This window comes from Balaenoptera acutorostrata, chromosome 5, assembly GCF_949987535.1.
Source record: "Balaenoptera acutorostrata chromosome 5, mBalAcu1.1, whole genome shotgun sequence".
Classification (NCBI taxonomy): domain Eukaryota; kingdom Metazoa; phylum Chordata; class Mammalia; order Artiodactyla; family Balaenopteridae; genus Balaenoptera; species Balaenoptera acutorostrata.
Genome location: NC_080068.1, coordinates 22,772,885 through 22,917,063, shown reverse-complemented (window position 1 = coordinate 22,917,063; position 144,179 = coordinate 22,772,885). Strand labels below are relative to the sequence as shown.

Here is a 144,179-nt window from a genome sequence, read left to right as displayed (position 1 = left end):
AGGCCTCAGGTCAGCCTGAGGGGAGAGGTCAGCACCATCCCAGGAACGTTGGTTACGGGCAGCTGTCTCATCAGCAGGTGAGCTCCGGCTCACTGGGTATTTGTGCCATGCCCAGCAAAGGCTGCATCACTGTCTTGCCATGGACTTTGTTAAGGGGCTTCAGAGAGACGAGCAGAATCTAAGAGCCTTGGCAATTCCCTGGTGGTCCAGTGGTTAGGACGCTGCACTCTCACTGCCGAGGGCCTGGGTTCAATCCCTGGTCGGGGAACTAAAATGCCACAAGATGCACAGCAGAGCCAAAAAAAAAAAAAAAAAAAAAAAAGACTCTAGGAGCCTTCCTAATCCCAGTGCTGCAGGATTTATTATCACAACCAAGACTGCAGTGCTGGTCACACCCAGAGGGTGGTGCCTACCCATGCTCCTTCAGTCCAATGCATGGATGCATGGTGCCCTGGGTGAGGGGGCATGGCCTTTGGTGTCACACTGTGGCAGAGACAATGAACTGTCCTCCAAAACTGTGTACCCCTCTTTCCATAGTGCAGCTACTCAGCTGGAGACTACATTTCCCAGCACCCCTTGCTCTGTATGTGGCCATGTGACTACCTCTCACCAATGGAATGCATGAGAAATGATGCCCCTTCTGGGCTGTGGATGTAAAGAAGCATGTGCCTTCTCTACACACTCATCCTCCAACTGCCAGCCAGGAGGGAGGTCTGTGAGGCCCTGGAAAGACTGAAGCCACAGGCTGGGAGAAGCCTGGGTCCCTAAGTCACCACGTGGAGGAAGGCAGCCCACCAACAAGGATCACCAGATTGCACTGTTGGAGAACAAAAACTACCTTCTACTGGTTAAGCTACTGAGATCTGGGGATTATTTGTTACAGCTACGAGCATCTAAACCAACACACTGATGAACCTCAGTTCAAACCTCGGCTAGCCGTCTGGCCTTGGGCAAGTATCTTTCCTTCTCCTAGCCTCAGTTTCCCCATCTGTAACATGGGCGTAATACCTGCCTTCAAAGGTTTTTGTGAGTAGTGCACAAGGTCACTAACCCCATGTAAAGTGATTTGCACAAAACTTGGCACCCAGTAAGTAGCCTTAACTGTAGTCAACTCCCTTTCCTGCCAAACCCAATGCCTTTCTTAGGTCACCTAAAAAATCTTTGTCACCTTCCTGCTGTTGGCCAGACAGGACTACACACACCCTCGTAGGGGTTTTCCTGGGTGGACTAGGACATATTTGAGTAACTAAACATCTGAAAATAAACCAAAAGAAGTACTTACAGTTATGGAGAGGAGACCAGAAAGACAGAAGCGCTTGCTGGCCTCTCTCTAGGCCGTGCTGAGCCACGAAAAGAAGCATCCTCCACTGTCCTCTCCACCAGCAATTCCTGAATTCCAGTCCCATCTCGGTCACTGACTCAGGGCCCTAGGGACCTGGGATAAAGTCACATACTTCGCTGGACCTCAGTTTCCCCATCTGTGAAATGGTTGGATTGGGGCCTCCAGCTCTGTCCCTCCATCATCTTACACGTCTCGTCCCCACGCTCAGAACCCACTCTACCACAGAGAGACAAATGTGCCTTTGCCTCTGGGTGCCTTAAAACTCCAGGCCTGTCAGACACCCTGAATTCCAGGCCCAGTGCCTGGTCTCCCACGGCCCTGACAGCCAGGAAGACAACTTATGGGTGGAGACAGGAACTTGGAGATTGGTTCTATTTCCTTGGCAAATTTTGGGCACAAGACAGAAAGCTGCAACAGGAAGAGACCCACAGCATCCAAGCTCAGGGGACCCTGGGAATCTCATGGTCCGACTGCCTACACTTTATGGATGGAGACGTGGGCTGAGACGAGAAGCCACTTGCCTGAGGTCATCCCATAGCAGTGGTGGCAGCACAAGCACTCAGCACCCCACCCTTGGCTCCCCCATGACGTGAGGCTGGCCCCTACTGCACGGATTTCACCTGAAGATCGGTGCTCTGACCTCTGATGGTGCACCTTTTGCAAATGCAGATTTCTGATTAAACTTGCCTTTGAGGAGGTGGGCAGAAAGTTCCTGTTTTGGGGGAGATGGGGGTGCAGGAGGATTTGACTCTTTGAGGTAACTCCTAGCCCTGGTCCTGACATTTTTTTCTTTTTCCAAGCAAATGGGTGGCAAATCAATTAATCACTTGAGTCTGCTGACCTCTAGTGGACATGTTTTTAATAGCAATATTTAGGACTAAATTGAAGGGACAAAGAATTGAACTTCCCCCAAGCAGTTTATCTAGGGTTGTGACTCTAAGACTCTCGCATGCCTACACATCATCTTGGAATGTTATGAAAATGCACAGTCTGCCTTAGTGAGTCTGGAGGGAGTCGAGATTCTGTATATGTGATGAGCTCCCGGGTGACGTGGATGTTGCTGGTACCTAAGGCAAAAGTTTGAGGAGGGAGGAGATGGGGAACTTAGATTCACCCACCTCTGAGCACAGAGGTGCTTCCATGTGCTACCTCACCACCCTGATGTCAGGGAAAAGGCGGAGATATGACTCCCGTGAAGACACACAGCTGGCGAGGGTGGGACTTTCACTGAGGACCTTGGAAAGCCAGCAGCCCAACAAACAGAGTAACATGTTGGAAAGTACTCTGGACAGCAGCACACTACAGTGACTATCTGAATTAATAATATGTTAAGTAAAAGAACCAAAGTTAGACTTATATTTCTTCTGCAATACCCTTAACATGACAGTCTGCTTTAACAGTTTTTAAATGAAACATTGTACGATTTATTTACAGACATAAAGCTAAATCACAAATGGAAATAAACTATGATTTTTCGATTAGTATAAAACAATGTAGGAACTGAAGTCGGCCTGCAGAAATGAAAGATTAGTAGACTATTGTCCACATGAGATTTTCTTTTCCTTAGTAAAACAGAATCACCTTTCAATTCTGGCTGATGAAATCTGCTATACATAGAACCCATCACAAGCAAAATGCAGTTTCAGTTGACTTTCAAGGTTCTTTATTTTAAAATTAGAAGGGTCATGTAAAATCTTCTTAAATAGCCTCAGTGAATGACCTCTTAGAAATTGTTCAGATTTCTTTGGCAAAAGCCAAATACAGGGACTAAACATTACTTTGGTCTCTCTCCTCCCTCACCTATATAAGCAAGGTACTAAAACAGCACAGAATATGAAATTTATGCATAAATTTACAAAGTGAAGCAACTGTAATTTAAGGCAACCAAAACTATGTATCTATTCCTACTGAGACTGAGACCTTGCGCAAAATATATCACTAAAACTGCCAAAAGTTGAAACACACCCAGATAATTTTGGGAGAAGATAAAATAGCTACTGTTCTAGTAGCATCTTCTATACTTTTACAACTTAGCACACTTATGACCCCTATGCCTCATTTTCAACTATTTTAATTCTAGTACTAAAATTTTAAAAGTTTAAATTGCACCAGTGTTTTGACTAATGTTTAAATCATGAGGACATATCATTTTTACAAATAAGGAAGTAAAAATATATTTATATTCATAAGACAGTAATTTATATTTACAAGAAAATTAGATTTTAAAATAGAAATTTGATCTTAATAAAACATAAAGACACAATAAATCATTTTCAGAATGAGGATATGTTTTTAATTAAGGGGAAAACTGTCATTTTTTTATTAAATGTGTTTTATATGTTCATTAGACCAAAACGTTTTACTTTTTAAGATAGTCTTGCAGGTGTCCATACATAATTTGAATTTAAAATTTTCTATTTAGAAAAACTTTTTATGAAAATTAACTTTATTAAAGTCATTTAAAAATTGCATCCAATTAACCATGTGTACAATATTCAAGTGTTCATAGTATTTAAGCAAATAAATACAAGAATATTGTTCCTTATAAATTTATAAAGTGTATCTTCGTTTATTCATTAATTTTTTTGCTGTTTAAGGAATTTTTATTAAAGCAAGAATTTTTTAATCCAAATTGCATTTCCTTGCTCCATTATCGATTCTGTTATTTAAAACAGAAGTGACATTCGGAGCTATTTCACAGTAAAGAATTATAAAATTAAAGGAATGTTTAAAATTTTTGTACTTTGCTGAAAATTATTTTCCCCAGGGTCTCTAAAACATTCATTTGTTTTTATATTTTGCTAATATCTTTCCCTTTTTTTGTGTGTGTTCGTAAACCAGTAAGTAATCTAGGACTACCATGATGTTTGTTAGACCTGGCATTGGCTCAGTACATAAGGTTCAAAGTTCTCTTTCCTTTTAAAATTTGTTTTATATTTTGCAATTTTTCTATATTATTTAAGTTTTTGATGTTTAGACATTTTTCTGCGGTGAAGCACAGTATCTTTTCACGGTCCCTGATCAATTTCAAACAGTTGGAACCCCAGTGGCACGGTTAACTGCTTCCTGGGCAGCCTCTTTAACGTGGTGGTTTGTAGTACAAAGACAGCTTCATCAACCTTAGCACAGAGGGAGACTCTGGAGATTCAAGCATACGAGGAAGTTCTGAATTATCAGCTTCCAACAACATCCCAGTGATTTTTACCAGCAAGACTAGGGTGCATGTCTTAAATAAGGAAAGACGAGTTCGCCCGAATTTGATTTTGCACTTGGGGAGGGGCAAAGGCCAACGTGGAAGCAGTCAAAGGCTCCTGACCTTGTACGTGAACAGCAGGCTGCTGCATAGTAACGTGCGGCTGTGCATAAAGATGTTGAGGACTGCAAACTCTCACAGCATGTTTGTCCTTTGGAAGAATACGGACAGCAGGAAGAGCTACAGCAGCAGCTGCTGCCGTTGTGGACCCCACTGTGTGTCGATGTGTTAGCAACACTCTGTTGACATGGCTTGTGGGACCATAATACTAAATGGGAGCAACCAGACAGATAACACCGGACGTATTTTGGAATGGATGAGGTCTGGCACCCTGAGCGGTCTAGCAACGACTTGGTCTTAGTTGAGCAATCTGGCTAAGGGGATGTATGGTTCTAAGTCTGTGGGATAGCTGCCGGCAAGTAACCTGAAGGATGTATGCCCAGGCTTTAGGATTGTTTGTGGCTGATGATTGTTTGATACTAGCTGCTATATCATCATCACCAGAGCCAGAAGTCTCCTGTATTCTTTTCATGTCAATTCATGACTTTTTCATACGCAGTGTGTTTCAGCCCATCGTTATTTATTTTTTGATTTTCAAATTGTTCCACATTTGGCCCTTGGGTCCCTTCACACTTGTTTCTGCACTCTTTGGACATCGTGGCATAATGTTTGAATGCTTTCTTCTTCTCAGGCATAACAAGCTGTCCAGATTCATATTGCATTTTCCCTACTCCAGACTTGGAATCAAGTATTCTCCAAAAGACACTGGTACCTTTCCATGAGGATGGGTATGTTTGAAACCAAAATCTGGAGGCCAAAGATGTTCACTATTACTGGAGTATCATTGCATCTAGACCTCTGCAGTAAACATTGCTAAGGAATGCATGTTTTAGAAATCATTATACTTTCAATAGGTGGTGTAGAATAAAAACAGTGCTGTTTTTAGTATTATCAATGATTTTAGAATATAGTTCATGCACTGATTATATTTAGTCAAAATCCCTTCAGTGACAATTAATAAGGAGAAAAAGTGAATGTTATATAAAAGAATGCAATTATAGGACATAGGTTCCATAAGATAACTAGATATGTTAAATAAATAAAGTTTTTTAAGTCATCACAGTTTTTCATCATAAAAAAATAAAGCTATAAAAGATATGAGGTCATATTGATAATTCTAATTCAAATGTTTCTTTATAGGGCTTTTGCCTAACTTATCTTTTTTCTCTTACACTAAATATCTTGATTCCTAATAATATTAACATCATATTAATTAGCTTTATCTTATGTTAAAATTTTTCAAAATAACAATAGCAGTATTATTACTTACAATAAACTACTGAATTAAGTTTAAGATATTTTGCAGTTCTTTTTGATCTTGGACTATATCTCGCCAAAGATATTCACTAAGAGTACTAAATTTTAAAATCACTTGATGTAATTCTTGATGTAATTGCTAAAATATATATATACTGATATACAGTTAGATTCATTTATTTCCATTTGCTTCCCATTCTAAGATTTCCTTTTAAACAAAATTTAAGTATAATTTTGGAATATGTAAAACATTTATATGATTTAAAAATCAAGACTGTATGAAAGGCATTTCTGGAGAACTCTTACTTCTTTTCCTGTCCCTTAAGAATTCCACCCCACTTCATTAATTTAGTTTTTTGTTTCTTCTTCCAGTATTTCTTTTAGCAAATATAAACAAATAGGTATTTATATTTGAAATATATCCCCCTCTAATTACACAAATGGCAGCAGACTATATACACTTTTCTGTCCCATGTCAGTACGTCAAAATTATCCTCATTTCTATTTACCACTGACTAGTGCTTCATTGTGGCTCTGTCATAATTAGTTTAAGCAGTCCTCTACTGATGCAAATTCTTTCCAGTCTTTCGCTGTTATAAATAATCCCACAATGAATGAAAACAAAGGCTTGGGAGGGGGAGGGGGTCAGTGTGCACACGCACACTTGGGCATTCTTTTCTAGGGTCACACCAAGAGCATTTATTGTCAAACTTTGGGATTTTTGCCAATCCGATAAATGACAGATGGTATTTCAGTGTAACTTGAAATTTCTCTGATTATGAGTGGGCATCTTTCCATAGGTTTAAAGGCTGTTTGCCTTTCTTTTTCAGTAAACTATCTGTTCATGTCCTGTGTCCATTCATCAGATTTTGGGTATTTCTCTTTTCTATTTTATTCTACTTTTTTTTAAGTTTTTTTGATGTGGACCCCATTTTTGGAGTCTTTATTGAATTTGTTACAATATTGCTTCTGGGTTTGTTTTTTGATTTTTTTTTTTAATGTTTTGGTTTTTTGGCCAAGAGGCATGTGGAATCTTAGCTCCCCGAGCAGGGATCGAACCTGCACCCCCTGCATTGGAAGGCAAAGTCCTAACCACTGGACCACGAGGGAAGTCCCTCTCTTTTCTATTTTAAAAAGATCTTTATATAGGAGAGAATAGCCAATTGTCTGTGATATAAATTACAAATATTTTCTCCAGTTTTTCTTTTGTTTTTTGTTTTGCTAGCAGTGCTTTTTCTGTTAAGCAAAAGAGTTTTCTTTTCATACCGTTGAATATATGAATCTTTTCCTTCATGCATCTAGATATCGATTCATAGTTAGGAAGGACTTCACTCATTTTCTCCCCAGCACTTGTATAGTTTTACTTTTGCCTTTTACTTCTCTGATGCATTTCTCTTTTTTTTATATATAAATTTATTTTATTTTTGGCTGCATTGAGTCTTCATTGCTGCACGTGGGCTTTCTCTAGTTGCAGCAAGCAAGGGCTACTCTTCGTTGCAGTGCAAGGGCTTCTCATTGCAGTGTCTTCTTTTGTTGCAGAGTATGGGCTCTAGGCATGCGGGCTTCAGTAGTTGTGGCACACGAGTTCAGTAGTTGTGGCGCACGGGCTTAGTTGCTCCGTGGCATGTGGGATCTTCCCGGACCAGGGCTTGAACCCGTGTCCCCTGCATTGGCAGACAAATTCTTAACAACTGCGCCACCAGGGAAGCCCATCTGACGCATTTCTAATTTATCCTGATATACGAGGTGAGGTATGAATTCAATGTTAAATTTTTGCAAATGGTTATCTAGTTATCTGATACTGTACTAGTTTGGTAGAGCTGCCAAAACAAAGTACCACAAACTGGGTGGCTTGCAACAACAGAAACTTATTCTCTCACAGTTCTGGAGACTAGAAGTCCAAAATCAAGGTGTCAACAGAGTCCTGTTGCCTCCAAAGCCTCCAGGGGAGAATCCTTCCTTGCCTCTTCCAGCTCACTGTAGTCCCAGATGTTCCTTGGCTTATAGGTACATCATTCCAGTCTCTGCCTCTGTCTTCACATGGCATTCTCCCCGTATGTCTTTGTATCATCCTCCCTTTGTGTGTGTCTCTGTGTCCAAATTTCCCCTTCTAATCAGGACGCTAGTCGTATTGGATGAGGGGCGCAGCCTACTCCAGTATGGCCTCACCTTAACTAATTACATCTGCCATAACCCTATTCCCAAATACGGTCACATTCTGAGGTACTGGGGGTTAGGATTTAACATATCTTTTTGGGGGGACACAATTCACCCATAATAAGTACCATTTATTAAAATAGCCTTTTCTCCCTGTGACTTGAGGTATCTTTTGTTTATCATATATTAAATTTCCATATATACTTGAGTCTATTTCTGGAGTTTTATTCTATTCCACTGATTTATTTGTTTATCTGCTAATACCAGAATATTTTAATTTTAGCAGCTTTATAGTATTTTTTTTGCAAAAATGTCCTCTTTATGATTGTGCTATGAAAGTCAAAAGTGAAATCAAGGATGTTATATCACACTATTAGACAATCTATTCAGAAAATTATGCCTGCTAAATCAACATTTGATTTATTCTTTGTTTGTTCAAAGAATTTAAAAAGAGTTGCCTTCACAGCGTATTCTAAACATAAGCTAAAACAAACTATTTCATAATTTGTCATTTCTTTTTAAATATAAAGTCACAAACATTCATTTCTTTCCATCTTTTTGAATGGCTTCACTTCATAAATTTTTTTTTTAATCTCAATTTTCCTTGAGTAATGAAGACCTTCGATATCGCAATTTGGTTTCTTTTGTAACAAAGATGTCTGCTTCCCTCTGTCCCCAGTTCAAGGCACTGTAGAATGCCGCAGTCCAGTCCCAAAGCTCCAGTGCAGGGGTCTTCTCTCAGTCAATCCCTCTGGTGCCTGGTGGTCTCCTTAGGGCGCATATGGGACCCAGGACATGAAATCATTTTTCCTAGAGGCCAGACAGTTTGACATGTGAGGGCTCAGAGCACTGGCCGTGCAGGCTCCCATTAATACGATGGTTGGATACCTGGTGGGCAAGGCTCTGAGACAAAAGACAGGGCTGTTCCTACTTGTGCACAGGCCTGTGGGGGAAACGGTTCTTTGTCAAACAGCTCCTGGAGGGGTGAGCAGTGTCCTTGCCGTAGTTCTGAGCTGGGACTGCATAGCACAGTGAATGAATTATACTAACCTTGCATGAAGCATTCTTTCCTCCTTTCTCTCCTTGGGGGCTCTGCTCTATGCCTTCTTGACCCTAGAAGCTGCTTTTTTTTCTCCTGACATCCTGATGGCTGTCTGAAATATTCTCCCACCATTCTGCCAAGGGTAGCTACCCTAAATTCCTACACACAGACCTTGGATAGGGTGTTAGCTTTAGTGTCTTAAAGAAATGGAACAAAAATTAAATTGAGTTTTTAGCAGACATTACATTTTCTTTTCTTTGGAGTATAGTTTTTCCAGAAATTCTTATTTTTTTTACTTGATGCATAGTTGAATTACAATATTATATTAGTTTCAGGTATACACCATAGCGATTTAAAATTTTATAGATCATACTCCATTTATAATTATTATAAAATATTGGCTATATTCCCTGTGCTGTACAATATATCCTTGTAGCTCATTTATTTTATATATAGTAGTTTATACCTCTTAATCCTACACCCCTATCTTGCTCCTCCCTTCTTCCCTCTCCCCACTGGTAACCACTAGTTTGTACTCTATGTGTGTGAGTCTGTTACTTATTTGTTATACTCACTACTTTGTTTTACTTTTTAAATTTCACATATGAGTGATACTATACAGTATTTGTCTTTCTCTGTCTGGTTTATTTCACTAAGCATAATACCATCCAGGTCCATCCATGTTGTTGCAAATGGCAAATTTTCATTCTTTTTTATGGTTGAGTAATATTCCAGTGTATATATGTACCACATCTTCTTGACCCATTCATCTGTTGATGGGCACTTAGGTTGCTTCCATGTCCTGGCTATTGTGTATAATGTGCTATGAACATTGACGTGCATGTATCTTTTCAAACTAGTGTTTTCGTTTTCTTCAGGTATATACCCAGGAGTAGAACTGCTGGGTCATATGGTAGTTCTAGTTTTAGGTTTTTGAGGAGCCTTCACAGTGGCTGCATAAATTTACATCCCCACCAACAGTATTCTCTTTTCTCCACATCCTAGTCAACACTTGTTATTTGTGGTCTTTTGATGATAGCCATTCTGACAGGTGTGAGGTAATATCTCATTGTGGTTTTGATTTGCTTTTCTCTGATGATTAGTGATGTTGAGCATCTTTTCATGTGCCCGTTGGCCATCTGCATTTCCTCTTTGGAAAAATGTCTATTTAGGTCTCCTGCCCATTTTTTAATTGGGTTGTTTGGGTTTTTGGCATTGAGTTGCATGACTTGTTTATATATTTTTAATATTAAACCCTTATCAGTCATATCATTTGCAAACATTTTCTCCCATTCAGTAGACTGTATTTTCATTTTGTCAGTGGTTTCCTTTTCTGTGCAAAAGCTTTTAAGTTTAATTAGGTCCCATTTATTTATTTTTGCTTTTGTTTCCTTTGTCTTAGGAGACAGATCCAAAAAAATATTGCTACATTTTATGTCACAGAGTGTTCTGCCTATGTTTTCCTCTAGGGGTTTTATGGTTTCTGGTCTTACATTTAGGTCTTTAATCAATTTTGAGTTTATTTTGTATATGGTGTGAGAAAATATTCTAATTTCATTCTTTTACATGTAACTGTCCAGTTTTCCTAGCACCACTTTTTTTTAAATCCAAATATAGTTGATTTACAATATTGCATTAGTTTCAAGTGTACAGCAAAGTGATTCTGATATATATATTCTTTTCCATTATAGGTTATTATAAAATATTGAATATAGTTCCCTGTGCTATACATTAGGTCCTTGTTGTTTATCTATTTTATATATAGTAGTGTGTATATGCTAATCCCAAACTCTTAATTTATCCCTCCCTCCCCCCTTCCTTTGGTAACCATAAGTTTGTTTTCTCCATCTGTGAGTCTATTTCTGTTTGGTAAATAAGTTCATTTGTATTATTGTTTTAGATTTTACAGATAAGTGATATCACATGATATTTCTCTTTCTCTGTCTGACTTACTTCACTTCATATGATAATCTCTAGGTCCATCCATGTTGCAGCAGATGACATTATTTTGTTCTTTTTTATGGCTGAGTAGTATTCCATTGCATATATGTACCACATCTTCTTTATCTGTTCATCTGTCTATGGACATTTAGGTTGCTTCCATGTCTTGGCTATTGTAAATAGTACTGTAATGAACATTGGGGTGCATGTATCTTTCTGAATTATGTTTTTTTTTCTGGATATATGCCCAGGAGTGGGATTGCTGGATCACATGGTAACTCTATTTTTAGCTTTTTAAGGAAACTCCATACTGTTCTCCATAGCCAGCACTTATTGAAGAGACTGTCTTTCCTCCATTGAATATTCTTGCCTCCTTTGTCATAGATTAATTGACCATAAGTGTGTGAGTTTATTTCTGGGTCCTCTATTCTGTTTCATTGATCTATATATCCGTTTTTGTGCCACTATGGGAACATGAAGTCAGGGAGCATGGTACCTCCAGCTCTGTTCGTCTTTCTGAAGATTGTTTTGGCTATTTGGAATCTTTTGTGTTTCCATACAAATTTTCAAGTTATTTGTTTAAGTTCTGTGAAAAATGCCATTAGTATTTTGATAGGGATTGCACTGAATCTGTAGATTGCCTTGAGTAGTATGGTCATTTTAACAATATTAGTTCTTCCAATCCATGAACACGGCATATCTCTTCATCTATTTGTGTCATCTTCAGTTTCTTTCATCAGTGTCTTATAGTTTTCTCAGTATAGGTCTTTTACCTCCTTAGGTAGGTTTATCCCTAGGTATTGTATTCTTTTTGATGTGATTGTAAATGAGAGTTTCTTTAATTTCTATTTCTGATATTTTGTTGTTAGTGTATAGAAATGCAGCAGATTTCTGTATATTAATTTTGTATCCTGCAACTTTACCGATTTTATTGATGAGCTCTAGTAGTTTTTTGGTGGCATATTTAGGATTTTCTATGTGTAGTATCATGTCATCTGCAAACAGTGACAGTTTTACTTTTTCTTTCTATATTGCTTCCTTTTAATTTTTTTTCTTTTCTGATTGCTGTGGCTAGGACTTCCAACACTATGTTGAATAAAAGTGGCAAGAATGGGCATTCTGATCTTCGAAGAAATGCTTTCAGCTTTTTACTGTTAAGAATGATGTTAGCTGTGGACTTATCATATATGGCCTTTATTATGTTGAGGTATGTTCCCTCTATACCCACTTTCTGGAAAGTTTTTATCTTAAATGGATATTGAATTTTGTCAAAAACTTCTTCTGCATACATTGAGATGACCATATAATTTTTATTCTTTAGTTTGTTAATGTTGTGTATCACACTGATTGATTTTCAAATATTGAACCATCTTTGCATCCCTGGAATAAATTCCACTTGATCATGGTGTATGTCCTTTTAATGTATTGTTGGATTCTGTGTGTATAGTTTTTTTTATAGTATATTTTAATATCTGGTAGAGCTAGCTACCCTCAGTGCTTTTTTTCCCCTAGGACTTTACTTGATTATTTATTTTCCTTATGAACTTTGAGATGAACTGTTTAGATCCAGAACATAACTTTGACATGCTACTCTGCTTGCATCTTGAGAATAGTATAGCAACGTGCAATACCATATTCAATCCAACATCCACTGCACAAGGAGAGTCATATGGAAGGAGTGTGTAGATCAGGGAACATAAATGCTTCTGATGAAAGAATGAATAAACTAGGTGATTTTAACTTGTCTCAGGGAAGGAATGACTGTTGCATTTAACACTCTTGCTACTGCATTAATTTACACATTATACTCCACTGGCAAGAGCATTGTTGTTAAGGCCATATTATTTTTAATAAAAACTGAGTATTTTGCTGTGCTTCTTCATATGAGTTATTGCCAATTGAAATTTACAGATAGGAATTATTCATCATGTAGGAATCTCTAGGTTATTGATAACCATCTGTATCATTGTATTAAAGAATAATTTTCCATTAGTAAGCCAGTCACAGATTTAAAGTATTGTCCCTCAGTGCTGTTTGTATGTTCTGCAGAGGACTTTAGAATTACAGAATACAGGAGCTGGAAGACACTTGATGACAATTTAGTCTAACTCCTTCCTCTTCTAGATGAGAAAACTGAAGCCCAGATACCTTGTTACTGCCCAGTGCCCCAGTCTGGGCCTCATATCAACCTCTCTCAGTTGCCTTCTGCCCAAATAACACTCTGAACACACTGAATTTCAATGGCCCTCACGGACCACATCATCATGATGTCCTCTCACCAACAGCCTCCATTCTCAAGCTCTCATCAGCTCATCTCAAGTTTTATTTTTCTTTCGCTAACAGCATATCACTTAAAATTCTGTTGGCAACAATTAATATGAATTCCAATCAAGTAGTCATTGGATATGTACTGCCCTCAGGGAGGGAGTGTAATTTGGACTACATAGTTTCTTTTATCTGAGGGCACTCTCTACAGAGGGTTTTGGTTGTAAACCCCCAACAGACAACACTCAGAGCACTCAGGGGAATGACTGCCTCAGTCCTGAAAGAGGAATACTGGCTACACACCACAGAACATGCTATTGTCCACCCCCTGTATCATTTGAATCTGTTGCTTTACATAATTTCACTCTATCTAGGAAAAGCTCCTCCAGAATTCTGGTTGGTTCTTCTGCTGGGGAAATTTATAAAAGAAATGTTCACTGAAAAAACTCTATAGCCCCTAGTTCTGCAGCTGGTTCTGCACCCTCAACTGATCATCTCCCTTCTCTGCTATCCAGGTACTTACTGTCTCTTCTACATTCCTCTCACCCTTAGCTAGCACCTCGGCTGGTCCTGGTCACTACCTGGTAGAGCGACCAGATCATCACCCCTGAGTTGTCTGAGCCCAGGTCTCCATTCCTTTTCAACTGAATGTAGAATGCCATGCTCAGCCATGGCTACTACACTTGTCTACTTAAATCGAGCCATTAAAATGGAACACGATTTTACCTAGAGATCTCCCAGTGGATCACTTGGGTGTCAAGCATATTCCTCTCTGCTTCCATTTTATAACAGCATTGATGTGCAGAGATAAGAAGCAAAAATTTCCAAGAAGATCACTGGAACTGATGGTAAATATGTCACTGATTCTTCCTCCATTGATCCTTTTTCTACTGGAGATATGGGACTATATGCTGGTGACCCACCCTTGTATCTTCGAAGGGCTTCTAAAGGCTTTTTCACTCTGTTTGGCAGCTTCTAGTTGTTATGATGTTTGTGATTTATGATGAGATCACTGAATCACATTGTCACATGTCCACTGCTGCAACTGCTCTGCTGTAAAGAGCCTTTCTTGATCCAATGCAGTGATGTACAGGATTCCATGTTGGTGGATCAAACATTCTGTAAGCCCTTGAGTAGTGGTGCAGGTTGAGGCCATGTGAGAAGGAAAGACAAATCCATATTCAGAATGAGTGTCAGTTCCGGTCAAGATTAATTGTTCTCCTTCCTGTATGGAAGGGATCTGATGTATTCAACTTGTCACCGTATGACTATATGATCTCCTTGAAGGATGGTGTCATATTGAGGTACCAGTGTTGTTTTCTGTTGCTGGCAGTTTGGGCATTCAGCAGCAGCATGGCTAGATCAGCCTTGTTCAGGGGGAACTTCTGCTGTTTGGACCTCTGTATAACCTCCATCCCTGTCATTATATTTATGCACCAATTGTACCAGTACTAAGGTTGGAAGAAGCTGGCTCACATCAACTGGCTGAATCATTTCCTCTACTTGATTGTTGGTAGATACCCTCTGTGGGAGTTAACATGTGATATAAAATCTTCATTTTTTTTGTCTACTGTATTCCCATAGGTCCTTCCCTATGCCTCTTTCCCAGCTGTCTTTGTCTCCAATCTTCCGAACTTTTTCCTTCCAACCTCTAACCTACCAGCCAAGTCATTTGACCATGAATCTGGATACATTCTTACCTTGGGCCACTTCTCTTTCCATGCAAAATGAATGACAAGGTGGACAGTCCAAAGTTCTGCATCCTAGGAGAATTTCATCTTATTGCTAGATTTCCAGCGCTAAAGTAGGCAGTGATCCATTTTTTGGCTTGCATCCGCATCTTGAGATGACCTTTCAATGGACCAAATTTAGCCTTTATCGTCCTTAAGCAACTTGGGAATGCCTATACAACCATAGTTGCAAGCTGATGGAGAGAAAATATTGCAACAGTTTTGGATGAAACGGGGTCCTGGGCCACATACTCATACTGCTTGCTTGTGCCCTGTAGTGCTTTTCACGCCCGATTCTTGATGTGCTGCTTTTAGCTTATCATTGCTACTAGGTCAGCTTGTCCTTGTGCCTTGATAGGTCTAACAAAGCCAAGCTCAAGATGGGATGCTCTAGCCACATGGTCACTTAATGCCCATTGTCAGGTGGATCCAGTAGCATGCCTGGAACTATTAGAGTATATCATTATCAGCAGATAGCATGGCCTTGCCAGAGAACCCCATAGATCTATGTTGTAATTTTCCCAATGAGGTTTGCCATAAACTCCACATGGTCTCTTTTCTCACTGCAAACACTTCCAATATCAGAGAATCTGCTGGACTGTATAGCCCAAATGGTAGGGCTGCTTGTATTGCAGCCTGAACCCATTGCAGAGTACTTTCCTGCTCTAAGCTCCTGTCAAAGCTGGCAGCCTCTGTGTCACTCAGCGTATGTGTCAGAGCAGTATTCCTAACTATGGAATATGCTGCCTCCAAAGCCCAAAGAGGCCTGTGAAGTATTGTACTTCCTTCTTCATGGTGGGAATGTGACATGCAATAATTTGTCCTTTATTTTAAACCTACCCCAGGCTACTGGACCCCTCTAAAACCTTCACTGATGTGGTAGGTCCCTTAATCGTCAAAGAGTCTTCTCTTATTCTCGGGGATGCCTGTGTCCCAGATGTCCAACACACTTACTACTTCTTAGTCTGTTTTTACTGATCAATATAACAAACATATGTGATGTTCTACAGAATGTCCAGACGGTCCAGGTTTCTTTGGACTATATTATGACATAGAGTAGAAGAGCCAATATAGACTTTGGATAGACTGTAAGTTTAGGCTGTTGTCCTTCCCATGAATGTGAATTGCTTCTGGTAAGTTTCCCTCTAGGTACTGCTTCAGCTATTACATATCTATTGATCTGTAACCTTTTCATCTTCATCCAATTTTAAATATGTTCTAATTTCTATTATAATTACTTCTTGGTTTCATGAATTATTTGGAAGTATGTTTTTTTTTTTTAATATTCTTTTCCATTATGGTTTATCATAGGATACTGAATGTAGTTCTCTGTGCTATACAGTAGGACATTGTTGTTTATCCATTCCATACATAATAGCTTACATCTGCTATCCTCAACCTCCTACTCCATCTTCCCCCAACCCCCTTCCCCTTGGAAGTATGTTTTTAATTTCTAAAATTTTAAAATCTCTTTTGGATAACCTTTTGTTATTGATTTGTAATAGTAGTACTTTGTAGTCTCTATATCAGTTTAAAAGTTTGATACTTTTAGGCCTAAAATTTGGTCGATTTTTGTAAATATTTCAAGTATGCTTGAAAAGAATAGAAATTCTTTAATTGTTGATTATAGTTCTATACAATTTATATAGCCTTACTAATTTTATGTCCATTTAGTCAGTTACTGAAAATGATGTGTTAACATCTCTCACTGTGTTTGTGCATTTGTCAATTACTCTTTGTAATCCTATTCATTTTGACTTTATTTATTTTGAGGATATATTAGGTATCTACAATTTTAGCACTGGTGTATCTTCCTGGTGAATTTTTACTTTATTTTTATTTTTTTTTTCAACTTTTTGGGTTTATTTATTTATTGATGGCTGTGTTGGGTCTTCGTTTCTGTGCGAGGGCTTTCTCTAGTTGTGGCAAGCGGGGGCCACTCTTCATCGCGGTGCACGGGCCTCTCATTATCGCGGCCTCTCTTGTTGCGGAGCACAGGCTCCAGACGCGCAGGCTCCAGACGCGCAGGCTCCAGACGCGCAGGCTCAGTAATTGTGGCTCACGGGCCCAGTTGCTCCGCGGCACGTGGGATCTTCCCAGACCAGGGCTCGAACCCGTGTCCCCTGCATTGGCAGGCAGATTCTCAACCACTGCGCCACCAGGGAAGCCCTACTTTTATTATTATGTAGTATAAGTGGGGTGAGTTTGAGCATTTCAGGGCTGATCAAAGAAAAATTTATGGCCATGAGGTGGCAGCAGAGCACACAAGCTCTATTTTGGTTCTACTTTTAAAGGTTTGCAAATTGGGAAAGGCCCTAGCACCATACAGAGGCTTAAGGCATGAGGCCACCATCGAGAAGGAGAGGAGGGCAAGGGTACCGGTGGAAAGAGACATCAGAGACAGAGGTTTTATGTCTAGGGGGCTTAAGTATGATGTCACTCAGCAGCATGGCAGAAGTCTCTGGGTTAGAGAATTCCAAAGGGCAGCAGCATAGAGTCTTTATAGCCCAAGGCTTATTTTACCTGTGGCAAGCAGATTTTGGGCACAGTTTCACAGGCTATATAAAGCAGACAAGCTCTAAATTTCTAAAACTGTTTGTTTGGACTATGTTTAAAACAAGTGGATGGGTAAGTTTTGGTTTGGTGTCAGTGGGCTTTTGCGCTAATGGGTCTCAGCCTGCTGTAAAGAGATAAACAACCCATGGGCCAATATACAGAGGCCACCTTTGCCTCATATACATAACATATAGTCACTTTCTTTACCTCTTTTTTTGCTCATCGTTTATTATATTTTACTTTTTTATTGGTATTATTTGGTAAAGTTTCAGTTTATAGTAGTCTGCTATCTTACTATTTATTTATTATTCAAACTGTTCTAATAAGAATTTTACTTTATTCTTTGCTTCCACTTATCTAAAAATGCTCTGGGTAAGGTCATCAAATGACCGTCATGATATCAAATCCATTTAATGCTTTAAACTTTCTTCTTGGGTGTACAAATGTTTAATTTATATAATTTGAAAATGGGATGCCATACATGGAATTTAGTATTTTTTTCTGTTTGCTTACTCTTTTCTCTTTCCTCTTCCTCTTCCCACCCAAATTCCCATCTTTACTCTACCTACCCTCTCTAGACAAATGATGTCATCCCCATTAGAATATATCATTCCCATTTTTCTTCATGCTCATAAAATCATATGCAAACATATATACATACACACACAATACTCAAAATAAGAGTATATATATCCCATCACTATGGCATAGAAATAGAGTCAACTAATACAGCTCTAATGTGTATTTTCCATTAAGATCAATGTTGCAATAAAAAAATATATGTATACGTGGACATACATACATGTATACGTGGACATACATACGTGGACATGATTTTATATCTATAAGATTACTATGACAAAGAATATATTTTTTCCCAAAAGACCGTAACAATCTGTATTTTTTACCACCAATGTATGGGAGTACCTTGTCCCTCCTGCAAAATTCCCACCAGTGATAGGTATTGCTCTTCTTTATATGTGACCATCTATCTAATGGGGTATAAATTGACAATCTTCAAAGCTTTATTTGTATTGCCCTGATTACTAGTGAGTTTGAGCATAATTTTCTACATCTTGGTCGTTTGGATTTACTCTTCTATGTTTATGTCTTTATATTTGCCCATTTGTAAGTGCTCTATAGTAAATGTTATCATTTCATATTATATAATACACAGTAGTATAGATATTAACTCTTTGTCTGTAACCTACATTGCAATTTCCTCCATATTTATTACGTATAATTGATATTTGACTTTAACTCTTTGGTCACAAAAAATTGTTAATACAGGTCTTCCCTGGATTTAGTCTCTTCTTTTCTTATCCCCCACCCCCCATCTCTCTCTTTCTAAAGTAAAAAAAAATAATTTTTTTTTTGGCTGTGCCGTGCAGCTTGTGGGATCTTAGTTCCCTGACCAGGGATTTAACCCAGGGCCCCGGCAGTGAGAGCCTTGAGTCCTAACCACTGGACAGCCAGGGAATTCCTAATAATCATTTAAAAAATAATTTTATGACACGTCAAAGCCCTTAGTGAAAATTGGGAGTCCAATTTTGTTTTCTCTTTGAACTAAAACACCATATTTGTCATACGTTAAACTTTCATCTCAATTCTTTTCTATCAGTCTTGTTTATTCTTATTTAATGCAGTTGTTTTTCTTATCTTATTAACTGACTTGATTCCAATGACTATAGTATATGCTGATATCTGGTGAGTAAAGTTCCTTTCTTTTTTTGTTTGTTTTTGTAGAATTTTCTGACTCTAAATGAATCTTAATATAGTTTAATCCAATTTTAAAATACTCTTGTGGTTCTAATGTGACTTTTATTGAATTTATTAATTTTAAGAGATTTATATTTTTACAATAGTATTTTTTCATATGTTTAAATTTTGTTCAGTTGTTTTTAGTAACATTTTTATAGGTTTTTTTTTTCTTATAGGTCTTATACCTTTCTGTGTAAATTTATTCCACTTTTTTTTTTGCTATTGTGAATGAAATATTTCTTCCATTAGCATTTCAAAGTGTTTATTGCCATTACATTTTGTATATTCATCTTGTTTCCAAATACCTTACTAAAAATCCCTCTTTAATTCTGTTTTTCCTAATCTCCGTGGTTTCCTAGGCATATAATCATATCAACAGTCACTGCATCTTCCAAGATAATCTTTAATGACAGTAGCCATTCCTGTTAGTTCCTGATTTTAATTGAAACAGCTTATGATTTTTAAATACCTATAGGCTTTTCATAAATAATCTTCACTGTGTTTGTTTCCTTCAATTTCTGTCTTACTCAAGAATCTTCATTAGGAATAGCTACTGAATCTTAGTAATATGCCTTTTAGCATCTATCGATATGATCATGTTTTCTCTTCTTTAATTCATTTAGTTAATTGTGTTAATAGATTTACTGAAATCAAAACACTCTTGAATTCCTGGAATACAATTCTTTTTGCCATAGTTATTAACCATTTAAAAAATTTTTTTATCTGTATGTATAGATGACATTGGTCTATGGTTTTTCCTTTTTTTTTTTTGTCTTGTGTTTCTTTATCAGGTTTTTTGGGATTTTGTGGGTTTTTTTGACTGTGTTGGGTCTTCGTTGCTGCATGCCGGCTTTCTCTAGTTGCGGCGAGTGGGGGCTACTCTTCATTGTAGTGCTCGGGCTTCTCATTGCAGTGGCTTCTCCTGCTGCAGAGCACAGGCTCTAGGCGCATGGGCTTCAGTAGTTGTGGCTTTCTAGGTGCGAAGACTTCAGTAGTTGTGGCTCTCAGGCTCTACAGCACAGGCTCAGTAGTTGTGGCGCACGGGCTTAGTTACTCCATGGCATGGGTGATCTTCCCCGGACCTGGGGTCAAACCCATGTCCCCTGCACTGGCAGGCGGATTCTTTTATTTTTTAATAAATGCTCCATTATTTTATTTATTTATTTATTTATTTATTTTGGCTGCACCACGTGGCATGTGGGATCTTAGTTCCCCAACCAGGGATCGAACCCACGCCCCCTGCAGTGGGAGCGCAGAGTCTTAACTGCTGGACCGCCAGGGAAGTCCCTGGCAGGCAGATTCTTAACCACTGCGCCAGGGAAGTCCCCTTTATCACGTCTTTATATTAATCTTATACTAGCTATATGAAATGAGTTGGGGAGTTTTTCCCTTTTAAAAAAATTTGGGATACTTTACATTAGAATCATCTCTCTCACAACCCTAGTACTTTTAAAAATATGGATTAAAAAAATCACTTTTTCCATTCTTATCTGATAATTGGTCTATTAACATTTAAAATTTTGTCTTGTATTACTTTTGATCTTTCATGTTTTTCTAGGAAATTATCCATTACCTCTAGATTTTCCAGTGTGCTGCTACACGGTTGCATGCAGAATTTTAAAGTGAACATCTTTCTAGTTCATCTTACTTCATTCATTTTCATGAATGCTGCTTCTTGGCAGCATTCAACATAGTTGAAGACTCTGTACTTCTATCTTAAATTTATTGAATGGATGTTATTGACTCATGTCTTTAGTATGATAATGCAGAGGAATTTATGATGGATACTAACGGAAAATTACAGGAAATTTGAAAATTTAGTGAATTGTTTGCTGACATTTTTATTTTCTATTACAGGGTTCATCTCTGTAATTATGCAATTTACTACCTTTTTCCCCTTTCTATATTACTTTGGAAAATTACAGCCTTATAACAGACATCAGTAATTTGTATATATTGTGGCTGATCTGAGAACAGTGTCCTAAGAGAATGGAGTCACAGATATACTTTTTGTAAGCAAAGAATCAAGCATTAAAACCAAAGGAAACTTAGAAAGTGATGTCATCTCTGACCGAATGACACAGATTTGCCTCTCTGAACAGATTTGCAGTGTCCTTCAAGACCATATATGGAATTCCCTGGCAGGCAAGTGGTTAGGACTCCACGCTTCCACTGCAGGGGGCATGGGTTCAATCCCTGGTTGAACCAAGATCCTGCATGCCACGTGGCCAAAAAAACCCAAAAAACAAACAAAAAAACCCCACCATAACTAACAGAAAATTGCACAATGCAATTGCTAATAATTAATATGAAGTCTACTTTTTATATAAAAATAATGCTTGCTACATGACTTTACTAAACTGGATTCCTGCAAAAGACAATAGATGACTCTCTGAACGTGAGCTTCCAGTAAAAGATTACTTTGACAAACTAAAGGATATCAGGTGATGCAGCACAGCTAAAACAAAACAACAGCTCTGAGAGTCTTACAATCCCACCTCTGGTGCAAAGGGACTGCACGGCCAGCAAGGCAGTGGGGCAGTCACGGAACTGGGGCTGAATGATTTTTACACACGATTTGTAATCCTCCCTAAGGTGGAGGAGGTCATCTATCTTGATTTACGTGGTTTAAATCACTGTTCCTTTAGTTTTCCTCACACTTTAACAAATTAAACTAGGTAGTGAGTTACAGTCATTAAACTTGAAAAATGTTTCAACTGAATGAAAAACTTCCTATGATAAAGCCTCCAAATAATCAAGGAACGATTCAAGGTATTTTCTGCATAAACTTTGCACCTGGATAAACCACTTTAAGCACTCAGCTTTTAACTAGTTGAAGAGGAAATTGGTATCACCAAATGCAACACATAGTTCTGCCTTCTTACATACCATAAACTACTTGATTCAAATTCATCATTAAACGTCACTTCTTTAATTTGCTAACAGCAATGCTCTCAGGGACTGTGGTGTGCAGGACCCTATGTAAAGTTGTCTCAAGCTGCTAGCCTTTTAATGTTCACATTAAATTTATTTTTTGTTTCCCTCCCCTGCTGTCAGCTGTCACATTTTATTGTTTACCTGCTTCCAGCAGGACCCTGTCAATACTTACGATTTGTTCAGGAGCAGAAGTCAGATAACCAAACTTATTAGAATCAGGTGTGAAATAAGAACAAGCAGACACTGAAGATGGGGACCTGAGTGCCCTCACTTCTCAGTAAAGTATGTGTTAGTAACAGGTCTCCTGGTCTTCTCCAGATTGGTGATGCTCCACAACGGAATTCTAAACATGTAAATTGCAATTAGATGTTTCTGGTAAGTGGCAAATGTAATATCCATCATAATTTAAGAATCCTGTTAAAAATTTTAAAACTCTCTTTGCAGAGGAGGAGTCTAATAGCACGTTTCTAATGGAAGACTGTGGGATCACAGTAAGGAAGACAGAACTATATAGACCAGCAGCTGGCTTAATTAGCTTCCCATAAACTTATTAACAAATTAGATTACAAAATACAAATGTAATTTAATGAATCATCATATGAGGCACTGAACTCAAAGCTGAATTGTAACATGCTTACCATAATACGACTTGTTTAATTACCGATATGAATGAATCACTAATACCTCAAGCCTGCTCAACAGTTCTGAAAGCCTACTTATGTAATGGTGGTGCTCACCTCTGAGTAAAGCAATGAGTAGTTCCCCAATGAGTAGTTCCCTGGGTCAGGTGTAGCAGTCCTCAAAATGATCATAATGTGACACTGTAACAATACAGCTGTTTCTTAAAGGTTCTAGAGACCCAAGATATGTATTTCTAGAGCTAAGTTATCTTCTGTTTTATCAATTCAGATGCAGTTAGATTTCAATTAGATGTCAATTTTTTAAGGCACATGTGATGGAATTCTGTGAATTCACAAGAGAAAGTGAGGGCAACTGGTAATAATGGTTACATAAAGGGGTAGTTAAAATAACAGCTTGCTACCAGCCCCACGCTTCTGAAGAAGTTGCACATGTGGGAAAATATTTGGGTACAACTCTTTAACAAATTTTAACAATTGAAAATGTGGGGAGAAAAAAACCTTATTCGAGAGTATAACCTTCTTACCTTTGGGATGTTAAAATTACCTTTTATCAGATAGTTTTCAACCTTTTAAATGTTCTTACTTAATTATTTTAACATTGATAATGTCACTTTAGTCTCCACATTTGGGGAAAATTTTACCTTCTGTAAAATCTAAGAATGGGAACCACTAGAACATGTACAAAGCCATTTTGCTCTGATTTGCAGTGAATACTTTTTAAGAAAAGCATTTCATGACCACAGACCAGGATATCCAAACTTCTGGTGAGGAGGATTTTTTCCAAGTCTTGTGATCAACTGTGGAAAAATAATTGGTTAATCTGACAGTGAAGGCCCTCAAGGGTGTTGAAGAAAAGGTCCTAGGGAAAAAATACCCAGAGCCAAAGTGGGAGAAATGTTGTATTTCTCCCTACTCGCAGGTGAGGAGGAAAGAGCAACAATTTTGTACATGCACCTTGTAAAACTTCTCAAAACCACACCTACATTTCTAACCCTACCTTTAAAATTCCTGCTGTTGTTCTCAAGAAAATCAGGATCACACAATAGAAGCTTTGATACATGTAATAAACCAAACATCCACGTACCATGCTTAGAGCAGTGTCTGTTCCATGTAAGTGCTCAGCAACTATTAGCTTTGATATCATTGGAAGAATTAAATACAGCTGCCTTCCAAACCTTCTTCATATATAAAGAAAGCACAGTGAACTGACCGGACTGTAGCTTTAATAGACAGACTTAAGGATAGCTATTAATGTAAGAATTGCAATATGAAATTAAATAGACTCTTAGGCTAAAAAATTACAAGTTTTAAAGATTCTCCAGTAAGTTTATTTTGCAAGCCTTTTCTATTTTATGTTTGATTGGTATACACTGGAATAAAGAGAAAAATGTTCATATAGACTGTTTGAACACTGAACTGTTATCATCTTAAGATAAATTCAGGTTTACTTTATTTTTAATCGACCTTCAAATTGCAGCAGCTCACGAGGTTTAGCTGTAAGTGTTCTTGCCACCCCAACTTGTCACTGAGTCAGACATACACACAACACATGTAAACAGACACAAACAAGTCTTTTATAAAGTAAACAAGTCTTTTATAATGTAAATAATCGTTCCTTGTTGAAACTTTTTATACCCAGTTCCTGTGTTTTCTGAAATTGGGATATTCATATTTATAGAGAACAATATTTACAAAGTAAAGAGTTTCTCTTTGAGAACTCAAGCAATTCTTGACAGCAATATTTTTCTTATTGATCTAAAAAGCATGGAATATGGAAGGCCAAAAGGGGAAAAATCACTTCAAATGATCAAAACAAAAGAGCACTAAAAAATAATATATTTAATAATGTAGAGAGAAATTTTTAAAGTACAGTTTCTTTTGAAAATATTGAAATTCAAACAAACAGCTTCGGACTCATTGCCAAAAGCTTTCTCAATTAAAATGAAAAAATGTTGGTTTTATTGTAGGAAGATACATTAATTCTTTGAAGTCAGAATGAAAGGGTTGCACAATTTAATTTTTATATAAATGACTGAATATACAAAGTATCAAATATAAACAGTAGTGTAACAAGAAAATAAATTGGCAGAAATAATTATTCAACGAGTAGCAATAATTAAGACCACCATTTGAAAGATCTTCTATAAACAAAGAATGGAAAAATATTGTTATAAGTTTTTACAGCACACAATTGAATTCCATTCTAATTCATTACTATTATACTTCCTTCTTCTTCAGTATTAGTGGACCCACATTATCTCCTGTCAATTCATTGTGTTTATTATGTGAACCATCACAGGCAGGAAACTAAAAAGGAAAAAAATTACAAGTGTTATTCTTTAAATGATTCAGTAAATAGAAATATTTGTGACATGCTCTTATAAAGAAAAGGCCATTACTTTGGGGGGAGAAACACAGCAGATAGCTTTCCTGAGTAACAGATATATTCTCTATCTAACCTAACTACATTCCAATACTACAGCAAATCTAACAAATTTAAGTATTTAATTATTTGGTAGATTTTAAATAAAAAGCTTTGGATGATTCCAAACAAGTCAATACAATAGTTATAAAAGGGCATCAAAATAAGCTCTTATTTTCTATAAAGCTCTAAATCTGAGCTCACCTCATCACTTATTTTAAATTTTAAAAGGATGTAATTTAAATTCAAAATAAATTATTTCATAACGTTTTCTTACTATAAAATTCATGCACACTGTAACACTTAAAAAATACTTTAAAAATATTTTTAAAAACTTACTCAAAGGTAACAATAATTAACATTTTGGTATTTTTTTTCCTCTGTATTTACTGTGTACTCATTTTTTTTTAAGCAAAATTGAGATCATACTGTAATATGCTTTTCTAGCTTATGTCATGCTCCCATGTTATTATTCTTTAAAAAACATGGTTTTTCATAGCTTCCTAATATCCCATCACTTGTATTATACCATACTTTAATCATTCCTCTATTATCAGATATCTAGACTGTTTCTAGGATTTTGTTATTACAAAGGATGCGATGATGAACATTATTGTATTTAAAGCCTCAAATAGCCTATGATCAAACTAGATCTCATCAACTACTTATAATTTATCACTCCAAACTCCTCCTTTTTTTGGCTTATTATTTTAATTGAAATATAGTTGATTTACAATGTTGTGTTAATTACTACTGTACAGCAAAGTGATTCAGTTATACACATACATACATTCTTTTCTTAAAAAATATCCTTTTCCATTATGGTTTACCATAGGATACTGAATAGTTCTCTGTGCTGTACAGTAGGACCTTGTTGTTTAGCCATCCTATATATACTAGTTTGTATCTGCTGACCCCAACCTTCCACTCCACCCCTCCCCCAATCCCTTCCCCACTGGCAACCACCAGCCTGTTCTCTATGTCTGTGATTCTGTTTCTGCTTCACTGATAGGTTCATTTGTGTCATACTTTAGATTCCACATATAAGTAATATCATACGGTACCAATATCTGTATTTCTCTTTCTGACTTACTTCACTTAGTAAAATAATCTCTAGTTGCATCCATCAAACTCATTTTTAATTTCCACATTAAAAATCATCCATAATTATACTTACCATTTACTAACTCATACTACATACAAGGCACTGTACATACATCATCTCACTAAATCCTCAAAAATTTCTGTGATATTGGTATATTATCAGATTTTAAAACACCTGACGATCAGAGTAATAAAGATTAAGTAATTTGCCCAACCAAGTTTCTGTGCTGGTCTAACTTTTCTAATGTAGGAAATATAGCGATCATAAGAGGCGACCTTTAATTTAGAGTAGACTTTCAGTGCTGAATACCATGGAAAAATCTCTAATCTCACAGAACCGCAAAACTGGGGATTTAAGAAGCAAAACCATTTTAACTGCACAAAAGTTTAGTGGACATGTAAATGGACATCTTACCGTCTTAGAACGCCAACATCTACAATAAGCTGCTTTAGTAAGACACAGATCTTCAATGTTTATCTCATTCACCACTTTGGGATTTTCCTTTTGTATTTTAAGATTAATCAAGCTATCCTTCTGTTGCTTTTTCTTCGGGAGAAATGGACGAACCGCAAGGTAGCCAAGTAGTGCAAGTACACCAAGGAAAGGCAATAACCGAAGCCATTCTGAAACTAAACATGTACAGATCTGTTAAAGTCTGCGTGCTCCTGTAATAGAACTCATATAGGGATGGATTGGGAAATTGGGATTGACATGTACACGCTGCCATGTTTAAAATAGATGACCAACAAGGACCTACTGTAAACACAAATTAAAAAAAAAAAATTAAAAAAAGAACTCAAATAGCATGTCTCATCTTTGAGCTTACTCTTTATCTATTCTTCACTTCTCACTTTAATTTCTTAACTATCTAACTTATCTGTAACACTGTGAATAGGGCACCTATACCTAGGACCCCCTTATTTTATTTGTGGGTTGACTTCAGACTTTTGAAACTGGAAAACAAAATTTTCAGAAATGGGTCCTCTACCAAATATCCTATCTCATTATCCTCACTACGTATATTTGTGTTTAGTTTTATTTCAGGAATTATGATCACCATAATTATAAACAAAATTCAATGTGATATATTTTATAGGTTTAGAAAACATTTCCACCATGTCTAAAATCATACAACAGAATATCCCGTAATAGCTTATCACTGATTTATAATTTCAGACAGAACATGTCTTCAATGTTTTAATTTACGTTTTTTGGGAAGGCATAGTGATTCCTAAAGAAACACCTAAATGTGTGTAAAAGCTATTTTAAAGAGCTAGTCGAAATTTTCACATCCTGAATATTCTCATTATTAGATACATCTTATTCCGTAAGTGTTCATGAAAGCCTTCTGTAGTACTCAGCACTGTCTTAGGGGGATAGAGAATGTAAGTGATATAAATGAAATTTATATCACTTATAAATGATATAAGTTTCTCCTATGCCCGTGGAGACAAACACACCAGGAAGCCAAGATAACTGTCTCAGCATGCAATTATTAAATGTTGGCTAGTACCCTGCCTCTGCTGGGCTCTGCAGGGAATCCTTTGCCTTTAAAGAGTTATCACTTGTCATGCTTCATTCACTGAGTGCTAACCTGATATCTTGCTAATAAGCACTATGTAGAAATAGCTTAGTGGAGAAAAAGAAAAATTGAAGGTCATGTGCTAAGGCATACTAATAAATGTTAATGATAAATGAACAGACTATGCTAAGAGTGCAACTGTATTACCTCATTTAACACTGTGTTAGTTTAAACAACTGTATTTGGTAGGCACCATTATTATTCCCATTTTTCATGTGGGTAAACTGTAGCTTAAGCAGGTTTAGTCCAGGACAGTAAGTGCAAAGCCTGTTCTCAATCACTATGAATGAAATTCAACATATCTAAACTTTTATCTGTTCTTCTCTCAGTAAAACTACTCAAAGACTGGCTTAACATTAACTCTTCCAAAATGAAATTATTTTTGATACAATACCACGCCAAAGGTTTGTTATGAGTTGTGGACGAATCAACCTATTTATGTATGAATAGCACCTATAAGAGTGCCTGGCACAGAGAGGATACACAATAAATGGTAGTTTTTATTAAGATTATGGAGATTGGAGCAACTCCTCTGAAAAAATATTTTGCTAACTAAACCTGACAATGTTATATAGTAGAAATCTTTGTGGATATAATCTTTTAGTCACCAGAATGAAATTCTGTAACGATAAGGTTTTGCCAGTCAAGCTGGCTGTTCTATTCTCATAACAAAAGTGGAAAGACTCCACATAAATCTTTTGAATGAATTAAAGTTCTGGAAATGACAAAGAACTGTTTCTTGGGGGGGAGGGGTCTATCTACAGATCTGTGCTGTCCAATACAGTAACCACTAGCCAAGCTGTTTTGATCTGTACCCAGGATTTTGTTTTAATCAGGTATGCTAAGATGACAGACATGGAGACAACTGCCTTGAAAGAAAAGTTTACTTACAATTCCCAAGAGGAGGGGGCACAGCGTGCCACCCAGGACCACATGGGGAAGTACCAGCCTTGGTCAGGCAGAAGGTGAAAGGGCACAAGCTTTTATTGTGGTTTCTACAGAAAAGGCAGCGTAGGGCAGAGTAAACATTTAGGATTGGCTGGCTTGAATAACTTCAGTGGGCTCTGGGCTATAGGGGTGGTCCCTAGTTGTCTCATGTCTGGCCCTGGGTGATTTAGGGCAGGGGAAATACTGGCTTGGTAAGTAAGAGTTAGATAAAGGAAGTGGTTGGAGTGTAGGCTTTGGATTGGTTGGTTTGCATATGAAAAGTATGCTCCCAGGCAAGTAGTTTACTATCTCGTGGCATTAGCTAGTCCTTGGAGGGGGCAAGTTCTCCCTGGCCAGCAAGGCCCCCAAGATGTCCGAGTATCATAAAATATAGAAAATAAAAAACACAATTAATACACATGTGGCTATTTAAATAAAGTAAAATTCAGAAGTCAGTTTCTAAGACACACTAGTCACATTTCAGCAGCTCAAGAACTACATGTGGCTAGAGGTTACCATATTTGACAGCACAGAGAACATTTCTATCATCACAGAAAGGCTTTTGGATAGTGCTGCTATAGACCACTGTTTCTATAAAGTACCATCTCTATAACATGGCAAGGCTACTTTGACAGTTTCAACTCCCACAAATATCCCATCCCTCATGTACTTGAAGCCAGCCAAAGCTACTTATTACCTAATGACAGGCTTCCTGTGTCCTTTGCATAAGGAATTCCTTCTGTCTGCCATGCCTTTCTATCTGTGGCCTATCTGACTCATTACGTGGACCATTTAAAACTAGGGTCAAATACGCTTCCTCCAGAAATCTTTCTTCATTTCCCAAAGCAAAATTAATCACTCCCTCCTTTGCTTCCAAGCCCCTTTACCGCAGTTTCTTTTATCATACTACTGTTATCTGTTTATAAAGTTGTTTCTTCCATGAGCCTGTAGGAAAAGGAGCTGTGTACTACTCTTTCTGGCGCAAAGTAGATACCTCATAAATGTTAAATGAGTGACTTAATGAATGAATGAATGTAGAGCATAAATGTCAGTCCCCTTCTCACTCACCATACTGTACTGTAATTATTTATTTATACTTATTTTCTAGATCAGGCAATAAATATCTTAGATTGTTATTGGCCCCAACATCCAGTATAGTATCTTGAAACAGTAATTATTCAATACATGTTTTTTGAATGTAGAATAACATTAAGTATTATTATGTATACTACAAAATTAAAAAGTCACGAGAGGTTAAGTGACTCAAAGTAAAAAAGTAAATGAATGAGAATGTAAAGATGAAAACATTAACTTAGATTCTTAAGTTTAGCATTTCCTAGCTTAATCCACAAATCTCAGGGAATAAATGGTATTAATACTGTTTTAAAATCTACTTCAGAAAATGTCCTTCAACACTTAATTCCTTGGTAAAACACTACTCTATAGTAATACAGTGATGAAAGGTACTATTATTTCCTACAACAAAGTAACAATTTATACAACAGTCTTGTTTAGTAAAATCTACTTTTTAAAGATGACAAACTTCAATTTAACTACAGAAAAGATAATAAAGGAAAATAATACAGCCTGTAAAGCTCAATTAAATCATTTTAAGTACATTTATTAAGGCTGATTTTTAGTGAGTAAATATTAAATACAGAAAAATCAAACAAGAAATTAAAAAAACAACCTTTAAGATTGGCTATTTCTATGAACCTGTTTGATATATATTCAGCTACTGCAGATATATTAGGTACTGTGAAGGGAAATCTATTACCTACTAACTGTTAGGTATAATGTATATTTTGTATAGTACACTTTTAAATTGTTTTAGGATTATCAGAAATAGCATTTATTTTACAAAATTTGAAAATTTAGAAAAGTTATAAAAAATAAAATAACTTTTAATCCCACCAGTCAAGAGTTGGTAACATTTTGTTGTATTTCTATTTTGCTGTATTTTTTTTCCTTTTTCAAAAGGTTGCATATAATGATACCATAAAAATAATACTGGCAAATTGACTGCTGATAATTTCATAACATATTTTATTATGTATCATTACGGGTAAAACATAGAAATGACTTCATTTCTGAACTACAGAAAGATGAAAGTAAAATATTTTTAATGGATGGCATTACTATTACCACTTAAAACCTAATATAGACTATTCAGGACCAAAGAGCCAATAAAATGAAATTAATAATCAATTTTAAAATCTTTTTTCCACTCACGACTATAAATACAACAGTGTCCCAGTATTTAGAGCATTGCTTGGCCCATAGTAAGTGCTCAATAAATACTTGATGACTTGAGGAATTCTGAATTGCAGAGTGGTTACATGGAAGAAAATGTTTTAATGACATCAAAATTGTTCTCCACAAAGGCTAGTATAATCTTTAATTACACTGACTTTTAAATACAGTCGGTCTACCTAGGAAAAGGGGAAAAAACGTTTACAACTTATAGTAACTATGTAAATATTTTCCCAAATTCTCAAAAATAAAAGTTTTCTAAAATAAAATTCTTCAATCTTTCAGAAATAACCTTTATTATTTACATGTTAATAAATGCAACTCTTTAGTTTGAACTAAATGATTTATTACCCTTTCTTATTAAGAAAATGCACCTTTTGTTTATTTCTTTAAAAAAACAATTTGAGGGCTTCCCTGGTGGCGCAGTGGTTGAGAATCTGCCTGCTAATGCAGGGGACACGGGTTCGAGCCCTGGTCTGGGAAGATCCCACGTGCCGCAGAGCGGCTGGGCCCGTGAGCCACAATTACTGAGCCTGCGTGTCTGGAGCCTGCGCTCCGCAACAAGAGGGGCCGCGATGGTGAGAGGCCCGCGCACCGTGATGAAGAGTGGCCCCCACTTGCCACAACTAGAGAAAGCCCTAGCACAGAAACGAAGACCCAACATAGCAATCAATCAATCAATCAATTAATCAATAAAAAAAAAAAAAAATAAATAAATCTTTAAAAAAAAAAAAAAAAAAAAAAAAAAACAATTTGAGGTAAATTTACATACAATAAACAGATCTTAGGTGTTTAGCTCTGAGCTGTGACAATTAAATACACCCTTGTAGCCTCCACTGAAAATGTGTAAAAATATGTAAAATATTTCCATCACCCCAGAAAGTATTCTCCTGCCCCCTTCTAGTCTATCTCCCCACCACTGATTCCTATACCCGAAGGTTTTTTCACTCAATATAAAATTTTTGAGATTCATCCAGTGGATCATTAATTTGTTCCTTTTTATTACTAATCAGTATTCCATTCTATGAATATACCATAATTCGTTTATCCACTCTCCTGTTGCTAGGTACTTAGGTTGCTTACAGTTTGGGATTATCATAAATAAGGCTGCTATGAACATGCTTTCAACTCTGTTCCATTTCTTAAATTCCTTGCTCAAAATTGGCCCTTTCTAGAGCTAATGCCCCTGAAGGGTCAGCTCTGACATGTTTGTGTTACTCTGGGAAAAATATTATTATAGTCTTAGGATTCATTGCTTTGTCTTTAGGAGGAAAACCATCACGTTTCAAAGCAGCTAACTAGTTTAAGTGGGGTAGAACTACTATATTCAAAGTTTCATAGCTAGCTTTTAAATCTAGATATAAACTTTTCTGACTTTTGAATGGGAAGTTTTGTTATTCTATTTTAAAAGTTTATATGACAGGGAAAGCTTTTTTAAAAGTCAATGTATTTGAATACATTATACTTTCAAAGGGCAGAATTATACTGATTTACCTTAAAAGCCTCACTCTTAACAATGTAACCTAAACAAAGATAGATAAGGCATTTCTGATAGATAAAGGCTATCTACAAATACTGTATAGTAATTAAGGATCTTCAAGTGTTTACTAAGAATGCAGAGTCATCATGAGAGAGTCCATTGCTTTTAAAAAAAAACCACTGGGTCTAAATAGGGAAGGAAAAACAGGCAACAATAATGTGAACTGAAACTTTTTTTTGCTCTAATTGTCATAGATAGAAAATGAAAATATTTTTGGTCTGGTAAACATTTTAAACAATTATGTTGAAAAGTTATCTTCCAGGTTTTAATTTCAGCAAAGAAAAAGTCTAAGATGGATTCTACAAGAAGTTCATTCAAGAGAGCCAAATGTCATTAGCTATTACCATCTAATCAGGAGGCGAGACCCAGAGAGGAAACTGGTCATTGAAGTTTTTCTTTCATAGTGCTCCAAAACAGATTCTGCAACTGTTATATTCTCATTGTCCAGTTCCAAACAGACTATCTCATTTTTTCATAAAGTAGTTATTACAAATATGTTAACGTTTCCTAAATAAACGGACATTACAATGAAAACTAAATTGTCCCATTGTAATGGGACTTAAGTTACATATGCACTATAAAGATATTTATCAGAGTTGTCATTTCTGAGAATTGGTCTTCACATTAACTATTTAATAGCTTTAAAGAAGAAACTACTATAAATTATTGATTCAAGAGGGAAAAGGTTTAGGTTGAGTTTCCTTAATACCTTTAATAGGAATTAAATATTTGTTGACAGTAGGAATCCCTGAGAAGAAAAAAAAAAGGTTTGAAAATCTTCTAGTCACTAAATCAAATATGGTACTTTCCAATCTGCTTCAACTATACTCTATTTACAGAAAATTGAAACTAATATAAAACCAGCTACAATCAGAATCAACACACATAATTCAGGTTAAACTGGACTGAGGTGGGAACAAGGGGACTTTTTTCTTTCTTGACTATTAAAAACTCAGCTGTTAATTTATGCAAATTTTTAAGGTAAGTTGGCAACTGGGAACAAATGTCACAAAATGATCATATCCTTTTGACCTGGTATTACCATTTAGTGAATATATTCAAGGGTATAATTCAAAGAATGAAAAAATAACAATTGGTACAGAGCTACTTACCACTGAACATTATGAATAAAATATACATATAAAAACATTCCAGATTTCCAGCTGCAGGGGAATGGTTAGGCCTACTGTGATGCTAATCTATAATAAGATTATATACATATGTAGCTGTTAGAACAAGATAAGGAATACATTAAAATATGTAAAGTACTTCAGTAAAAGAAATAAGGGGAGAAAAAGGCAAAATTTAAATAATTGCTGCAAGCTATCAGAATAAACCAGTAAAATCAACATAAGACTTTGATGTTTACAAACACGTGATTTGAAAGTTTTTTCATTTTGTTACTTTTATGTTGCTCCTATGTTTAGATATTTCTTTTTAATGTTTATTACTCAGTTACCACTCTTTCTATTCAATTACATGCTTTCTATCAAACCCCTTAACATCTAAAAATGTTAAAATCTCACAATCCATTTGTCAACAGAGCAAATGTCTATGACCATTACGCAAAGAATCTCTAGATTTAGAACAGTCATCTAGTTTACCGCATTTTAATCTATCCACCTCCAGACACTGCTTTTTTTTTTTTAAATCTCTGAGAGGGGATAGCTCTCAAAGCACCATATTTGTTTGGTAAAGTATTCTCTAATTAAAGAAAAAAAATCCCTTGAACATGGAGCTAAAATCCATGCTCGAGTAACTATCACTAATTTGGCCCTAGTTCTGTCTTTTGGTCTACACAGAATAAATCTTATTTTTCTTCCACTGGTCAGCCTTCCAAATACTGTATTTTAAGTCAGCTACCATAGATCTCCAGACTGCTCCAAGCTAAGCAGCCCTATTTACCTCAAAATTATCTTAATTCATGCTTACATTCCCTGGTAGTCAGGACATATGAATTCAATGTTTGCTTTATTAATATGGTTTCTCCCCCCCTCATCATCCTAATCAGTCCCTGTGTCTGATTTACCAGTATCCCAACTTACATTGTAAAGCTCAGAACCCAACAAAATCTTCCAAGTGTTGACTGCGTTCTGGAAATTTTCATCCTTTAGATGTGAAATCCCGAGTTCTGGGTTCTATTTTGTAAAGGAGGGAACTTAAGTACAGAATGTTACATATATTCATTGAATTTCATTTTCTAATTTTTGGTCCATCATACTAGCAAAGGTATCTTTCCTTCAACTCCAGGAAACTAAATTGCCTCCAGGCCCGTAGTAATGGAGGTGACCTCAAATGACCCCATGATAGGTCAACTCTCTCCTATAGGATTGGAGTTTATTTTCTAATTTTGTTGCTAAATAAAACCGCAATACATATTATGTGCATGTCTGTGTTTCTCTCCCACACAGTCACACCCACACGATGTGGGTAAAAGCCAGCCAAGAGCTGGGACGGCCTGATACACAGCGCCTTAGGTAACGATGACTTACCCTGCTTTAAACAAGCACGCTGCAGGGAGCGATGGAGATGAAAGAGATGGGCCCGTTCCCAACTCAGCACCTTCTCAGCAAAATCCTGGTCTCTCGCCACGTAAAGACACTGGCGACAGCCACGAGGATAAGCACCCCGGGCCGCCAAGTTCCGAGAGGTGGCCTCACACACGCTCCCAGGCAGCAGCGGCGGCGCGCGCCCACCTCCCTCGGAGCGCAGGCTCACCGGATCACGAGCCATCCGCCAAGCTCCGCCCCGCCCCTCGGCCCGAGGGTGTTTAGATGCCCGCCCCCACCCTCCGCCTTGGGAAGCTTGCAAGGATGGGGACTGGCTGAAGGCAAAACTTACCTGTGAGCCGGGCGAACCCGGTAATGCTCTCGGGGACTGGGAGCCGCTTAAGATACGCGGGGAGCTGCACCTTCACGATGCGGGCCACGCTCTCCAGCACCATCCTGACCAGCGGCGTCCGCTCCTCGCCCGACCCCCGCCGCTCTCCGGCCGAGCTGCCGCGCCTGCGTCGAGAGCGGAAACGGCCGGCGGGCGCTTGCAGCCTGGACCGGGCGGGGCGGGATTGCGGGCACGCGAGGAGAGGTGACCTGCCCGGCGCCGATTGGCAGCGGGCGGGTGACGTGCGCGCGCCAGGCGGATGCCGAGGGGTCGCGGGTGGCCGCGGGGGCTGACGGGTAGCGAGGCCCGCCTCGGAATCTCGATGCTGAAGAGGGAGTTTGCGGTGGGCCTTTTACATCTGTAGACGTTGGAGGCCCGCAGAAAGGATACTGTGTCGGAGGAGGTAAAGCACAAGAGAGTGCTTTGTAACCGGAAAGTACCTTTCAAAAGTGAGTTTCTCCTGGCGTCTCTTTTTACCTCGGCCCGTCTCGTCTCGGCCTCTTCCCAGCCGCGACCCCAGAAGTGCAGATTCTCTTAAGAGCACCCTTCTCCTCTACCCGCCGCGGCGCCTAATTTCGCTCTCTTCCCTCTACAAGCCTGTTTTTTTGTTTTTTAAAAGAAGTTAAAATACTTTCGCTAAACTAGGAACTGCTTACAGCTCTGCCCCTTGGCCATTTGGTACAATCCTGCTCCGAGACCTTGAGGTATTTGCCATTCAGACGAGACCCGTTAGAGTCCTTCTTTCGATAATCTTCAGTTCCTTCTGCAGATCTGTTCTTTTTTCGGTTTCCTAAAACTGGGAAAGTGGTAAAAGAACATAAAGGCTTAGGGTTTCCGTTATTTTATGTTGCAGGGCTTCTGCTACAAACTAAGGTATCTGTGAAGAACTTTGTTTAGAAAAAAAAAAATTAAAGAGCAAAAGGAGATACCTCAAAAAAAAAAAAAAAAAGAAAGGCGATAGCTTTAGTCCCTGGAAGCATCTTACTTGACATGACTTTGTTTCATGTTTTTGCTGAAGTAAAATATCCGAAGTAATGCACTTGCTGATTGCACGTTGCGTATTTGTATCTCAATACCCTGTCTCATTACCGTTCTGAACCCCGCTTGACCAGCAACATAAAACAACGAACTGCGCAAGGTCCAATATTGCATTTTGTATGACTCAGTGTAACAACCAGCTGTAATATGTAGGTTTAATTTTTTATTTTTTCCTTGGTGTTTCATGCTAAAGTGAGAAAGGGAAGGTTTTTTTTTTTAAAGCATTCTCTGGACTGTTTAAATTTAATATTTGTTATTGTCCTTCACTAAAAAAAATAACCATCAGCAAGAGGGTTAATTGAAATCTAGATAAGCCTATTTTCTATCATTTTACCCTGGTCAAAATTGCCAAAGTAAAATTACAATGGAAATTTCTACAGAGATGTTTAGATACAGGTTCATGTTCATGAGCTAGGATAGTGCAGAAGATGATTCACAAAGTGATGATTAAAAGGTTGGTGTTTACATTCGAGTTTCCTTTCAATTTCCTCTTAGGAGCTTACTTTTGGTTTGGTGGAAGAAGGACCCTGGAGCTTGTTGATCCTGAAAATGTTCATCTCAGACGTCCTTGTCCTTGAGACTGTTCTGTTGGGGAGATGGTTGAGGTAGGGGTGGGTTGAGGGGAAGAAAAGTTGAGAGAAGGCCACTAAATAATTGTTTCTTAATTAGAGGCTTTGTTGTCTTGACAAGAGCGAAACAAGCTGTGTTCAGTGAGATTCTTAAGGTCTCTAAGAAGTTTTTCTTTATAGGAATAAAAAATATATACCTCAGTTAAAAGACAGAACATAGTAAAAATGCTCAAGTGCCAAATATATAAATTGATGTGACCAACACCCAGATCCACATATACAGAATACCAGACACCCCAGAGAGCTTCTTTATGTCCCTGCTAACCACATCTTCTTACCGCCAACAGCACCACCACTATTCTGTCTTGCTTTGCATGTTCTTGAACATCATATAAAAGGAATTATACTGCATGTAGTTTTTTTCCCGTGACCGGCTTCCCTTGAGCAGTGGATACCTGGTTTGCTATTTCTAAGTAGAAGAAATGGGATGAGCAGAAGTCTATATGGATGAAACATTTTTCTTCTTGTTTTTCGTCTTGCCTTAAAATTTAAAGATGTGTAGGCATACATTAGCTATTTCTGATGCATTAAATGAGCTATGCTAATGTACTAAAAGGAGATCGTTCCTAACCCCACCAATTAAAAAAATCCTCATTGTGCACTTTGGGAATATTTTCTTACATTCCCTTTACTTTAAATTTTAAATCCTGTTTTGTTTTATTTTTTAATTTGCATTTCATTTCCACAGTCCTGCCTTCTTGGCAATACATGAAACAGAGGAGCTGAAGGTAATATTGTTCTAAATAGAAGTGGCAGGCTTATCTGACCACCTTCTGATGTAGTGTCCAACAAAATCTGGTTTTATTATAAGGGTTTATTTCTTGTGTTTAGACCCCATCTTTAAAAGACGAAGTTATGATCAGAAAAGGCAAGACAAAATAATATGTGGATAAGTTTAAAGAAGTTATTTCGTGTTAAGAACTTGAGTGAGGATTGGTAATCCTCTGCCTGCTTTATGTCCTAGCTAGGCCCAGATCTCTAATTTCTTTACATGCTTTCCTTCTATAAGCTCATCTAGTCCTGTGAATTCAAATATGATCAATAAGTTGATGTATCCCAAATCTATTTCCAGCCCAGTCTCTAGTACTAATCCCAAACACCTCCTGTACATCTCTGGGCATCTTTGCCCATTTTTCTATTGCTATCCTCATCTTTTTCATTGATTTATGTTTTCTGGATAATAATACATTGTTGGTTATATTGTTGCCTCTCATCTTCCAGTCTGTGCCTTTTCTTTGGCCTTTGTTTGTGGTGTCTTTTCTTACACTGAAATTTAGTTTGAATGTAGTCACATTTATTCATCTTTTCCTTTATATTTTGTGCTTTGGGTGTCTGGTTTAAGAAATCCTCTCCTACCTCAGAATCACAAAGATATTCATTTATCTTTTTGCTAAAAGTTTTAAACTTTTATTCATGTTTTATTCTTTTTTTAATCACCCTATTTTTGTGCATGAGGTAGAGATCTAATTTATTTTTTTTATATATGAACAACTAATTGTTCTAGCAGCATTTATTGAATAGTATAACTTTTCTTTTATGGTTTGTAATGTCATTGATTTCAAATCAGTTTTCCACACATCCATGGATTGTTTATTATTTTCCATTGGTCAATTTGTATGACCTCTATAACATAACCACACTATCATAATTGCTACAGCTTTATAATAAGTGTTAATAGCCAGTAGGGTATTAACAATAGTTAATATTCACCTATTTTCTTCAAAGTTTTCTAGGAAATGACAGGCCCTTTCCTACTATATTTGAATTTCAGCATCATCTTGCTAAGTTCTATGAAAAACTTGAGTGTTAATTGAAAATTCATTAGGGCCTCAGTTTCTCCTCTGTAATATGCTGATAGTAATGGTTGTTATGACTATATGTAATTAATTTTTTTAGTGTGCTTAATGAATGGTTATTATCAGCAGTATTGTCTCCATCGTTATCAATGAATGAGCATTTCCTTTGGCTTTGAGATCTTAAATTCAGAAATCCTACCTTCTAACCACAACTTCATTTATTTGTTTATACATCGTCCACTCCTTTACTCCCACTAACCTTATTTTTTGACTTCTTCAAGATATTTAGTGTTGACACCATCTGTATTTTTCTAGTCTGTCAGTCCAATCCTGGCTTTATTTTTTCCCATTCCTCACAAAAGTTGCTCTAAATCTTCACCATTCTATATTACTTACTTATTAAGCCTGCTGATTGATACTATCAGGCTTGTTTTGGGCTCAGATGACCTTGATTTTTAGTTACTAGAGAATCTTTCTTCCCCATCACCTCTAAATGTGACTATAATTCCTCCTGTACTTAGTGTCTGCCCTGTCCTTTAAATTTAACTCCTCCCTATGTTCTAGAACTCATCCTCCAAAACCTTGCTCCATCAGTTACCTTCTCTCAAATTTTCATTTTCTTGCTCTCTACTGGCCCTACAAACTGGTGATTTCCAGGCTTTCACATTTCACCAACCAATACATTTTTTAATTGAGGAAATCAACATGGGTTTGCCAACTTTATTTCGTCAAGAAAAGATATTTAAAAGCAGTATAATAAACAACAAAAAATGACTACCATCTACTACTGGAAGGCAATATAGCATAATAGTTAAGACCACAAGACTCTGGAGCTAGACTGTTTAGACTAGAATTCTGGCTGTGCCAGGATGAAATATATAACCTATAAGAATGAAGACAATACCTACTTCTTAAGGTTGTATTATATATACTAATTCAGTAATTAATATATATGAAGCAACTAAAACAGTACCTGGCACATAGACATGCACAGTGGTGTTAGCTTTTATCTTCGTCATAATTATTATTTTTACATTGCTATCAACACATCTTTTTTTTGGCTGCGTTGGGTCTTCGTTGCTGTGTGCGGCCTTTCTCTAGTTGCGGCGAGCAGGGGCTACTCTTCGTTGCAGTGCGCAGCCTTCTCATTGCAGTGCTTCTCTTGTTGCAGAGCACGGGCTCTAGCCGCGCGGGCTTCAGTAGTTGTGGCTCGCGGGCTCTAGAACGCAGGCTCAGTAGTTGTGGCACACGGGCTTAGTTGCTCTGCGGCACGTGGGATCTTCCCAGACCAGGGCTCAAACCCGTATCCCCTGCATTGGCAGGCGGATTCTTAACCACTGTGCCACCAGGGAAGTCCCAACACATCTCTTTTATTGTTGCTGAACCTCTTTTTGTTTCTTACAGTGGTTGCTCTAGGGCTGCACAGTCTGTATGATAGTGCAGTATGCCAGTGCTAATCACATGTGGCTCTTGGGGACCTAATTAAGATTGCTGTAAGTATAAAATGCTTAAGAGGACCCCGTGCTGATTTCGGGAGCTCTTTTTCTGTGTATCTCCCACCTCCCCTTTCTCTACTCTGAAGATAACGAGTAGAGAGACAAAGAGTAAATTCTACAAGTTGATAGAGAGAAAAAAACAGGTTTCATATGATGCATACAGAGGTGAATGTGTTGGACTTCTTAATAACAACTCTGGAAGCGAAAGGGTAATGGAGCAATGCTTCAGAATTCTGAAGGAAAATTACTTCTAATTTAGAATTCTGTATAAGTCACGCTGTCAATCAAATAGAAGGCTAGAATAAAGTTATTTTCAATCCTGAAGTCTCTCAAATATACAGTTCATTCATCCTTTCTCAAGAAACTAATGGGGGATGGGTACCCCCTACGTGTGGATTAAACCAAGAAGAAGTAGGACATGTGATCAAGCAAATAAGAAGGCCAAAGTAAGAGAGAGGTAAAAGGAATTGGAGATTGATAGATTGAAACAATAAGATGAAATTAATGGAACACCTAATATGTTCGAACAAATTGAGAGGAGACCTACCCTCCTGGGCTCAAATTAATGATTTAAGTTTGGGGTTAAATTAATGATTATTATGTGAGAAACTAAGCAAATTTTTAAAAAGGATTTCTATTAAATCTGTCAGTTTATGTATTCAGACATTTTTAAAGGGATAAACAAAACTTTTAAAAAGAGGATTTTGATTTTGGTGTTTGGCATTCTTATACTTCCACTTTGTTTTTGAGGAACCACATTTTAACTGCCCACCTTACCCACAGTGTTAAGAGGAAATGCAGCAAACTGGAAATAAAAGCAAAACTAGAGAAACAAAATTGGTATCTTTAAATTAATAACAAATGGTAAAACTATTTAAAAATCTTCTTCCATAATGCTTGTGGTGCTAAAAACAAGCAGTATATAGAATTGCCTAATAGAAAATTCCTAGAGACACTTGGTAGAATAGAGTGAACTTGGAAAAAACCTTTCTATTCTGTAATTTCTATGAGTGTGTATTGAGATGCCACTTTTGTAGTCACTGACTAGAAAAAGATTATAGTTAAAAAGTAAATAGATACAAAATTTATGTATACTTACATAATAAAGAGCTTAATTCTATGTAGATCTTTAAAGCTTCTTTTTCTTTTTTGGAAGCCATCTTTTTTGTCTTAGAAAGTCCGTGCTTACTGTAATCTTGATATATAATCATTAAAAAAATAGGGTAGATTCTTATTTACCTCAGGAGTTTATGGAACTAGCCTACTCCAAGTGCTGATGAACTAGGTACTAAAGAAAACAGGAATCTGATATGCTTTGTGATACCACTGTGCATTTAATAATATGTTGCTTTATGTTATCTAACTTTTGAATTTATATTTGCCTTTGGGCTTGTAAACTCAAAGATAGCTGCATTTTATATGGAATAACGCTGTTCAGATTGAATGCACCCAGTATATCTTGTTAATGACTGTTATGTTTAGAAAATATGTAGGTTGTAAAAATCTGGAAATAAACAGTTTAAGAACATAAGCCACACCAAGTATAGTAGATGGATAATTTCCTGGTTCCTCCATGTCATGTTAACTTAAAAAATGTATTTAACATGTCATTTATGGCTATTCGCATCTTTTCAACCACATTTCTATTTTGTCCACATAATTCTTAAGCATATTGTTTTTTTGCTACTCCTGGTTAACATACTATTTTTGACATATTACTTCTTTAAATCAGAAACTTTAAATTCCACTTAAGATTTTCTGAGGTGCAATTTTCTTAGGTATTAGCAAATCTAATAGTTCAAACTAATTTCATTTGCTACCTTAGCACTAATCATTTTTTTAATTAATTTATTTTATTTACTATATTTTATTTTTGGCTGCATTGTGTCTTTGTTGTTGTGCACGGGCTTCCTCTAGTTGTGGCGAGTGGGGGCTACTCTTTGTTGCGGTGCGTGGGCTTCTCATTGTGGTGGCTTCTCTTGTTGTGGAGCACGGGCTCTAGGTGCATGGGCTTCAGTAGTTGTGGCATGCGGGCTCAGTAGTTGTGGCACACGGGCTTAGTTGCTCCGCGGCATGTGGGATCTTCCCAGACCAGGGCTCGAACCTGTGTCTCCTGCATTGGCAGACGGGTTCTTAACCACAGTGCCACCAGGGAAGCCCAGCACTAATCATTTTATGCCTGGACCGTAGCAAAAACCTGCCCAATATTTGACTTTGAGCCTCCAACTCTAAAGTATTCTATGCAAAGCTTTAAAAATAGTTTTCCTAAAAAATAAATAAATAAATAAATAAATAAATAAATAAATAAAAAATAAAAATAGTTTTCCTAAATGAAGGTTTTTTGGTTTTTTTTAATAGACTTTATTTTTTAGAGCAGTTCTAGGTTTGTAGAAAAATTGGGCAGAAAATACAGAGAATTTCCATATGCCACTTCACACACACATTACACACCCAGCTTCTATTATTTATGTCTTGCATTAGTGTGGCACATTTGTTACAGTCGATAAACCAATATTGTTTCATTACTATTAAAGTCCATAGTTTACATTTAGGGTTCACTCTTTGTGTCATACAGTTCTGTAGGTTTTGACAAATACATAGTTTCACGTATCCAATGTTGTGTCATACAGAATAGTTTCATTGCCCTAAAAATGCCCTGCGTTCCACCTATTCATCCCTACCTATCCCATCTCACACCCCTGGCAACCACTGATCTTTTTATTATCACTATAATTTTGCCTTTTAAATGAAATTTTTACTGTCCTTTAAAACCTGTATTTCTAAAGTAGATCCATATATGTGAAAAAAAGCAAGTTGCAGAAAATTTGTATAAAATCCTATTTATAGATTTTTAAAACTATACACATTCACACATTTGATTATGCATAGGAAATTTCTGGAAGGAGACACAAAAATGATTACTTCTATGGAAAGGAGAATGGGGAAGAGTTAATGAGGTCTTTTACTTTCTACTTTTTTTTTTTTTAATGGAAGGGTCCTTAATCCCAACTTCTTTCCATAATTAAGTTTTTTTAAAAAAATTAATTAATTAATTTATGGCTGTGTTGGGTCTTCATTTCTGTGCGAGGGCTTTCTCTAGTTGCGGCAAGTGGGGGCCACTCTTCATCACGGTGCGCGGGCCTCTCACTATCGCGGCATCTCTTGCTGCGGAGCACAGGCTCCAGACGCGCAGGCTCAGCAATTGTGGCTCATGGGCCTAGTTGCTCTGCGGCATGTGGGATCTTCCCAGACCAGGGCTCGAACCCGTGTCCCCTGCATTGGCAGGTAGATTCTCAACCACTGTGCCACCAGGGAAGCCCCTACTTTCTACTTTTATTTAAATTTCTTAACATGTACAATATTATTTTATAATTTTAAGTATTTTAATTATAAAGCTAAAAAAATTCTCTGGATGAAGATTTTTTTCAAACATGAAAGCATTGGGAACCACAAAGGAAAAGATCTAGAAATTGTAACTTCATGAAAATATTCAAATTCTGTACCTCAAAAGCATCATAAACTCTGATCCATCATGCTATTTATCCATCTGTAATCGTTAAACTCATATTTTTATACCTAATATTCTCTTATGACTGTTTTATGATTTCTTGTTCCTTCTTCACACATTAGTAACCTCCCACTCAGCATCTTCTTGACTCCTATCTTAGGCTCAGTTTCGTTTTAAAATTAGGGCCACAATTTTTATTCACCCTTTTTAGCAGTTCCAATCTGCTTTACCTGCTTTATTTATTTATTTATTTTTTAAAGTTTGTTTTTAATACTTAAGGCCTTGACTTTTTTTTTTAATTAATTAATTTATTTTTGGCTGTGTTGGGTCTTCGTTTCTGTGCGAGGGCTTTCTCTAGTTGCAGCGAGCGGGGGCCTCTCACTGTCGCGGCCTTTCTTATTGCGGAGCACAAGCTCCGGACGCGCAGGCTCAGTAGTTGTGGCGCACGGGCCTAGTTGCTCCGCGGCATGTGGGATCTTCCCAGACCAGGGCTTGAACCCGTGTCCCCTGCATTGGCAGGCAGATTCTCAACCACTGCGCCACCAGGGAAACCCCTACCTGCTTTATTTTTATAAGTAATTATTACCTTCTAAAATGGTTTATTGGTTAGTTAGTTAGATATTTAGCTGTTTGTATGTTTTTGTCTCTGTGCCCCAGGCCATTTCGCACCACTAGAAAGTACGCAAAGATTTTTGTCTGTCTTGTTCACTGATGAATCCTCAGTGCCTGACAGTTCGTAGGCGCACAGTAAAAATCTTTTGAATGAATAATTGGATTGTTTTTAAACTATTAAATTTGTTTTTTAAAATTAAATATCTGTTCCTATGATTCTGCTTCAGTTGGTATATGTTGTTTAATTTGTTGTGTCATATGGTGATCATACTCCTCGGGTGTGTAGATATTTTGGTTCACAAGCTTATGTTCTCTACTGCTCTGATAGTGGATGTGGAGGATGAGCAAAAGGGTAGACCCTAGTTTTATCCCTTCCCACAAGTTTAAGGAATAGAGAGCGGAAGGCTCCAGGCACCACAGAAGAGTTTAGTGCTCTATCTCTGTTGGTTCCTGTTTCACTGGACAACTCCTCTAGTAAAGATTTGCCTTGAAATTCGTAATTCAGCAGCAGAAGGCTGTTGTAATCCACCAAAACCCTGGAGGTTTGAGGAAGGAATGGTGGAGTGACTGTTCACTGCTCTAGAGTATCTGGTCAGCTCACACTCTTTTTCATCAGCAGCTTACTTTAACAGACATTATCCTACACTGGGAAGCTTGATCTGTTGCTGATGATTTTTGTAGTAATCAGTTGTCTGGAACTGATTGTCCCAAAGTGGGATGATCAGTGGGGGAATGGCAGGAAAAATACTTAAAAACTTCTGACCCTAACTAGGGTTTATTCACAGTTTTTGATCTTATTTCTCAAGCCCTTACTTCCTTTCTGTACCTACCCAGGGTTAATTTGGAGGGAGGAAGCCAGCATCCCTTACTAGATCTCTATTTTCTCAGGAACCGTACATAAGAAACCCACTTTAAATATAAAGACACAGATGGATTAAAAGTAAAAGAATGGAGAAAGATCTACTATGCTAATGCTCATCGAAGAAAAGTGTAGTTGCTATATGCAGACAAAACAGACTTCAGAACAAGGAAAATTATCAGTGATAGGAAAGGTCATTACATAATGATAAAGAGGTCAATGCTCCAAAAAGATGCAGCAACCTTTAATGTGTGTATGTCTAACAACAGAGCATTAAGACAGCTAAGGCAAAAACTAATAGAACTGCAAGGAGAAATAGATGAATCCACTATTATAGCCGGAGACTTCATCACCCCTCTTTCAGTAATCAATAGATCTAGCAGGCAGAAAATCTGTGAGGATATAGTTGAACTCTATAGTACCATCAGTCAACTGGATCTAATTGACATTTATAGAATACTTAACCCAACAACAGCAGAATACACGTTCTTCTCAAAAAAGATAGACATTTTTCAGTGTAAGAAATAACTTGTATGCAAAAATATAAACAAAGTTAATAGATATATAATACATTTAGAAAAATATGTACAGTAAAGTTTAACATCTATAATATTAAAAGAGCACTTAGAAATTCACATCAAGGGAACAAGCAGGGACTTCCCTGGTGGCGCAGAGGTTAAGAATCCGTCTGCCAATGCAGGGGACACGGGTTTGAGCCCTGGTCCGGGAAGATCCCACATGCCGCGGAGCAACTAAGCCTGTGCGCCACAACTACTGAGCCTGCGCTCTAGAGCCTGCGAGCCACAGCTGCTGAGCTGGCATGCTCTAGGGCCCATGTGCTGCAACTACTGAGCCCATATGCAGCAACTACTGAAGTCCGTGCTCCGCAACAAGAGAAGCCACCGCATGAGAAGCCCACACACAACAAAGAGTAGCCTCCTCTCGCCACAACTAGAGAAAGCCCGTGTGCAGCAACGAAGACCCAACGCAGCCCACCCCAAAAAAAAAAAAAAAAAGATATACACAGTATGGGACCACTTTGTAAATTCAAAAGAAAAAAAAAAGATATTAAAAAAAAAAAAGGGAGCAAGAAATTCTACAGAAAAATGGGGGGCAAAGAATACGAACTCAGCAAATGGTAAATCCAAATGTGAAAAGACGCTCAAAATCAGAAGAAATCAGGAAAATGCAAACTAAAATAATGAGATACCAATTAGGCCTATGTAACAGATTGGCAAAGCTTTTTTTTTTTTTTTTGATTCAACTAACATTTATTAAGTGTCAGTTTATTAAGTGATAGAGCTCATCTAGTGCTCACCAAAGCATTGTGAAGCAGATCTTATCCCTGTTTTACAGTTGAAGAAAGAAGTTCAGATAGGTAAATTGACTTGACAAAAATCACAGAAAGGAAACTGGGGAATTCACTCTACTGGAACTATTTTTCTTTTCTTTTTGAGGAGTAATTCATTCAAATGTAACATGTGTTTGTGTATCTAGATAGGCAGATAGGTATTTATGTTTTGAGTTGAAGTTTCCCCCACATATCTGCCATCCACCCATTTCCCATGCCAACACCACCCGTCTCACAACCACTATTTATTAGTTTCTCAAGTAGTTCCCAGAGCTTTTTTATACAAATACAAGTTTGTTTTATTCTCCTTAAAAAAAAAAAAAAAACAAAGGTTATAATAATGCAGTGTTCCACAACTCACTTAGAGTTAATGTAAGTAGCTCCATAATGAGAGTTCTTATCATTTAACAGCTGCATTGTATTTCACTACAAGAATGCCAGAATTTATTTTACCAGCCCTTATGATGGATATTTGTATTGATTTCAGTCTTTTGCTTTTGAAAACAGTGTAGTAATGAATAATACTGTTTATAATTTTGTCTCACATGTTCAAGATTTCACAGAAATAAGATTGCTAGATCAAAGGGTATGTAATGTGTGTGGGATTTTGATAGATATTGCCAGATTTCCCTGTGTTACATAAACAACATGGAAGAGTGACCCCACAGCATTGTCATTAGAGTATGTTATCAAACTTTTGGATTTGGGACTGATAAGTGAAAATGTTTAATCTTAGTGTAGTTTTATTATGCATTTCTCCTGTTATGAGTGAAGTGAGACATCTTTTCAGACTGGGCGAAATGTTCAATGAGCAATAGCACCTGTTGCCAGTAGGGATCCAACTAAAAGGGTATTATACATTGCTGGTACAAATGTGAACTTCTTCAGCCTATTTGCAAAACAGTCTGGCAACCTGTGTTAAAATGTTTTAAACTACAAATATCTTTTGTCCTAGCTACATCATTCTTGCAAATCTGTCCTATAGGTATAAAATATTATGTAAGGATCTATCTGTGAGAATATTCATTGTAGTATCATCGATAGTATCAAAAAACAAGTAACAAAATGAAAGCTCATTAATAGGAAAATGGTTGAATGAATTACAGTTTTTGTATCTTATGGAAAGGAATAAATTAAAGCAGTATGAGTTGAATTGTGATTTCCACAAGATATTGGGTTAGCCAAAAAGTTCATTCAGTTTTTTCTGTAAGATGGCTCTAGTAGCGCTTAGTTGTCTTTAACTTTATTCAAAACAATTTTGTTAGATTGTATGTGACAGCTGTCATATCAGTGTGCATTTAAAAAAACATCAAAATTTGTGAATTTTAAAAAAATATTTATTTGGTTGTACTGGGTCTTAGTTATGGTGGGCGGCTCCTTAGTTGCAGCACGTGGGCTCCTTACTTGCAGCAGGCAGGCTTCTTAGTTGCAGCTCACCGGGTCCTTAGTTGCGGCAGGTCGGCTCCTTAGTTGTGGCATGTGAACTCTTAGTTGCGGCATGCATGTGGGATCTAGTTCCCTGACCAGGGATCGAACCCTGGCCCCCTGCATTGGGAGTGCAGAGTCTTAACCACTGTGCCACCAGGCAAGTCCCAAAATTGATGAATTTTTGTGTAGCCATTTTAATATTGAAGATGGAAGAAAACAACATTTTCAGCATATTATGCTTTATTATTTCAAGAAGGGTAAAAACGCAACTGAAACGCAATAAAAGATTTGTGCAGTGTATGGAGAAGGTGCTGGGACTGATCGAACATGTCAGAAGTGGTTTGCGAACTTTTGTGCTGGAGCTTTCTCACTGGATGATGCTCCACGGTTGGGTAGACCAGTTGAAGTTGATAGCGATCAAATCGAGACATTAATTGAGAACAATCAACGTTATACCACGCGGAAGATAGCCGACATACTCAAAATATCCAAATCAAGCGTTGAGAATCATTTGCACCAGCTTGGTTATGTTAATCACTTTGATGTTTGGGTTCCACATAAGTTAAGTGAAAAAACCTTCTTGACCGTATTTCTGCATGCGATTCTCCACTGAAACGTTACGAAAATGTTCCGTTTTTAAAATAAATTGTGATGGGTGATGAAAAGTGGATACTGTACAATAATGTGGAATGGAAGAGATCGTGGAGCAAGTGAAATGAACCACACCAAAGGCGGGTCTTCATCCAGAGAAGGTGAAGTTGTGTATATGGTGGGATTGGAAGGTAGTCTTCTATTATGAGCTCCTTCTAGAAAACCAAACGATTAATTCCAACAAGTACTGCTTCCAGTTAGACCAACTGAAAGCAGCACTTGACGAAAAGCGTCCAGAATTAGTCAACAGAAAACGCATAACCTTCCATCAGGATAACACAAGACCGCATGTTTCTTTGATGACCAGGCAAAAACTGTTACAGCTTGGCTGGGAAGTTCTGATTCATCCGCCATATTCACCAGACATTGCACGTTCGGACTTCCGTTTATTTCGGTCTTTACAAAATTCTCTTAATGGAAAAAATTTCAATTCCCTGGAAGACTGTAAAAGGCATGTGGAACCGTTCTTTGCTCAAAAACATAGAAAGTTTTGGGAAGGTGGAATTATGAAGGTGCCTGAAAAATGGCAGAAGTTAGTGGAACAAAACGGTGAATATGTTGTTCAATAAAGTTCTTGGTAAAAATGAAAAATGTGTCTTTTACTTAAAAACTGAAGGAACTTTTTGGCCAATCCAACACTACTGCTTAAATGAGAAAAAAACAAGATGAAGAAAAGTGTGTATGATATGATCCCAGTCTATAAAACATCATCGTCAACACACATAAATGGTTTGCATATTTGTGTGTGTGCCTGTTTACACTCAAAATATTTATATTTGTAGATGTATATATACACACACGAGTATCTGTATATAACTATATGGGGGAAATAATGGAAAATACGTATTACTTGGGATATAGGTTTGGTTGCTTTAAGGCCAAAATAATAATGACTTAAATAAGATGGAAGTTTTTTTTTCTGTTCCATAACAGTCCAGAGATAATCAGTTCAGGATTGATACAGCAGCCTCAGGTGTTAGGGATCTAGGCTTGTTAATCTGCTATACTCAATATGCGGCTTCTATTTCATGGCCTAAGATGGTTCCAGCTCCTGCCAAGATGTATCTGGGAATGGGAAATGGAAAAACAGTATACCTCTTCATTTTAAGGGCATGTCACAGAATTTACAGCCATCATTTCCACTTATAGCCCATGGGCCAAAATGTAGTCACATGGCCAGACCTCCAAGGGAAGCTAGGAAATATAGTCCTTGCCTGTGTAGCAATGTACCAAGCCAACACTTGGGGGTTCTAATACTAAAGGATGAGGGAGAAGAAGGGACCCTGAGAGACACTAGCAGTCTCTGCCATAATAGACTAGATTATCTATTCCTGCATTACAAATCAACCACAAAATTTAATGGCTTAAGACAATAATGATTTATTATTTCTCACCATGCTGTGTTTTGTCTAGAATGTTTTTCTGTTGGTTTTCTCTGGGTTCATTCACGTGGCTCCCTTCACATGGTCTTTCATCCCAGACTTATTCACAGCATAGTGGCCCAGGGCAGTGTTCCAAAAGGTGAAAAAGGAACTGTAAAGCCTTTCTAAACCTCATCCAGAGAAGTTGCAGAAAGTCACAGCTACTGCATTCTGTGGTCAAAACAAGTCCCAAGGCTAGCCTAGATTCAAGAAGTGGGGAAATAAACTACCTTTTGTTAGTTAAGGTGGCAAAGGCACATTGCAAAAAGACATAAACAAAGGAGGCATGATTCATTGGGAGCATATATTGTAACAGTCTAACATGACGTTTTTACACTTATTATGTGTATGTAAATTTTTGTTTGTCTACATATTCAAAGAAATATAAGTAAGTACTGTTATAATGAGTTAAATTCATGGTGAGCAGATACAAATATGACCACATCACTCTCTTGCTTATTATTGCCTCACAGATTAAAGCCCAAGCCCCTTAGCCTGTACCATTTCTACTGTATTATACTGTCTCCCAGGAAATGTAATAAAAACCAAGCAGAAAAATAAGTCCTTTCTAGCTGAAGTTGTTGGGCTTCAGGTGAGTTGTGGAATCTGAACTGGGCCTTGAAGGAAGAAGTGTTTGAATTGATGGAGAAGGGCAAGTAGGCATAACCAGTAGTTCCTAATCTTATTAGGACCACCCTTTTAAACTGAAATACAGCATACTGCAGAAACAAATGAAATATCTATCATAAAGTAAAAATATCCCTCTATCCATCACCCAGGAAATAGAATATTACCAGTTACATGGAAACCTCTTATGTGACCTCCCAATAACAATCCTGTCCGTCCTCCCCAAATGTAACCACTCACACTAATTTCTAACCATAGATTAGTTTTGCCTGGTTTTGAATAATATATGAAAGAGATTAAATGGGCATTTCACCATTATATTTGTAAGATTCATCTGTTTGTAGAAGTAGTTTGTTCATATTCATTGCTATATTCCATTATGTGGATAAACTAAATACATTTATCCATTCTGTTGTAGCTATTTGGGTTGTTTCTACTTTGGGGCTACTAACCAATAATGGTACCACAAGCATTCTTTCATATGTCACTTGGTGTGCGTGGGCAGACATTCCTATTGAGAGAGGACATAGGGTTAAAGTTCCTTGGTCATTGAGGTAGGTTCAAACTATAAAGAATGACAGCTTTCCAAAGTTCATGTTTTTTATATCCTCACCAGCAGTATATGAAAGTTTCACGTTCGCCACACCCTAGGCAACACTTAGTATTGTCAGTTTTTTTTTTTTTAAGCCATTCTGATAGGTGTGTAGTGGTATCTCATTTGGCATTAATTTGCGTTTACCTGATGTCTGTTGAGGTTGAACACCATCTTACATTATTTGCCATTTGGGGATCCTCTTTTTTTTTAAGTGCTTGTTCAAGTCACTTATCCATATTTCTGTTGGGTTGTCATTCTTTTCCTTATTGAACTTTAGGACTTCTTTATATACTCTGGATATGAGTTCTTGGTCAAATATATGTGCACCGAATATCCTTTCCCATAACATGGTTTGTCTTTTCATTTTCTTAATAGCATCTTTTGGAAAAAAGTTCTTAAGTTTAATATATTTTACCAATCTTTTCCTTTCTTATTTTGAGTGTGCTTTCTATTTCTTTTTATAACCCTAACTGATAGATTAATTGGTACCAGGAGTTATCACAGGAAATGGATCCTCACAATGGGCTTCTGGGATTGGCTTATATGGACACATACACACACATATGTAAAATCAATCACAAGGATAACCTCATTGCTATAGGTAAAGGGACCACAGGTAGTAATCCATGGCTTACAGTACTGTTATGATGACCATTAACAGCATGGGATGGAGTGAAGATGGAGGGGAGGGGAGAGAAAGTATCACCATGGTAATCATAGTAATTATAAAGATTCTGAATCCACCAGGCTTCCCTTATGGTCCTAAACACATTGTACATAGGAAAAAGAAAAACATAAAAACTATGAATATACAGTTAAGAATGCTTGTAGGGGATCAGAACTCCTCCACTGTAGCTTTGAAGGAGTCCTTCATCTTCTGTAATCAGTGGGCAGATAAGGTAGATTCGTAGTACTAATTAAATGCTCACTTCTTCCAGTTTTCTTACACTAAGGTTAGCATTGATGGGAAAGGAGTGGGCCCTGAGACACAGAATGGGGATAGTTGGGCAGACAAGAATGAAGCTGAGAACTCTGAACCTCCATATTCCCCTGAACTTCCTTTGCTCTCAGAGGAAACCAGCCTCCTCTGCACAGAGGCTTTCAGTGACTACATTTGGGGCAGCTCTCTCATAAGTTGATTCCTGTTGTCCTCAGAATTTACCCTCACCACCTCCCAGTTCCATCCCAACATAGCCTCCCCATCAGGGAAGTATGCAGCCTGCTCTGGCAAGAGACAACCTACAGAGGAGTTTAAGACCTTGCCGTTTTGACCAGCAGGAACCTGGGGAGTATATATAGAAGTGGGTTCTAAGGGTGTTACACCGAGGGAAAGTAGATACAAGGTTTGATCAAGGCGAACTTACCTGAGAATTAAGATTTAATATGTTGGCATTAATAGTTTGCTAGGATGAGCCTTGGACTCAGTAACTGCCTACAAATAATAAATGGCTCCCAAAATAAAAATAAACGGCCTACAAATAAAATTTGAAATAATAATTTCAGAATATCAGAAATCCCCTGGCATACCATAGAGGAAGGAGTACAACGGCTCCTTAGCCATCCTCAACTTTCCCCAAGTCATTAAAAAATGCATTGGTGATGGGAGCACCAGCATGCCCAAAGAGCTCTGAAGTGGCTCTCCTTTGTTTGCAAAAATGATGGTGATGAAAGCTGTGGTAGAACTGAGTTTCCTGATCTCAGTGGGAATAAAAGAAGCCTAAAGTGGTAGAGATCATATGATAGCATACAACCATCAGAGACAAGGTGGGCACAATTACCATAAGCCAAAAACGAAAATGTTAACGAGAGTGTTTTGACCCACAGGGAAAAGTAGTAATGGTTACTAAATGATCTTGAGGTCCCGAGAAATAAAATAGATTAACCTATTAAGGTGCTGCTTGACATATTTAGGTGGAAAAATTCTGAGATGTAGACTAACTTGTGTTATTCCAGTTAAATTGGTCCTTCCTGATGATCGGGAGAGATTTGGTCCCTTAGAGGAGGAACCCTGCAATGCAGCCACAGTGGTATAACCATGAATCTTCCCCTAACCCAGTGGTTTCCAAACTTGTCTGCACATAAGAACACTTTAGAATTCTAAAGCCAAGGGTACACCCCAAGCCAATTAACTCATAAGTTCTGAGGGTGAGACCCAGGCACTTGTAATTTTAAAGCTCCCCAGGTAATTCCAGTGAGCAAGTTAGGGAATCACTGCCCTAATCCTTCTCCGGTGGCTATTTATTGGTTAGAATAGGGGGCCTAAGAAAGTCAGGTGACAGATGGAGTCCTGGCCAGAGTCTAGCTAACAGTGAGCCCAGAGAGACCCACACTAGTTATTTCTCCAGCCCCAGATGTGTAGTAAGAATAAATATATTTTAATAATTGAAGCAATCTTCATTTTGATTTTCTGACCAATAGATTGAGCGTTATGGTAGGAAGGACTACATAGAAGTTCAGAACTGCTTGTTACCACTCCCTCCCAAGACAGTAAAAGAAAAGCAGTACAGAAGTTAGTGTCCCCATGTGGGCATGGTGATTCGTACCAGATTCCCATTTCAATTCCCTGTGTGGTCACCAGATGGGTCACAGAGATGACAGTGTAAAAACCAGATGGGTAGTGGGAAATGACAGTGGATTGTTGCAAAGCTTAATCAGGTGGGGTGCCAACCGCAGCTGTCCAGGTGTGGTACCTGCACTGGAGGAAGTTAGTACAGACTGCGACCTGGTACACAGGTATGGATCTGGAAATGCGCCCTGCCCTACCCCCACCCGATTCCAGTCAGGAAAGAAAGCCAAAAGCAGGTTGCGCCTAACTGGCAGAGACAGCGGTACACCCAGTCTTGTCTCAGGGCTATGTCAGCTTTCCTGTTGTCTCTATGGTATGGAGGGACCTTGACCATATCACTGTGCCACAGACTATCACACTGGTCTATTACAGCAATGAAATTATGTTAACTGAACCTAGTAAGCAGGCAGTAGCAAGCATTCTGCATGATTTGAGAAGACATATGCCTGCCAGAAGATGCAAGATAAACCCTACAAAACTTCCAGGACCTGCACCGAGTTTCTAGGGGTGCACTGGCCTAAGACATATTAGGATATCCGTTCAAATAAGTGACAGGTCGTTGTGTTTTCTACCACTACAAGAAGAAGGAAAAAATGTGTAGCGGGCCTTTTGGGGTTCTGGAGGCAACAAAATAATGTACATTAGGGTGACCTGCTCTTACCTGTTTTCTGGTAACTGTAAGACTACATGTTTCGAGTGGGGCCCAGAGCAAACTGTCTTGCCAGTTGGGCCTTATGATTGGGCAGATCCAGTGGTATTGGAAGTTCATGTGTTAGAGATGTTAAATGAAGCCTTGGGTAAGTTCCAATAGGGGAATTACAACATAAACCCTTTGGTTTTGGAGTAAGGATGTATCTGCCTCAGCCAACAATATTTTGTTTTGTTTCTTTGAAAAGCACCTCCTGATTTGCTCCTGCTACCTGGTAGAGACGGAACACCTGATCATGGGACACCAAGTGACCATGTGAATAATAAAACCACCCATCATGAACTGGTGTTATCTGATTCACCGCACCATACAACTGGATGAGCACAGAAGCAGTCTACTCCCTATGAGACTGGGACACGGCTACAATTAAACTAAATGAGCAGGTGACTCAGACTCCTATAGTCCCTGACTCTACTCTTCAGCACTTCTCCCCAAACCCATATAAATTGGCTTCATGAGGAGTTCTTTCTGACCAATTAATGGAAGAGAAAAAAGCATGGGTCCTGTGTGTTCATGGAAGAATCTGCAGTGAGCTGGCAATAGCTGGATGTGAGTGGCCACTACACGCCACCACCACTCATTAGCGGCCCTGACGCAGAATAGTAAAGGGAAATCCTTCCATAGGGAAGAACTTTAGGAGACCTGGCCTGAGGTAAGGGTATACACTGGTCTGTTGTCAGTGGCTTATGAGTTGACAGGCTAGACAAGAACTTGGAGAGAACAGATTGGAAAGCTGGTCCCATTTATGAGGCCAGCTGGCATACAATAACCTGCAAATTGGGGAAGCTGACCTAAAGGATGAAGTGTATGCTTAAAAGCAGTAATCAGCATATGGTGCCACCTTCCCCAGATTGTATGCAGAGGGGAGGTGAGAGCAGTCCCTCTATGTTCAGTTTGACTAACTTTGTAAAAAAAAAATTGGTGGCATGTTTTCCAAACTTGGTGAAAAGCGTAAAAGTACAAATCCACAAAGCTCAGTAAATCACAAGCAGAAAAATTGCAATGAAAGTCACACCTATGCATGTTACAGTCAAACTGATAAAGCTAATTCAGAAAAACAACTTAAAAGCATCCAGAGAAATTATACGTTATACACAAGATGGCAGTTATATGAATTTTTTTTTAAAGGATGCATAACATATAGAAAAATGCACAAATATAGTTGTTCAGCATGACTTGCCACAAAGTGAAGATGACTATGTAATCACCACCCACATCAATAACTATGTCCCTTCTTAGTCATTACTCTTCTTCCTTCCCAAAGGTAATCATCATCCTGAATTGTAACACCAAAGATTAGGTTTGACAGTGGTTAACCTTTATATAAATTGAATACATGACAGTGGTTAACTTTTATATAAATTGAATATATAATGTATTCTTTAGTGTCTGGCTTCTTTTATTTAACATTGTGAGATTCATCCATGTTGTTACCTGGAGCAGTTGTTCATTCTTTTTCATTGCTATACAGTATTCTACTTTATAAATATACCACATTTATTTATCCCTGTTGATAAACATCAGAGATGTTTCCATTTTTTGGCTATTAGGAGGAGAGCTGCTGTGAACATTGTTGTGTATGTCTTTGGGTGTACATATGTATGCATTTGTGTTGGGTTCTCTTATTAAGCCTAATAAACCACTTGAGGAATTTTTTGGTCCCTGAAACTTCAGACTTAGTGGTTTTGGATCCAAGGTTTTAGTACTCAAGGGAGGAATGCTTCCTAGGAAACATCGTTTCAGTGAATTAGAAGTGGACACTGCTTGCTGGCAGGTTTGGGCTTTTTCTATCACTAATCAACAGAGAGAGAAGGGGATCACTACTGCCAAGGGTGAAAGATTCCTTTTAACGGGGAAATTGGATTGCTGCTACACAGTGGAGTAAGTAGGACTATATATGGAATGTATGATATTCACCAAGATTGCTTCTTGGTATTCTCTTGGCTGATAGTCCAATAAGAAAACTAGAGGAACCCAAAAAGGACCTCCACTAAGATTCATCTTAAAAGAATGAATGTTTGGGTCGCCCCACGTGGTAAAGAACTCCATTCAATTTAGGTGCAAGCAAAGAGTGAGAGAAACCTAGAATGGGTGGTGAAAGAAAGCAGCTATGCTTATGAACCTAGTCCTCGTGACCAGCTAAAACACAGGTTTTATGAAACTATGATTATGTTTTGTTACTTGTTTCTTTTCTCCCCTACCAAGTATGAAAAATTCTGGGGTGGATAATGTTTTTGGCTTCAGATGAGAGTATGACTGAATTGATACCACCCCATGATCACTTTGTAGCTGATGGAAGGAGACTGTGGTGGAAAAGAGTGAGATGAGCATTTATAGTCCCCCTGGCTCCCGCCATTAGAGGTTGCCTTGAACTGGATGTGTACCTTGACCAAAGGTCATTGCCTCTCTCACGAACTCTTCACAGTTCTTTCTCCTTCGAGACTTTGCTTAACTTCTTCTGTCTCTTGGAGATTAAGGGAGGTATAGTTCTCCTGCTGTTAGCCCTGGGTTACAGAACTATCCTTGTAATTCTCTTATATCCTATACACACATTTGTAATTAGTCCCTCTGTTTAAAAAAACAAACAATACCCTTCCTTAAATGATCTTGAGTGCATCATTTGGTTTTTTTAAAATTTATTTTATTTTTATTTGGTTGTGCCGGGTCTTAGTTGTGGCAGGCAGGCTCCTTAGTTGTGGCATGCGAACTCTTAGTTGCGGCATGTATGTGGGATCTAGTTCCCTGACCAGGGATAGAACCCTGGCCCCCTGCATTGGGAGCGTGGAGTCTTAACCACTGCACCACCAGGGAAGTCCCTTGAGTGTATCATTTGTTTCCTGTTAGGACTCTTGACACATGAGCTTTTTATCTTTTGTATTGCTTCTTGCCTAAAATCTACTTGGATATTAGCATAGCCACAGTCTTTGTTCGTTTTTGCATATTTTTTCATTTTAAACTTTTCTGCATTCTAATATTTAAGGGTTGTCTCTTGAAAACAGGTTAAAGGTGTATCTTTATAAATCCAAGGCAACAGTCTTGTCTTTTAATTGGGATAATCAATTTACATTTAACGTAATTACTGATACATCAGGCTTTAAAGCTGCTATCCTACTGTTTGTCTCCCCTGTTCTTCACTCTTTTTTCTCTACTTTCTTTATCCCTTGGGATAGATCAGGTTTTTTTATTCCACCTTTTCCTTTTGATTGGCTTCTTAGCTATATGTTCTTTTACTATTCTTTAATTAATTACTCTAGAAATTAGAATGTGCATACTGGACATCTAAAAGTCTAGTATACACTAGTACTTTATCCACTTCCAAGACAGTGTGAACACCTTAGACCACTTTATCCTCTCCTCTCAATTTATGTGGTGTTAATGTTTTAAATCTGTATGTTTTTAACACCATGATATATCAGCATTGTTTTGTAAAATTCATTGAGATTTACCCATATATTTTCTTTTTCATTGTTCTTCATCCCTTTCAGAATCTAAGAGCTTCCATCTGAGATCATTTCTCTCTGCTCGAAGGCTGCTGTTTCCTCCAAAGCAGAGGTGCTGGTGACAAATTCTCAGTTTCTCTTTGTTTGAAAATACCTTTATATTGTTTTAACTTTTGAAAGTTATATTATCTGAATATGAATTCTAAGTTGGCAACATTTTCTTTTAGTACTCTGAAGATAGCACCATTTGGTTGCAAAGCAGCTGTCTTATTGTCACTCATTTGATGGAATAATTTGTTTCTTACCTGTGGATGCTCAACATTTCCTCTCTTTGGTTTTCAGCAGTTTTAATATGAAGTGCTTAGGTATTGTTTTCTTTGCCTTTTCCTTAAGGTTTATAGTGCTTCTTGAATCTGAGGCAGGATGCTTTTTGTTTGAGACATCTCTTCCAGTATCACTTTGTTACAGTCTCTCATGCTTTTCCTTCTGGGTCTTAATTATACCTACATTTGGGACTTCCCTGGTGGCGCAGTGGTTAAGAATCCGCCTGCCAATGCAGGGGACACGGGTTTGAGCCCTGGTTTGGGAGGATCCCACATGCTGTGGAGCAACTAAGCCCATGCACCACAACTACTGAGCCTGCGCTCTAGAGCCCGCAATCCACAACTACTGAGCCCGTGTGCCACAACTACTGAAGCCCGTGCGCCTAGAGCCCGTGCTCTGCAGCAAGAGAAGCCACCGCAATGAGAAGCCCACGAACCACAATGAAGAGTAGGCCCCGCTCGCCGCAACTAGAAAAAGCTTGCACGCAGCAATGAAGACCCAATGCAGCCAAAAATTAAAAAAAAAAAAATTATACCTACATTAGACTTTTTTTTTTTTTACTATCTCTTCCACTTTTTAAATTTTTTCCATTTTTCATCCTTTAGTCTCTTTGTTAATCTGTGTGCATATTTTCTTCTGAATTTTCTTCCAATTCTCTAATTTTGTCTTCAGCTCTGTGTAATTGGCTATTAAATCCATTCCCTGGGTTTTTAATTTGTTATATCTTTCAGTAATAGAATTCCATTTGGTTTTGTTTCCACTCTCTACAGTCATTCTTACTCTTATATTTTAAGTTCCTAAACATATTAATGATAGTATTTTTTTTTCTTTTAGCCACACCACGTGGCTTGTGGGATCTCAGTTCCCCGACCAGGGATTGAACCCGGGCCACTGCAGTGAAAATGCCAAGTCCTAACCACTGGACTGCCAGGGAATTCCCTAATCATAGTATTTTAAAGTCTTCATTTCATAATCCCTATGGGTCCTGTTTCTGTGGTTGCTTCTCTGTCTTGTCATATCGTCTCATACACCTGATTATTGTTTTCTGTGTGCTGGATATTATATATAAAATATTGTAGAGATATTTTGACGCTCTGGATAGCGTTACTTTCTTTTAGAGAGGATTTCTTTTACTTCAGTTAGGCTGCTAGGGCCATTAGTACCCTCAGATCACTACAATCCAGTTGAGACCTGAGATGATTCAGTCCCTACCAGTTGCGATGTATTTTCAGTTCACTCTGACTCCTAGGGTACTCCTAGGGCATTAGAATCTCAACAGAAAGACTGAGGTGTTTATCTCTTTCTTGGTGAGCCCAACTCTAGTTTTTCTCCCTTTCCACCCACACCTAGGCCTGTGAACTTGCAAAAAGCTCTGTTCACCTTCTTAGCTGCTTTTGGAAGAGACAGATGCCTCCAGCAGAGATGCTACAAGCATCTCCAACCTGTCTTCATCTACTAGAACTTGGCCCTGAAATCCTCACCATTTTGGTAGCTTTCCAGTGCCTTTAAACAGATGTATTTTTTTGTTTTGGCTCAGCTTTTCTAGTTGTTCTCAGCAGAAGCATGATCAAAACCATCTAGTTCTTCATTACCAGAAGTGGAACTGAAGAGGACTCTTTGTTGTTGTTGTTTTTTAAACTGAGTTATAGCTGATGTACAATATTATATCAGTTTCAGGTGTACAACATAGTGATTCACAATTTTTAAAGGTTATATTCAATTTATAGTTATTATAAAATATTGGCTATATTCCCTGTGCTGTACAATACATCCTTGTAGCTTATTTATTTTATACATAGTCGTTTGTGTCTCTTAATCCCCTGCTCCTATCTTGCCCCTCGCCCACTCCTCTCCCCTCTGGTAACCACTAGTTTGTTCTCTATACCTGTGAGTCTGTTTCTTTTTTGTTATATTCACTAGTTTAATTTTTTAGATTCCACATACGAGTGAAATCATACAGTATTTGTCTTTCTCCGTCTAACTTACTGCACTGAGCGTAGTACCCTCCAAGTCCAAACCATGTTGTTGCAAATGGCAAGATTTCATTCTTTTTGTGGCTGAGTAGTATTCCAGTGTATATATATGTAGCACATCTCCTTTATCCATTCATCCACTGACGGACACTTAGGTTGCGAGGACTCTTTTTATTTAATGTCAAAAATTTTACCAGGTGCTCCCTACCCCCTCTCCATCAAAACACACGGGTAGTAGTTGTACATATATTTAGTCTGTAGATAAACTACAAATAAACAATACATATAATAATATATTTATATATTATATAATACATAATAAACGTCCACGTCCCCTGCAATGACTGTTACTCAGGGATCTGTAACTCAAAGAAGGGAAACACTGCTAAAAGCAAAGGCAGTCTCAGGAAAGTTAGAAGTATGTTCAAAGGAACATGAGGAGCCCAGTATGATTAGAGATTTCATGTATAAAGCAGAGATAAAATTCTGATTTTTATTATCTACATAATAGGAAACTATTGGGAATTTATTTATTGAGGTATCTTTCAATAAAAGCTGTGTTTAATCTGATAGTGATATGCAAGACAGAGGTAAGAGTGAAGGCAGAGAAACCCACTAGGAATCTGCAGTAATGGACCAAATATGAGTTGATGAGAGGCACCATAGTGTAATGAAAAGAATGTTGACATTAGAATCACAGGACTTGTAATTACTGGTCCTGTCAACTTGGGCAAGTCATTTAACCTCTTACTCTGCTTCCTGTTCACATGCCAGTCACCTTGTAGGCACCCCAACAGAATGATGAAATGTTAATAACTTCTGCTTAACTCACAGAGTGGTTATGCAAATACAATGATGAAAATATTTTAAACTGTATGTTATAAAATATAAGGTCTAAATACATATTTGAAGGCCCACAGTAGAGACTGGTAAGGGTGAAAGAAAAAATATTACTCTGATATTGAATCTTGGACACTAGAAAATATATTCATCTAAATAGGTCAGTCAGAAGCGGAGCTGATTTTGGAAATCAGGAAAAGGTTAGTAAGAAAATAATGATTCACTTAATTTTAATTGTGGAAATGTTCATCAGGTGGTTCTCTGTTACATTTGTTAGTTTCGTATATTATTAGGTATTTTTCATATGAGATCATTTCATTCAATCTCCTTCATAAAAAATTTAAGTTCCTAGAGAGAAAAAGAAGTTACCTCCTTGGGAATTTATATTACCTCCTCATTAAAAACAAAACAAAACAAAACGCTTGTACCTACTGATTAATTTGACAAAAATTGACCTATTTTGTCCAATTTATTGATAAAATGATTCTACAGGACATTGAGTGGTTTAAGGATTATTTGTTTGGTCCCTCCAATACCAAACTGTTACTCTTTATGTACATTACTCTAAACAAGTTGTCACTACCAGTACCTTAAGGTCGTAGTACCTTACCATAATCCAGGCAAACATTTTCTTTAACTTCTATTTGAATTCCATGTGAGACATAAAAAATTGTCTTATTGAAAGTCATATGCATATATTTGTTTTATATTTTAAATGTATATGCCTTTCATTTAGATCCTGAAATTTAAGATGGTTTCTATTCCTTCTGAAATTCTTCGTTTCTCCTTGTACTTTTTTTTTATTGGAGTATAGTTGATTTAGTGTTGTGTTAGTTTCAGGTGTACAGCAAACTGAATCAGTTATACATTTACATATATCCACTCTTTTCTAGATTCTTTCCCCATATAGGCCATTACAGAGTACTGAGTAGAGTTCCCTGTGCTATACAGTAGGTCCTTATTAGTTACCTGTTTTATATATAGTAGTGTGTATATGTCAACCCCAATCTCCCAAGTTATCCCTCCCCCCTTCTCCTAGTACTTTAAAAAAATTAATTGTAATGGACACTCAACCATATCAGTCACTTTATCTTTTGTACTAAGAGTTTGTCCCCCCCAGTTTGATTATCTCCAGACTGCTGTACTGTGTTACCAAACATGTAACTTTAAATTCCCAATAACATCCAGCATCTTTTTTAAGTTTGTACTTCCTCTTGTATCATGGTTTGCTCCTTCTCATTTTAGTCTAGTTTCCCCTATTCCTTCCTACATGAATAGAAATTTGGTTATATAGAGCTGTTTGCCTTTCCTATTTTTTTGCCCATTACAATTTTCTGTATTTAACATCCTTTCTAGTTCTACTCCAAAAAAGTACTTTATGTATTTTTTCATTTGGGATCACAAAAATAATGTATTAGCACCCTCCATTATCCAGTACTTAGACTTTGGCATTCTCAACCTTAGGGAAATTGGAAGTAAGAAAAAAACTGAGCAGCAAGGAAAACAGGTGTTGTAACCTTCATTCTGTAGCAGAAATATTGATCTGTTCTTGAGGAATTAAGTGTTTCACGAAGGTGAATTCTCTGTGTAACTGAAGCTTCAATTATTCATCATGGACAGTAAGTTAGTGTAGTTCAAAGGGCTGTCTTCACTGGTATGCCGGTAAGTTTAACAACTCTCTCCAGGGGGGAAAAAAAGTTCTGATTGTGATGTTTGCAAATTTCTTTGGGGTAAATACTCCCACTGTGACCCACTTCAAGCTACCACAGGACATCACTGAACACAGAGTTGGAAAGAGGCATATACTATCAAATTATAATACTTCCACCATGTGGACACAATAGACATACTCATAAAAACATGGATAATAATAAAACAGTAAAATAACTAGGAAATGAGTTTCAAGTATTTATTATTCAGTCATATATTGGATTTTACTGTAACTTTCAGTTTATACAATTAATTTCTAATAATGGCTATGTTTAACAGTCAGCTTGCAAAATTCCTAAAAATTTTAAAATTGGCACTCATAAGGCAGCATAAGCCAGCTCTAGCATACTATGGCCTACACTCTTAGTTGTGGAAGTAACAAGGAATAAGCAATATGAGTTGAGGTGGTTCTGCTAGCTAATGATAAACAAATACTCAGATTTATATAGTCAACCCTTAAATTCCACCATCTCACAAAGTAAAGTCCTTCATGCCTTTTTCATATTCCTCCATGTATATATTACCTTGTTATGACTTTACTTTTAAAATCATTTAAGGCTGCAGTACATGTTTAATCTGTGTTGCCTGTAAATAAATAGTGACAAAGGGAACCCAACAAGGAATGGGCAAAAAAATATAGACAGCATAGCACAGGGAGATCAGCTCGGTGCTTTGCAATGACCTAGAGGGGTGGGATAGGGAGGATGGGAAGGAGGCTAAAGAGGGAGGGGATATGGGGACATATGGCTGATTCACTTTGGTGTACAACAGAAACTAACACAGTATTGTGAAGCAATTATACTCCAATAAAGATCTATTTTAAAAAAAGCAAAGGGAAAAAGGCATAAAAATTAGAAATAAATAAAACTGTCATTATTCACCGATAAAAAATATACACAGACATTTCTTCAAAGAAGATACACGGATGGCAAAGAAGCACGTGAAAGGATGCTGAATATCATTAGTCACTAGGGAAATGTAAACTAAAAGGACAATGAGATACTACTACATTCCTATTAGAATGGCTACGCCTGAAGACTAATCATAAGAAGTCAGGAGGAATTGGAACTCTCATACACAGCTGGTAGGAATGTAAAAAGGTACGACCACCTGGGAAAAGAGTTTGGCAGTTTCTTAAAAAGTTAAACATATGCCTACTATATGATCCAGCCATTCCACTTCTAGCTATTTACTCAAGAAATGAAAGCACTCTGACCATACAAACAATCATACAAGAATGTTCACAGCAGCTGTATTCGTAATAGAAACTGCAAACAATCCCAATGTACACTGACATGTGAATGGATGAAGAAATCGTGGCATATCCATAAAACAAAATAATACTGAGCAATTTTTAAAAAATGAACTATTAAGAGAGACAACATAGGTAAATCTCAAAACAATTACACTGAGTGAAGAAAGCCAGACAAGAAAATAGGGCATACTGTATGATTCTTTTTAAATAAAATTCTAGAAAATACTAATCAATGGTAGCAGAAAACACATCAGTGGTTTCCTGTGGATGAGGGGAGAGAGGGACAGGAACAAGAGAAAGTTTACAAAGGAGCACAAGGACACTTGTGGTGATGGATACATTCATTATCTTGATTTTGGTGATAGTTTCATGGGTATATACATATGTCAACTAATCAACTTGTATACTTTATGTGCAATTTACTGTATGTCAGTTATATTTCAATAAAGCTATTTAAAAAACATAATCTACTGTGGTATGACCAGGAGAGATGAGTAAAAGGCAACTGCTTTGTTCTGGATAACTCAGTTCCATCTTTGAGGGTAAAACTGTATAGGTTCTTTGGGCAGCCCTAAGCACACTGCTGTTGTCTTTAGCACATGCCTGCTGTTAGGCCAGATTCTCTTCATCTGAGTGCCTGTCTTTACATTTATCCCGAATAAATTTCATATTATTTGTTTTACATGTGACTATTATTCTTATAACAAGCCTTCAGTATTAATATTCATTAGACCTTTGGTTTTTCAGACTGTGTTTAATGAACACTAGGGGTACCCACAGAACCATCTGAGGTATCCTGAGTGGAAGTGGGGATTGGAGATGGAAGGAAAGCGATAAAGAATCTGAGTGGGCAAGGCTTCAGCTTCCAACCCAGGCAACTTCTTAGGTTTACAGACTTAAGGACTCCTGGGGAAAAAACAAAGTATGAAAACTATGTAAATTTTATCCACAAGCCAAGCTCAGAGCTTGATGCACAGTAGGCGCTCAATAAATATCTGCTAGATGAATCTTAATTAAATGTAAAATGCCTCTCACTTCTTTCTGCACTCCCTCTCTTTCTCATTTGGCATAAAAACTTTTACTCTGTCATTTGAGTTTCTTGAGATGGGAACATTAAGTTTTGAGAAGAGCTGTTGATCTTACACTTAAGAAAAAGTACCAATATAAGGTACTAAAGTATACCATTTTTTAAAAGCACTGATTTTTATATATATATACATACACACACATAAATATATTCATACATTGATTAGCAATGCAAGCCTGTAAGCATGTAGTAACAAATCCTATGGGCATTAAACACACACGTGAAAAGTTCTTAAGGCTAAGGGAAAACAATTATACAACCACATGGAAAATTGCCCCGACAAATTCATGATCTTCTACCTTAGGCCCTTAACAAGGACTCTCTTTCCTTTCTTTAGTTAGTTCTTCAGCTTCCCTCTTCAGTGATTCCACATTTACTTCCTTTTCTCATGCCCAACTCATTGTCATCCATAGCACTCCTTCCTATTTTACTAAGAAAGTTGAGAACATTGAGTATTAATGGTCAACCTCCTGCCTCCTCCCACCTAAAATTTATCTTCATTTTTACCCATTCTAATCTTCTTCCCTCTAGTCCCTGGTAAGTGTACCCCTTGCACAAAATCAAATACTTTTTGACCTACAGTCACATCTTGTGAAGAAACTGGCTCCATTTAATATCTCTGTTCTGTATCTCATCTCTCTCATGACTCCTGCTAGACTATAAACATACTCAAATCTCTCCCATTCTAAAAAAAAAGTATCCTCCGTTGAGTTCCTTTAAGCTAATACCCTACCTTCTAATTTCTTACCATGGCCAAGCTCTCCATTTTTTTCTCTTTCCATTCACTCCCGGACCTACTTAAATTTAAACTGTCAAAACCACTTCACTTAGTGACAGATGTCTCAATGACAAATCTTAGTTGACAGATTTCTAATCCCTAGTATATTTGAACCTTCTACACCATTTGACACTTGATATTTTGAGTAGTTGGTCAAATATTTTTTGGATGCGTAAAGTCGGAATCAATGGAGGAGTCACAAGGTCAGACTCAACAAACTCAACTTTAGGTATGTGACAAAAGGATTTTTATAACCTCTACCTCAGTGTTTCTCAAACTAGAATCTTTGAATTCTTTACCAGATATTTTTCCTCACGTTGTGATTTATTTCATTAATCTATAGTAATTAATATCAGTATAGTCCAGATCACCTTGATTCCCACTTACAACTAAGTACTGCCATGTGATTCCAGAGCCTGTGTTGTGTTTAGGTTTATGGCCTTGTTGGCACCAGGTAACAGTACTTTGTCTTAGGCAAATGAGAACAGAAATAGATAACAATTGCTTATTTCTGGCCATGTGAAAGCTAAATGACATCAGTGAAAGAATGAACAAAGGTCTCCTAAAGGTTCTAGTAGAGAAAGCTGGTCATTATATATGGAACACAGCAGTTAGTATAGACGTGCCACATTTAAAAGTACCTAAATTGCAGTCGTCAGGTCTGTATTTGTTTCAAGAGGCAATTTGTAAAAAATAAAAATCAAGTAGCACATAGGTATTAATTTTACTAGTTTACATTTTTCCACATTTAATATATAAACTTTAGTTTCATAGTTCTTTAAGAGTTAAGAGCTTAAGGAGTTTATACCAAGTTTATAAGTATATTTTGCTTTAAGTTATTTTTATTGCAGTTATTATAGTTTATCGTCATGTTTTGTGTGTGTGTGTGTATATATAATTTTATTATAACATTCTGATAAATAACTGGAGGGGTAGCCTCAAAAAATTATTTTTTTTAAGGTCAGCTCTACCCATTAAATACACTAAATATACCTCCTGTATTATGGGTCTTTAGTGCAATTACTGCAACTATTTCAGGTCTTTCTCATAATCACAACTCATCCAGATTATTTCAATAGCATCGCAAGTGGTCTCTTTACCTCTACATACACTTTTGTTACATCTTCCACATTGCTATCACAGTTATCTTTTCATGATTAAAATCTGATCATGGGGCTTCCCTGGTGGCGCAGTGGTTGAGAATCTGCCTGCCAATGCAGGGGACACGGGTTCGAGCCCTGGTCTGGGAAGATCCCACATGCCACGGAGCAACTGGGCCCGTGAGCCACAATTACTGAGCCTGCGCGTCTGGAGCCTGTGCTCCCCAACAAGAGAGGCCGCGATGGTGAGAGGCCCGCGCACCGCGATGAAGAGTGGTCCCCACTTGCCTCAACTGGAGAAAGCCCTCGCACAGAAACGAAGACTCAACACAGTCATAAATAAATAAAAAAATAAAAAATAAAAAAATTTAAAAAAAAAAAAAAAAATCTGATCATGACTTTATGCTAAAAATTCAATTCGCTCATCCCATACCCTTCAGAATAAAATCTGAGCTCATTAACATGGCTTGTTAATAAGGCCCTCAAGATATCCAGCCTTGTCTTTCAATGTTTTGTCTCTTTTCTCATTCATCCCCCCAACCCCTACACACACGCACACCACCACCACCACCACCACTACTACTACTACTACTGCTACAGCCAAAGTACCTTCTAAAGTTCCAAAGTACCTTGGAAACTTACTTTCCAAAGTAAGTTTTAGAAACTTGTTATTTCTAAAACTTACCTGGTCACGTTCTCTGAAACTGTGCATGTTGTTCTGCCTAGGAGCATTTCTCCCTTTTCTTTTTCCTGGTATGCCCTTTTTTTCATTTGTTTAAATACAACTCCCTTTTGCAGATAACCCCCCCCACCGGTGAATTGGGCACACTAATATTACTCTATGCATGCATTTATGTCATTGAACACACTCTATGGTGACTGTCTGATACTTAATGGTCTCCCCAGTTAAAAATTTTTCCTCAAGGTGACATGTGGCTTTCATCTATGTATCTTCAGCATCTAGCTCAGTGCCTAGCACATAATAAGCATTCAATATTTCTTAAAAACTGAACACTTAAAAAGATGGGAGTGATTATATCAACAGATCTCTACTACATTAACATCCTTCGGCCTAAACCTGAAGACACCGCTTAGCCTAGTCAGACCTAAATATCGTTGATTGACATACTGTATAACTTTCCTTAACTTACATCAAAAGCAGTTCTATAATGTAAATCCATGTTTTTAAAAACTGTAAATAAGGAAGTTTTTTGGAAGGCAAAATGAACTATTATATATATGAACATGTTACAGTGACTAGACTTTAAGCCAGCAAGTACAAAAAAGGCAACTAAGTTATGTAAAACTGAACCACCATAATGGTGGTACCCTGAATTCTGTTCTCTAAAGTAGGAGATCTTGTAGTAGTTGAGTAAAGAGGAAGAAAAAAAGGTTTCCTCTTCACTTCCAGTTCCCCCAAGGACAGTCTACCTTTGACATTTTCCTTCCCACTTCTTTCTGCACACCTCTCCATCTAGTCTCCAATGTTCTTACCTTGCCTTTTGTCCCTACTTACAGCCCTGTCCGAGCCAGGGGTACGCATTTAGCCCTACCCCTAAAATGCTCCAGGGTAATCTTCCCTTTCCATTAGTGCAGAATAGAAAGACGGAAAACAAGGCAAAGCTAAATTCACACAAATCTGCAAATATCTACTTATATCAACTCTTGGCCTTTTTTTTTTTTTTTTTTTTTCTTGGCCTTTTTGTCTAAATTACTGTTGGAGAATTGAATTTCAAGTATTGTAGCACACAGGGTTCTATTTTGAATAGGTTTTTTTGTAAGATGGGGAATCTGTATCATACTGTTCTTACTGGGTATATATAATAAAGCCCATTCACTTAATCATTAACTTTGAGATTTAATATGTTTTGATGATGGGATATCGCTGAAATTGTCACACTTCTTCAACCCCAGATGAGCCAAATTCTTAAAAATTTTTTTAGATGTAGTGGAATGTTTCTTAGTAAGTTTCATTCTTTCTTATGTGCCATGTGTTAAAATCACTACTTCCTTGCAATGAAAAAAATCAACAGGTACTAGATAGTAAGTATTAAAAACTAAAAGCCTCACATAAGTTGCTCCATTAAGCCACTTAAGATACTATATAGATCTGATTCTTTAGAACAACTGTGTACAACATTCCTATAATCAACCTAACTTAAAATTCTCTAATAGAAGAATTTTAAATTTATCATCACTATCTTACTAAAGAATTCTCACCTATATTTAAATAATCAAATTCAATATGGGTAAAATCATGATCATTTCTGGTCTAAATCACACCACACCTCTGTTTACTTTAGACTTTTTAGATTGTTATTGAAACAAGAAAGATTATAATTATTGTTGGTAAGTAATTTTAATTTGAATTCCTTACTTTTAGTTAAGTACTTTTAAAGTTAGTTCGTATTTCGGGACCCAAAAAATAGAGGCCACCTCAGTGGCTCAGCCCACACCACAAATCTAAATCTACGTCAGCCTGCAATTACATGACACACCTGTCAAGGAAATCTAACATATACCAATCACAATCCTCCAACTCAGCTTAACTATTTACTAGCTCACCTGACCCTAGAAAACAGGACCTGCTGGCCTTACAAGGAAATCCCCGACCTCCTAGGCAGTCATGCCCTGTTTTGGCATTGAAGCTTCTAAGGCTTTATAAAACTCACGCTTGCCCAAAATCCCTGGGGAAGGGAAAGGGTGTTCCACTGATTATGAAGACACTGTACAACCTCAATCCACAGATTCTTTTCCCTTGGATAAAGGACATCAAACTCATTACTAAATTGTTTTAGTTTTGTCATTTGACAGCATCTAACCCTCAAATTCCTTATCTAGATGATCTACCCCCAATTTTCAAACTACTTGATTTTTATTTGAAATTTTAAAGAAATTTTTCTATATTTAGAGTATGCCAAAATCAGATGTATTCTATTTCTGATCATAATCATGAACTTTAATTTTCAATAAAATATAATGCCTTTTTTTTGGCCCAGCCACGTGGCATGCCGGGGGATCTTAGTTCCCCAACCAGGAATGGAACCCTCGTCTCCTGCTTTGGGAGTGTGGAGTCTTAACCACTGGACTGCCAGGGAAGTCCCAATATAATGCTGTTTAAAATTAATTTTAATCACTATGTTTTATAAAGCAAATAACATTGATGAAAATATCTCCAAATTTAAGACTACCTGACAGCAAATGCTTATTATTATGTTAAAACCAAATCTAAATTACACTGTTGTTTGTACTGAAGAAGAACCTCTTGCTGGCTGTAAATTTTTTACATTTTAAAAGGATGAAAAAAAATAGGATGCCATCTTATCATCAGTAACCAGAAAAGTATGAGATATTGAAAATATTTAGTAGTAAGTTTCCAGACTGATATCACATTTTAATTCTAATTCATTAGTTTTTTAAAATCTAGGGCTTCCCTGGTGGCGCAGTGGTTGAGGGTCCGCCTGCCGATGCAGGGGACGGGGGTTCGACCCCTGGTCCGGGAGGATCCCACATGTCGCGGAGCGCCTGGGCCCATGCGCCACAGCTGTTGAGCCCGTGCGCCGGAGTGGGCGGGGGCCGCCGTGATGAGAGGTCCGCGCATCGCGGCGGGGAGTGGCCCCCGCTCGCCGCAACTGGAGGGAGCCCGCGCGCAGCAACGAAGACCCAACGCAGCCAAAAATGAAATAAAATAAATTTACATATAAAAAATATCTATAGTGAGATAATTCACATACCATAAAATTCACTTTTAAAGTGTACAGTTAAGTGGATTTTAGAATATTCACAGAGTTGTGTAATCAACACCATTCTCTAACTTCAGAACATTTCATCACCTTCCGCTAAAAAAGACCACATACTCATTAGCAGTCACTCCCCATTTTCTCTGCCCCTGGTCCCAGGTAACCAGTAATCTGCTAGTCATTTCATATGAATGGAATCATACAGTACATGGCCTTTTGTGTCTGGCTTTTTTCCCTTAGCAGAATATTTTCAAGCTTCAAGATACATGTTGCAGCAGTATCAGTGTTTTGTTCTTTCTTATTAACTAATACTATTCCATCATATGGATATGCCACATTTTATTTATCCATTTATTAGCTGATGGACATTTGGGTTGTTTCTACTTTTTGGCTATTATGAATAATACTCTGAACATTCATGTATACAAGTTTTTACATGGAAAATGCTCAAATTTATTTTTAGCTTTAATATTTGGGCTTGGTTCATTATGTGCCAAAAACCATCTTAAGGTCAAAATGATGTTCTCAGTATGAAATAAAGTAGTTTCCTAAACCACACTCACTTGTCTTGATCATTAAAATGAAATTCTGAAGTGGTAAGGTATAAAGACTAATTTGATTTTTATGCAAATAATATGAAAAACATTTGGTTGAGTTGGGTTCCATATTTCCTATTCCAAGTAGAATGTGTAAACATGCATTTTGTATATTCATAGTTTTATATTAAATCTGGACCATAGCATTTATAATTTAATTAAATTAATAAAATGGCATAAACTGTGTTAGAGCCAGTGTCCTTAGCAAGTTATAAAATTCTGTAACAACATAAGTCAGAATGGCCATCATTAAAAAGTCTACAAATAAATGCTGGAGGGCTTCCCTGGTGGCGCAGTGGTTGAGAATCTGCCTGCCAATGCAGGGGACATGGGTTTGAGCCCTGGTCTGGGAAGATTCCCACATGCCGCGGAGCAACTAGGCCCATGAGCCACAATTGCTGAGCCTGCGCGTCTGGAGCCTGTGCTCCCCAACAAGAGAGGCTGCGATAGTGAGAGGCCCGCGCACCGCAATGAAGAGTGGCCCCCACTTGCCGCAACTAGAGAAAGCCCTTGCACAGAAACGAAGACCCAACACAGCCATAAATAAATAAATAAATAAATAAATAAATAAAAATTTAAAAATAAAATAAAAATAAATGCTGCAGAGGGTGTGGAGAAAAGGGAACCCTCCTACACTGTTGGTGGGAATGTAAATTGGTGCAGCCACTGGAAAACAGTATGGAGGTTCCTTAAAAAGCTAAAAGTAGAGCTGCCATATGATCCAGCAATCCCACTACTGTGCATATACCCAGGGAAAACTATAATTCAAAAAGATACATACACCCCAGTGTTCACAGCAGCACTACTTACAATAGCCAATACATGGAAGCAACCTAAATGTCCATCGACAGATGAATGGATAAAGAAGATGTGGTATATACACACAATGGAATACTACTCAGCCATTAAAAAGAATGAAATAATGCCATTTGCAGCAACATGGATGGACCCAGAGATTATCATACTAAGTGAAGTAAGTCAGAAAGAGAAAGACAAATACCCTATGATATCACTTATATGTAGAACCTAAAATATGACACAAATGAAGTTATTTACAAAACAGAAACACAGACACAGAAAACAAACTTATGGTTACCAAAGGGGAAAGGTGGTGGGGGATGGATAACTTAGGAGTTTGGGATTAGCAGACAAACTACTATATACGAAATAGATAAAGAACAAGGTCCTACTGTATAGCACAGGGAACTATATTCAATATCCCAAAATAAACCATAATGAAAGTGTGTATATAGATGTATAACTGAATCACTTTGCTGTACACCAGAAACTAACACAACACTGTAAATCAACTATACTTCAATAAGAAAAAAAATATTGTGACAAAGTTACAAAGATCTGAAAATATAGCTGTAATATTAATAAGTATATGTACTAGTCTACGCTAACGATGTTTATTCACAAGTATGTTTTAATTAGCCCCTGTACTCACATTACAATAATGTAGCTTCACTGATGCATTCATATAATATTAGGACTTCATAATTTGGATTAGTTATTCTATTGCCACTTTTATGCTAATTTTCTTCATTCTTTATATTCTTCTCCAGTTTTATGACACTTCATGCAAGAAAATCTGATCTACCATAATTAGAAAGACTTCAATATAATATTCATTAAGAAGGAAGGGATTGGTTCAGCTATCTCTTCAACATTTTTGCACCTTTTTAACTTCTGAATGTAAATGTTTCTTTCAATATATAAAACCGTAATCTTTTTTAGCATACTGCACACTGCTATATAAAAAAATGATTATTTTCCTTTCTTTTTTTCAGATGGGGACATTTCTATCATCGTAATTCAAATAGGTCAAATGCAACTGTAAAGTGGGTTCTCTATAATACCAGATATGTGAATAGTGTTCTAAAGTTTGAGCTGATCCTAAACTGCCTCTTAAAACATCAACATACTTCTAGGCCATGGTCGTTTTAATTTTAATCTTAGCAAAACTGAGTAGAAATGTAAGTATGCTAGTGTAAATACAAACAAATAGAAAGCATAGTCAACCAATAAATTCACTTCGGTGCCAAATAAAAATGAATTTGGGATTTCATAATCACTTGCCTCCATTAGGCATAGATAATCTAGAACTTCATATATTAGGATTTATTTACATGCAATAATTTCTTGCATACAACCCTGACAGTGGTCAATATAAAAAATACAGTAGCACCACTATAAAACAAATGTTTAATTTCAGATATGAAAGTATGTTTGTAGGGCAGGAAAAGGCATGAGTGGATTCCTTCATCTTCTTTTTTTTTATTTATTTATTTATTTATTTATTTATTTATTTATTTATTTATTTTTGGCTGTGCTGGGTCTTTGGTTCGTGCGAGGGCTTTCTCCAGTTGCGGCAAGTGGGGGCCACTCTTCATCGCGGTGCGGGGACCGCTCTTCATCGCGGTGCGCGGGCCTTTCACTATCGCGGCCCCTCCCGTCGCGGGGCACAGGCTCCAGACGCGCAGGCTCAGCAGCCGTGGCTCATGGGCCCAGCCGCTCCGCGGCATGTGGGATCTTCCCAGACCAGGGCTCGAACCCGTGTCTCCTGCATTAGCAGGCAGATTCTCAACCACTGCGCCACCAGGGAAGCCCTCCTTCATCTTCTAAGCAAAATTCCATTACAACAAAAATTTCTGTAAAACAAACTATTTTCTAGCCCCAACTGGTAGCCCACTTATTTTAAAGGTAGTGTTGGTTATAAGCAATACCACAGCAAAGGAAGAATTTAGAAAATTCCTTTTATAACACAACATTGTAAATCAACTATACTTCAATTAAAAAATTTTTTTAAATTCCTGTTAGACACTGGGTGAAAATATTTTGAGGCAGTGAATATGTATTTGTTACACTAGTGGGCAAATTAAAGTTGGCTAACAGTCGAAGGGTAAAAAAAATAAACACCTTAGTAGTTAAGAGTGAGAGCTTTTCAACTATATTTCAATTTAAAAAAAAGAGTGAGAGCTTTGAGGTCAGACTGCCTAGGTTTAAATCTTGGCTGTATTACTTAGTAATTGTATGACCTTGAATGTTTCATCTGTGTAATGGGGATTAAAGGGCCCAGCACACAGTACATCAAATAATAATTATTAACCCTTGTTATTAAGAATTTTAAATACACACTATTTTAATTTCTTTCATCTTTGGTTATTATTTTCATTTTGTAATTCTTCCACCACGTCTTATTTGTAAACGCATTTACAAATAAGTAAGAGTGATACAGTAAAACCTAAGTTATCCAGAATGCTTCGGAAATGAATCATTCTGGATAGGTAAATTTTCTATAGGGTACCTTTATAGGTATCCAAAGAAAAAAGAAATCAACAAATGGGATGAATTTATTTCCTACCCTATTACACACTTCCATGCCTTCTTAACAAGAGTATACTAGTGGTAAACTTTTTCTTAATAAATCACTATTATTATGAATATCAATTATATTTCCATGTTAAAATGTCACAATCCTTTCAAAGCTTACCAACAGTAATATGCCTACTTGATTCCACCTAAGGTTTTTTTTTTTTTTTTTTTTTTTTAAGGATTTTCTTATTTTTATTTATTTATTTATTTATTTATTTTATTTTTGGCTGTGTTGGGTCTTCGGTTCGTGCGAGGGCTTTCTCCAGTTGCGGCAAGCGGGGGCCACTCTTCATCGCGGTGCGGGGACCGCTCTTCATCGCGGTGCGCGGGCCTTTCTCTATCGCGGCCCCTCCCGTCGCGGGGCACAGGCTCCAGACGCGCAGGCTCAGCAATTGTGGCTCACGGGCCCAGCCGCTCCGCGGCATGTGGGATCCTCCCAGACCAGGGCTCGAACCCGTGTCCCCTGCATTGGCAGGCAGATTCTCAACCACTGCGCCACCAGGGAAGCCCCCACCTAAGGTTTTTTAACATTAAGTCCATGAATAGAATTCAGGGGGTGTGTGAAATTGGGAAAAAAAGAATTACATCTTTATTTTTACTAATCTGTAACTGAAAATTAGCATTTCCTTCAATTATGACTGAAAGCAGCAAACAGCTGCACCTATGTCTGTATCTCCAATAGGAATCACAGATCCTTTATATCACATTACAGCTGTTGCAAACTCTGGAAATTTTATGTTCATCATTATTTCAAAAATTTGGTCTTTATTAGACCCAACACTAGATCTTACAGTGTTAATAAAGCCCATATATTCCTATATCAAAAGTTTGTTTTCCTTGAATATTTTGAGCTTGTTTCAAATTTTTTTCGTTTGTAATGCTATGAATTTTATTTTATACATTTAAATTTATTTATTTTTGGCTGTGTTGGGTCTTCGTTTCTGTGCGAGGGCTTTCTCCAGTTCTGGCGAGCGGGGGCCACTCTTCATTGCGGTGCGCGGGCCTCTCACTGCCGCGGCCTCTCCCATTGCGGAGCACAGGCTCCAGACGCGCAGGCTCAGTAGTTGTGGCTCACGGGCTTAGTTGCTCCGCGGCATGTGGGATCTTCTCAGACCAGGGCTCGAACCTATGTCCCCGGCATTGGCAGGCAGACTCTCAACCACTGCACCACTAGGGAAGCCTCATTTTATACATTTAAAAGCATAATTCTGAGAAGAGTCCATGGCTTCACCAGACTGCTAATGTGGTTTGTGGCTCAAAAACAGTCAAGAAAGCTGACCTCAAATTTGTCTCTCTTCTGTGCTCTGTTAATTCAGAGCATTGATGTGGTCCATTATACTTTCATACCAAACCTTGTTTAGATTAGGGTAGTACAAATTAGCTTCTCTAGGGCTTTTCTTCTTGGACCTCCTGGATATTGTGAGTTCCCTCTGAGTAGGTAGGAATGTTTCCTACCATTCTTGTACTTGGCTTTTGAAAGAGCAAAACAAATAGAGGGAGAAATAAGTCAAATAAAATTAGCTTCGGATAGCATTGAAAGTAGAAATCTAAAACATCCTACCCTCCCACTTTCTAAATTAAGAGACAATAAATACTCCATTCAATAAATACTCTGACATTAACTGCATGGGTTCAAATTCTACTTCTATTTATCAGCTTTGTGACCTTGGGACAGTAACTTAATCTCTCTGTGCATCAATTTCTTTATTTGTGAAAAGAGGTTAATAAGCACTGTACCTGGTACATTATAAATGTTCCATAAATATTACTTATATTTATTATTATTCTTATAGATTTGTTTCACACTATGGCCAGCTAACGTTTGACCGACTAATAACTTACATTTATACAGCATTGTAGTCTACAGTGCCCTTTTACATGCATTATGACATTTGAAGCATACGATAACCCTGAGAAAGGACAGCTATTATTATACCTACTTTAGTGTTGAAGAAACTAGGTAACCACACCAATATCACACAAATGGGAAGCAGTGGAACAAGAACTCAAACCTGCATTTCTTCTTTCACTCCAATTGTCTAATCCTGTGTTTCTACTGTATTAGACTGGTTAAAAGAGAGAACAAAAGGAAGCTTATTCAGGAAAGAAGGAGGGGGCAGAGGTGTCCAGCAGGCCATGAGGTGAGCGCTCTGGTGCTCACAGGGTGGTCCTCTGAGTAACCTGTATCTTGTTAGAATTACAGAATCTCAGGCTCCACCCCTGGCCTACTAAATCAAAATCAGCATTTCGAACAAGTCCTAGGTGATTCCAAGATACTACTTTGAGAAGTACTGTTTCACTAATTGCTCTAGTGATGCTGTTATGGTCACTTGAATAATACAAATTTACCACAGACTTAATACGTTTTTATTAAGTAATACTTTCTTGTAGGAGGAAATAGCTTCCTGCTTTGCCTTTTTAAAAGTCAAGTATATTTAAAAAACAAATTTATATCTCCATTTAATTCTTAAAGATCTCCACTCCCTTAAGTGGGGTCATTAAGGAACGTTAGAAAACCATAAGCAGGTCAGTTCTTACTTTTCAATTCCCTTTAAAAATTAATCTTACTACCCTGTGCCCTAAGTATGATATACCAGAAAGCAAAATCACCTCTCCATCGTTTTCACCGGCAGAATAAAACACTGTATTTCTCCCCCTGGACATTTCAGTAAGTACTGAGTTTTTCGGACCCCAAACTCTTATTTCTTGAATGAGTTTTGCAACTTTCTGGCTCTAGGGATTGAAACACAGCAACAGAACAAAAAGGTATTAAGCCGACTCCCATACCTAAACCTTAGCGATGGTGATCGTTGATTACAGAGGCAAGTAAACAGCCCGTCCCAATCTCCCTCCTAATCAATTCACAGTTGAGCTTGATTTCTAGGCTGCTCTAATTCTGGGGGCTGGTCAATGGACACTCTCTTCTCAGGGCTGACCCTTTAGGCCCTAGGGTCAGAATAGCACTAGGATTCCGCACGTGGGAGCGCCGCTCAGCTGCCTGCCCAGTTCTATTTGAAATAACTGTTCCCATTTTGAGGGGCGACTCCTCCCACAGGTTAACCAGCCCAGGCCGGCAGGCGAGCCAATTTCGCTCACCTGCTGCACCGGAAACTTCAAAAGCCCGAGTCAACGTAGACTAAAGGTATCCAGTAATTAACCCATAGTAACTCCCACAGCACATTCCTGACTGGGCGCCTGACAGAGGGATGTGTCGGCTCGCGCTCTTACCAGTCCCGGGAACTCCATTTCCTCTCCCTCCCACCAATATAAGCATTCAGGGGCGGTGCTTCCCGGCGACGGCCCGCCCCAGGTCGATCCGGTGCCCCATTGCATCTCGCGAGAATTTGTGGATTTGGGGGCGGGCCCCTATCAGGAAGAGTGCACAAAACTGCCCTTAAGTCATTGCAGCGCTACAGCTCCTGGTAGCCAGCCACGAGATTCTCGCGAGATTCGCCTCCTCAATACCAAGTGAGGAAATTGGGGGACGCTGTCGGGAGGGGCGTGGGGCTCGATCGCGCAGCTGCCGCTTCCATTACCTTCCTCCCATGGTCTCCTTCCGGTTCTCGATGCTTCTCTGAGTCTAAGGGTTTCCGCCGCTCGTCTACCCTTCCCCCCAGCCCATGACCCGCCTCCGGCCCCCGCCCTCCCAGTCCAACCTCCGATCTGTTTAGTAAGAAGGTGCTGTTCCGAAAAGAAGGAGAAGGGGGTTGGCACACATACGCTCGGCCCAGGACGCGGGGAGCAAACCGTCCTCTTTCGCCCTTAGATTCGTGCCGTGCTCGCGACGGCGGCGTTGGCGGACTGATACGCGGCGGTGAAGAGGCAGGAGGAGGGGGGAGGGGCGGAGCGTGGCAGCTGGCAGTAGTTCCGTCAGAGCGGACATCTTGTGGCTGTGTCGTGCGCGTGAGCCCCGTAGGGCCGGGGAGGCACCAGCTGCCGCGCGGGGAGGAGGCCGAGGCCGCAGCTTGAGGGAGGCCCCGGCCCCTCTGTACGCGTGGGTGTGGACGGCTAGGGGAAGGGAAGGGAGGCCGGCCCACTGGCCGGTCGGTAAGGAGGGAAATACAGGCCCTCGGTGGCTTGAGTGACCAGCCTGTTGGGTGGGGTAGGGTGGGAAGGCTGGGGACGCCGGGGCCTCTCCCGTTTAAGGGGGAGGGGGAATGGGCGCGTCCTCGCACCTAAGCCGGAGCCTCAGGGGCAGCTCGGGCGCGTGGTGGCGGTGGCTGGGCGGGCGGGCGCGCGCGGGAGCGCGCTGGAAGGCGGAGTGTATGGTGGCGTCAGGGGTGACACAGAATAGCTCTAGCTGCGGGGACAGCGGTACACATCCAGCCTCTGCTTTATTTCCTTCCCCTCCCCGGCCGCACTTTTGAGCAGAGGCCGAAAGAAGCCGGGCGTCATTCCGGAGTCTCCTGTTCTCCCCTCCCCCCTTGCTTTTCTTTGCCCTAGTGACGCCGGCGTAGCGCCGACTAGGCCCCGGCTCCTCCTCTGCTGGGCCCCGGACCCTGCCCCGCACCCACCCCTTTCTCCTACGCCTCTTCCTTTCCCACCCGGGTCTCTTCCTTTCGAGAGGCCGGGAAGTCAAAGTTGGAGCCACCCCTCCGCTCTTCCCGGCACCCTCGCCCCCTCTTCGGGCCGAAGCACGGCATAGAGGCTGTCGGTGGCTTTGCCACCCCACCCACCCCGGATCGCGACCGTTTTTGAGGGACTTGGACTCGTCAGGGTCTCTGCGGGGCCTGTGCGAGTGCTGATCTGCTCCGTTTTTGCAAAAGGCGCCTGTGTCTGGCAGAGCCGGTGTGAGACCAAGAGACAATCCTTCCCAGCCGCCGGGATAATCAAGAGTTTTGGCCGGAACTTTGAACACACACCGAGATAGTGAAGAGCCAGACGAAAAGCACAGACTATGGCGCTGAAACGGATTAATAAGGTAACCCATGGGGCGGAAGGAATGGGGTCGTGAGAGGAAAGGAAGGCTCAGCCTGGAGGGAGAGCCTTGCCATTGGGGGGGGGTATAATTTCGGAATTACTCCTCCTTGGGTCACTTCGTCCATTGGGGGATGGGGAACGCGGCTGTACTTTAAGAAGAAACGAGGGGGAAAACTCGGGAACAGACCACTTGCGGCAAGTGAGGTGTTATCTTGAGCGTGTTTCAATGGAATCGGTGCAAATTAGCGATGAGGGAGAGTGATTGCAGGCGCCTCGATTCTTCGAGAAGAGTTTAGTCCCTCTTCGGAATTGCCGGGAGACGCTCCCGCAAATGTCATGGCGCTTCTTATTCTCGGGGCTTAGAAACTTATTTTAGTTGTAAGATCAAGGCTCTGGGCCTTCTGGAAGAAGAGACGGGGGAAGCTCAGAGGAGAGAAGCCCTAAGAAATGCGGCGGGTCCCGAACGTGATTAAGGGTCGGGGTAGAAGTCTCACCAGCTGAAGAGTAGTGAATGGGCCTGGCCAGAAACTGCTCGACTCTGGGCAGCTTGCACAGGAGTCAGCGGGGCTGGGAGGAGGTGGGCTGACACAGTGTTGCCGCTTTCTGTGTTTTGTAGTTGCGGCTTTTCACCCGCAACTGTTTGTCAGAGGCGCGCCGGGAACTGATGGAAAGCCCTTCTGGAAGCGCCGTTTTGCTTTGGCGGGGGAGGGGGGGGGAGAGTGTGGTGGCAGCGAGAGGAGGCTAGGTGTACCTATGTCTGCCTCGGTCCGTTTCATAGCAGCCTCCGAGGAAATTGTTAAGCTATTTAAAACGAGGTTTGATGGTACACTGTGGATACATGTTGGAAAAAATAGGGTTTTTCGAGGCTCGGGGGGTGAGCGGAACCTCCACCTCCGGTGGTTTAGTCTCATTTTCTTGCTCTAACTTCTATCCCGCATTTTAAGATGGCGGCTGCTTTAACTGGTTCAGGCTCTTTCCGGCGTCTCCTTTCGTAATAATATGAAATAATATTCTTTGTTAAATGTTAACTTTTACATCAGGTTGTACACTGCCCTAAGATCTCCTGCTCAAGACTTATCTATATTCAGACTCTCAGACTGTATTTCCCTTTTTTGTAACTTGTGTGTGATGTGTTTGGTTCTTGCACAATCGAGGAGGGTGGAGTATTTACAGCTAACTTGAAAAAAATGCCATGGAATAAATTCAGCCTTACTAAAACTAGGAAACAGAGGAGGTTGTGGATTACAAACTTTGGTTTTGATAGGTTGCTTTTTAAAAAGAGTTTACATGGACGGAATGGCAAGGACTTGGCTTTACTAAAAATAGACCTGATGCTGCTTAATTTTACATTTATTTAACGTGTGACTTTGGAACTTATTTGGCAAAACTGGTATCTTATGAATGATGAAAGTTTAGATTCAAAGTATTGATGTTGAAATGGTAAATTTTGATTTAGGCCATCATTGCATTGTCTCTGGGTTTATGTGAAATACAAACTTAAGTCTTTGTATTTTTGAGACCATGGAAAAAGAGAGGAGTTTAGGAGTTAAGGCTTAAAGTACAAAGGATTATTAAACATCTCTTTCTATGACCACTTTGAAGGCCAGCAGCACACTGGAGAAGCATAGTTATATTTTGCAGTATAGTTGAACATAGCATTCAGTACAAATCAAAACCTTTTATCTATTGGAATTAATTCGAGCCACTAAGATGTGGAATACTTTCAAATCCATAGATTTTTATGCACGTGGAACAGAACACTTTAAAGGAAGGTCTTATTGATTTTTTTTCTTTTACAGGTGATACCCAGCTGCTATGACACCACTTTAATGATTTAAAAGCTCTAGAGAGGCAGTATAATGGTTAGGAGTGTGAACTTCGGAGCAGAAATGCTCCAGTTAGAATTCTAGGGCTGGGTAAATTTACCTGTGTGCCTCTATAAAATGAATATTTGTTGTGTATGAGCTATAAATAATTGAGTGTTTAGTGTGTACCAGGCACTATTCTAGACACTAGGGTTGCAGCAGTGAGCAAAACAAATTATAGAGTCCAAGATTTTTTTTAAGGACTAAATAAGTTAATGTGTGGCTTTGAACAGGCCCCTAGCACAAGGCACTCAATTTATTACTGCAACTTTAATTTTCAAGAGCTTTTATTAAAGAACTTTTCGAGTGTAGTACTTTTCATCAATAACAGATTGTCTCCTTTTGTAAATACTTTGAAGATCTGTGTAATACGGAAACTTGACATAACACTTTGCAAACTGGAAAAAAAACAGTTTATGTGGGACATTTTTGATTCAACCTGTAGAAAAGTTTTGTTTTGCATGTGGTTTGGTTTTCACCTGTCACTGTCAGAATCACATGGTCAAACTTTAAAAAAAAAAAAAAAAAGAGTCCCAGATTCAGACAGTTTTAACAAGTGGACAACTCTGATGGGAGATGCTCTTTATTTTAGGCACCTCTCTTTTATTTTTAATTCATTCTTGTCTGCAGCCCCCCAGATTCTAAATGTTAAGATATATCTGTATTCCTCACTGATCATTTTATTGGAATGCTTATTGTTGGAATATTTTTAATCAATAGCAGTTCATTTGATTAAGCTTTTAAATTTGTTTTCTTTCTAAAGCTTATGTTGTAGTCTTTTTCAATATTTCTTAGACCAAGCAGCCTTATCAAACAGCCCTATTCTTTTTTTTTCCCCCCCTCCTGTATTCTTTATTTGGACAAGCTGTGGTCTTATAAGGCTGTCAACAAAAATAAAATATGTCAACTCCCTAGTTGGTTGGTAGTGTTTGGGGGCCAGAGGCAGTTCTACTACTCTCATCAAACAGAATGACCACAGTGCATGTATTTTGGGGAAGTTTAAAGAGAACTTTACATAAAATGTAATATGAACCAAGCCTGAAAGAATAGCTCATGCTTTGAGTGTTTGCAGTATGTCAGAACTGTTTGAAGCACTTGTATTAACTCAATCTTATGACACCCCAAGGAAGTAGGTATAATTATTATCTCCATTCTAAAATTAGAAACCTAAGGCACAGAGAGGTTTAAAAAAAAAAAACCAGGGTCCTCATATCATGGCAGAGTTGGGATTAGGACCTAGGCAATTGGGCTCTGTAGTGTGTGCTCTTAACTGCTACATTGTCATGTCATCTTTTTAGAGTTTTGGTATTTCAGAAGTTTTCTTTTGTATGTATCATTCTCCTAACAGCTAGACTTAGCATCTGCTCTGTATTGAACACTGTTTCTAAGCCCTTTATGAGTATCTACTTATTTAATTCTCACAACAACCATATGAGATGGATGCTCTTACCATTCCATTTTACACGTGAGAAAACAGATATAGAGTGAGTTACTTGTCTATGGTCAGATGGCTGGTAAAGGACTGAGATTCAAATCAGATAGTCTACCTCAAGAACTCAAGCTCTTAAACCCTATGCTGTCTGCTATTTTGAACAATTTCAATTCCTAAATTTAATCTTGCTTCCTGAAATAAGCTCTCTCCTCCCACTTCACATTTAAATAATTGGGATTGAACTTTATTCTTAGGTTATAGCTAATTTGTGAGTTTAGATTTTTGCTAACATAAGTTTTGAAAGTAGGAGTGAATTTCTTTTCGGTTAGTATCTTCAAGGACTAAGGGAACTACTATGTGCTGACTAATCACTAGGGACATCATAAACTTGTTTCCAGTGAGCCTATAGGCTGTATGCATCATGTCTCAAGGTTTGTCTTTAGCTAGCTAACTTAGTTTGTAGGGCGTTTGTTGACTGAGAAATGCTGATCATGTAATGACCTCAGTTTTTTATTTGAATAAGGGTGAAGTTGACACTGTGCTTTGGTTTCATCGTGATCACCAATGTTAATTCTAGTAGTTATCATACAAGTGGAAAGTTGAATACTCTTGCTAGCCCTGGGGAAAAACTATCACTGGATATCTCTATCATTATATTGTATGTTAACTCCTGCCTTCAGGTGTCCTTTGTTATCTAAGATAACAGTCAATTCTTGAGGATTTTCCAAAGCATTTCACTATAATCCCTTTATTAAAGAAGACACCAAATTCCTAGTATTGAGATTAAAATGTTTCAGATTGAATTCTCAAATCCTAGATTAGCTTTTGCATTCTACTAGATTTGGTGTATGTGGGTTTTGACATGGATTATATATATCAGAATGTTAAACAGCTTTTAAAGAATGTAGGTACATGAGGTCTTGCCAGACTTACTGAATCATTTCTCTGGGAACACATAATTTTGAAATGTCCCCTAGGTGATTCTGAAGCCTCCCTCTGGTTAAGAACCTCAGACAAAAGGGATAATCATTTAATCAATACTTATTGAGGTCTTACTGTTTGGCATAGTAGTCTAGTCTCAGGGGACAAAATATAGGGAAGCCTGTTAACTACCCATGAGGGTGTCTTCTTTGAGTGAAGGAAACGAGCATGTAAACATATAAATTGGTACTTGTCACTCTATACAACTTTTCAAAATTATAAATCTAGTAAGGGAAGCATTTATTTAAAATAAGGGGAATTGTTATTCCAATGTCAGATTCACCCATTATTAAAGATAGGTTTATTTAAATACCTTTCCTGTACGATGTTATATATATAGTTATATATATTTTACTGTTATAGTGTGTGTTTCATTTTATAACTACTTTAGTTCCCTTTCCAAGACAAATTAGTGTTAACAAAATTAAATGATTTTTATTTCACCGGAAATTTTGTGCTCTTGATCTAGTTTTGCTACCGTAACAATGATCTTATTTCAAAATTGTATAGCGTAATGAAAAATGGATATGTTTAGTGAGTATATTATTTGCCAGTCTATGTTGTTAGATGAGATTTAGTCTCAAAATGGTACCCTCGGTCCTGTTACGTGGGGAGGGGAAAAGTTCAAATGAGTATTTTATACTTTGCCCAAACGTCGGATTTGTATCTCCAACTATACTTTGAACATAATGTTGTATCATTCAGAGACCTCCAACCAGCTTTTCTTAGTTAAATTGTTGTATTTAACCTATTGGGTCTTAGTTGTAATTCACTACTTCTTGGTTACTTGTTCATTTTCAGGATGGACTACCTCACATTAATCCTAGCCTTGTTAGAGTTTCCTGGCTAATGTATAATTGAATGTCTTCAACCACTGAGCTGCTGTTAATTTTTGGTTTTCATATCTATAAAATGCCTTATTTGCTTTCATGGATCAAAGCTTAGGAACTAAATTTGGCTCTCTGTCTTTGCCCACTTAGAGGTACTGCTTACAAAAGAACAGCTTTGAGTAATCTTAAGTGACTTATTTTTAATGGTGATCTAAAGAAAGAAAATTACAGTATTATTCATTCAAGCCATTCTTTGTACCTTGTCTGAATGAACAGGCATACTTGTCTCATAATTATAACTAAACAGGAAGTTAATTTCTTGTCAGTGATGTAATGAGACATGGTAGGCAGTACTTAACCTCTTAATCTTTAATGTAAAAGAAACTTTCAGGATTTCTTAGAAGAAATTACAAATTCCAAACTAAAATGATTTTTAAGAGGACTATTCCTTCCCATTCTTAAGTCCACATATGAAATTGTTCAGATCCCAAAATCTTTTTGCCAAGCTTCCTTCTTTTGAAATGACTTCCGGTAACCATGCATTATTGAGATATTTGTTGTTTCCTTCCTTGCTATTTGTATCCACATGCGGTATGTAAAATAAATTTCACAACATCGAAGTTTAAAAACTTTTTGTTACTTCATAGCAAACTTGATCTTTGTAAGAACTAGAGCAATTATTGTCTGCCTAATTGGGTAATTAATATTGCATTTTGATCTCTATCATTGGTCAAGATATATACCTTTATATTGCTAGGTCATAAAGGTTCTTTGAGGGTGATTCTTATTTCAGAATTTCTTAAAGACACTTACTCTCCTAGCTTCCTACCTCATGCCCTCATCTCATCCAGCTCCCAAGGTAGTATTTTATGTTGCTCAGTATAGGTTTAAGAGGCAAGGGCTGTCCTTTTTTGGGGGGCGGGGGCACTGTGTTGGGTCTTCGTTGCTTTGCGTGGGCTTTCTCTAGTTGCAGTGAGTGGGGGCTACTCTTCGTTGCGGTGCACGGGCTTCTCCTTGCGGTGGCTTCTCTTGTGGAGCACAGGCTCTAGGACATATGGGCTTCAGTAGTTGTGCCGCGTGGACTCAGTTGCTCTGCGGCATGTGGGATCTTCCCGGACCAGGGATCAAACCCATGTCCCCTGCATTGCAGACAGATTCTTAACCACTGTGCCACCAGGGAAGTCCCAAGGGCTGTCTTTATAGTGTTGATTTCCATTGCTCATACAAATCTTGAAGTCAAGTAAAAGTTTTGAAAGAAATGAACTCTTGAATAAAATACAAGAAATTAACTTGCAGTAATGGGATGGACTTCAAGTTTTCCCAAAAGTGATGATAGGAAATGTATCCGTACTGCTATTATTATGACTTTGTGTGATGATGCAAGATGGCAGAGATTGGGATAACATGATCGTGGAACATTGTGGTAATTATTGTACTTAATATCATAATTAACTACTGTACTTGGCCTTACCACAGTAGTCATCTGGGTGAAATTTTGGCCAGCCCTTGGGAGAATGATGGAACTGGACAAACTAGAAAAGGTTATATAGGGAGTTACACTTCAGTAGCAGAATTGATTAAACAAATTTTGTTTTCATAAATGCTGACTTTGGTTATGTTGATCTAACGTATAAGTAGTGGCTGAATGTTTAGCAGAATGCGTAAATAATAGTTACTGGAGGTCTTAAATCTTACTAGAGGCTTATCTACTCATATGGCTGCTCTATAGTTATTCATAAATAGTTCTTGTATTTCCAACTTATAAGCCTTTTGGAGGCAGTGACCATTTCTTATACTTCCCTAACATCTCTCAGAGCCTCTCATCTGTTCAATACCTTGGTTTCCTGTTCTTTGTAGTCTGTGGTTGGTCATTTCATATCGAGTGAGGAAGATGTAGAGAGACTAGAGAAACAAAAACCAAATATTTAGCAGTATGTTTAGACTTCTGTTCTTGGCCAGGGTCTCTCTCAGCCTTTTCATGTTTTATCTCCAACAGTCAATTGTCAAAGATACTGTGTTCCATGGTGATAGAAGCAAAGATCTTCCTCAAAACAAACTGTAGGCTTTCTGTTTTGAGTCCCACATAATGAATGATCAGACTCATTAATGTTTAATCATGTACCTCCAGATGAGAACACTCACTGGCTTAAGCTATACCTGTTGGTTGCCTGTAAGAGAAATTTGATTGACTCCTTTTCCTATCGGTCTATTTAGGCTTTTAAAGGGAAGGGAGAAACGTATTTCCCAGTGGGGGAAGGCCTGGATTCTCACACTAGCCAGGTGTTCAGGAGGTTTCAGGAGAAGCAATTCAGAGAAAGATGATCCCGAAAGGAGAAAATTTCCCCAAAAGAGCACACCATGGCAGAGAAGTGTCTAACTTTGGTGTTTTTTTTTTCATGGAGAGTACAGTTTTTAACATCGTACTCTATATTATATGTCTTTGATCCAGTGTCCTTTCAAGGTGAGTGGAGCGTTTAGCTAGTGTGTGCCAGTCTCCCCTGCCAACTGTTTTCTTATTTCAGTGGTCTTGATGAGGAGTTGGGTTGGTGTGATTGAAATTTTTTTTCTCCAGTTTGCCAAATACCATATCAAATTCTTTAACTTAAATACATCTTTGATGCAAGGACACTCTTTTGAGAAAGCAGCCATAAATGTATCCCTGGACCTATTTTTCAGGTTATCTAGTAGATACACTACTTTGCTTTCCTACCCATCCTGAAGCACATCATGTCCTGTATTTGAACTCAGTCTTTCCTTTCCCCTCTTGGAGGGGGGGCCACTAATGTAAAATGGAGATGAGACCTATTTCCATAAGGTGGTTGTAAGGGTAAAGTGATCAGTGTTTTAAGATATTTTTCATCCCCAGTGACTTAGTTTATGTTCTTCTCTCACCTGAATTACTGCTATAGTTTCCTAATGTAGTTGTCTACTCATACATCCTTTGTAGTAGGTATTCCTACAATTTGGAGGGTGAGGAGGGTCTTTGACATCCCATAAATTAAGTAAAACTTTGTGTGGGCATGTGTATTTGGGGGATAGAGGGTCAGAAGTTCATCAGGTTCTTAGAAGTCCTTGACTTTGTCACAAACAATGCTACATACATGTGTAGTAGTGTATGAAAAGGTGGAGAAATGGCAGAAACCAAATTTAGGATAGTCTTAACCTCCTGTCAGGGAAAGGGAAGGGCATCTGGGGAGTACATGAGAGATCTTCTATTATATCTGCAAAACTTAAAATCTGAAAGAGGTATAATAAAAATGTTAAGCTTAACTATCAAGCTAGGTACACAGATACATGGCTGCTTTTAGGATTAATAATTTAAAAAGTCAGTCACTCCTAGTTTACTACTGCTAGTACATCAAAAAATCCAAATCTCATTTGTCTTACTCCTGCTTAAAAACTATTCCTGCTTAAAAATCAGTGACTTTCCATTGGCTGTGGAATAGTCCTTGCCATAATATTCAAGACTCTCAAAAGATCCAGCCCTGATTAACCTTTCTAACCACATCTGCTACTCCCTTACCGGTACGCTGTTGGGTCTCTGGTATACCAAACTACAAGCAAGTTTTTACAGCCTGTTTTCTTTCACACCCCTGGTTTTGAGTTAGTTTCTCTACCTTGAATGCTTATCCTTCCATCAAGACCCAGTTCAAATGTCACTGTTCTAAACCCAGGCAAGGTTAGTGATAACCTTTTCAGAATTCACAAAGCAGTTGAATGCCTTTACTTTAAGCACTCAGGTTGTTTGAAATATAATTTTTTGGTTTTGTATTATGTCTGCTTTTTTTTTAGCTCAGTCTATTGGGGGAGGCATTCATGTTCTGTCTTAGTATTTTCAGACCTAACATGCTTGACACCAAAAAAGGTAGTCTTCATATAAATGAATAAATGCTTTGTTGGGTGAAACTTGAGCTGATATTACACTTTTTATTTTAGAAATGGATTTAAGTTAATCTTTAGTTCCTATTATTGAAAGTTTAACTCTTTACTAGGTAAGCCACATGATTTCTCCCTGCTTCCTCTAGTTGCATTTTGAGACTTCGCTTCATTTATATTTCTTACATGTTTTACAGCAAGATTAAAGCAACACATTTCTTGGGATAAAATGTGTATAATTGGTAATGGGGCCCAGGTAGCACTCTGCTTAGAGTGGATCTCTCCTTACTCTGTTTTTGCTGCCCCTGCCCCTTGAAGAAAACTGGGATGGTTAACAATCAAAGCAGTAACTGTAGGAATTAGAGCAAGCTACAACCTCAGGAACTGAAATTGTGTATCTGTATGCCAAGTTAGTTCTTTATCTCTGCTGCCTAATGTGGCCCCTTTTTCTTGGGACTCACCACGTAATTTCAGGGCATATGCCTGCCAGTAGCTCTGGGTCACATCCTTACAGCTCCTGATTAGAGAAGGAAAAAGTATCCTTTCCAGCTTCAATTTGAAAATCTTGGGTAGGGATAGAGCAAACAAAATGCTATGATTACCCTTTCTGAGTAGTTGGTTAATGGTGGCTGACAGTCACCCCAACACTACAGTCATACGTGTGGAGTATGAGAAAAGCATGTCCAGGAAAGTAGGAGAAGAGGGTTTGAGTAGACAGTGGTGCATGGAAGAGCATCTGAGATGACTTATTATGCTTTTTCTCATATTTTTTCACTGCTAAGATATTCTTATATCTTATTTGCTTATGCTATGGACATAATAATGTCATGAGAATTAGTTGGCATCTTTGAGGTAAGTGCTGGTATATGATTTAAAAGATATTTTGATTCTTAAAATTACTTTAGGTCATTTTTTTATGTTGACTTTAAAGTCGATTTTGGTACATACTTGGCCGAATATTAGATCTTTGAGTATTACTTAAGAGGTGTCTTAGTCATGGAGAACTTGGAAAATAAGGCATTTAGAAATTATCTGAGGGGAATAAGAGCCTGAAGTTATGGGAGTGAAGAGCTGAAATTCAGTGCTCTCTGAAATTATACATTCACTGTAAAGGAGTGAAAATGTCAGCATATAAAGGCTGAGTGATTCAAAGATGTCCATGTGCAGGAAGACTCGTTAAAAAATGTTTTCTAAAAAATAAAAATAAAAAAAAATGTTTTCTGAGATTTTTCATAAAATGTGCAACTTCGAAGTAGGATGTTGATATATTCTAGGTCAGCTTTATAGATTCCTGAACGTTATGAAGTTGTTTCAACATCACTTGGGTATTTTGTTAAACCATCCATCATTAAATTACTTTTTTATTTAAAAATGCTAGGTATTTTTCTTATCATTAACATATGTAAAAGTGTTTAAGTACAGAAAAGTACATAAATTTGGGGTAGGTCCGTGTAAGAAACTCATTTTAGTAATACTTGAGTTCACATGCTTACCAGACAGTTTTAGGTAGAACCACATGAAATTGCAGTTCAGAAATGGTCAAGTATTAGTAATTTCATGCGACTCAATAACATGGTTTCTTTAAAACCCTATCCACAGATAGCCCACGAATTGCTGACCTTGTATTATTAATGTATATCATAGCATGAGCCATATAATTGCTAGAAGAGTATGTTATAGACAACTAAGCATAAAAATTCATCACATAGGCAAAAGATTTAAATAAACTAAGGCTATAATAAGTAGCCTATTCATAAAGCAGTTTTGCTTTTGTTTAGTAAACAAGTGATTTCAGTGCCTATCTAGGAAATCTTGCCTTCAAGGTGGGTGGTCCGCTTGCTGAGCACCTAATACATTATATGCCAGATAGTGTGCTGAAGTACTTTATCTTATTCATTCTTTCAAAAGTTCTGTAACAACAGGCATTTCTGTTGTGTTTTAGAGATGAGGAAATAAGCCTAGGAAATAGTGGGTCTAAATTGGATTAAAAGTGAGACTCCAGACTGATGATCCGCATTGAGGGAGGTGCATATTCATTGTCCTTATTTCATGATGCTGTATTTGAGCATTTGAATTGTATGTGCAAGTTTGTGTTTGGTTTTAGTAGCATTTTTGACAGTTCACATCTTTATCGTTGTGTAGGAAAGCGGGGAGGGTGGTTTGGAATAGGTAAGTTTTTAATCTTAAAGTAGACTTCTTTGGGCCCTTATGTTCCGGCAGAGGAAGTTAGCCTGCATAAGTTAGCTTCTGGTTTATCTTTTTTTGGTGGATCATTTAAACAACAGAACTTGTTAAATAAGTTTTGGAACATGGAAAAAAGTTCTCTTCATATCAGTTAGACTATGCTCAATCCTTATCTGCAATAAAGTATATATCTTGAGATGGTATTGAAGTAGCTTGCCATTATAATAAAGTGGCTGATCATGGAATGCAAATAAATGCTTTATGAGAGTTGATCTGGCCTATGAAAAAGTCATTTGGATAGTTGATTAGTTCAAGCTGCCAGTATATTTTTTTTACTCAAAAAACTATGATTCAGTTCTAAGCTAAAGCTGTACATAGTTTCAGTTTCTTGTAACTAGTTGCTTAACTCTGGGATAAGAGCTTCTGTAATTAGTACTGATCAGAATCTAAGTGTTTGGAATGAATTTTCCCCCTTTCTTTAAATATGTTGAACAAATGAGGTATATTTACATGGGCAAGCATAAAAGTCTGATCTGATCTTCCTGTCATCTTAAGATTGTGACTCCTGGGATTCCCTGGCTGCCTTGATAACCTTATAAGCAGTCATAGTTTGAGATTCAGAAGCAAATTGGCAAAGTATATCAAGGCACTCTTTTGTCCCAGTTTTATTTTTGAGATATAACGTAATAGATGCACAACATAATAATTTGATACATGTATATTGCAAAATGATTACCCCCCCAAGGACAGTTCTTTTGCATTGATCTTTTTTGTTTTAATGGAGTGAATCTAGACTGATATTCCTGAACAATTGGCTGTTTTCTGAAGTGCATTATTTTGACCATAATAAAGGCAAATATTTGCTCTGTCTTCCTGCAGTGTATTCCCCACCTTTTTCTTAGAATTCCATTATTATCTCAAAGGTCTATAAATCCCTGTACTGTAGGAATTTATACATAGGTATATAGAGATAAAGCTGTATCATAAATTTTTTTAAACTTATAAAGAAGCAACTCTGTTTTCTTACTAGATTATCCATATGGATTATGCATAAGTCATGGAAGGGCTAAATTACACTTACGTTGGAAATATAAGGTCAAATGGAATTGTGGATACTGCTTGTTTTGCTAAGAGCAAAATGCTTTTCTACCTGGAGAGGTAGGTTTTTCCAGAGATGTACTCAATGTTGAGTAAAAGACAAGGTTGAATTGAGGGATAAGGAGATAAAACCAAAAGGGGTACTTACCTAGCCCCATGAGAGATTTTTTTAAGGAGAAAATGTGGTCACTGGGTAGTGTGGTTCAGAAAAAGCAGAGTATTTAAGACAGCAGACAGTATTTAAGACAGAGCCTCTGAGATGGTCTGAAAGCTCAGCAAATAACATGAATGTTGATAACTGCCCTAAGTTCTTAACCTAGGAAGGTGTCTGATTACAACTTTCTCATTTTGTAAGAGGACAGCTTTTGTTCATGTACAGGCACACCGCAAAGATATTGAGGGTTTGGTTCCAGACCACCCAAATAAAGCGAGTATCACAATAAAGCAAGTCACTTTTTTTTTTTTTGGTTTCCCAGTGCGTATAAAAGTTAATGTTTACACTACTGTAGTCTATTAAGTGTGCAATAACATTATGTCTTAAAAAATGTATCTTAATTTAAAAATACTTTATTACTAAAAAACACTAATTATCTGGATCTTCAGCAAGTTGTAATCTTTCTTTACTGGTAGAGGGTTTGAAATATTGCAAGAATTATCAAAATAGGATACAAAGACACGAAGTGAGCAGGTGCTGTTAGGAAGATGGCACAGGTAGCCGCAGACCTTCCGTTTGTTTTAACAAAACAAACCCCCCTCCACCCCCACCCCCACCCTGTATCCCTGAAGCACGGGAAAATGAGGTGTATGCCTGTGGTAGAACTTCATAGCGATGTGTGTGTGTGTGTGCTTTTATGAACCCCTAGCCGAGATGATTGTCTTGGTATGTGTCCATAAAATAACTGTGCCTAGTGTGTCCCAGAAACTGGACTAGGGTTACTTACGTTTTCTTTCCTAATAGAATGTATTGTTGATGTAAGTTGTGATTATATGTCTCTTAAAGAATGGTGTAAAAATAACTGGAAGCAGACGACTGTCTTTACTTGCTTGTGTTTTCTATTATGGTTACATGATCCAGCATTTTCTGTCTTGGTGTAGGAACTTAGTGATTTGGCCCGTGACCCTCCAGCACAATGTTCTGCAGGTCCAGTTGGGGATGATAGTAAGTAATTTTCAAGTTGATTTTTATGGTTAGTTTCGAAAAAGCTTGTGTATTTTTAGATAATAACAAGAGTGTTTTCTTTTTCTAGTGTTTCATTGGCAAGCCACAATTATGGGACCTGTAAGTACTGAGAATTAAGTTTTTGCTTTTAATTAAAATCCAGCATTGATGTAGTTAGTAATTTTTAACTAAGCCTTTAGCTTTATTTTATTACATTGTAATTTTATTTGAGATATGCTATGGTTGTTGCACTGCTTTTGAAAGAAACAATTGGTCATTAGTTAAGTATACTGTTAAGTGTCTGTCCCTGTGTTCAGGTTGTAGAGTATGTATAGCTCTTCTATGATCTATCAAATATCTCTTCCAATCTTATTTTCTTTCATAGCAATGTAAAGTATTGTCACAGAGCTTCCTGACTTACAGCCCATTAGTTTTCTGGCTGTACCATGATATTACTCAAAGATCTTACTCTCTTCGTGTAGGTGCCTAAAATCTAGCTTAATTGTATTATTTTGATATTTGAGTTTTTATAGAACTTTAGTTTCATGTAAAATTTGAATATTTTTAGGTAGATAGTGATATTTTGTTTTATTTTATTTTGGCCATGCCATGCGGCATGTGGGATCTTAGTTCCCTGACCAGGGATTGAACCTACGCCTCCCGCATTGGGAGCATGGAGTCTTAACCACTGGACCGTCAGGGAAGTCCTTAGAAAGTGACATTTTGAATACAGCAAAATTCCTTTCTATCCTGGGTAGATAAGAAACTGTATGTGCTGGATAATTGAATATTCAGAATTATGGATACCATCTAAGAGTTTTCAAAGAATTAGAGCACAGTAAAAACATCCTGGGGTAAGACTGTATCTTGAACAATACTTAACATTTTTTTTGGCTTGGAAGGTACCTAAGGATTTCTATTCTGAGGGGTGTGTGTGTGTGTTACTGAATTTTCTGCTTTCTTCCCCCTTTTGGTATTTTAATCTCAACATAACTGGCAGTAATGTACTAGGTGAGATAATGGTCAGTAAGTAGATATTTCTAATTCTAAAAGAAGAAATGCCCTTGGAAAAAAAAGCTAGCCAGTGGGTGGGTTGGTTTAGCAAGTGTTCATTCAGCAGTTCTGATTGTAAATCACATGGAGGGGGGATATTTAGTTTAACAATTTGAGATGTGTCTGTGATTGAGATCCTAATGAAAAAACTACAGAGTCAGGGTTGTTTCCAGTTACCTCAAGGTCTATTTTTACTGTTTTAAGTGCTTGCTTTTGTCTAATTGGTGACAAAACTGTGATTCCCGCCCCCCCCCTTAAATACACTTAGTTAAGTAACTCATGGCTTACCCAGTTTGGCCCATACAAAGTTTTATTTTTTGGCCCTGACCAGGGATCAAAACTGTGCCCCCTGCAGCGGAAGCGCGGATTCTTAACCACTGGACCACCAGGGAGGTCCCGGCCCACACAGTGTTTTACACATTGACAGTCTTCACATAAAAACCCTCTGACTAGACCCTCCTTCTACAAGCGTGGGGTGGAGTAGCAGCTGCCTCCTTTCTTCAGAAAATGTGTGTCTGCCACAATTTCTACCAGGTCCACTTAGGCAGTTACAGTTGCAACTTCTAGAATTTTCCCATTATAGATCACCAATTTTCAAAGCAAAGAATTCAGTAAAATGCCTTGCCATATCTATACCAAATAAAGCTCATCTTTGATTCAGAGTGCTTTAAGATAGTCTCATTATAAAAATTAGTTGTCTGTACTAATAAAGCACAAAAGAGTTGGTAGTCAAGACTTAAAATTGGATGGTGTGCATAATAAACCAACTCTTTTAAATCAGTGTAATGTTTTTCTGCTAGACTTTTGAGACTTCGTTATTTTATTTATTCCTTTCCAAAAGGTAAGGAATACACCTATAGTAAATCAAAGTGAAGCATAATTGAGGAGTTTGTTAGTAATTTTCCACAGAATAGAAGATTGTTTATCCTAAAGAATTTTTCAGCTGTTAATTTGCTTTTATTTTCAGGGAACATTTTTCATTTATATGTATTTCAGATTATGGCTATGCTTTGCTAATTTTTTTCAGCAACCTTTTAATATAAAGGAATAGCAGTTTTCTGCTTTTGAAAACAAATATTTGATTTTCAGAAGTATTTAAATATTCCCTGATTAACAAGAGCAAAAAATATATTTATACCATAACAGCATAGTTCTGCTTTAGTAACATTAGTCTCTGAAATGTACTTGTTTTCTAAGGAGGTTAATTTTCACTGTTGGGTAATTTCAGGAATGAGTCAAAAGTTATAAAGACTCATCCAAAATGCAGATTTTAACTGCACGCTTTGTAAGTAAGCACCTCAGTTTAGATGCCAGCTTGTAAATGGTTAACAATTATCCTTACTATGAAGCGTATCGATGAAACAACCATGCTGTTTTGGCTTTTGACTGCATCTTTATGACAGAACGTCACAGTTTGATTAGATAATATTATTTTGTTAGTATGCCTACCCTAAGTGGCATGCAGATGTGACCCAAAACAGTAGGGCTAGTGGTGGCATAACAATCCATAAATTGCAGGTTTGCTGGAAGAATACACGTTAACAAAATTACATTTGCTCTGGAGTGCTTCTTGGGTCAAAGTGATGGCAGTGCCACAGAACTAAAGATTTCTGACTTTCTAAGGTGTGGAACATCTAATTTAGGTTTCATGACAGAGTTACTATTGGATTTTGGTGGATTATAGTAAGGAAATGTTCTTGATGATTGAACAAAAATGCTTGGTTCTTAAAAACTACGTGCTAGCTTGTTCTTTCCGAAGGCAAGATACTGCGGAAGCACAAATGCCGATAAAAATAAACCGTTGAAAGAAGGTGGCAGAGTGTTGCTCGTTATGTGGTTTTTAAACTTTTGTTGGTTATTTTGTGCTATGTTAAGGGAAATTTCCATGAAGAATTGATGCAGTGAGGAGAAACTAACTTCCTTACCTATTGTTTCTGATATTTATGTGCTTGCCTTTTTAAAATTGTAAATGGAGCTGGCAGAAAGACATTGTTGAAATTATTTTGAGAACCACATTAACTTCCATCTAATCTATGATACATAGCCATAGAAGAAAGTACGGTATCTGTGAATAATGTAACTGTTGGCAGCCTGAGCAGAATCAGATACAAAAACCATCTGAAGTAAAATATTTGGTCCATCTGAAGTAAGATCTTGAACTAAAGCAGTGGGTATTGTTTTATTGTTACATAAGGGTGAATTTTTCAATTTATGTTGTTTATGATGTTTTTCCTGCAAAGGCTAATAATATGTGAAAACTCCTCTTTAGTACCTTACTCTTTAAGGAGCTTTATAGTCTAGTGTAAGAGGAAAATACAAATACGGAAGTTAAAATTATGTTGGATAATAGTGTACAGAACAAGATATTTTAAAAAGGACAGCCTGCAGTTTGTACTAAAGGGAGGGCTGTATTTATCTTTTTTAATTTATCTTTTTTAAGACATTTAAGCACAAGATAGACCCTACAGTATAGGTAGGGTCCTGTGGGTAAGGAAGAATATTCCAAGTAGGGAAAGAAACAGGAGAAAAAGGAGATGTGAAACATACTTATTTTATGTGCAATACAGAGAGTGTATTCTGGAGAAGAGGTGGAAGATGAGACTAACGATGGGTGGAAATCAGATCATTAAAGCACAGGAGTTTGAACTTTAATCTTGAAAGCTGTGCTAGATTTCAAGCTGGAGAGTAACTTGTACCTTGAAAAGACCACTTCAGCATTAGGGTGAGGCATAAATTGGAGGGAAGCCAGAGTGAAGGCAGGAATACTACCAATAGTAAACCACTGCCATAATGTAGACAAAAGATAGTAAGATCTCGAACTAAAGCAGTGGGTATAAAGGAGAGGAGTCTGGTTCAGGAGACTTCAAGGGTCTTTGACATTTGGTAACTACTGTGAGGAGATGGGAAAGAATCAATGATGAGATCCTAGTCTGTGGCTTTACGATTGTGGTTTGAGTCTTTGACACATGAGACATCCAAGTAGAAATATTCAATAGGCATTTGAATATATGTCCTGGAATGAATAACTACACCAGAGATAGATTCCAGAGTTACCAAAATAAGTGTGGGGCAGGAGATAGAAGCAGAAGATGGATCCGTAGGAATACCAATACATTATAGCTGCCTTAGGGCAAGAGTACAGACACTGAGGGAGGAGCAACTTGGACAAATTTGAGCAAAACCAGGGTAGAAGGTTTCTAAAAAAGAGATACAGTATGTATTCTGGATTTCTAAGATGGGGTCAATTTGCTGATCAGTGTATTCCTTTTTTTTTTCTTGGTGTATTTGTTTGCTGTCAATTTATGGTAAATTTGATATAGAGCCTCAATTTTTTAGATGACATAGTTTGGTTACCTTTAGATCATGTATGGTTTTTACCAGTTTTTCCTCTTCTATTTGCTGGAATTTTAGTGTTAATTTGTAACACTGAAATATTTTCATTCTGTAAGTTCTTTTTTTTGAAAAAGTGAAATGAAATTTGGCTTTGCCTAAATCTCACTGTTAGTCTGCCTTTAAGAAACAGTCAGATATAGTGCTTGATTGTATGAAACTTGGAATGAAAGCTTAAACAGAACTTTTGGAATTGGCTTTAATGAAAACTTAATGTTTTGGGGTTTACCCTTAAATTGTTAACTGTACTCAGTACAAATACATATCTTCAGTATGAGCCTATTTTATAAAAGGGTATGCTGTTTGAAGCATCTATTTCCAGTTAATGTAGCGCTATTATTTAACAATGATATATTGGTCTAATAAGTTCGGATCACATTCTGGTGCCTTGCTTTGATTTGTTTTTCTATACTTCTCAGATGCTGTTTTTCAGTCTTAGTTTTTTGAATTAAAATTTTTTGTAGGCACTATGAAAAGGAGGGACTTGGGAGTAGGAAAGACTTATTTAAAGAGTAGTACTTCCATTTAATAGTCATGTTTCTTTGAACTTGATTATCAGTAAGTTGACCTTTCTCCTTTAAAACCCAGGTATATACCCTTGTTCATTTTTCATAATAGCTATAACATTTCACTGTATGTCTCTTTACCAGACTGTAAGCTCATCAAGATAAGAAATTGTTCTGTGTCCCTTACATATACTTAGTAAATAGAACGGCGGAGTTAAAGTAATTCAACTAATGTTTAGTTATTTTACAGAGGTCTGGGGATTAAATGAACTTAAAGCGTCAGACCTGTGAAGGTTATTTGCCTCACATACAGAGTGGGCATAGAAAAAGGCTCATATTAGTGCTGTATATATCCTCACTCAAATGGAGAGGAATAGGTGTTGGTAATAACTCAATTACTGCAAATTTTCAAACACGTCTTCAGGTTGGCTCTTTGCATATCCAGAGACAATTATGCAATCCCTTTTTTTAAAAAAAAAACTTTGACCTTAAAATCCTTGACTGGGTCACCATCTTTTGTCGTCATTCTTTGATCCGAGTCGAGCAGTGGTCTTCAGAAGACCTGGGTTTGAATCCTGGTTCTATCATGTACCAATTGTACACTTCACTAAGTAATTTCAAGTCCTATTTTACTCAACTCATAAAATGGGAACAATATCTTTTTCCTTTTATTGGTTAATAAATTAAATGTAAAATACTAGCAAGTTTCTCCCAAATGTTACTTCCTACTAACATTGTACAGTATTTATTTACTGAGGAGTTCTTCATACTCAAAGTGAGCAAGACAGCTAAGGAGAAAAAGTAGTAATATAGCTTAAAATTTTGTATTCTCTGTTGAAATACAGACAAACATTCCACAGTTTTCCAAATCAAGTAATCCTGTGTATTGATTGGCTGTAGAGAACTCAGTAGTGTGCTTTTGAAGAAAAGACTACATGGTTTTTATTTTTTAATTTATTTTTTTAATTTTTGGCTGCATTGGGTCTTCGTTGCTGCGTGCGGGCTTTCTCTAGTTGTGGCGAGCGGGGGCTAGTCTTCATCGCGGTGCGTGGGCTTCTCATCGTGGTGGCTCCTCTTGTTGCGGAGCACGGGCTCGATAAGCGCGTGGGCTTCAGTAGTTGTGGCGCAGGGGCTTAGTTGCTCCGTGGCATGTGGGATCTTCCTGGACCGGGGCTTGAACCCGTGTTCCCTGCATTGGCAGGCAGATTCTTAAACACTGCACCACCAGGCAAGTCCCAAGACTTCATGGTTTTTAAATGAGAATTTTGAGGAGCCAATTGGGAACTAAACTTTCTTTAAAAACATTTTCTGTTTCTGTTCTACTTCTCCTATTGAAGGGAGTTGTTACGTTACCTATAAGACCTAACTTTTTGGTTTGCCAGTAACCAGAATAGCCTGTTGAGGTACAAAGCCATTTGTGTATATATGACTATCATTAGAAGAAATATTCTACAAATAAATGTAAGCTTATATTTTCAAATTATAATTTGGTACTATTATGTAGACTTTTATTGCTAAGTATACTTTGTGAGAGTTGGGGTCTAGAACCTTGTGTTTCTGGGTATTTTTTCTAAATTTCTTTACTTACATAAAGTAGGATCTAAGTAAATTAGGGTTCATTGTTCTATAGTAAATATTGTGATTTTTCATTAATACGAACTTCATTGTGGAATAATTTGGACTCTTGCAGTGTAAATAGGTAATTTTGCTTCATATTAGAGAAATGCTTAGAAAATAGAAATGTTACATGAATTATCTAGCAATAACATTTAAAATAGCAGAGTTAAGCATATTTTTCTTTTCACAGAATGACAGCCCATATCAAGGCGGTGTATTCTTTTTGACAATTCATTTTCCTACAGACTACCCCTTCAAACCACCTAAGGCAAGTATTTCCCCCCCAAATCTGTGAGTATAGATTTGTGTTCTATTCCAGAAATAAGAATGTCTAATTCTTAGAAATTAGGGTTCTGTGTAAGTCAAGGCTGAATTGATATGAATGTATAGTGAATAAGAATAATTGAGGCTGAATGTATATATTGAGTTGAATCACTGATGTTGAATGCTGACTCTTAACCTTTAGTTAAAAGAGCAGCTAAATCTGGATTTGAACTTTGTAAATGGAGGTGAGAATTGCCTTATCCTTAATGTTGCAAGGCTCAAATACACCATGTGAAAGCTTTTTTTATTTTCTCCTTTATTGTGCTTATACAGATTTGGATTATTACCCCTAATGTACAATACTTCCAAATATCCAACTTCAGTATGCATTCTCACATATTGCCACAAATTATACCCTATTTGTATTGGGGTTTCGACAGACTGTAATACATTTTGGGCTTTGAGCTTGCATGCGTAACAGTAAATTTATCAAAACTCAAGAGTTGCTTAATGCGCTGGGGTGACTAGTTTATAGGTATTAAAAGCATGTGGTCCTTAACTTTTCAGAGCGATAGAGATAAAACTCAATCTATATGAATAACTATGGAAGACAGTATATATAGAACATTGGCATGTCACTAAAACTATCTTCACAGTTATAGGTGCAATATGACAGTTATTTTAGATGAAATGCCTTTGTGATATTCAAATTTGTGTTTTTTATGTACAGTGGAAATGGAGGCTCAAATACATACCTTTGTAACTCGATGCCTTAAATGAGCTGGCCTGTGTGTTTTGGTTTACATTTGGAAGTTTCTTATTTTTAAGTGAATGTTAAATACCCTTCAAATGGCTCTTTGATACTCATGATATGGTAGGGCCAAAAGTTAACCTTCAGAACAACCCACCATATCATTGACAATAAAATTTTTGCCCCAAAGTTGTATATTCCATTTAATTAAAAATAGGGGAGCCCCTGAGGGATCTTGGTCAGAATATAGAAACCAGTTTCTGTAATATTTGGTCCTTTTAGGTGTATTAATTAGGTTTTAGGTATTTGATTTTTTAGAATTTTAACAGTATTTTGAGTCTTGCTAAAGTCTTCTGCCAGAGTTTAGGGTGCTTGTTTTTATTTGGGAAAAATACCTAAAGTTTTTGTTTTTGTTTTTGTTTTTAGGTTGCATTTACAACAAGAATTTATCATCCAAATATTAACAGTAATGGCAGCATTTGTCTCGATATTCTAAGATCACAGTGGTCTCCTGCTTTAACTATTTCTAAAGGTAAAATAGTTTTAGAGAAAGTCTTGAGAGGCTGATTTTCTAATAGTTAAAGGAGTTTCATTTTTGAGCCTACTTTTCTGAGTATTTTTATAATGACAAGTTTTTGATAAAGGTGGGGAAAGGAACAAGAAGTTACATCATTTTTGCTCTTTAAGCAGTATTGATTTTAAAACATTTTGTGGGAAGAAGTTAACATTCAAATGGGGGGGCATTATTTGCAAATAACAGTAGCAACGTTTGTTTTAATTGATTCTGCAGTATTTTTCAATCCCAAGCCACCTGCAAATAACAGTAGCAACGTTTCTTTTAATTGATTCTGCAGTATTTTTCAATCCCAAGCCACCTGCACATGTCATTCACTTGTTGCCTTTTAGCTAAAATGATATACCGAAAGTTAATAGAGCTTTTGAAACTTGTGCTTTCTTATAGAAAAACTGTGACTTTGCTTTCCTGTGTTTATTATTTTTTAGATAAAAAACCTTTAGTTAGGTGTTTTGTGGTCATGGTAGGTTGTTGTTCCTACCTAATAATAGTCTAAAATGTATAGTCTTGGGAAGGTCTGTAGATAAATTCTGCTCTTCTACTTTAATAGGGATCCATTATGTGACATCTTTAATAGGTTGTCCAGTCTCCATGTCAATATCCCAGATGGAGATGGAGTGTCTCTGCATCTCTTACTCTTTGAATGACTCTGGTGGCTTTTATGTCGCTTTTACCCCACGAATAAAATCATCTAACACAAAACTACTTAATGGGAAGGAAGTCTGCCTTTTAGTGATTTTCAGTTTTTGGTGTTGGCTTAGCATTCCTTAGTACACAAAATTAGTTTTTAATGTTGCTAATTATGACAGTATTTCAGATATTTGAGGATAGCAGCTAACTCGAAGCATTCTCAATTTCTGGCTGAGTACTTACTGCAGCATTCCCCAGATTGTTTCTTGAAATAGTTAATAGTGTTTTACCAAAAGTTTTATTTTTATGAGTATGGTAAATGCAACGTGAAACTGGTTTTGTTCATTTGGTTTTTAAGCCAGGACATCATAAAGTCTCTCATATGTTTGTATAGTGCTTTTGAATCTCCTTAAAGGGACTGTGTAGTGTTCCCAAAATTTTATTTGATTGGAAATACTTTTTGCGGGGAAAAAGAAAAACAATTTGGGTGAATGCTGCTGTAATTCTTTCAAGTGCGGCATAATTTTAGGCCTATTTTTCACCCTCTTGGATACATTCAAGTTTCTTTTCAGATCAGGCTCTCTTAACACCAGATACCTGGTATTAAGAAAGCGTTAATACTAGGTTCCAGGTTATTTTTTTAACCATCGTTGGGAATGCACTGTAATACTGAACACTTCTTCTATAAATGTGGGTTTAGTTTTATATCTGCCCCCGCACTTGGGTTTAAAATTATATGTGCGATAATAATGTTGTCTTTTGACCATTTTAAGCTTTTATATCTTAAACTTTTATAAAAACCTTGCACAGTGTCTGGCACATAACAGACATTCAGAATGGATTAGGTACATGTTCCATGATGCTTGGCATTTTTTAAGTTGATATTTTGAACAGGGCAGGGTAAGAGCTAGAGTTGAAGGCCCACTTAGTAATAGATCTTGACGTTGTTAAATTTAACTAATACTCTTGGGATATGGTCTCTGCCTTATAAATTCAGGGAGACAAAGCATACAGTCATTGGGGGCAGTTGTGAATTTTTGTGAAACTCCCCCGAGAGCAGGACAGAAAGTGGATTTTTTTTATCATGACAAACAGCTAAGAATAATACTGCACAGATGTTCCCCAGATATTTTTATTCAAGGTCCCCCCACCCCGCAGAGTACCAAGAAACTCCAGTTACTTAAATTCTTATACCACTTAACTATTTTAAAAGGTAATACAGGGAATTCCCTGGTGGTCCAGTGGTTAGAACTCTGCGCTTCTGCTACAGGGGGCACGGGTTCGATCCCTGGTTGGGGAACTAAGATCCCACATGGCTTGCAGCACGGCAAAAAAAAAAAAAAAAAACAGTAATATAAACTAATATGGCATCATTTTACTACCTTAGAACCCCTGATTTTGGCAGATTTTTATATCTAATCAGTAAACTTGATGCCAGCAAAGATCTGTTTTTAGTATTTCTTACCTACCAGGAACTTGTCTCCTATAAAGCAGAATCTCTGTAAAGCTTTGTCTTATGGAGACTAGGATATAAACTAATAAAAATCTTTTGAAGATTGAGGTTTATAATACATATTTTTAAATACTTGTATTTATCCAAATTCCTGATGATGGGTAACAAGCATTTGTTTTCTTCCAGTTCTTTTATCCATTTGTTCACTGCTATGTGATCCAAACCCAGATGACCCCCTAGTGCCAGAGATTGCACGGATCTATAAAACAGACAGAGATAAGTAAGTATGTACTAGTTTAAGAAAACAGTATAAAAAGTGGCTTTTCTTAATGAGTTAGGCTTACACTTTGCTGTAAGTCGTGGCAACGCCAAGAAGACTTGATGCTTATTTCTGGTAAGATGATAGTTGAAATGTGTAGAAAGCCAGTTATTGAAATGTGATTTTTTTTTTAAAATTTGGTTTATGTGGCAATAAATAGCCCATCTAAAATGTTCTATTTTTCTAACATGTTCAACGTTTTGTCACTTTGTTTTGAGGAAGAAAGGTATTTTTTCTTCACCCCAATTGTGTTTTTGAAAAAAAATATCGGTACTGTTGTAAAAATTTGGTTTAAATTTTTTATATATTGAATTCTTTATGTACAACTTTACCATTATAACTTTTGTATGTTATAATTAATGCTAAGTATACTTGTTCAATTAGGTACAATAGGTTAGCAAGAGAGTGGACAGAGAAATACGCTATGTTGTAGGGTAAGAGGATCTGCACTCTATGGTGCGCTTATTCATGGTACTGCCAGCACTTGAGTGCTGCATGCATTAAGGCACTGTATTAACTAACAAAAGGTAACAGATGTGGCAGTTTTCTGAAAACTGTACATTTAACTGCTTGATCTCTGTTTAGCGTGAAAGTATACCCAATAGTCATTATTGCTTGAGAGTATTTTTGCATGGCAAACCAGTTATCTAGCACCAGTAAGAAAAGAAAAATTTAGTTTCTTTTTCAAACTACTACAGTATTTAAATTTTAACTTTAAAATTGGTATATTTTAAACTTCAGTACTATATGGAATGTGGTAACTTGGTTAAAATTTTGCCAAGAGATAACAATGTAAGGGAGAAGCACTTTCAAGCCTCACCATCTATACTAAATGTTCATTACTGACAAGCATGCATTAGTGTCAGCTATACTTTGCGGCTCCCCGTATGCTGAATAAAAACCTTTGTTTTAAAGTGCTGGCTCTCCAAGAGGCACCCTTAAATGAGGTAACCATGAATTGGGGGAAAGGATTTTTATATGTTAAAGTTAGAAAAATGGTTGAACTATGTTTAGTTCTCGGTTTGAAATGAAGTTAGTTAATATTTTATAGAGGTCAAACTGTAAATATAAATCAAAAGTTCTCCTATGCCCTTTTATATATTTGTTTCTTAAAGTTATCACTTCATTATTTGTTCGGGTAAGTAGCCTGTGGCATGGTTGTAATACAAGGAGAAATTGATAGCATTTTATCAGTATTAGTGATCTTCCTGAGTAATAAATAACCTTGCTCATGTATGAATTACCTGTTGATCTTTTAAAACAAAGATGCCCCCAGTTGTACTCCCAGAGTCTCATTCATCAGGTCTCAAGTGGGGCTTGTTAGTGCCAATCACCACACTTTAAAAGTAACACATGGTTTTGATTAACACATGACACACCCACCTCGTCTTGAAAATTACTGCTCTTTTATCACCTTACCCAGTGTCTTACTTTTCTGCCTGTGCCGAAGTCTCAAAGGCATTTTCTCTTTTGGTAATATCCAGGGTGAAGTAACTTTTCAAAGTCTAGGATTCAGATCAAAATGTTTTAGTTCATTGTTTGGTCTGGCTTTAATGGAAATTGCTATAGATGTGCAGAATCTGCTGTTCTGATGAATTGTAAAAAAAATTTTTAATGTTAAAATTTGTTGGAATGGATACTAATTGTAGAGTTTCTAATAGAACATTAGCTCAGTGGTAGGAGACAGAAAAGGTCTTTGATTTTTGTTAGCCATTCTATGTGTTTATTAAAATACTACTTTCAGTGTATTAGGACATTGTATTGAAGCATAAAGTTCGCGTTTCCTACATTGCTTTGAGTACCAGTGCTTTTTCTTCCTTGTTGGCTTTATTCTAATCATAGCCATTAAAGGTGACTCCCTGATGAGTCTAGAGGTAAAATAGATTCTTTCCTTCCCTTTTAAGTATTAAAAATTATTTTAACTTTTTAAATAACATCTTTTTTATTTACAGGTACAACAGAATATCTCGGGAATGGACTCAGAAGTATGCCATGTGATGCTACCTTAAAGTCAGAATAACCTGCATTATAGCTGGAATAAACTTTAAATTACTGTTCCTTTTTTGATTTTCTTATCCGGCTGCTCCCCTATCAGACCTCATCTTTTTTAATTTTATTTTTTGTTTACCTCCCTCCATTCATTCACATGCTCATCTGAGAAGACTTAAGCTCTTCCAGCTTTGGACAATAACTGCTTTTAGAAACTGTAAAGTAGTTACAAGAGAACAGTTGCCCAAGATTCAGAATTTTTTAAAAAATGGAGCATGTGTATTATGTGGCCAATGTCTTCACTCTAACTTGGTTATGAGACTAAAACCATTCCTCACTGCTCTAACATGCTGAAGAATCATCAGAGGGGGAGGGAGATGGATGCTGAGTTGTCACATCAAAGGAAGCAGCATTATTCTAGCAGCATCCATTCTTGTTTAAGCCTTCCACTGTTAGAGATTTGAGGTTACATGATATACTTTATGCTCATAACTGATGTGGCTGGAGAATTGGTATTGAATTTATAGCATCAGCAGAACAGAAAATGTGATGTATTTTATGCATGTCAATAAAGGAATGACCTGTTCTTGTTCTACAGAGAATGGAAATTGGAAGTCAAACACCCTTTGTATTCCAAAATAGGGTCTCAAACATTTTGTAATTTTCATTTAAATTGTTAGGAGGCTTGGAGCTATTAGTTAATCTATCTTCCAATACACTGTTTAATATAGCACTGAATAAATGATGCAAGTTGTCAATGGATGAGTGATCAACTAATAGCTCTGCTAGTAATTGATTTATTTTTCTTCAATAAAGTTGCATAAACCAATGAGTTAGCTGCCTGGATTAATCAGTATGGGAAACAATCTTTTGTAAATGCAAGCTGTTTTTTGTATATACTGTTGGGATTTGCTTCATTGTTTGACATCAAATGATGATGTAAAGTTCTAGAGAGTGAATATTTTGCCATGTTCAGTTAAAAGTGTGCAGTCTGTTACAGGTTGACACATTGATTGACCTGATTTATGCAGAATTAATAAGCTATTCGGATAGTGTAGCTTTAGTATGCTGCACATGATACTGGCAGCCCAGGAGTTCATAGATGGACTTGGGACCCAGCAGTTTTGAAACGTGTATATGGAGTTTAAGAAATTTATTTTCCAGGTGCAACCCCCATCTAACTAAATTTTTTCTTCACCTTGTACACTTGACAGCTGAAAAAACCATAACATGGGAGTAATAATGGGTCAAAATTTACAAAATAAAGTACTGTTTTGGTGTGGGAGTTGTCATAAGGCTATGTTGAAGTGACTTAACTATGTGGGATATTGAGTTTTTTTTTTTTTAATGGAGTGAGTATCCATTAAAATGAATTTGTTCAGCCATTTACATTAATGAGCATTTAAATGCAACAGATATCATTTCAGGTGACTTAACATGAATGAATAAAAGTCAATGCTATTGGATTATTTTTTGTTTGACAAGTGCTATCTGTGCCACTTATTTAACTTCTGTAGTAACAAGGGCATTATCATTCTTCACCCTTCCTAATTCTGACCCTATAGTTTTATTACTTTTTCCTAGTTATTTTGATTTGTCCATTGCTTTCTTACAGTCCTGTATTCAGTTTCTAGCACATCTGTGACTTTTCCACTTCCACACTTTTGCACTGCTTACACTTATGTGCAATCTTATTCCTTGTCTGCGCACAGATGTGGAAAGTTAGATATAAAATAAATGTTAAAGCTTGATTTTTATAAACATTTTAATATGTAGTTTGGACATGATTTATTGACTTTAAGGTTCTTCTCTAAACTGAAAGTGAAATGCATGCCTTCCGAAGATGTTTTGGCTTTGTTAATTCTGTAATAAGCATTTCATTGAGAAATATCAATCCAGTTATACAATTTTCCAATGAGTGAATTTTTCATTTTATCTTTTGCTTTAAAAATAACTCAAGGGTAGATGTCATACTGTTAAAACTGTTGGATTCAAAGTACAAATGAGAAATTAGTAACATACCTCTCCACAAGGTAAGAAACTTTTTTTGGCTCTATTTTTAGAATAATTAATTCTGAGATTCCCCCAAAATAACAGCTTTTATAGTAGGCATATCATTTCTTAAAAGCCAACCATGAATAAAACATACTTGTCAGAGTTTCTGGATTCCTAATTGGCTTTCAAATTGACCTTTTTAGCCATAGACAGCCCGCCCTTACGTGTTTATTGAGATGACTTCCTTAAATTATTGTCATAATGATTAGTAGATGTGTCCAGTTCTCTGTATCTTTGACTTGATGCTTTCTATATTTCGTATGTCACTTCTAAGGGAATAAGCCATAAAGGCTTCTCCAGGTTTAAGAGAACAGTAAAGTACCTGGAAAACCAACATTTTTGAATGTATGAACACTGGACTTGAGATCATCTGCAATGAAACCTTCAAAAGAATTCAAGAATTTGTCCTTTTCCCCCCCCATATATATTACTAGTGCCATGTATAGGACTGAAGTGACCATTAGATTAAAAATTGATTTTGGTTCTTCCTGTTTCCTATGTCTTTTAATGCATAACTCAGATTTTAAATACTTAAGTTTCTCTTAACCTATGGGGATTATAGTCCAGTTGACCTGTTAATGATAAATTATATTTTAAGTGACTCATTTTTATTCCTGGGCAGGTTTGCAATGTGATAATCAGATTTAAAAGAAAAAAAATAACTTACTACTCTGCTTTCTTGTGTGGGTGTACTCACAATTTTTTAAAGTATGAACCACAGTTAACTGGTGGTCTCAGGGGTAGTGAAACACTCACTTTTTTTTTTTTTAATGGCTTAGTTGACATACTTCAGATACTGATCATGCTGTGTTAGTGATTTTGGAAGTGACTCAAATTAGCCATGTTTTGTGTTGGCATAACAAAACTGTTAAATGATTGTTGATTACAGTTTTAAGTGAATTTGTCTATTTTATGAGGAACCCAGTGCAAGTCACTAAATATTGTCTAATAGTGACATCTGCATAACACTTGTAATAGCTAAGGTTAATAGAGCTTAAAGGATTGTTACCATTAAAGTCTGTGTTTAAAGACACTCTGGTCTTAACTCGGTAATTCCAGCTAACATGAAATCCACACTTTAACTTAATACTGTGTGTGAGTTCTATTTTTGAATTTCTTACAGTTGTAACAAAAACTATGGTCTGTAAAGAATTCAGGACAGTGATTCTCAAAACGTGACCCCAAGAGCAGCAATAATCAGTATCATTTGGGATGTTCTCTAAAATGGAAGTTATCAGACCCCACTCCAGGCCTACTGATTGAGAAACTATGGAATGGTACCCAGTGGCCTTTTTTGAAAAACCATCCAGGTGAAGGCTGTTCCTAGTTCTCCCTTGTAATAGACTACAGCAGTGTTACTTCCGACCCTATGATGATTTTACTCATTTTACTCTTGATGTTTCATGGCTGTAAGAGAACTTGTTGCATTGTATGCCCAAGTATTACATTTCTAACAATGACAAATTCATAGTATTTTTAATACTGTGGGTTGATATACATGTTTACTTAATATTAAGCTGTATTAACATCCTACAGTGAACTAATTTGAGTAACAGTCTAACCCAGTGACATTCAAATTTATAACTAAGACCTAACTTTATTCTGGGTATGCATAATTCAGCCAATAGCCAAGTAGTTAAAATGAGTAACCAGGTGCAAGAGTTTTCCTGCTAAGTGTTGGCTAGATACCTAGCTGAACAGGGATTTGAGCCCTGTTCTCATTCTGTGGCCTAAGCAGCTTTTGGGGGGCTGTGGGAGGTGGTTTGAAAACGTAAGATGTCATGTTAAGGGTCTTAGCAGTCTTCACTGAATTTAGAAGATACTGAACGTACCCTAAGGTAGCTATTAAAACTTTCTACTCTCCCAGTATAATGGAAAAATAAACAGTAAGGGTATTTGGACCAGAATTTTAAGACGTGACACCCCCTCCCCCTCCAAAATAAAAGTAATGGAAGAACTTGTGTTGAAAGGTCAAAAATTTCTAGGAAGACTAGGAAGATTGCAGTTAGCCGAGTGTTTTTTTTGAGGTCCCCAGTAATTAACCAATATTTTGCATTCTTTCCTGATACTGTTAAACTACTAGTTCCTTTCTTCGCCTCATTTTGAAGAATTTTTTAATGAATAACTGGTACACAGTGTTCCTGATAGTTGCTTTTTTACATGGAATATGTTGTTTTAACATTCCGTTGTCGATTATCTCTTCCCAAGTTGTACACTTTCTGGATGAAATTATGTATTTAAAAAATTTTAAGAGCCCTCAATTTTTTTCTGTATTGTAGAAAATGGTTTTATGAAATAACTACTTTTCATTCTTACTATTGTCTGAGCCTCTATGTAACCTCGATTCCTTGTTTACCATATCAAATTTGAGTATTGTCAGGTAAGGCCAAACAATGAAGTACTTTCATGCCCTAGTTGCTTAAGAACACAGTTAACCATTGTGATATGCTGACCTACCAGCCATTTCTCCTGAACTTCCTATTCAGGAACTTCCTATTCATCATCCCATCTGGCTGTCTAAAGGATGACTGGCTTGATTTCTACACACAGACACATGCCCATACCTCTTCTTGTCCTCAGTTAAGTATAAACCTTTTCGTTGCACTGGCCCAAAACCTAGGCATTAACCTTGATTTCTCACACTTCTAAATTAAACAGCAGTTCTGTCAGTTCTACCTAAATTTTTTTTTTTTCAGAATCTACCCATTCACCATATTCACTGCTGTCACAGTGGTCTGTATCTACATCATCTCTTGGATTCTTGCAATAACCTGAGTAGTGTCCTTGCTTTTTACTTTGCAGTAATCTATCCCACACACAGCACCCAGCATATTCCTTTTAAACCATATCTGATCGTGTTATCACTTTGCACCAAACCTAATGGTTTCTCATTCAGAGCAAAAGCCAAAATCCTAAAAGCAATTTACAGGCTGGAATGACTTTTCCCACCACCTTTACTTCTTCCCTAATCACTCTTCCCCACCAACTTCCTCAGCTCCGTCACACAGGCCTCTGCTGACGCCTGAACACAGCGGGCTTTTTCTTACCTCAAGATGTTTCCCTTGTTCTTCCTTTTACCTGGAATTATCAAAGATAAAGTATGGCTCCTTCTTCCCTGTTAGGTCTCTGTTCAAATGTCAACCCATCAGTGTTTTTTTCTCAACTATGCTATATAAAATAACAGCACCGCCACTATAGAGGGCACTGTGGCATATTCTGTAATACCCACCTTAAATGTAGTATTTACTGTTAACTCCCCAACCTCACCCCAGAATGTAAGCTCTGTAAGAACAGGATTTTTGTTTTGTTCCCCTACGTGACTTAGGTGACTGCCTGGCACATTGTTAGGTGGTCAGATATTTAATAGATGACTATGAGCTAAATGGTAGGCTTTGCGACAAGTATTCCTTGTTTTTCTTTAACTCCAAAAGTACAAAACCCAAAAACTTAAGTATACTGAAGAAAAAATAATTATAGAAAAATAATTAATGGAACCTTGACTGACTAAAGCCCACCTCAGTGAGTGGACGGACATTTCAGTTTCTATCAGTATAGATGATTACACTGACCATCTCTCCTGTGAAAAAGCAACTAAACGTGGTGGGAAAAAACGCTTCTAAATAATGTGTTTTTTAAAAAATCTGTCAAGAAAGAAAGTACTCTCAAGCCAAAACCAAATTGAAACCAGGAACCCAAAAAGGAAGCTGACTATAATCAGAAACTAGCTTTCATCTTGAAAACACTTGAATGAAATGTATTTTCATGACCTTTGCGAAGCCCAGAATGCATCCAAAGAGTGGTGTTCAAATAGGATAAACCCATCCCTAATACATACGATGAGGAGTTTGCATATCTTGAATTTTGATGCTCTGTGGCAGGAGAGTATTCTCTCAGAATATGTAATAATAGTTTGGCCTTTGTGAAGATTTGTAGCTCTGAATCTTACTACATAGGTAGTCTGAGAAAACCCAAGCAGAAGATTTATTTTTTAAAGTTGTTCCAATTCAGAGCAACCCAGTGCTGGCAGAAGTAAACAAATACTCTGCAGGTACTCAATAATAGCTCACAGTTAAAAATCAGGGGGAAAAAAGTACAAAGGAACATGGTACCATGAGTAGGAATTGACTTGCAAAAATTTCAGGCATTAAAAAACATCAGGTCATCCAAATTGGAAAGGAGGAAGTAAAACTACATTTGCAGTGGACATGATATAGAATATAAATTATTAGAGCTAATAATTCAGCAAAATTGCAGAATACAAAAATCAACTCATCAGTTTTGGGGGTTTTTTTGACCACACAGCTTGCAGGATCTCAGTTCCCTGACCAAGGATTGAACCCGGGCCATGGCAGTGAAAGCCTGGAATCCTAACCATTAGGCCACTAGGGAACTCGCTCAGTTGTATGTATATAAGCAGTGAAGAATCCTGAAATGAAATTAAGAAAACAATTCCATTTATAATAGCATCAAAAAGAATTAAATACTTAAGAATAAATTTAACCAAGGAAGTGGCAAGACTTGTATACTGAAAACTACAAGGTATTTCTGAGAAAAAGTCCTAAATAAATGGAAAGACACCCTGTGTTCATGGATTAGATTTATTATTGTTAAGATGGCAATGATCCCCAAAGCAATCTACAGATTCAATGCAAACCCTATCAAAATCCCAATGATTGTTTTTGCAGAAATGGAAGATACAAAAATTCATACAGAATTGCAAAGGAGCACAAAAAATGAAACAATCTTGAAGAAGAACAAAGAGGACTCATACTTTCTGATTTCAAAATTTACTACAAAGCTACAGTCATCAAACCAGTATGGTACTAGCATAAAGATAAATTTATAGATCAATGGAATATAATGGAGAGTCCAGAAATAAGCTCATATACATATTATGGCCAACAGGGTGCCAAGACCACTCAATGGGGAATGAACAGTCTCTTCAACAAATGGTGCTGAGACAACTGGATATTAACATGCAAAAAAAAAAAAAAAAGAATCTGGGCTGCTACCTCACGTTATATACAAAACAACTCAAAATGGATCAAAGTCCTTAATGGAAGATCTAAAACTATAAAACTCTTAGAAGAAAAGAGGAGTAAATTTTCATGACTTTGGATTTGGCAATAAATTCTTAGATCTGATACCAAAAGCACAAGCAATGAAAGAAAAAATAGATAAATTGGACTTCCTCAAAATTGTAAACTTATGTGTATCAAAGGGCACTATCAAAGTGAAAAGACAACCTTAAAGATAGCAGAAAGTATTTGCAAATCCCATATCTGGTAAGGGTCTAATATTCAGAATATATAAAGAATCCTTAAAACTCAACAACAAAAAAAGAAACCCAATTTAAAAATGGGCAAAAGATTTGAATAGATGTTTCTCAAAAAAAACAAAAACAAAAAAAAACAAAGATATACAAGTGGCCAGCAAACGTGAAAAAGAGGCTCAACATCATTACCATGCAAATCAAAATAAGATACCACTTCACACTCGCTAGGATAGCTATAATTTTTAAAAATGGAAAATAAGTGTTTGTGAGGATTTCGAGAATCTGGAGCCATTGTACATTGCTGGTAGGAATGTAAGAAGATCCAGCTTCTATGGAAAGCAGTTTGGTAACTCCTCAAAAAATTAAACACAGAATTACCATATGACCCAGCAATTCCATTCCTAGATATATACACAAAAGAATTAACATGTCCAAACACGTATTTGTACATGAATGTCCATAGCATTACTCAACAATAGTCAAAGATGGAAACAATGGATGAATGAATAAACAAAATGTGATCCATACAATGGCATATTATTCAGCCATAAAAAGGAATGTAGTACTGATACATGCTACAATGTAGATGACTCTTGAAAACGTTATATTAAATGAAAGAAGCCAGACGTAAAAGGAAAAATATTGTATGCTTCCATTGGTATGAATATCCAGAATAGTTAAATCTATAGAGACAAAAGGCAGATTGATGTGTGCCAGGGACTGGGTGGGGGGAGAAAAGAATGAGTAGTGACTGCTTAGTGGGTATGAGGTCTCCCTTGTGAGTGATAAAAATACCTTGGGAGTAGATAGAGGTGATGGTTGCACAACATTGTGAATACACTGAATGTCAGTAAATGGTATATTTTTAAATGGTTAATTTCATGTTATATGAATTTCCTATCCAAAAAATCAGCCACAAAAGGCAGTAGCTGACACTTATGTAATAATTTTTAGGTGCCAAGAACTGTTCTGAGTTTTGTTTTTTTATTTATTTATTTATTTATTTATGACTGTGTTGGGTCTCTTAGTTTTCGTGTGAGGGCTTTCTCTAGTTGCGGCAAGTGGGGGCCACTCTTCATCGCGGTGCGGGGGCCGCTCTTCATCGCGGTGCGCGGGCCTTTTCACTATCGCGGCCCCTCCCGTTGCGGGGCACAGGCTCCAGACGCGCAGGCTCAGTAGTTGTGGCTCACGGGCCCAGTTGCTCCGTGGCATGTGGGATCTTCCCAGACCAGGGCTCGAACCCGTGTCCCCTGCATTGGCAGGCAGATTCTCAGCCACTGCGCCACCAGGGAAGCCCTCCTGAATTCTTAATTCTTAACTCTTAATTCTCATAACAAACATATACTTATTACTTACACTTACATTATTATCAACAAACATATACTTAATTAACAAACTTATATACTTACATGACTATTTCTGCTTTACCGATGAGGAAACTGAGGAACAAAGACGATAAACGACTTACCCAAGGTTACTCAGTTAATGGCAGAGGTTGGGATATAAATCCAGGTAATGAAATTCCAGAGTCTTACCTCTTAACCATTATGCCAGAAATAAAAGTTTCAAATATGAATAAAGAGCAAGAGACTATAAAAAATGACAGATTTGAAAATTAACCAAAAGCAGTACTTCCAGAAATTAAAAAAAATAGAATAACTGAAATTTAAAATCAGAAGACAGGTTTAATAGCCCAACAGACATAGATGAATAAAGAATTAGAGCAGTGGAAGTTATGAAGAAATTCTGAATGTAGCACAAAGAGATGTAAAGAGTCTAAGAAACATGGAGTGAGATGTGAATCAGTCTAACATATGTCTAATTGGAGCTTGAGTTCAATTTATTGCCTCTAGGCCCTAAATGTACATTTCAATAAATATATCCTCTGTGATAAACAACTGAATTCCTTTAAGATTTCCCTTTAAAATGAACACAATATTAAGCTTTCTCAGTAGAAGGCACTGGAGGGATATTGCAGGAAAAAAGAGGCTCTCCAGCCGTTCCTGGTATGGGCTGGGGGTTGGCTGGGGTGGGTCTGAAGACATTTAGTAAATTACCACAGACCGGGAACACAATCCATCTGTGACCTTGCAGCCTTGGCCAGGTGATAATCTTTTTGCAGCCCCCTTGACATGGAAACCAAAGTTCCTGCATGGCCTGCACACAACTTCTTGTGGCCTGGAGGGTTACACACCTGAACAGCATGTGTGCAGTCCACCTGTAGTCCAGGGGTCCGTACAGAGCTGTTATTTCCTCTGCAAATAAAGTAGATTACCTGCAAAAAGAAAAGAAAAAAAAAAAAAGTCAATAGGTAGATTGATGGAAGAGCAAAAATGAAAGATTTCTCAACAGCAACGGAAACAGAGGACAGTGGAATATTAACTTCAATACACTGAGAAGAAATAGCTATCACCCTAGAATTCTATACCAAGGAAAATATCTTTCAAGAATAAGGATGAATGACATGGATAAATTTGAAAAACGCTGTGCTGAACAAAAGAAGTAAAAAAAAAAAAACCATAGTGTATGATTCTATTTGCATGACATCCGAGAGACAAAATTAAACCATGGTGCTAGAAAGCAGAACAGTGATTACTTGGAATGGGAGGAATTTGGATAGAAGCACAAGAGAACTTTCTAGGATGAAATGTTCTGTATCTTAATGGGTGTGTGATTACACAAGTATATATGTTGCCAAAACTCACTGAACTGTGCACTGTGATGGTTAATTTTATGTGTCAACTTGACTGGGTCACAGGATGCCCAGAGAACTGGTTAAACATTATTTCTGGGTGATTTGGTGAGGGTCTTTTCAAAAGCAATCAGCATTTGAATCTGTAGACTAAGTAAATCAGATCGTCCTCCCTGCTGTGAATCGGCATCATCCAATCCGCTGAGGGCCTACGTAGAACAAAAAGGCAGAAGAAATAATTTTCTCTCTGCCTAACTACACAGGTTAGAACATGGGTGTTCTTCCAAAGCTGATGGATATACAAACATCCTTTATTAAAAGATCATCTGGAACAGAAGAACCCAGTGCCTCTGCTCACAAGATGTTCAGAAATATCAGAGAATTATCTCCCAATATTTCAGAACAAATTGGGTATGTGAATTTTTTTCACTGCAAAATTTATGAAATTGAATACAGATCAAAAGTGAGATGTGCTGTAAGTATAAAATTTACAATAGATTTTGAAGTCTTAGTATGAAAAAAGAGTGTAAAATATCTCAATAATTATATTGAATACATGTTAAAATAATATTTTGAATATATTGGTTTAAATAAAATATATTATTAAAATTAATTTCACCTGTTTCTTTTTACTTTTTAAAATGTGACTACTAGATATTTTTGAATTACGTATGAGTATTACATAATTCTATCGAACTGCTCTGGATGTCTAATTTTTATTGGACAGCCCTAGAATGATTGAGTAGCCTAATGAATATAAATTGAGAGGAAGTGTTGTCTTTGCCTGAGTCCCCTAGCAAACAGTGACTGAGGCAAAGCTTAATTGCTAATTTTTATTTAATTAATTAATTTATTTATTTATTTTTGTGAGGTACAGTCCCAGAATAGTGAGAGTGTAGGAAAAAGGAATTAAGACAGAGGAAGTGGGGAAAACACCTTTGGGCAGTTGCTGGGGGAGCCTGATCCCATGTTCTGCAGCATGATGCTTCATCTGAGATTAGAAGTGATAATAGAAGCCAGAATCACCAAGGGAGTGATTGGTTTAAGCCTGGGTGCTGGGGCTACTGAGGATCTTGCCATGGTGGCTTGTCTTGTCTCTGTTGGGTTATGGTTACTGTAATTTCCCATTGATAGTTAACACTGGGCATGGAAGTAGTAAGAGATGTTCCAATGCCTCTCCTAGGTTTCAAACATAATCCTCCCTGCTTTTCACTGAGTTGTAGCAACTCTAGCTTCATCTGGTAATCAGTTCATTACCCCAGTCAGTACCTTAGCTCATTCTTTACCTGCTTGTCCAGTAGAATAAGAAACCCAGAGTGACTCCACAGTATTAGTCACAACTTCCAAATGGGTGGAACCCTGTACCTTCCCCAACTCTGGATCCAAGACCTCTGACCTAACAGCATCAACAGTTTCAGGAATAGGAAACAAATTCCATTAGTGAGTCACTAAGACTGATGATGAGGGAGGCTACTCCTGCTTTTACATCCTGGTTTTTATACCTGTGGATTCTAATTTGGGGAGATATAGCACCACATGTTGACCGTAGTTCAGTGCATATACCACATCCCGTGGGAAAGTGCTCCAACCCTGCAAGGTGCTGTCCTTAAGCTGAGTTTTCCACAGGCCATTCCACTGGTTTGAGTTTTTTTGTTGTGTTGTTTTTTGTTGTTTTTTGTTGTTGTTTTTGAGAGGAGGTTGGCTGCTCATGTGATAGGGTACTTGGTAAAATAAGTGATTCTCAAGGTCATGAGCCCACCTGCCCATCTTCACATCTCCTTTTACATCAAGTGGGTCTGTTTTCTAAGGCACTGTGGTAGGGATACCATTTTAAGAGATAAAGAATTCTATTAACTCTCAGATGGTGCTAGTGGAGACACTGCAGTCTGGGAAGGCAGAACATATTCAGAATCTATTAATTTCAGTATATCAATTTGATGCCCCAGTCAAGGAGGAAGGTGTCCAATGTAATCAATGTGCCAACAGGTGACTATCTGGTCCTCCTAAGGAATGGTACCTTTATCTAGGGCTCAGCATCAGTCTCTGCTGCTGGGTGGTTGGGCATCAGCAGAGGTAGGAAGATATACTTGGTGAGAGAAAGCCCATGTTGGGTCCATGCACAGCCTTCATCCCTGCTACCATGGCCACTCTCTTCATGTGCCCAATGTCAAGTACTGGAATGGTGCATAGAGAGGCCAGCTAAAATTCATAGGACTGTCTTTCTGTGTACTTGGCTGTCAAGAGCTTCCTCTGTACATGTTCTCTTGTGAACATTAATGTGAGTTACAAAGAAACAACATGTGTTGTGCCCACTCCTACAGTCCATCCGCATATTATCTACCCAGACCTCCACGTCACCTATCTTCTAGTTTTATTTCTTTTAAGGCCCTGATCAACCAAATAAGACTTTTGGCTCTGCCCAGGTGTCAATATATAACTGTGCCTCAAGCCACCTCTCCTTTCACATGAAGTGAAAAACAAACATATATCTCACAGGTCTGTGCACTGGGAACATTTCCCTTCACCAATGTCATTCAGGGCCACTCCTAAGTGGGGCTGTAATGTGGCAGCAGTCCTTTTATGGCCAGTTTCAATACATATTGCACCAGCCCAGGTATGAATCAGGCCTCTGTCAATCAGGCATGAGGAACGCCCCTTGAGGTCATCAGTGTAGAAGAGATAGTGACGTGGAAGGCTAGACTACCAATTCATGTAATTTTCTTGGACTTCCCGTTTGAGTCTGGATGTATCACTTTCTATACACTGTGGAACACTGCAGCCCCTGCCCAGCTTTATGGCTTGATTGATTTGCAGATCCTCAGTTCAGGCTGCATAGTCACTTGGTGTACCATGGTCAGAGGTTTGGTCTCTGCTAAAACCCAGTCGTAGTACAGTAGGACCTATTTTTCCAACAGAGCAGTTCTCTATGGTGAAGCACATAGCCTTGCTCCAGAATATAAGGGTCTACACTGTGAGTCTTCTATTAGAGCTTGCCCAAAGCTCCATATACCCTCCATGGATATCTCCAGCACTATTAGATCTGTTGGGTCATATGATATAAGTGTGGTTTTTCAGGCCTGACCATAGGCAATTACAAAGACTTTACCTGAAAGGCTTCACGAGGGAAAGCTGTCCTCCCCAATCAGACTTGGTATACAGTCTAAGTATTATAATCTCTAAAGGGAGTTGCAGTGAAGGACCTATTATTGCCCCTCTGACTGTTCATGCTCTTCACATATTTACATTCCTAGTTTCAGTGACTTCATTCCTTGTTCTCTTTATCTGAGGCCTTGGGCAGAGGTCTTCTTCAGGTGACTGCGCTGAGATCTCCTTATTGGAGAGGAGAAGTGGGAAACCCTGAATACATTTATTCCTACTCAAACTCAGTACCCAGCAATTTTCCACTCCTAGCCCTTCCTCCTCATTCTCCTCCCCTACCCCAGGGCCCATAAAACAGCCAGAGCCTTTTGTTCAGGACTCCCTCAACGTGAGACGACACACACATCTGTGCTGATCCACCTGACCCGTGGCTGGTGTGCCATTTTATTGGGCAATGAAACAGGGGAGAGTTGGCATCTTCTCCAGTTTTAGCCTCTTGTGTATACTATCACTGTAAGTGGTTGAAGGCTTCTCTGTTACATTCAGTTTGGCTCCTTGTTGCTTTAATTGGCTGCTCTGTCTCCTGACGGCTCAGATCTCTCTTCCAGCTCAGCTTAGTTCCTGATAGGGTAGCATTAATCCTCCAACTTTGTTCTTCTTCAATATTGTGTTGGTTATTCTGGATCTTTTGCCTCTCATATAAACTTAAGAATCAGTTTGTCAAAATCCACAAAATAACTGGCTGGGATTTTGATTGGGATTGCATTGACTCTATAGATCAAGTTGGGAAGAACTGACATCTTGACAATACTGAGTCTTTCTATCCATGAACATGGAGCATCTCTCCATTTATTTAGTTCTTCTTTGATTACTTTCATCAGAGTATTGTAGTTTTCCCCATGTAGATTTTAAACATTTTTTGTTATATTTATACTTAAGTATTTTATTTTGGGGGGTGCTAATGTAAATAGCATTATGTTTTTAATTTCAAATTCTAATTGTTCATTGCTGGTATATAGGAAAATGATAGACTTTTGTATACTAACCTTGTATCCTGTAACCTTGCTATAAATTGCTTATTATTTCCAGTGTTTTGTTGTTGTTGTTGTTGATTTTCTACATAGGCAATCATGTCATCTGCAAACAAAGATAGTTTTATGTCTTCCTAAACTGTATACTATCTATTTCCTTTTCTTTTCTTACTACATTAGTTAGGGCTTCCAATACGATGTTGAAAAGGAGTGACAAGAGGAGACATCCTTGCCTTATTCCTGATCTTAGCAGAAAAACTTCTAGTTTCTCATCATTTAGTGTAATGTTAGGTGTAGTTCTTTGTGAGTGTTCTTTACTAAGGTGAGGAAGTTCCCCTCTATTCCTAGTGTGTGGAGTTTTTATCATGAATGGGTATTGGATTTTGTCAAGTGTTTTTTCTGTATCTATTGATATGATAATGTGATTTTTATTTTTTAACCTATTGTTGTGATGAATTACATTAATTGATTAAATGCTGAACCAGCCTTGCATACCCAGAATAAATCCCACTTGGTCATGATTCATATATATATATATATATATATATATATATATATATATATATATATATATATATATATATATATTTTTTTTTTTTTTTTTTTTTTTTTAGTATATATTTTTGGATTCAATTTGCTACTGTTTTGTTAGGGAGTTTTCCATTTATGTTCATGAGAGATATTGGTCTATAGTTCTCTTTTACTGTAATGTCTTTGTCTGGTGTTGGTATTAGACCAATGCTGGCCTAATATTTTAAATTCTTGTCCTGGTAATCCAGCATCCCTGCTATATCTGAGTCTGGTTCTAGGGCTTGCTCTGTCTCTTTCTGCCTTGTAATTTTTTGTTGAAAGCCATACGTGATGTGTGCAGTGAAATGAACAGTGGCAAAGAGGCCTTTACTGATATAGTGGGAAGGTATGAGGAGAGGGAAGCTTTCTATAGTCCTATGATTGGGCCTTAGTCTTTTAGTGAACTTGTGTCCTGGGCTGTGAATTTAATAAGTGCTTCTCGTTTTTTTCAGCCCCTTAGGTAAGGCAAGAAGGCTAGGGGGAATTTCCCTTCTCCCAGGTTAGGCTCTGATAAAATCGTTTCTCTTGAGGGTAGTCCTTGAGAATGCTATCATGTATTTCAAAATGGTTCCTTACCCCTGTCCCTCTGCTGGAAGCATGAGGGAATTGCTCGCAAATCTTCAATGTGAGAGCTGGTAGATCTTCTGGAAACAAAACACAAAACTGTGGGAGACCCACTAAGACTGAATTCCCGTGGAGTTTTTGTTTGTTTGTTTTAAGATTTATTACTTATTTATTTTTATTTTTGGCTGCGGCGGGTCTTAGTTGCGACACGTGGCATCTTCGTTGAGGCATGTGGGATCTTTTTCATTGCGGCGCCCGGGCTTCTCTCTAGTTGAGGTGCACAAGCTCAGTAGTTGCTCCGCAGCATGTGGGATCTTAGTTCCCGGGCCAGGGTTGGAACCCGAGTCCTCTGCATTGCAAGGCGGATTCTTTACCACTGGACCACCAGGGGAGTCCCCTGTGGAGTTTTTTTTTTTTTTTTTTTTTTAAAGAGTAGCTTTTTTTTTTTTTTTTTAATTTTATAGCTACTTTATTTATTTATTTATTTATTTTTGGCTGTGTTGGGTCTTCGGTTCGTGCGAGGGCTTTCTCTAGTTGCGGCAAGCGGGGGCCACTCTTCATCGCGGTGTGGGGACCGCTCTTCATCGCGGTGCGCGGGCCCCTCACTATTGCGGCCCCTCCCGTTGCGGGGCACAGGCTCCAGACGCGCAGGCTCAGCAGTTGTGGCCCACGGGCCCAGCTGCTCCGTGGCATGTGGGATCTTCCCAGACCAGGGCTCGAACCCGTGTCCCCTGCATCAGCAGGCAGATTCTCAACCACTGCGCCACCAGGGAAGCCCCCCTGTGGAGTTTTTAAACTCTCAAATTTGTCCACACTGAGCCTCCAGCCACTCAACAACTAGAGGTTTTTTTTGTTTGTTTGTTTTTGTTTTGTGTGGTTTTTTTTTTTGGCCTTGCGGCATGTGGTCCCCCACCAGGGATCAAACCCGTGCCTCTTGCAGTGGAAGTGCAGAGTCTTAACCACTGGGCCGCCAGGGAAGTCCCAGAAATTAGAGTTTAGATTTTCCTTCCCTAGTACTGGTTTTTGCAGAGCTTTCTACTCATGGGTTTCTGCTTTGGTTAAGTTGTGATTCTCTGTATCCACCTGTCTTTTTCTCCAATTTTGGGGGCAGCAGTTTGCCCTTTCACCTGAATTCTCTGACAGATCTAACAAAAGCTGTTGATTTTCAGTTTGTTCAGCTTCTTACTTGTTTTTAGGATGGAGTGATGACTTCCAAGCTCCTGACATGACAAAACAGTAACTGGAAGTCTTTTATTTCTTTGACCCATGAATACACACACACACACACACACACACACACATATACTTTATTTTTATTTTTTGGAGCAACTTTAGATGAACAGCAAAACGGAATAGAAAATACAGACGTCCCATACACTCCCTGCCCCAACACATGCACAGACTCCCCCGTTATCAACATCCCCCCACTAGAATGGTACATTTGTTATCATCGATGAACCTACCATCATTATCACCCAAAGTCTGTAGCTTACATTACAGTTCACTCATGGTGTTGTACATTCTATGGGTTTGGACCAATGTATGTTTTCAAAGTGAAGTAATCCAAATGAGGTCATACTTGTGTCTTGGAATGAAAGGAGGAATGATAAGTCTCTATTCCTGTTTTTTTAAAAAAATAGATTCCCTAAAGTATTTCTTAATAGAACAACAGAGTATATCCAAACATATTCACAGGGATGAATTTTCCTTTGACTTGGCTTAATGGGATCTCTGGGATTTATGAAAAAACAAACAAACAAACAAACAAAAACTCTTTGCCACTCTTGCTGCTGTAAATCTTGTTATCAGTTTTGAACAGACTAGTTTAATGCCATGAATCAGGGAATATAATTTGAATTGAGAGTTCTGTTCCTATCAAAAGTAAAATGCTCCTGGAGTGAGGAAACCTTTGAACCAGCCAGAGCCTTTCCGCCTTAATATCAATGGGCTCTACTGCAAGGAGTCTATGGACCAGGAAAGGAGAGTTTGGGTCCTGTCTGTCACTGTCCGACAGGCAAGTCACCTGACTTCTTTGGACCCTGTTCCCTCAGCTTTAAAGCCAGAGGCTTGGGCTGAATAATCCAAATGTCCCTAAAGCCAAGATGCTAGGCTTGTGAAAAATGCTGACTCTGAAAAGATAAAATATTGTCCAGTGTCTACAGATTCAGGCAATTCCAGGGCCATTATAAGGCAAAACAAAGCTCGGATTTAATGAGGGGAGAACTTCTCTTCAAAGACTTCTGCTTAAATACAGAAATAAGGCAGATAACGTCAACACAGTCATACGTTAGTCTATTTTATGCAATGCGGAATTCCCTCTTAACTTCCTAGATCGCAGTTACATCCTATTGCAAAAATGGGACTCAAGTAGACTGCGCCACTATGAGACTTGAAATAAACCTGTGGTATTTCTTGGGTACCTAGGCATTGTTAGGAACAGCCAAGTATGTTAACCCATTTTATGCTTATCACAACCCAAAAAAGGAGTACTGTCTCCATTTTTGAGTTCTGGGAACGGGGGCATTAGAGAGTTTGTGGCTTGCCCAAGTCCCACAGCTAGTGAGCGGCAGAGGATTTTAAATTTGCCTGTGCATTAATGCAGGCTTCCGGAACCTCAGGAACCGCCTCTGTAGAGCTTTATAAAACAGAATGTTGTAGTCCACTAACATCAGGCCAGCGTGCTGTGTTTTCTCTGGGCCGGGCCTTATGTTGCACGCTGTACACGGATTTTCTCAGCTCTCACAACAACCGTACGAATTAGGTACTTTAGTACTTATTTATTGTTCGAAGGGCAGACTGTTCTGAGACAAACCTGCAGAGCTGCAGGAGGTGGGCGTTACCCGCGCCGGGCAGACACCTGCAGCGCTGAGAGTCTGGGGAAACTGGGGGGAACTGAAGTGATGGGGTATCTTGGTTTTCGGTTCTCCGAAGCAGTGAGGAGCCTCTCTTGCTGTAGTCTCCGCACACTACTGTCTGTCCCTGAGCTCCCCGAGGCTGTGCGCTACTTTGCGTCCAGAGATTGGTGTGTCCCAATTAGCGTGCATGGTTCTCGCCTCCCGTTCAGACGCCGGAGCAGCTGGAATAAGAGCCGAGGAGGACCCAGACCGCAGCGGTCCAAGCCCGGAGCCATGCACGAGGTGGCGGCTCCGGCACTCGCGACGCCGGGCTTCGCCCAGTCGGCACGATATCCGCGCTCGCAACTAGCCTGCGGAGCCTGGGGAGCAGCTGAGGTCCTTTCAGCTCAGCTGACCTGGGGGCGTGGCCGAGAGCCGGGGGCGTGGCCTGGAGCTGGGGGCGGGCCCCGGGGCGGGGAGAGCTAGAGCCCGCGCTCCTCCAGAACAGAGGGTAACTTCCGCGGCCCACCGAAGCGCGGGTCTTTTTGCCCCGTGGGTGGGTGAGGTACCGGCCACCGGCATGCTCCTCCGCCTGCTCCTGCTGCTTGCGTTGTGCGGTGCGGGCTCCGCTGCCATGGTGGTCAGCGTCAGCTTGCGGGGAAGCTGGAGGATCCGCAGCGGGAACGGCTCGCTGGAGTTGCCCGCGGAGGTTCCCGGTTGCGTGCACAGCGCCTTGTTCCACCAGAGGCTCATCCAGGTACTGTGTGCGGCCTCCCCGCCGGGAGCCTGCGCCCGCGTCCCCCTCGTGGTGAGAGGGGCCCAGGAACGGCCTGGCAGTCCCCGAGCCCGGGGCTGTTCTCCTCGGTTTGGCGCTAACTTCCCCTTTGCGTCTTGTGGTCTGGGGGTAGGAGGGGGGGTGAGGGGGTGGGGATGGGGACGCCGAGGCAATGTATCTACTCTTGGCGAAGATCACCGCTGGGGTCCGGGCTAGATGGAGGCTGACCCACGCCCACCCTGGGACAGAAGCAACTCAGGAAAGCGGAGGTCCAGACAGTTCTACTGGGGGTGTTATTGCCATAGTTCTCCAGTGAAGCGTAGATTAGAAAGGACGTGTTGTCACTGACAAAGCCTAAAGCGGGGGATTATTGTTTCAACTACCCGAACACTGCAGAGGGCAATAGTCTTTCGCCAAGTAAGGGTTAACTGTATTCATTAATGCCTCAGTTTTTCATTTTCGCTTTTAGGCACCAGGGAGTCAGATTTGGAATTGATGCAGCAGCACATAAGCTGAGGAGAATGAGACCTGCAAGTGTAAGGTTAGGATTGTCAGTGCTAGTGTAAAGGCTAAATAATTTTTAAGGCTGATTGGGATATGAAGAAAGATGCTGTTTCCTCTCAGGGCGTGTGATGTGATGTGATGTGTGTGTCCCAATAGATGCTTCAATTTCTAGACTTCTGGTGGAGGACGTTTTCCTGTTTGGCTGCTTGTGGTTAGAGGTTTGCAAACAGACTGCCACCTCCCACTGTTTTTTCGTTCCATCTGCTGCACATCTTTAATGGCTTTGCTTGGGACAAGATGTACTTGATACGTGGTTTGCATGCATTGTCCCAATCTGCATAACAATTCTAAAGAGTAAGTCTTCTTATCTTCGTCTTATGGATGATATGAATTATGGAGCCCAGAGAAGTTAGAGAATTTTCCCAAGATCACACAGCAACTAAGAGTGGCAGAAATGGAGTTATAATGCAGCCTGGCCTGACTTCATAGCCTTCTGTACTGTGTGACACTTACCCTGTGTGACACATTGACAAATCATGTGTTTTTAAAGCGCTGGAGTTGACTGTCAGGAATATAATTCAAAGCTTACTTAAATGACAGGACAGTCAACTAGGGTTATGCAAAATTTCTGATCTGGTACCATTAGGTTTTTTTCAAGAATGTGTATCAGAAAGGAAGCAAATGTAAATGACACTGACCATGGTCCTGTTTATTTTTTAAGTAAAGAATTCTCAAACTTAAGTATTTGAACTATTTTTAGTTAACAAACTACTTATGACATGGACCACAGGTGACCTTGGTACCCCAAGGCTTCACTTACCCATGCTTTGAAAATGCCTGTGTTTCTTTTGCAGGGTTTCTCCTTGCCTCATTTTCCTGATTAAATTAAGGCAATGGGAAATCGTTAGTGGCTGTAGTAAATCAGATTACTGTTTCATGTTACAGGGCTACATATCAAGAAACAATGTTTGGTTGCTCGTTAATGTGAATGATGTGCTCACAGAATGAAATAACTGACTTTTCCTCATGGGAACAATTTACAGTGTCTGTTAAATCTGTTAATAAATTCTTAGGAAAACTTTAAGTTTCAGTAAAGGTAGATGTAGGTCTTAAATGGTAGTGGGATGAGAGATGGGGAGCTTTTGGGGATTGGGGAACTCCAGGCTTGTTGACAGTAATCATCAACATCAAGTATCATTATTGAGTAATATGATGTTGTTATTTCTACCCGCTTTATTATAACATCCCTTTTTGGTGTTGACCTAGGAAATATTCTATAGTTTAGAGCAGACACTGGTCCAAATACAGTGTTTACATGAGAACTTGAAACATATCTTGCTGAAGTCATTCACCTAATTATCTCATAAATATTTATTCAGTACCTCCAATGTGGCAGGCATTATTCTAGGTGCTTGGAATCAAGTGGTGAAGAAAACAAAGTCTTTGTCCCAATAGACTTTCTAGTGGAGGAGATAGACAATAAACAGATTAATAGATAATACAGTGACAGCGGGTACACTGAAGAAAAATAAAGCACGTTGAAGAGAGAGTGAAGGCTTGTTGGGAAAGATTCTATTTTAGAAAAGGTGGTTAAAGATAGCCATTTTGATAAAGATCTTTTGATGAGTTCAGTTTTAAGTGGAAATGAATTCCCAGCAAAAAGGAAGAAAAGATGGCAGTGGGGAGGGGAGAGCCCTTGAGGCAGGAACAAGCTTGATGAGTTCTGGGAATAGTAAGCAGGCCAGGTGGCTGTAGCCCTGTGACCTGGGGGACAGGTGGATGATTTCAAAGTAGCCATCTAGGGCAGATCATGCAGGACTTGTAGGCCATTGGGAATAATTTTTGGATTTTATTCTGCAATGATGGGAAGATATTTTTAGTTACATTTTAGTTAGTGTACATCCTTATTTTCTTAGACAAATTTTTAAAAGTGGAATTGTTGATTCAAAAGAGTATGCATTTTTTTAGTCTTTTGCTATGTACTTCTAAGTTGTTCTCCATAAAAATTGTACCAGTTTTACACTCCCATCATGACTTTATTGGAGTACTTGTTTTAAGTGCTAGATTGGATATTATTTTAAAAAACAAAAATAGAAACAATTTACTTTCTAGTGAGGTTAAACACCTTTTATAGGTTTATTTCATGCTTATTGGTGATTTGGGCTTACTTATTCCTGTTTTTTATCTATTTTTCTATTGACTATTCATCTTTTTTTTTTTTAAATTTTATTTATTTATTTATTTATTTATGGCTGTGTTGGGTCTTCGTTTCTGTGTGAGGGCTTCCTCTAGTTGCGGCAAGTGGGGGCCACTCTTCATCGCGGTGCGCGGCCTCTCACTATTGCGGCCTCTCTTGTTGCAGAGCACAGGCTCCAGACGCGCAGGCTCAGTAATTGTGGCTCACGGGCCCAGTTGCTCCGTGGCATGTGGGATCCTCCCGGACCAGGGCTCGAACCCGTGTCCCCTGCATTGGCAGGCAGATTCTCAACCACTGCGCCACCAGGGAAGCCCCTATTCATCTTTTAAAATATAGATTTGTTAGACCTGTTGTTATATATTTTCAAAAATTTCCCATTTATTGATGATATATTTTGTCACATACATGTTTTAAAGTTTTGTATGTTGAAATCTTATAAGCTTTTTTTCTTTTATGATTGTTTCTGTCTTTGGTATTATGCTTTGGAAGTAATTTCCTCTCTCCCAATTAAATAAATATTTACCTATATTTGCCCCTTTTAGTATTTTTATAATTCCTCTTTTGTATTTAAAATATTGATCCATTTGAGTTTTTTCAAATGGTTAAGCAGTTTTTTATATCACATGATTTGAACAATTTCTCTGTTGTCCACTGATACAAAACATTATTTTTATCATGCACAAAATTCTTATATACTGAATTTTCTTATTCTCTTTTAAAATTCTTTTAAAAAGAATAATAGATGTTTAATACTTACTGTACAAATATTGATGCAGAGAAATATAAAATATAAAGAAGAAGGAAAAAGCTAATAAAAAGCATACTATTAAGCAGAGGTAAAAATTTTCATGTATATCTTTCCAGACTTTTCTAAGTATATACAAACAAATATAATAATATAAAGATTAAGTCAGTCCCTGAGATGGTTTTGTAAGCTACTTCTTCATTTAAAATATATGATGAACAGCTCTCTGTATCTATAGAACATCTCTCTGTATCTATAAATGTCTATAAATATAGATCCAGAAAAATTTTTAATAACTGCATAAACTCCATTATAAAGTTTTTCTTACTCAAAATATACACTTAAAAATAGAAGAAAATATATTGTAAATATACACATACACTACTAAAAATGGTAGGTACAAGATGCAATGATCATCTGGTATAAAAGTGTAGGTAAATATGGCGTGAGGCATTGAAGCACAGTTGAAAAAATGTAGACCTTGGTGTTGGACTGAGTTTGTTTCATGCCTGGATGTACTTCTGCTTCATCATGGGACCTCAGGAAAGACACTTCACCTTTTGGAGCATTAGTTTCTTCCTCTATAGAATGGTATTTACAGCACACCTTTGTTATGAAGATAAGAGTGAATGAGTGCCTATCTTGGAGGCTGATGTAAAGTAAATGGTCAACAAGTGATACTGTTACTGTCTTTAGGGTTCATGGGTTTGCTTATGAACTCAGTCACTTACATGGGTCCTTAGTCATCAGGCGTAATGCTGAACGATGTCCTATTTGCTTTAAATAGGACTCAGAATTTTAATATGAGCAAAGGGTATCAGACCACTCTGGAACCAAATTAAATTGGTTGCTTAGCATTTGCAGTAGTTATTATAAATGTAATCTGAGTCTCTGCAACTTTTTTTTTTTTTTAAAGTTCATGGGTTATTTATTTATTTATTTTTGGCTGTGTTGGGTCTTCGTTTCTGTGCGAGGGCTTTCTCTAGTTGCGGCAAGCGGGGGCCACTCTTCATCGCGGTGCGTGGGCCTCTCACTATCGTGGCCTCTCTTGTTACGGAGCACAAGCTCCAGACGCGCAGGCTCAGCAGTTGTGGCTCACGGGCCTAGTTGCTCCGTGGCATGTGGGATCCTCCCAGACCAGGGCTCGAACCCGTGTCCCCTGCATTGGCGGGTGGATTCTCAACCACTGGACCACCAGGGAAGTCCCCCCACCCCCTTTGTATCTTATCAAAATTATTTCTTCCAGTCAGGAGCAGTTTCTGGCTGATACCTTTCTCTCCATTTTGATACACACCCAGTGATGTTATAGTGCCTCTTGCGGATTTGTTCTCTGGGCAAGTGCCCAGCTGGCTGTTGCCAGTGGCCAGCCCTTACCTCTGTGGAACTGAGACAAAGTTGGCTTTTCCCTCTCCACTTGGAGTTGCAGTTCCTGAGGCAGTCACCCTTGGACCTGTCCCAGTTGGAAGGGAGAAGCCCTCTGAGCCTGTGCTGTGTTCCTCTATGTGGCCGTGGTGTTGTTCACAGACATAAGAACTGAGAAGCTTCTCTTACCATTTTCTGTTCCACCTCCTGCCTGGGAGCCCTCATCTGAGAGGTAAAGGGTAGAAAATGAGTAGGAGAAGAAAGACGTAAGGATTATGGCAGGGAGGACTTGGGGCTGGACACTGAGATGGGAGAGCATCTGTGAACACCCAGCAGGCCAGTTGTCTAGGGCAGAGGGCCAGATACTATTTTAGGCTGCATGGGTCATTTGGTCTCTGTCATGTCTACTCAACTCTGCTATTGTAGCATGAAAGCTGCCGTATATAATTTATAAAGGAATGGGCCTGGCTGTGCTCCAGTAAAACTTTATTTATCGACACGTGTCCATTCTTAGCTCACTGGCCATACAAAAACAGGCAGTGAGCTGCATTAGGCCTATGGGCTGTAGTTTGCTGACCTGGTCTAGGCTAATATAGGAAACCTGAAGTCTGTAAGTTTGACGGTATCTATGCTGCCTGTATATTCTCTGCAGAGATCCTTTTTGTGTTCACTTAGTAAAGCTGAGTGAAAAATAACTTTGTAAATGCTGAGTAAATCCAAGGAGTGGGAGTTTTGCTGATCTTTGGGCAGTAGAGGAGAAGAAATGTTCCTCTTGAGGCCAGCTGGGATAGTGGCAGCAAAACGCAAAGTGAGAACCAGAGGGCGGTGAGTGTCTGATGGCTGTGTACCATAAGAAGGGCTGCCGTTCATTCTCTGCTGATGCCTTGCAGGTTTTGTGCTTGGTTTTAACAGGGGAAGCCAATCTTCATCTCCACACATGTTCTTTCATAATGAAACTATGTAATAGTTGTATCTCAGAGCTCTTTCATTTCAGGTATTTTGATTGTGTTGGGCTTTATTTTTCCATTTAAAAATATTTTTAGTATTTTTAGTATGCTCATGCCATGGCAACTTTGTTTGAAAGGTAATGGTCTCTTAAACAGATGGAGCTTTAGCCTTGAGGATGGGATGTGCTGGCATATGAAACGCTTGCACTCCTAGGCCAAGAGTTCATTAATTTTTAGGTAATAAATAGCTATCATTGATAGTTTATTTCATGTTTATTTAATTAATTTTTTTTTGCATGTTTAATCACCTACCATAATTTTTATCAACAGGATCCTTACTACAGATTTAATAACCTTAACTACAGATGGATCGCCTTGGATAACTGGACCTATATCAAGAAATTTAAAATCCCTTTTGACTTGAGGTACTTATGTGTGTATATCTATATTTATATCTATATCTATCTATTCATTTATTATTATTATTTGAACTTTTGTTCTTTTTCTGTCTGCAATAATCTTTTGTTTGTTTAGGTTGCATATCAGAACATTGTCAGACTAAAGCCTGTACTATAAAAGTGAATATATATGATTTATGTTTTGATTTGTGTATGAGGGTGGTGGCACTGATCATTAGTCACAAAATTATGTCTTATTCAGTCATTTTTCCAGTGGTTATAATGGAGTCGCCTAGACCTAGTCAATTCTCTTATCTGCCTTTCCTTTACCCTGCCCTCCCAGTAATCCATAGAGTGTATATATTTACAATATTGTCAAGTAGGATCAGAGATACATCCTTTGTTTGGTGTAGTGTTAACCAGCCACTGAAACTAAGGCATTGGCCTCACATGATGTCATGAGGCCATGAGGAAAACCATGGTATAGTTTTCAGTAATGTTCTATGTAGCAGAATGTAACCCAATTGTATCTACCACCATTATTGCTAAATTAAAAAAAAAACAAAAAACCCTTTTGTCCCTTTAATAGGATCTTTTTTGGGGTAATTATTTACTAGCTTCTTAAAAAAGAAATAAAGCCAGAAAATAGTGCTCAATATCATGAAGTTACTGTGTTCCAGGCTCTTATTTCCAGATAATACTTAAAATATCTCTAATAGGGGGTCCTTTTTCACCTTGAACTCAACATATCCGAAATTTAACCAACTGACTTTCCCACTGAAAGCTTGCTTTATATTCTAACAACCTCATTATTTCTCTTACTGTAATGCCATCTTCCCAATCTTCCGTGCCCAAGGAGTTTGTGGCTCATCATATCTTTTCTTCATCTCCCTGTCTTCGGTCTGTTTCTGAGTCCTGTTAATTTTTGCCTATCATTTCTCTTGATTCAGCCCCTGCCTCCTAATTTCCAAGTTTCCGCCTTTGCCTAGGCCTTTATTAGAGAGTACCTGGAATTAGGTCTATGCTGCCTAATTAGATTTCTTACTTTGTTTTTTTATTCTCCAGTCTTTCGTATGCAGAAACATTAGATTCATCTTTCCCAAATTTTGATTTTACCATGACATTCTTGCTTAAGAATGACGGTGTCTTCCTTTTCGATTGGCAGATCAAGTTTAATTTCCTCTGCTTGTCTGTGAAAATGCTGCTTACTGTTGCCAATCGTGCACCACTTCCTGCACCTCCATCCCCCCATCCCTCTCTCAGCCCTAGGCAACCACTAATTTATTTTTTATTTCCATGGATTTGTTTCTTGTGGAAATCTCAAAGAAATGGAATTATACAATATGTGGTCCTTTGTGACTGGCTTCTTTCACTTAGCATAATAATGTTTTCAAGTTCATCCATGTTGTCATATTCACCAGTACTTCATTTCTTTTTATTGCTGAGTGCTATTTTATTGTATGGGTATACATTTTATTTATTTTGTTCTTCTTTAAACTCTTGTCTCCTTCTTGAAGTCTTTCCTTATGACGTAAACTCTGATAGCACTTGTAGTCTATCCAACAAGACTGTACCACAAAGTACAAAAGATTGAAAGCTTTCTCTTTGTTTCCTGTGTTTTAGGCTTCAGTGCTAACCAGATTGCAGATTCCTTAAATTCAGAGACTGTTTTAGTTCCCTGTAAGGCTTAGCAGAGTGCTGGGCACACAATGTTTACTCATAGATACTTGTTTGTTGGTTAATGTGTTCTCTTAGTGTTAGTAAATATAATAGTTTGTGAAAATGTTTTATGTCTATTATTTAACTTGGTTCTTATAAGAATTTGTGAAGTTCTAGGAAACAAGTCAGTGCATGGAAATTAGAAGTCATGCTCATGATTTTATGGTGATTGAAATATTGTGAAGAAAGTTAAACTGAATCACTCAACATAAAAATGTATTAAAGCAATATTTCTGAAAATTTCATTGCAAACTCCCTTCTAAGAATGTATATTTTCTGTGAAATACTTATTCCTTTCGTTCTTAACTAATAAAAAAAGGCTAATTATCTAAGTTGATGTTCTATACATCTTGTTTTAAAAATCTTCTTTTTTTAGCAAACGGCGTAAAGTAAATTTGGTTTTTGAAGGCGTCGATACGGTTACAGTAGTCCTGCTCAATAATGTTCCTGTTGGCGAAACAGACAACACGTTCAGAAGCTATGTAAGTACATAATGACATCAGGTTAAAAAGAACCACTTGTATGTATTTGCGTTCATTGTTATCCTGAGTGGCAAGTACAAGTCCTTTGATGCACTGGGTAAGTTACTTTATCTCTCAGTTGCCATATTTGTAGAATGATGAAGACACTCAAACCCTATGGAATTATTGTGAGGATGTAATGAGCTAATTATATAAAGTGATCAGTATCAGTTTTTGGCACATAGGCAATGTTTGACAAATGCTGTTCCCTTCTCTGTTATTTGGTAATCCAGAGTTTCATGGGAAATGACGGTTGACAAACCATTTTAAAACAAAATGTTCCTTCCTTCCTGGAACAGTTACCTTAAGAGATTGTATCCTGATCTCCCTTCCCTTTCAAGGGTAGACTTTTCAAAACAAAAATAACTTATGACTTACAAATACATGCTATGGATAGCAGAGGGTCAGGTTATCATGAAGTGTCTAGGAAATCCTTGGCAATTCAAAGCCATGTGTAAATAGCCAGAGCAGACATTCCAGGGCTAAAGATAGTCTCTACTTGCTCTGTTTGCCTAGAACCATCATCTGTCAGTAAAAATAGCAGGAGAAAACCTAGAAATCTACGTTTGGGTAGGAGAATGTGATCAGTTATAACTAAAAGTAGGCAACTAAGTTATACTATTTTGGAGAAGTGCTTTCTCCTGCAAAAAGGCTGAACCTAAAGATTTCAATTATTTTATGCATCTTTCATACATTCTGCCTATATCTAAAATTTTACACAGGAGGCTACTCTCACATTTGTTCTTTCCCTTTAATTTAGAGCTTTGATATTACACATGTGGTCCAAGCAGTAAACGTCATTGAGGTGCATTTCCAGTCACCAGTGATATATGCGGACCAGAGGAGTAAAGTTCACACTCACTACAGCGTGCCCCCCAACTGCCCTCCGCGTGTGCAGGATGGCGAATGCCATGTCAACTTTATTCGCAAGGTAACAGTCTCGCAGTGGAGGGGCTTTAGCCTTGAGGATGGGATGAGGGCGTATGAAATGCTTGTTTGAAGACTCCAGTTGTATTTCAGAAGTTGGGCATCTCTTTCCTGCCCCCTTAGTGGGATTTAAAAATTAGAAATAAGAACCAGAAGTTACAAGAATTTTTGTAGAGAGCTTGTCTTTCTAGGTTTTCTTCTTGAGGAGTGCTTCAGAACTTAGATAACATTGGAAAAAGAAGAAAAATAGGTGACTGATAATGTACCTTTACAATTTTTTTTTTTTGACTGTGCCGTGAGGCTTGCAGGGATCTTAATTCCCCGACCAGGGATTGAACCCATGCCCCCTGCAGTGGAAGCGCAGAGTCCTAACCAATGGACCGCCAGGGAATTCCCCCTTTACAATTTTTTTAAAACAACACCTGGGTTTATCAGACTTTTCACCAGACTGTAGGGTTCATATTCATGAGTGATTCTTATTACTAGCCTTCTGCAACTGTCAATATATTTGCTGACATGCGATTTTTTACTGCTAGGTTCTCATAAAATCTAACAAAACCCACAGGTGATACATATTCTTTGTGTATGATCTCGGTATAGATGACTTGGATTTATCCTAATACGTGGATGAATTAGTATATTGTGTGACACTTAGTTTTTAGTTTTATTTTTACTTAAAATTTTTTTAATTGTGGTAAAATACACATAACACAGAACTTACCATCTTAACTATTTTAAGTGTACAGTTCAGTAGGATTAAATATACTCACATTGTTGTGAAACCTATCTCCGGAACGTTTTCGTCTTGCAAAACTGAAACTCTATACCCATTAAAAAACAACTCCCCGCTTTCCCCAACTCTCAGCCCCTGGCAACCACCATCTTTCTGTTTCTAGGAGTTTGACTCCTCTAGATACCTCATATAAGTAGAACCATAGAGTATTTGTCTTTTTGTGACTGGCTTAGTTCACTTAGTATAATGTCCTTAAGGTTCATCTGTGTTTAGCACATGTCAGAATTTCCTTCCTTTTTAAGACCAACTAAATTCCGTTGTATATTGGGTTGGCCAAAAAGTTCGTTCGGGCTTTTCGATAGCCTCTTACGGGAAAACCCGAACGAACTTTTTGGCCAACCCATACCACAGGTGCCTAAAGCTCAGTGTGTCCAACACTGCACTTGGGATCTAAACCCTGCTCCCAGGGCTCCCTGTCTCCCTGAATGGAATACCATTCAAAGCAGTCATTCAAGCCAGAAGCCTCAGAGTTATTTTTGATACCTCCCTGTCTCTTTTTTTTTTTTTAATTTATTTATTTTATTTATTTTTGGCTGCATGTGGGCTTTCTCTAGTTGCGGTGAGCGGGTATGATGCACGGGCTTAGTTGCTTCCAGGCATGTGGGATCTTCCTGGACCAGGGCTCGAACCCGTGTCCTCTGCATTGGCTGGCGGATTCTTAACCACTGTGCCACCAGGGAAGCCCCCTGTCTCTTTTTTAAAAGAGATCCGGAAGTCCTTTTGCTGATGTCGATGCTACCTTTTCAGTAGTTCTTGAATCTGCTCTTGCTCCATTTCTACTCCCGTGCTTGGGTTCAATATATTACCATTTCTTGCATCAAATATTGCCCTGGTTGCCTAACTGGTACCCTACGACCTCGTTTGCCTTCCTGCAATTAATTTGCCAAGGAGCAGCCAGAATGTTCCTTTCAGATAAAAATCATAGCACCCCCCTTTGTAAAACTCTTCAACAGTTTCTTGTTGCTTTTAGGTGAAAGTCCAAAGTTCTTAGCTCAGGCTGCCCCGTGCCCACTGCTCCAGTCTTCTGCCCATCTCTTCCCATTGTTTTCTCTTAATTTCCTGGAATGCATCATATTCTCTTGCATCTTGAGGGCTTTGCATATGCTGTTCCTTCTGAAAAGGATGCATTCACTTCCCTCTCCCCTAGACACACTGGAGAAGTGGTACTCACCTTTCACATCTCCATATAAAAGTCACTGTTATTCAGGGAAACTTGTCTTGACACCTGTTCTCCCCCCATCATATGTTCCCTGTCTATTGCCTTTGGATTTGTGACTATTTGTTCAATGCTTCAGTTTCTTGTTATACTGTGAGTGCTGTAAGCAGAAGGACTGTTTCTGTTTTGTATCTTGATATACTTCCAGCCTGAAACATAGAAAGCACTTCACAAATATTTTTGAATAAGTGAAAACTTTTATTTGGAGAGATTGTATGAATAAGTGTGATTTGTAGCCCTTGCTGGGGAAAATAATCTGCCTTATAAGATGTTGAATATTTTTGCCCTCCTCCTTCTCTCTATCCCTAATAAAAGGATTATATATCTGAACTTAAAAACTCTCCAATAAACATCCCCAAGATGGTTCTCATTCTGAGCATGAGAATCTGATATTTAAGTGGTGATTTTATATGATGTGGATGCTGTGAAGTGGTTTTATTTATTTATTATTTTTTTAAACATCTTTATTGGAGTATAATTGCTTTACAATGGTGTGTTAGTTTCTGCTTTATAACAAAGTGAATCAGCTATACATATACATATATCCCCATATCCCCTCCCTCTTGCGTCTCCCTCCCTCCCACCCTCCCTATCCCACCCCTCTAGGTGGTCACAAAGCACTGAGCTGATCTCCCTGTGCTATGCGGCTGCTTCCCACTAGCTATCTATTTTACATTTCGTAGTGTATATATGTCCATGCCACTCTCTCACCCTGTCACATCTCACCCCTCCCCCTCCCCATATCCTCAAGTCCATTCTCTAGTAGGTCTGTGTCTTTATTCCCGTCTTGCCACTAGGTTCTTCATGGCCTTTTTTTTTTTTTTCCCCTTAGATTCCATATATATGTGTTAGCATATGGTGTTTGTTTTTCTCTTTCTGACTTACTTCACTCTGTATGACAGTCTCTAGGTCCATCCACCTCACTACGAATAACTCAATTTCGTTTCTTTTTATGGCTGAGTAATATCCCATTGTATATATGTGCCACATCTTCTTTATCCATTCATCTGTTGATGGTGTGAAGTGGTTTTTAGTCTTTGTTTTTCTCTGTAATAGAAACTAAATTATCTCTGTTTTAGATAAATACAGAGCTTAGGAAATAATACTTAAATGAGAACAGTTTGGGCAAATCCTCAGGCTCTATCCTACAAGTGTTCCATTCAGGAAGATCTCAGTACTTCTTCTGGTGCTTGTTCTTTTTTAAAAGCTTAACTCACAGCCTCACAAAATTTAATTGACTGTGTTTTACAAATATTTTTTTTTCTTTTAAGAAGAGGGAATTAGAAAAATTCTGCTCTGATCACCTGTGTCAGTGTCTAAATGCTGAACTGATTGTTTTTGGGCTGTAAGTTCAGAAACCAGGATTTCTGAATTCATACTGGAGGAAATAGGGGTTGGCAAGAAACTCTAGTTAGAGTTTCTTAAACTGTTGTATCTTTATCTTTCAATCTGTTTCTTTATTCTTTATAGTTATTACATTTAAATATTATAGTGGGTGCAGAGATATTTGGGAGAAATTTAAAGAGTAACTATTGTGTTGCTTCAGTGTAATATGCTTTTGAAGAATAAATGTACATAATTAGATTTTATGGTCTTAGAACATTTCTGCCAAATTTAACTCTGTTGCCTAGGTTGATAGATTAGTTATTGTTTTAGTTATCTATTGCTGTGTAACAATTATACCAAAACTTATCAGCTTAAAACAACATTTATTATCACAGTTTCTGTCAGTCAGGAATGCAGGTGTGGCTTAGCTGGGTACCTCTGGCTCAAGGTCACTCATGAGGTTACAGGCAAGCTGTGGACCAGGGCTGCAGTCACCTTAAGCCTGGATGAGGCCTACCTAAGCTCACCCATGTGGTTATTGGCAGGCTTCAGATGGGCTTCCAGGCTCACTCATGTGGGCCTGTCTACAGAGCTGCCTTACGGCATGGCAGCTGACTTCCCCCTTGGCCAAGAGAGAGCTGAGAGAGCACCCAAAACAGAAGGTGCACTCTTTTATAACCTAATTTTGGACGTGCTCTCACTGCTGTTGTATTCTGCTGGTTAGAAGTGATTCATTAGGTCTAATCCGTACTCAAGGGGAGGGGATTACACAAGGACGTGAATACCAGGAGAGGATCATTTTGGGTCATTTAGATGCTGTATATGGGACACACACACACTATTATGGACTTAATTCTGTGCCCCCCAAATTTGTATATTAAAGTCCTAACCCTCAGTAAGGTGAAAATGTCACTCTATTTGGAGATGAGGTCTTTAAAGAGGTGATTCAGTTAAATGAGACCATTAGGATTAGTCCTGATCCAGTATGGTTGATGTCCTTATAAGAAGAGGAAATTTGGACAACAGAGGGAGACACTAGGGGCGTGTGTGTGTGTGTGTGTGTGTGTGTGTGTGTGTGTGTGTGTATAGAAAAGGCTATGTGAGGGCACAGGGAGAAGGTGGCCATCTGTAAGCCCAGGAAACCAAACCTGCCAACACCTTGATCTTGGACTTCCCAGCCTCCAGAGCTATGCGAAAGTTAATTTCTATTGTTTAAGTCACCCAGTTTGTGGTATTTTGTTACAGCAGCCCTAGCAAACTAGTACACATGTACATAATATTTTAAAAGAAAAAGGTTTTCATAATGTTTAAGTTTCATGGTAATTAGAATTGATCTTCTTTTTTTCCCTTAAAATTACAGGCACAGTGTTCCTTTAGTTGGGACTGGGGGCCTTCCTTTCCTACCCAGGGCATCTGGAAAGATGTTAGAATTGAAGCCTATAATATTTGTCATCTGAACTACTTCACATTTACCCCCGTATATGGTAAGCTAAGAGGTGTGATTTCTTGTTTTTCTTTTTTGAGCCTCCTCTATGTTATAAAAATTGGATTTATAATTTGAATATATATATAGTTGGCCCTTGAACAACATGGGTTTGAACTGTGCGGGTCCACTTATGTGTGGATTTTTTTCAACAAATACTACAGTACTACATGATCCGAGGTCTGTTGAATCCATTGATTCAGAACTGTGGATGTGGAGGGCTGAATTTGAGCATCAGTGGATTTTGGTATCTCCAGCAGGTCCTGGAACCAATCTGCTGTGGATACCGAGGGACAACTGTACTTTTCAGAGACTTATTTAAAAAAAAATTTATGACACATTAAATGTAGAAAAGTGAAAAATATGTACAAACTGATTTGTCATGAAAAATTTTTAAAAATTAATTTATTTTTGGCTGTGTTGGGTCTTCGTTGCTGCACGCGGGCTTTCTCTAGTTGTGGCGAGCGGGGGCTACTCTTCATTGTGGTGCACAGACTTCTCATTGCGGTGGCTCCTCTTGTTGCGGAGCGCGGGCTCTAGCCACGCAGGCTTCAGTAGCTGTGGCGTGCAGGCTCAGTAGTTGTGGCGCATGGGCTTAGTTGCTCCACGGCATGTGGGATCTCCCTGGACCAGGGCATGAACCTGTGTCCCCTGCATTGGCAGGCGGATTCTTAACCACTGCGCCACCAAGGAAGTCCCTGTCATGAAAATTTACTGTATAAAGCAGTTAAGTAGGTGGGTACCTACCTTTTAACATATTCTGAAAAATAGAAAATGAGAGGAAGAAAGAAAGAAAGAAAAGAAAGGAAAGTGGGAGGAAGGGAGGGAAGGAAGCTCTGTTCTCCCAAGCTGTTTCTTAAAAGAATTTGGGCTGCTGGCTTGCACTCCTTTTTGCTGCCCCTGTAGTCACTTTCAGAACTCCATGGTGCTGAGTTCTTGGTTTGCTTAAATCATTGGGCTGACTTTCTGTCACTGCACATTTTCTCCTCTGAAGGCCATGACATACCAGCCTTGTTAAGAGTTGAAAATAAACTGGAAGACAGACAAGGCATTAAAGAAACTCTCATAAGGTAAAGAATACTACTTTTTCAGTTGAAAGGAGCATTGAAGAAAACCCTCAGAAATCTCACAGATGTCAATGAATTGGTTAAAAACTGGTCAAATATTTGTTGAGTTCTTTGCCCAGCACTGTGTGTATTTGGCATAGAAAAGAAGTATAATGTGTTTACTCATCCCAGCAAGTTGGTTGAGGTGGGGAGGGGAGATATAAACAATTATCAAGCCAAACTAGATTGTGTCATAGTCTTCGGCATGGCAGCCCCAGTAGTTCAGAAAACCAGAGATCAAAGAATTTGAGAAGTTACGGAAATCAGGGTGAAGGTGGAGGCAAATGGGATTTTAAATGATAACTCACGATGCTCTGTCCAGGTCCGTGCAGGCCTAACTAGATGAAGTCTGTAAGCAAGTATGTGGTGTGTCCATACAAGAGTTCTGTTGTCTTTAGGGCCCTGGTGACCCTAGATTTCTCTTCAATGGAGCCAAATCTGTGTTTTCTAAAGGGAGAAGACAAAAGCATATCAGAGATGGTTGATAATTGAGGAAGTTATTAGGTGCTGCTGGCATTTTTAAATGTTTAAAAGACATTGGAGGGCTTCCCTGATGGCGCAGTGTTTGAGAATCTGCCTGCCAATGCAGGGGACACGGGTTCGAGCCCTGGTCTGGGAAGATCCCACATGCCGCGGAGCAACTGGGCCCGTGAGCCACAACTACTGAGCCTGCGCGTCTGGAGCCTGTGCCCCGCAACAAGGGAGGCCACGACAGGGGAAGGCCCATGCACCACGATGAAGAGTGGCCCCCGCTTGCTGCAACTAGAGAAAGCCCTCGCACAGAAACGAAGACCCAACACAGCCAAAAATAAAAAAAAAAAAAAAAAAAAAAGGCATTGGAAGATCTAATGTAAATTGTACATATAAATGTGGCTGTTTAGAGCTTTCTAGTTTAGTGTTTCTCAAACTATTCTTCAGAGGCTCAACCCGAATTGAGCCTTGCTATGAAATCAAATACATAACGGTTCACTCCCCCCCATCCCCACCTGTAATTTTTCTCAGGTGTATATAATAAAACCTACTGTAAGAAGGGGTCTGATTTTGCCAGAAGTTATTTATTTATTAGTTTTGAAGTTTAATCAGTGTTTTTGGTGGTTAGCAAAAAGTGCTATGAGTTCCAGGTATCCTGATATCTGAAAAAATTTGAATAACACTGCTCTAGTTTAATTTAAAATTTTGAATATGAAGCTAAACATTTCTTCCTGAATATGACTCATTAGGGTTCAGTTTATTCACCATTAGTGACTGGGCGAATTTTATTTGAATTAAATCAATTTAAGTGATGCTTAAAATTTAATTTAGACTCAGTGTAATCAATTATCCATATCAACTACATTTTTGATGTTTTATGACTATAATATATTTTGTACTTAACATAGGGAAAAATATGTTTCCTGTTCAGAGGATGTGTCCTGTGCATATTAAGCAGTAATTCTTATATTTTTGATTAATTTTGTAGATTTCAATTTGGTTACTTGATGTAATAGAGAAAATTGAAGCATAAACTTATGAAAGCATTAGGAGAGGAACTTCCTTTAGGATTTTTTCAGAATTTTTTTTTTTCAGTTTAAATCAATAGAAACTTAGAAGTTGAAAATAATAGAGAATAAACTAATATATTCTGGATACTTTTTGCATTTATTTGGTACACAGTTTGAGGCAGGCATTGAGAGTTACTAAACATTTTTTAAAAGGATTAGTTCATAATCAAAAGTAGGTACATAGAATTTTTATTTAAAATCAAATACTGTATTCATTTTTAAAATTTAAGTGTGAAATGAGGTTAGTCAAAACTAATGCAAGCAGTGGCTAATCTCTGTATAATAGTACTATAGATAGTTCGTATTTTATTCTTCTAAATTTTTCTATTGAGCCTATATTGTCTCTATAATAAGGGAAGAAAGCAGTTAAACTAATCTAGTATCTAGTAATTTCAGCCAGCTTATTATGAAAGGCTAAACTACTTTAACTTTGTGGCACTTTGTGCTTTCTGCCGATTGAGGCTAGAAGAAAATAACCTTTTTGCTTTTCCAAATGTTTAATTTATTTCTTAATTTAAAATTAGTGAGTTTGACCCTAAAGATCAAATGACCAACCATAGTTCCCCAATTTAATTGTATAAAATATGACAGAAAAAAGGCTGTTAGACTTTTAAAAACTAACTTGAAATTTTTGTGAATTAATTTTCTTTATGTATATATATATATATATATATTTTTTTCTTTTCTGCATTCTTAACCCTTAGCATAGTGGTTTCTAAACTTTTGTACTTTTGAATATCCTTTGGTCATTTGTTTAATTTTGCCCTAACCTCAGCTTCCTAAATGATTTTCACATATTCTTAATGTTTAGTGTAATAAAAGCAAATTTATATTTGGAAAAAATAGTGAGGTCAAAGGGAAACGAGTTACTCTCATTATCTCTTAGGCTCTTACCATTTATCTGGGTTTTGAGAGATACCAATTTATTTATTTATTTATTTTATTATTTTTTTTTTTAAAATTTATTTATTTATTTATTTTTATTTTTGGCTGTGTTGGGTCTTTGTTTCTGTGCGAGGGCTTTCTCCAGTTGTGGCGAGCGGGGACCACTCTTCATCGCGGTGCACGGGCCTCTCACTGTCGCGGCCTCTCTTGTTGTGGAGCACAGGTTCCAGACACGCAGGCTCAGTAGTTGTGGCTCACGGGCCTAGTTGTTCCGTGGCATGTGGGATCCTCCCAGACCAGGGCTCGAACCCGTGTCCCCTGCATTGGCAGGCAGACTCTCAACCACTGCGCCACCAGGGAAGCCCGATACCAATTTATTGATGTGACTTTCTCTAAAACGTCATTAGAAAATATTTATTTGAATGTGTGTATGTGTGTGTGTGAGAGAGAGAGACATACATTCATTTATTGATCATCTCCATGCTAAGTCTTTCGTAATTGTAATCTGATGTAAATTGTTCATATTAGGCCCTAAAATTTATTAGGGAGGGATGGTTGTCTAGTTTTATGAACTTTTCATAAGGTTGCATAGACATATTAAGTCCAAATATATAATAAGTATGTTCTGATGAAACACTGCATTGTTTAATCTTCTGTTACCACAGTTAGAAAGAAATAAAATAGAGATGTTTTTCAACATGTAAATCTTCCTGTTGAGCTGAGGTGAGCTGTGGACCTTTGACCTGTGCTTGGGCAATTCCATTCCTCACAGATGCTGCCTTCCCGACCGTATCCACATTTACTTTCTGCCTTAGCCTAAAGCACCCCGTCTCTTCATTCTTGAAGACATAGCCTTTGAGTTGGAAGAGTGGGCCTAGCTCCTAGCTCGACCCTAGCCTGCCCAACAGTGGCCTTTATTGAAGGTCATTGCTGCCCTTTGCTTACAGCTTAATACAGAGAATATAATATTACAACGTAGCAAAGATTTGTCAATCTTGCTTAGTGCCTTGTTTAATGCATTCCTTTTTGAATGCAAGCATGCATTCATTTTTTTCTTACATTCATTTTGAATCTCTTTTTCATTACCCATAAAATGAAGGTATTCACCCTCGAAAATATATTTATGGGTAGGTAGGTTGCTTGAATAATCTCTGACTAGCTGCCTTGTTGTGTAACTCGATTTTTTTTTTTCTCTAGAACTTACCAATTTATGTTGTTTGGTGAGGGGGGGTGGGGGGATTTTGCTTTGTGTCTGTTTGGTTTTGATTTCATCTTTGAGGATTTTGTCCTGCTGAATAGGCAAGGAGATCTTGCTGCTTGGGAAAGAAGGGGAAAACAGCTGTTGTAACTAACTGTAAGCCTGCTTTTCTGGCTAATGCAAGCTGTTAGCTCTTTGAAAAGCAGCTACTGTAGTCTGTCCTCTAATTCTGGCAGGAGCATGGGGATATAGCCTCTGTTTGAATTTCAACATTCTGTGGCTTGTTGTCATTGCTGTTGCTTCAAATGCACAAGACTATCTCTTCATTGCAGCTTTGCATCACCTATGAAAGATGCAAGATGAAGCG

At 38.1% G+C, this 144,179-nt stretch overlaps 4 protein-coding genes and 1 non-coding gene across 14 annotated transcripts in view; 3 read left to right on the top strand and 2 right to left on the bottom strand.

Annotated features, from left to right (window-relative positions):
* The first annotated feature begins 195 nt into the window (after positions 1–195).
* On the top strand, positions 196–268 carry TRNAE-CUC (transfer RNA glutamic acid (anticodon CUC)). The gene has a single exon. It is a non-coding gene; the product is annotated as a tRNA-Glu (tRNA).
* Positions 269–24,761: 24,493 nt separating this feature from the next.
* Positions 24,762–35,834, bottom strand: CISD2 (CDGSH iron sulfur domain 2). Its single transcript, XM_007172927.3, has 3 exons — positions 35,613–35,834; positions 26,884–27,098; positions 24,762–25,249 (listed from the first exon to the last, which is right to left on the bottom strand). The coding sequence occupies exons 1-3, from the start codon at positions 35,713–35,715 to the stop codon at positions 25,160–25,162; spliced, it is 408 nt and encodes a 135-aa protein (XP_007172989.1). The 5' UTR covers positions 35,716–35,834; the 3' UTR covers positions 24,762–25,159.
* A 137-nt stretch (positions 35,835–35,971) lies between these two features.
* LOC130708265 (serine/arginine repetitive matrix protein 1-like) lies at positions 35,972–79,801 on the bottom strand. The gene is made up of 5 exons (XM_057547166.1): positions 79,703–79,801; positions 79,334–79,407; positions 78,879–79,166; positions 37,193–37,274; positions 35,972–36,447 (listed from the first exon to the last, which is right to left on the bottom strand). The coding sequence occupies exons 1-5, from the start codon at positions 79,799–79,801 to the stop codon at positions 36,442–36,444; spliced, it is 549 nt and encodes a 182-aa protein (XP_057403149.1). The 3' UTR covers positions 35,972–36,441.
* UBE2D3 (ubiquitin conjugating enzyme E2 D3) lies at positions 78,518–107,518 on the top strand. 8 transcript variants are annotated; one of them, XM_057546940.1, is made up of 10 exons: positions 78,989–79,146; positions 79,925–80,079; positions 93,440–93,503; positions 93,592–93,623; positions 100,260–100,337; positions 101,511–101,616; positions 103,928–104,021; positions 104,445–104,494; positions 104,976–105,007; positions 106,013–107,518. In XM_057546940.1, exons 2-8 carry the CDS (start codon positions 80,056–80,058, stop codon positions 104,491–104,493), a joined length of 447 nt encoding a protein of 148 aa, XP_057402923.1. In that variant the 5' UTR covers positions 78,989–79,146; positions 79,925–80,055; the 3' UTR covers position 104,494; positions 104,976–105,007; positions 106,013–107,518. The 8 variants fall into 8 exon arrangements, with proteins under 8 accessions (XP_007172985.1, XP_007172986.1, XP_057402923.1 ...); XM_057546942.1 differs by lacking the exon at positions 104,976–105,007 and adding an exon at positions 92,277–92,404; XM_007172923.3 differs by lacking the exons at positions 78,989–79,146; positions 104,976–105,007 and adding an exon at positions 78,518–78,626.
* Positions 107,519–124,646: 17,128 nt separating this feature from the next.
* Positions 124,647–144,179, top strand: part of MANBA (mannosidase beta) — a 121,872-nt gene continuing 102,339 nt past the window's right edge. For all 3 annotated transcript variants that reach the window (XM_057547418.1, XM_057547417.1, XM_007172935.2), the window contains exons 1-5: positions 124,647–124,926; positions 131,030–131,124; positions 133,193–133,298; positions 134,098–134,268; positions 138,960–139,083. In XM_057547418.1, the coding sequence (XP_057403401.1) occupies positions 124,750–124,926; positions 131,030–131,124; positions 133,193–133,298; positions 134,098–134,268; positions 138,960–139,083 (673 nt within the window). In that variant the 5' untranslated portion in view covers positions 124,647–124,749. The remainder of the gene's footprint in view (positions 124,927–131,029; positions 131,125–133,192; positions 133,299–134,097; positions 134,269–138,959; positions 139,084–144,179) is intronic.

Coding starts and splice junctions, on each gene's coding strand:
- CISD2 (XM_007172927.3), bottom strand. CDS start 35,715: ATGGTGCTGGAGAGCGTGGCCCGCATCGTGAAGGTGCAGCTCCCCGCG. Junction 27,099..35,612: donor CGGGTTCGCCCGGCTCACAG/GTAAGTTTTGCC, acceptor GTACATGTTTAG/TTTCAGAATGGCTTCGGTTA. Junction 25,250..26,883: donor GATGTTGGCGTTCTAAGACG/GTAAGATGTCCA, acceptor TTTCCTTTTTAG/TTTCCTGCCTGTGATGGTTC.
- UBE2D3 (XM_007172923.3), top strand. CDS start 80,056: ATGGCGCTGAAACGGATTAATAAG. Junction 80,080..93,439: donor CGCTGAAACGGATTAATAAG/GTAACCCATGGG, acceptor GTCTTGGTGTAG/GAACTTAGTGATTTGGCCCG. Junction 93,504..93,591: donor AGGTCCAGTTGGGGATGATA/GTAAGTAATTTT, acceptor TTCTTTTTCTAG/TGTTTCATTGGCAAGCCACA.
- LOC130708265 (XM_057547166.1), bottom strand. CDS start 79,801: ATGCCGTGCTTCGGCCCGAAGAGGGGGCGAGGGTGCCGGGAAGAGCGG. Junction 79,167..79,333: donor CCCCTGAGGCTCCGGCTTAG/GTGCGAGGACGC, acceptor CCCTTCCCCTAG/CCGTCCACACCCACGCGTAC. Junction 37,275..78,878: donor CCCCGCGTCCTGGGCCGAGC/GTATGTGTGCCA, acceptor TCTCCCCAACAG/AACAGTCTCAAGGACAAGGA.